General features: G+C 37.1%; 4 protein-coding genes across 7 annotated transcripts in view; 1 reads left to right on the forward strand and 3 right to left on the reverse strand.

Moving 5' to 3' along the window:
• Positions 1–12169: 12169 nt before the first annotated feature.
• Positions 12170–72494, forward strand: LOC127808775 (uncharacterized). The gene is made up of 16 exons (XM_052347384.1): positions 12170–12407; positions 14199–14598; positions 14726–14951; positions 15080–15325; positions 15439–15554; positions 18891–18989; positions 19136–19223; positions 41759–41988; positions 43927–44111; positions 44281–44480; positions 68723–69055; positions 69150–69251; positions 69541–69838; positions 70371–70519; positions 70623–70907; positions 72136–72494. Exons 2-16 carry the CDS (start codon positions 14285–14287, stop codon positions 72346–72348), a joined length of 3084 nt encoding a protein of 1027 aa, XP_052203344.1. The 5' UTR covers positions 12170–12407; positions 14199–14284; the 3' UTR covers positions 72349–72494.
• Positions 72495–72674: 180 nt separating this feature from the next.
• On the reverse strand, positions 72675–80067 carry LOC127808776 (uncharacterized). Its single transcript, XM_052347385.1, has 6 exons — positions 79779–80067; positions 79042–79280; positions 78704–78962; positions 73685–73864; positions 73385–73540; positions 72675–73297 (listed from the first exon to the last, which is right to left on the reverse strand). Exons 1-6 carry the CDS (start codon positions 79806–79808, stop codon positions 73124–73126), a joined length of 1038 nt encoding a protein of 345 aa, XP_052203345.1. The 5' UTR covers positions 79809–80067; the 3' UTR covers positions 72675–73123.
• Positions 80068–132959: 52892 nt separating this feature from the next.
• LOC127808314 (uncharacterized) lies at positions 132960–138192 on the reverse strand. 2 transcript variants are annotated; one of them, XM_052346808.1, is made up of 4 exons: positions 134387–138192; positions 134210–134286; positions 133930–134103; positions 132960–133817 (listed from the first exon to the last, which is right to left on the reverse strand). In XM_052346808.1, exons 1-4 carry the CDS (start codon positions 134736–134738, stop codon positions 133731–133733), a joined length of 690 nt encoding a protein of 229 aa, XP_052202768.1. In that variant the 5' UTR covers positions 134739–138192; the 3' UTR covers positions 132960–133730. The 2 variants fall into 2 exon arrangements, 1 of the variants encoding a protein (XP_052202768.1); XR_008024908.1 differs by having other exon boundaries at positions 132960–133146; positions 133317–134103; positions 134210–138192.
• Positions 138193–143750: 5558 nt separating this feature from the next.
• LOC127807223 (probable inactive heme oxygenase 2, chloroplastic) overlaps positions 143751–144179 on the reverse strand; it is a 3697-nt gene continuing 3268 nt past the window's right edge. Inside the window, exon 5 of one of the 3 annotated variants that reach the window (XR_008024621.1) lies at positions 143751–143938. The gene's annotated coding sequence lies outside the window, so the exon portion shown is untranslated. The other 2 variants (XR_008024620.1, XM_052344902.1) reach the window with 2 other exon arrangements.

The following is a 144179-nucleotide window of genomic DNA, read 5'->3' on the forward strand; positions in this document are numbered from 1 at the left end:
GAATTGTGCCTAATTTATTTGATCATTGCAACAATCATTGTGTATCTTTCACCAAGCCACCACACTTGGTTTGTGAAGCCTACATTGACTTACACCTTAGTGTATCATTTATGAGCTCACCACACTTGGCATCGAAAAGAGGCTCTTGGGTGCAGACATCGAAAGAGCCACAATGTAGTCTCTCAGAAGCATCATAATGGGAAGGACATATACTCTTCCTTCCAAGATACTCGAAACCCTAAACCTGAAAGAAAGAGTATGGAGTAATTATTATGCCTAAGGATGGGCCCAAGCCTAAAGAAAGAGGCTCAAAGGCTCATCGAGAAACCCGAGAGATCGAAAGGCTCGAGTGGCCTCAAATTGAGAAACTTGAGTGACCTCAAATTAAGATACCCAACTAACTTCAAATCGAGAGGCCCAAGTGACCTTAAACCAAAAGGCTAGTTTAACTTCAGATTAAGAGGCCAAATTGACTTTAGGCTAAGAAGCCTAATTGACCTCAGATCGAGAGACTCGAGTGACCTCTCTTGTAAGCATCATTTAACATCTCTGTGGGACCCTTTTGGGAGAGATTCATATGTCACTCGATCATAAGAAAACCCCTCTTCAGGAGACTCTCATGGGTAACCCAAACCCAAAAGCCTCTATCCCAACAACATAAAAATCCCTTCTAAGAGACTACAAACCCCAAAAGACCTAATCTCTAGACATTATTTGCGTGAGACCATGAAAAACAAATCAAACCTACCTTTGATATGCTTGCTTACAAATCTGAAAGGACATCCGATATATTTGACGAAGAATGTGGCTTTTTTAGTATCATCCTCTCTATAAATAGGATAACCCTCCTCCAGTTGAGGTATGCTTAGAACTATACACTAACTATAGTTCTACTTACTTTTCATTTGTCACTTGGACCAAGAGACTGACTTAAGCATTAAGGGCCCGCACGAGAGGCTTACCTATGCCCTTAACCAATTTTCTTTTTTGTAAGTCTATCGAAAACTTAAATCGAGACATTCTTCGACTATAAATAAATTTATTATTGTATATAGGTAACAACAATATCCAACACAACTATATATTAATCTAAAGTTTTTGATTTTCTTCCAAATTCGTTTATCTTTTATTTCTTTCTTTGTATGGAAAATAACTACATACATTGATATAAAAGTTGCACTACACACATAGGCATCAACTTTAATGCATGAAAATTCTAAAATATTTCTTACCCTGTGTTGTTCCATGGTTACAATAATAAATTTATAGATGGGAAACTGCCGATAGGTGACCCATGTGTGGTTGATCCAAGCGATGGATGACTCTTGTATGGTGTATCTGAGCGATGGATGACTCCTTCGGGCGATGGGTGACGTGTGGATTGTCCAAATGATGAGTAATTATTGAAAAAGATGGGTGAGTCTCCCGGGGTTGAGCGACAGCGATGGATGAGTCTCCAGGGGGTAGCAGCAGTCATAGATGAGTCTCCCGGGGGTAACAACAGCGATGGATGAGTCTCCCAAGGGTCATAACAGCAATAGATTAGCCCATTGGCTAGGTTAAGAGCAATGGATGACCTATTCAAGAAAGAAGATTGGTTAGGGATGCGGGTGAGGATCCCGCGTGACCCTCCGATGCCTAAGTTAATCTCTTAAAAATGTAAAGTAGTCGAATGCAAGAGGGAGATGTGAGTGTGAGAGATCATATACCAAATGAGGGGAAAAGACTCCCTATTTATAGCGATGAGAGGGACATCTATGTGTCGAGTGGCCCAATTTTCTTTGTTAACATCTCAGAGGCAGTTTTGACCAAGTCTTGAGGGGTTGTGGCATGAGGGTGCATGGGTGCAGGCACGCGAGTGCCCCCGCGAAGGCACACATTAGGCACCCCCGAGAGAGGTTCCTCAAGAGTGTGCAATACCCCTGAGAGAGGTCTCTCGGGGGTGGAGTTACCCCCATTTTCTTTGGGGTCACGCTACTTCGTGGCAGCAAGAGGGGGGAAAGCGGCCATGTGTGATCGCTTTATGCAGCCTGGCCCCTTCTTCTTGGCTACATGAAGTAGCCAGGAGTGGGGGTCCCCTCTCCTGGCTACTTGAAGCAGCCAGGCCTCCCACATGGTAGCCTGCCACGTGACAGCTCCTGGGGCTGCCATATGGCATTTCTTTTTCTCGAACCTTTTATTTTATTTTATTATTCTGGTAAGCATAACAACTACTCCTTACTTTTTCTGTCGGGTGTCCCGGGAGGAAGAATATTCTGCCTGCAACACTGCCCTATTTTTAAGAAACTTTTATTCTGTAGCAACCTTCTCCTTCACATCTCTCATAGATGTCTAGCATTCTGCTCCTTGGGTGCATCTATAAAATGAGGAATGAGCTTCTCATTTGGCCATTATTTCAATGAGTCTTTTGTATTATTTGTAGCTTTGGCATTTTAATATTTCGATTTCTCATAAGTGCCAATGGCTTCGAGAAGATGTGGCAAAGTCTTCGCATGACATGCTAAAGTTTCCACCCTTGCAGCAATGGTCAATGCATTCAGTTCTTCATCTTCTAGGAGTATAAACACGATGTTCTCATACACTCCTAGCTCTTGAGGTGACGGGGGCTCGAAAAGATCCTCAAATCAACTCAAGAGTGGCTATGTTGTTATTGGCTTATGTATTTACATTTTGTCGAGAGATGAATTGGCACTTTGGGGAATTTTCTTTGAATCCAAAGGTGTTCATGATGATTGGTGTACCATTTCCTGATTTGTCGGATTACTTGTAAAATGATGAATATGACATCTTTTCTTGCAGGACAACGGCTATTCAGATGCTAGGTGAAGCGGTGTAAGTCCCTTGCAAGGCCACTAATATTATGCTTCCTTGACGTATAGCTAATCATGAGACAACGATCTTATGCTTTCTCATTATCAAGCTACTTGCGGGTCAATGAGATGTGTGTGCCTCCTCATTGCCAGGCTGTGAGCGGGGCAATGGGCTTATTTTTGTTATAATGTCACAGCTCCCTAGTTTTGCATGTGCATGCCTGCTGGCATAATGTCTATGTTTGCAATATGTTTTGTTCTCGCAATTCAATGTAATGCCTACGTCCGCAATTAAATGACATCAATATTCTATTTTTTATAGTTCGACATAGGCCCGAACCTATAGACAAATCAAAGAGCCCATTGTCTCAGGGCTCATAATTATACCAATTTAGGGGGGCCCTAAATTTGAAAAGAAATTTACTATTTTGTCCCTGTGTCAAAATGACCATTTTTACCCCCATATAAATCTTTTTCCCCCTCCAAAAAAAAAAAAAAAAAAAAATCTACAGAACACAGCAATCTCTCTCGCAAACTCTCTTTCCTTCTTTCTTTCACTTTCTCAAAAACAACTCTCTAAATCATTGATTTTTGAAATCCAACCGTCTGATCTTAGATTCGATCGTATTTTTACCGTGAAAGTGGCCTTGATCTACAAGAAGGTAAGTCTTTTAACTTTATCAACAATTATTTTCAATATAGATGCATGATATATACATATATACACACAATTTAGGCTAGGCCGAAAGTTTAATCTTAGATCTATAGAGATTTGGCCATTGGATCTTGTTGGTTTTTTGGTATGTTGGTCGATGGGGATAAGGTTGTCGAGTCTCTGATCGCCAGAAACCACCAATCACGATGGCCGACAGTAGGGTCTGCCAGTGAGATCTCCTTTTTGAGCTATTTATACTTTTGTTATATTTACAGGATATATATATATATATATCTTAGTGAATTAGAAGCTCTGGTAATGGGTTATGGGTAATTAGGATTTTATGAATTCATTGATTTGGCAAAAGAAAAAAAAAATTATTCACCCACAGTAGGTAAGTATTGAGAGTAAATTCCCTATTGAGATCACTAGTGAAAAAATTAAAGAACTTTAGGAACATGTAGTGTAGAGCAACGTGTAAAGCATAGAGAATTTATGTTTTATTATTATATATTCTCATGTGATACTTTCTATTATTGGGCCAAACATATGTAAGTATTTCAAATATTCTATTTTTAAAATAATATTTTAAATATTTGTTCTGGTGTACTTTAGAATGTTGCAATTCCAAACTCAATTATTAATCACTAATTCATTTGTGAATTTTTATTGATTTGTTGGATGATAATTTAAAAATTAAGTTTAATGTTATTATTGCTCAAGTTTAAAAATTAAATTTGAATGATATTTTTGCCTCCAAAACTACAAGGAGAGTACTTTTTAATTGATCAGTTAGAAAATTTTTGATTTTATTCTGATGTGGTATGAATATTTTTTTTATATTTTATTATAAACTAATAAAATTTGAATGTACATTATGATTTAGGGGGCCATTTTTTACATTTTGACTCAAGGCCCCAAAATTTCAGGTATGGCACTGGTTCAACATAAGGTCTACGTCCGCGATTAGAAAGAATATCCACTGTCGGGCTATTCACAGGACAATGTCTTATTTTTTGCCTATTATTGGGCTACGTGCGAGATAATGTCTTATTTTTCCCCTCGTTATCGAGCTATGAACAGGGCAATGGGTTTCTTATCTCCCTCGTTGCCAGGCTATGAGCAGGGCAATGGGCTTGTTATCTCCCTCATTGTCGAGCTATGAGCAGGGCAACGAGCTTTTAGCTTTCACCTCGTTGTCGGGCTATACGCGGGGCAACGAGCTTTTAGCTTTTACCTCATTGTCGAGCTATGAACAAGGCAACAGGCTTTTAGCTTTCACCTTCTCACTAGGCTAGGCCCGGGGCAATGGGCCTTTTGTTTGTAAAGTACCCTTGATGATAATGATAATTTACTTACAAGAGTGAGTACAAGCATTTTGATGTGGTTTAGCTAATATGCCTACGTCCACAATCCCATTTTGGACTCACATTATTACAATACAAATAATTGAAATGAAGGAAATAATATAACTTAGTCTTGCATAGTTTGCTTGGAAATTGATAGAGTTTCTTCACTCTATTTCCCTTTTGTAGATGCAACATAGCATATGCGGGCTTTCTGTTGATCCCCTCGGACTTGTCCCACTCCTTGGGGTGTAGGAAATTTCATCAATAGATAGCAGGAAAAGACTATGACCCTTATGTTATTGAGTATGGGATAACCAAAAATTACATTGTATGTAGTTGATGAGGCTTTAACCACCATAAAGCAAGCCTGACGTGTTGTGCTCTGAGGACCAAAGCCCAATGTGATTGGCAACTAAATTGAACCACCAACCGAGACAGTCTCCCCGGTGAAACTATATAAAGGGGAAGAGATATTTTTCAATCGATCTTGGAAAATGTGCATTTGCTCAAAGCAATTCCAATAAATGAGGTTAACTGAGCTATCACTGTAATGACCTGCTCCTACAATTGGCACCATCGATGAATAATCACCCGGATTACTCACCCGACAAATGACAACAAAAGGGTTAGACTATGTTTCAACAGGAAAAACCCTATGTGGGGACTAGACTTCGTCCTTCCCTTCGCTCCACTCAAGGAATCGGTCCTAAACACAGACAAGGAAATACAGCGGACTGGAACCCAAAACTCGAGTGAGCCTCACCTTTCTTCTGCTAGCCTCATAGCAAGGAAAATGTGACCCAGGCACAAAGGTAGCATAACACACACTTCACTGAGTATTGGGGATTTATGAAAACATACCTTGCTAATCTTTACCTGATCCGAACTTGGCTCCACCAACTAGGGTCATATTCATCCAGCCTTCTCACACTTATCTATCACACTATGATGATTACAACAACTAGATACATCTAACGCTCAACAACACATACATTCAGACACAAGAATATATATACATCATAATGGCATAATGTTCAACCGGGGCAACACCTCTAGTCGCCACATCAGCCTCCGACACCATCCCTACTTGCATCTGGATTTTCATCATCTACAATATGAGGTAAAACCTTATGAGTCATAAAAACTCAGAAAATGGTGCAATGCATAAGTAAATGAGGCATGAGAGAACATGTAATGTAAAATGCAATGCAAATGGGTAGTCTTCCAGGCCCTAATAACCTCTATAGGTTAAGGCATCGACCAACCCTTCCCACCACCAGACCTCCATATGGCCACAGGTACTAGAACACATGTCATGTAAATGTTGACTACTACATGCAACTCATAAAGACACACTTACAAATGCAAGCAAAACCACCACCTTGGAGTTATCCCTTACCTGGCTCAAGGCCTCTCTTGCCTCGGCACGAACTCCAAGCTCTTCAAGGATCACCACCTCCCTGATCAAATCTAGATGCAACCACACACAAAAACCCAACCATACATTAAACATTAAATTAGGGCCTATATTTTTGCCCTATACTGCACAATACCCGACCACAACTTCCAATCAACCTCAACCAATGGTATAAACCAACCATCTATTCACATTGCGTCATCTCCACAACATCCCAACAATATGCAAATACTTGAAAAGAAATTATTAATTTACTTGCACCCAATTTTTGGAGGAGAAATTCCAAAAAATGCTAATACCGGCGTTGCCTCCTTGCCCACAAATCTTGTGCCCAATCTCATTTTCGAGCCTTCGGCACACTTCTCAAGTCCCAAAATAATTTCCAGAATTATTCCAAATTTTTCTGAAATTTTTGACTACTTTTCTCATATTTTCTCCTTTTTTTAGATTTTTTTTTTATTTTCTTTCTCCCTTGTTCACCATCTTCTTCCTCCATTTCCAGGGCGCACACAGTGCCTGCAAGTGTCGCTGGCTCCGCCAGCCGCCGTTATTGGCCACACTGCCATCGTCGGCCCCATATCAACCGCCGACGGCCGTCTCCAAAGCGAGCCACACTGGCTTAACCTCCGCTTGTAGCTATCGCAACCACCATAGCTACCACTACCGCCCCTACTGGCCACCAGCAACCATCATCGGCTGCCCTACACGATGCCTTGCCACCACCCTGGCCAACGTCCGCTTCAGCATCGCCGCTGGCTGCCTCAGCCATGGCCGACCGACCTTCCTCCATTGCTGCCCTCGACCTCATTCGCGCCCATCCATAGCCGCTCCAGCTTTCTCTCTCTCGCTATCTCCTTCTCTCTCTTGGCCATAACTCTTTCTCCCTAGCCTTCTTCTATCTTTCTCTTTTCTCAGCATCTCCCCCTCTCTTCTCTCTACCCAAGCTCTCCTCTCAAATTCAAAGTTTTCAAGGGGAGGAAGTTTCCTCCCCACCTTCGTGCACGTATATATATATATATGTAATTTACACATTAATCCCCAAATTTCTCCATAATTCCACTTAGGAATTTATAATTACACTTGGAGATTTGATAATAGCACTTCGACATGCCCAAGGCTTTAAATTAAACCATTCAGCCTCCCAAATCTTTGATTTTCTGGAAATTAATAACCGACATTTACTAAAAAAATACCGATTTCATCTCTATGCCTGCACAGGACCTTTATTCCACCTAAAAACGCCTCAGGGTTGCCTTACTCGCAAAATCGGACCACCCCTAGGGTCCCCTCAGCTTCCCGAAGATCCCTTGCAACCATGCTGTATTTACACCCATTCGGGCTTATACAGAAATTATTCCAAAAATTATTCCTAGTCAGACTGCTTCCAGCGTCATCAATCTCACCTCGAGACGCTCATCAATCTCAAGCCCCCTCTCTTGGACATCTAAGTCTCGGGGCACTCCTTGCCGTCGATTCGACAAATTTAATTAATCAATTTCTTGAAACTGACTTTCGGGCTTCCCGGACCACCCAAGGTCCTTTCAAAATCACTGGAAATTATTTATTTTTCCAATACCATGTAATATCGGGTATTACAATCACTGTCTACCAAAATTCTTTCAATGGGATGTTTTGCAATGACAACTGATTATATCTCCTTTGTCGGTAGGTGTGAACATAATGGGCTCTTTATTTTCTCTAACCTCTATTACTGAATTGACCTGGTAGGCTAAATGAGCATAGGCTTTTCGAGAAGAGGAGTTGTCACCAGCCAAGGTTTCACCGCTCGAAATGACTTGTATAGCTTGATGTGTTGGTTCATTATCTAGAGAGGGATTCTATATGTGGTTGCTTCCTCTCTCTTGCTGTCTAGGATTATGTCTTTCATGCGCCTCAGGCCTCTCTTTCCCTTCTTTGTAGCTCCATGTTATTTTCCTCTTCTTCTCGTACATATCTTTGTAAGTGCCCTTCCCGGATAAGCATATCAATCCGATTTTTCAATTCCTAACATTGATTAGTGGAATGGTCACGAGTCCTATGGTATCGACAGTACTCATCCTGATTCTTCCAGTCAATCCACATTTTTTGGAAGTCTGATTAGGCCTTATCCTTCTATGGTTGCCAATATGGTAGACCGAGTTTGGGTGAACCGAGTATAGTGATTGAATTGGGGCCTGACATCATCCAGTTTTTGATCCCTTTCTTGTCGCCGATTAAGGTCTTCTTCAATATCTCGCTCATTTCTTTTTTGCTCATAATCTTCATCCATTGCCATAGTCCTCAATACTTCTATATGGTGCATATATTTATTGGCCCTGAAGAACTAATTTGCCAAGGATTTTGGCAGGTTTAGAGATAGGGATTCTTAGAAAGAAGTCAATCGCAGCTCTTGGAACATGGCAAAGTGTGGCATTTCGAAATCTGTCCACGTAGTGGTGTAGGGTTTCTTTACTCCCCTGTCGAATACTAAGAAGATATGTTGTATCATTCTTCCTCTTACTGTTGATAATGAATGCCTTAATAAACTCCGTTTTTAACTATCCAAATGAAGAAATGGATGCTTTGGGTAAACCATTAAACTAGGCCTGAGCATGTCCAGTAAAGGTTAACAAAAAAGCCCTACATATTATCTCCTTGTCTCATCCATGAAGCATCATTAAAGGCTCATAATTTTGCACGTGATCATAAAGGTCATCCTTGCTTAAATAAGGGTTTATTTGAGGCATCTTAAACTTTCTCGGCAAAGGTTTTTCCATTACTTCTGCCATAAATAGTAATTTTCCATGGGATTATTCCTTGGAAACGGGTAATAACTTATTTTGTTGCAGCACCCGCTTAATCATTTTTTTCATGTCAGTTGCTTCCTAAGCACTAAATGTAATAGGTTTGTCATCAAGCTCATCATTCTATTTGGTTACGGGTTTAGAGGAATTCCGACCTCCTTCCATGGGAGTGCTGGCCACTGTTTCAGAATATCATCCCTTTTGAGGGCTTTGTCTTTCTATCTTTCGATGATTAGTTCCTCCTTGATTTCCTTAATGTGGAGAAGTTTGTTTATAAGCCCTTCTTAAAGGAGATCTTGATTTATTGTTTTGAGGAGGGACAAGTTGAGCATGAGTTTTAGGGGTCGCTTCCCGATAGGAGCTGTTCACTGGTACCTCTTGATGAGCCCTATGGGACGGAGCTGTTTCAGGTATAAACTTTCTCAATGTGGTTGGGATTGACCTGCGAGGAACCAAGCCTTGCAAAATACCAGTCATTTCACGAAGAGCTTGCACCCTTCAACATGTTGTTGTCGTAGGGCCTTATACTCAGCCCAATGAACTATAGATCGGATTTGTATACCTGATTAGGGTCCTAAAAGGATATGTGAGATGGTAAGGGGCAACACCTGAAGTTGAACCCCTAATGGGTGAGGAGGCCCCAGAAGAGGCAGTTGTTGATAAGTGAGGGATGGGTGACCCTCACGAGAGGACTGATGGGTGAGAGGCGATTGACCCTCATGGGTGGGGGGTGGATGTCCCTCATGGATGAGGGGTGGATGAGCCCCATGGATGAGAGGTGGATGGCCTTCATGAATAGATTGATACTGATCTTTCACCTAAGAGTGTGTCTCTCGTTGGGGTGATTAGGCACCACGGGAAAGAGTATGTCGACCGCTTCGAGTTTGTGTCATGATGAATGAGGGTTTCTTGGTTTTTTGTTGGTTTCCTATAGATGACATCAATTGTTGTTGCACGGTTACAACAATAAATTTGTAGAAAGGAAACTACCAATGAGTGACCCACGTGTGGCTGATCCGAGTGATGGATGACTCTCGTATGGAGTATCTGAGCAATGGATGAGTCTCTCGAGGGTAACAACAATGATGGATGAGTCTTTCAGGGGTAACAACAACGATGGATGAGTCCCTTGGCTAGCTTGAGAGCGATGGATGACCCATTCAAGAAAGAAGATTGGTTAGGGGCGCAGGTGAGGATCCCCGCGTAGATCCTCCAATGCCTAAGTTAGTCTCTTGAAAATGTAAAGTAGTCGAATGCAAGAGAGAGATGTGAGTGTGAGAGATCGCATACTGAATGAAGGGAAAAGACTTCTTATTTATAGAGATAGGAGGGACATCCATGTGTTGAGTGGCCCAATTTTCTTGGTGAACATCTCAAATGCAGTTTTAACCAAGTCTTGTGGGGTTATTGGTGCGATGGTGCATGGGTGCAAGCACATGAGCGCACGCGTGGGGGTGCGCATTAGGCACCCCCGAGGGACCTCCCTCAAGGGTGTGAAAGTACCCTCGTGAGACATCTCCCGGGGGTTGGAGTTGCCCTTCTTTCTTTAGGGTCACGCTGCTGTATGGTAGCAGGAGAGGGGGAAAAGCGACCATGTGTGGCCGCTTCCATACGGCCTGGGCCCCTCCTTCTTGGCTACATGAAGTAGCCACACGTGGGGGTCCCCCCTCCTAGCTGCATGAAGCAGACATGCCTCCCATGTTGTAGCTTGCCACATGGCAGTTCTTGGGGCTGCCACGTGGCATTTCATCTTCTCAAACCTTTTATTTTATTTTTTTTGATTATTTTGGCAGGATAAAACCCTGAAATGTCAAGAAAAAAAAAGAAAAAAAAAGTTCTTGAGTCATTTTTGTAACTTTGAAACCTTTCAAGATTATTTTGCAATATTAAAAAAATATTGAAAATGTGTTCTTATTTCACAATCAACTTAAAGACGAAAACAATTCCGTTTTTGCTCTCTTGATGACCACATTAGAGACATAAATAATTTGTGTTTATATTTGTTTGAATGGATAATGGAATTTATGTTTACATTTGATTGAATAATTATTTTTTTCTAATTTTTATAATAAAAATTATATTTATAAAAAGTCTCATTATATTTTTTTATTTACGCGTTTTCATTTTTTAATACAATGTCTCTATTTTTATTTCGCATCGTACTCATTTTTTATTTCTATTTTTGTGTCGTGTAACCTAGGGTATCAAATGTACCCATTAGATATTATATGAATATAATAAATGTAGTTGTGCACTTTAAAAAAAAAAAAGAGAAAAGAACGAAAGTCGACAGGTTTGGAGCAAGAGCTGGAGCTTTATGTGAGGGTATTTGGCTTACCAGTTTGACTACTTATAAACTGTATCAATAGCTTATAAGCTATTAAGAAAAAACTGGTGAGGTGTTTGGGTGCACCTTATTAGTATTGAAGCTAGATAATTTAAATGCTATTAACACAGCGTTTTTGTAAAAGTTAGTAGGGGAAACTTTTGTAAAATGCTGCTAATTTATAAGCTGCATTAATCGATTATTTTACTATTTTACCCTCATTCTTTTTGTTAATTTCTAGCCATGCCCTTCTTCATCAACCTCTGTCTCTCGCTGCCTGTTGCCCTAGCTTTGCCAGTTTCTACTGTCGGCCATTACCGTCGTCCCTACCGGCCACTTCCCGTCGCTTACTGCCCCCATCGACTATCGCCCCCATCTATTTCAAATTCTCCTCCATTCCTAATGATCTGTTGTCGTCCCCACCCTCGTCTCCTCTATCTATGTTTCTCTTCCCCGTATATATATACATATAATAATATATATTGTTATTATATATAACATATATAATACATATAATAATATTGTATTAATATATTTTTAATAATTATATATAATTTATTAATATTTAATGATAAAAATTTATATCATTCAACATATATCTATTTTAGTCTTTTTATTAAATTTTGATAATTTTTAAAATTTTTTAAACTAAATATGTATTTATTAATTAATAATTTAAAAATATATTTATTTAAATACGTTATTAATTTAAATATCACTCCATTTTTAAATTTTATATTATTTAAAAGTTAAATAACTTAAAAGGTATGAAACCAAACACCCCCTGCTAATCCCGTGCGTAGCAAACACGGCCTATGGTTTTTCTCACTCTAAAAAACGTTGGGAGACGAAGGATAAGCGGTGGGGCTGGGGGATATGCCAGGCCTAGGGAGAAAGAGAATAATAATATGCCATTTCATGGTTCCTTCTGCCCAGAAGGAAGACTTTTCCTTAGATGCTTAAGTCGGTCACCATTTTCCTTTTATTATTTATCTCTACATATACTACGCTCGCATGTTCGCTTTCCTTTCGCTCCTTTCTTACTCTCTTTTCTCCTCCGCATTCAGGTATGTCTCTCTCTCTCGCTCTCTCAATTTCTGTTCCTTCTGAAGTTTTTTAGAACCCTGTGGGTTCATTGGGGGGTTTGTGAAATCAGCGACGCCAAATTTGTGTCTTTTGTTCTGATTGGATCTTTCTTGTTTAAGTGTTGTTTGTGATTCGATTAATTATGCCCTAGAAATGGAGCATCACCGTTTAGCCATTGAATTCAAGGCTCTACCGTTTGTGCGGTGAATTAATACTTTTCTCTGTTGATAACTTTCCACCGAAGCTTTGAGACAATCCAACTTATTATGTCACCAGCAGATTAGGTTTAGTTCTTTATTGTCGTTACTGTTGTTGGATTGTCCATGTATATGTGTTAAGTGTCTCACCAATTTGAATTTCATGCGCTCTCCATTACTTGATGTAATATTTAAATCAGACAACTCTTATTTTTGGTATCCTTGTTCTCCCAATCATTTGCTTTCCATGGCCGGTGCAATCAAATAATAGTCGCTTTCCTGCCAAGACCTTTAAATCTCACAACATTGTAAATAGTCCTTTCCTCGGCCAGATATCTTGTACGTTTGATTGCGTTAGATGTGCAGCGTGCTTGTACTGTTGTTTGATCAAAATCCCTAACTTCGTTTGGGAGTTTTGGCGGGGTGAGGAGGGGAGGGGAGGAAGGAAGGGTTTATAAAGAAGGAAAAGGGAAGGGAAGGAGGGGCAGTTACATTTCCCTTCTTCGGATGTTTAATGAGGAAAAGGAGGAGAACTCTCTTCCTCCTGTTTGGGAGTTAAGTGAAAATAAAAGGTAAGGGAAGAGTTGTAACATTAAGTTTCTCTTATAGCCCTTATGTTTTATTTTCCAATGCACAAGGCAAAGGGCAATGAGGTCAAGAAAAAAATTTTAATTAAAAAAAGGCCCACGTTCCCTCCCATGCGTCCTGATTTGTGGGGCAAGAGATTTTGGAGGGAGGAGGGGGATTGGGTCCTCTCCGATCCCCTTTCCCTCTTCTTTTTAAACTTTGAAACAATGGGATCATTTCCCCTTCCTTATCCTTCCCTCCCTCTCCATCCCTTATTCAAAGCATGCGTGCAACTTTTTCTTTATGCTAAAGGATTGCATGTGGACATTCACTTTTGGTGTTTGGGATTTCATTGTTGAGATTTCAGTTTTTAAACTGGTGAAAGTATCATTGTATGTATTACTTCATAACTGGAATACAATATACCCGAGCCATATATTGAAACTTATACTGTATGTAACACCCTTGCAGTTAATTGAATTTCTTGATTTCGTTTGAATTCTTATTTCTCATGTGAATAAGTTATATTTACTTTAGGCATTACACCCATGCATCACATGCACTACATTATGTCAACAAAAATTGTACTTTCATATTCATTGGCTTTGTTACCTGTTATCATTAGCTGTCCTTCTCTAGTTTCCCTGTCATCTGTGGCAAATGTTGATAGAAACTATCAACAAAAATCATTCATGAACTGCAATCTGACCTAAATATGACCGGGTGATGCATGCTGTGTTCCTAAATGATGTAGTTGCCTCCTTTATTTTGAAGGATTTAGAATTGGAAGGGTTTTTTGATGGTCTGTTATCTTCATGGCTATCCTGTCTACCATCCCAATTACCCACGTATTTGTTTTGTTTTTTAGACAACCTCAAGTGATAAAACTAGTCAATTTTGAAAACCAAAACCACTGTTATTAATTTGTTGTTTGAATTAATGATTAAAATTAAGCACTTTTGAAAAGCTAAACTATTGTATTAATTTGTTGTTTGAATTTCTGCTCAGGATATAACGAGTACTCCCTCTTAAGGACAGGGTGCTTGTGAAGTGTAGTTTCCTGGCAAGAATTGGAATCAAGTGACATAACAGAAATGCAAGATTACCTGATGAGTTCTGACTGGCAATCTGTTGGTTTCCTAGATACCCTCAAAATGGAGAGGGTCAGGACCATTCTAACTCACACATATCCTTATCCACATGAGCATTCACGCCATGCTATTATTGCTGTGTTTGTGGGTTGCCTATTCTTTATTTCATCAGATAACATGCATACCCTGATACAGAAGTTGGACAACAACATCAAGTGGTGGTCAATGTATGCTTGTCTGCTTGGTTTTTTCTATTTCTTTTCATCACCATTTTTAGGGAAGACAATTAAACCAAGTTATTCAAATTTCAGTAGATGGTAAGTTTTTATTTTTTTTTTTGTCTATGGTGTTTGTATTTGACTCTCATTTCATTCTTTTATTACACACTTGCATTTAGATTAAGCTCATGACTATACCAGTTTTGGTTAACTTTTTATTTTGCAGGTATATAGCCTGGATTTTGGTGGCAGCTTTATATCATCTTCCCAGTTTTCAATCAATGGGAGTGGATATGAGGATGAATCTCTCTTTGTTTTTGACTATATATGTTTCGTCAATTTTATTTCTTCTTGTTTTCCATCTTTTATTTCTTGGCCTCTGGTACATTGGTCTTGTTGCACGTGTTGCTGGAAAGAGGCCCGAGATCCTGACAATTCTTCAAAACTGTGCGGTGAGTCTTGAGGATGTTCTTGGACTAATATTGAAATACATACTGTAATCTCTAGGTCCACTGTAAGTAAAATCATATCCTCTTCTTTTCATTTTCTGTTTTCCCTTAAAATTTTGTTATTTGTGTAGGTTATAAGTATAGCTTGCTGTGTATTTTATAGTCACTGTGGAAACCGTGCTATTTTAAAGCAAAAACCATTTGAACGCACAAATTCTAGTTGGTTTTCTTTTTGGAAGAAAGAAGACCAAAAAACATGGCTTGCAAAATTCCTCCGCGTTAGTGAATTAAAAGATGAGATTTGCTCATCGTGGTTTGCTCCTGTTGGGTCTGCTAATGATTATCCACTTTTGTCCAAGTGGGTTATTTATGGCGAGGTATGGTTTGTATCATATTTCCTCCATTATTTTTCTTCTTCATATCACTGGGCAACTTTATGTTGTTATATTATGTTTTTTGTTTATCGTCATTTTTTTGTTCCTACTTTCAGTTAGTTTGCAGTGGGTCATGCCCAGGATCGTCGGATGAGATTTCACCTATATATTCACTATGGGCAACATTCATTGGACTCTATATTGCCAATTATGTGGTGGAAAGATCAACAGGGTGAGTGCTATTTTGTAGATAGTATATTTTCTTTTTTCTTGTGAACAGTTAGTGGGACTGAAGAGGGAACTTCACACTCTTCCTATTTTGTTTAATGTGGCTTATTCCTTTACACATAGCTCTATAAGTAAGTTTCTAGGTCAATTTGAGCTGCATGTTTTATTTTGGTGTGCCTCATCTTTTTAATTTTGGCTTTATAGTTGAAAACTCTTAGTCAATTCTTGTTGCTCTGTAGCTTTCACATCAAGAGTAGTGGTTTTTACCCTCTCTTATTCAGGTTTTGTTTTGACTTGGCATCTGCCAATGCCTTAGCATGCTGCAGGGTTGTTGGGTGCTTGAGTTAAAGCTGTCTAGTTCTTATTTTTGGAATTTCTATTATCCAGTTGACTAAATTTTCATTAACAGCAAGGGAAGGGGGGAAGATAACAAAGAGAGAACAAAAAGCATTGCCCTCTCTCTGGTTTGGCGATGCAGTTTTTTTAGTAGATTGGTTTAACCTGCTCCTGAACAGGTTTTTGAAATATCTCATAATTAATTTGGCTTGTTTTGAACGTATAGACCTGTGCTAGTAGGACCTTTTTGGATAGATTAGCATTCTATGGTTTCTGCACAATTGGGTTTGGGTTAGAATCTATACTAACATTAAAAGGAAATAGAAGACAGAATTTTGTTTTGGTGCAATGCAATTTTGGAACTTGAATTTTCTTTATTCCATTATTAACCTTTTCCCCCATTTTGTTGCATTTCCTATTAGGATTGACAATCATGCGTAGGATGGTATTTAAGAACGTAAGTTTGAATATTTCAACTTTCAACTAATACTGTATCCAAGTTGGGTTCCTTTGGTTAACTCATTTTTCCAACCTCTATATACTAATATTAATTTTCATCAGTTTTATTTGAAATATTTTTTTTTATCTGTATTTAAATAGTTGTGTAAAATGCATTCAGACCCCCTATATGTTTGACCATTTGTATGAAGATCCCTTGTGCTTTGTTTTTGTCTGTAGAGGTCCTTGTAGTTTTTATTTTTTGCAATCACATCCCTTCCATTAATTTTTGAAACTGACGGTGTTAATTAAGGGCCTGCTTGGCTAAGCAGTTTGACCGCTTATAAGTTATTAGTTTAGCTTATAAGCTGTTAAGCTTCTTTTGTTAAGCGTTTGGCATCACCATACAGCTTAAAAGGTATACAACTTAAACGCTAATCCAATAGCGTTTGGATAAAGTTCTCGCCCCCTAGCTTTTCCAAAAACACTGGTAAGGGCTTTTGGCGTTGACCAAGCAAAAGACGGATTTGTCCTCACACAAATCCATTATTTCCAATCTACCTATCGGCTGTAATCTTATTGCCTTCACCATCGTTGCCTCCCTCTAGCTCCTCCTCACCGTTGCTGCCTCCCTTCAGCATTAGCTGTCGCCCCTAACTCCATCGTCACCGTCGGCCGCTGCCTCCAACTCCATCGTCGCCATTGGCCACCACCTCCAGACCCATCCCCATCCCTATCGGGCCGCTACCTCTAGCCTCCATCGCTCACGTTCGCCACTTCCTCCTCCATCGGCTGCCCTCTGTTGTGTATATATGTATATGTAAATATGTAACATATATATATTGTATTAGTATATTTTTAATAATTGTATATAAATTATCAATTTATAATTTAATTTTATTAAAAAATAGTATTTTTATACATTTTATTTATATTATTCAGCATGTTTATTTTCATCTTTTTGTCAAGTTTTGATAGTTTATTAACTATTTCAAACCAAACTCATAAATATTAATTGATAACTTAAAAACACACCTATTCAAACACGTTATCAGCTTAAACGCTATCCAATTTTGAAGCTTTACACAGTTTAAAAGCCAAGCTACATTAAAAAACGCTCAGCCAAACAGGCCCTAAGTCAGATTTAACCCAATCTTCTCCTTTCTCCATAATTATTAAGTAGTAATTATAAAATATTTAAAAACAAAAATGAAAGAAAGAAAACCAATGGTAGTGGCCGGCGATGTGGTGAATCCCAACTGTCAAGAACCCAGCATCGGAGAGAAAGGGAGGGAGGCCAAAGATGGAGCCTCCTGGCACCAGATCTGGAATCAACCAGATATTAATCAAGGACTTCTTTGCAAAGGAGGAGAGCAGCAGATCCAAGTGATAGCAACGGTGGCCAAAGGGAGAGCAGCTGTTAGATCCAGCAGCAGTGCAGCGGGGATGCAGCAGCAGTGAGCAGCAGAGTATCAACAGCGAGGGGTGGCGTGATGGCCTTGAACAGTGAGGCTTTGAAGGAATCCTTCAATGGCAGCCGACATATCTGATTGGAGGAGTAATCCAGCCACACCATGGGTCGTCAAACAGAAGCAATGGGTCGTCAAGCAGAGATGGAGATTATGGCCTGTGAGAACAGCAGCAATGGGTCGTCAAACAGAAAGAACATTGGTGGCTCACAGCAGGGCTGGGCTATCTTCAGATTGATGGCTTCAGATTGTTGGTAAAGAATTGTGATGAACAGGGCATGACGACCTTCTCTTTAGAGTGATGGCATGAATGGCAGATCTGAAGATTTCTATCCCAAAATTAGTCGCCTCTTCCATTTACACTCAACATGGGTAACACTTTTCGGGCTTCAGATCTGAAGATTGTGATGAACAGGGCATGGGTAACAATTTCTGGGCAAGGCTGCTTTTCTTATCTTCAACCTCAGACATGCAGCTGAAACATCTTGGAAAAATGGTAGCTTCCTTTCTATTTTTCCCTGGTTCCCTCTCTCCAGCACTGGGTTCTTGATGGTTGGGATTCAACACATCCCCAGCCACTGGTGGTGGGCATCATTGGCCACTACCAGCGGCTTTCTCTCTCTCTCTCTCTCTCTCTTTTTTGTTTTTAATTATTTTGTAATTATTAATTGCTAATTATAAAAGAAGAGAAGATTTGGATTTAATCTAACTTAAGTTTAATTAATGCCATTCATGCCTAAAACTAATGGAAGGGGTGTCACTGCAAAAAACCTAAAAACCACAGGGATGTCTAGGGACAAACAAACAACAAAGGGTCTCTGTGCAAATGGTCTAAACAACATGGCATTTGAATGCAATTTACCCTTGATAGTTTGCCAAATAAACATTCCTACTAAAATATATTTAATTGTTCTAGCAATATCTTTTTGGCAATTTTACCAGATAAGACCAAGTTACACATGGATATGCATCTGTTTCATCACTAGTTGTGAGTTTTATGTCAGTTACTGTTATGGTTTAGATTAAAAAAGTTGAGTCTCTAGTTGTTTATTGTATTTTTTTTACTTCATATTTCATTTGTGTCTGATAACCAACAGATGGGCTCTTACTCACCCATTATCAGTTAAAGAATTTGGGAAGTTGAAGAAAAAGCAAATGAAGCCAGATTTCTTGGACATGGTTCCTTGGTACTCAGGGTATGCTTTCTGTTATCATTCTAGCACTCATTTTGTTACTGGATTATGTGTGCGTGACTGCACGTGTTGATATATGGTACTTGGATTGAGGCGTTGAGTGGCCAAGTTTCATCAATTATCTTAATTTTTGCTCATGATCATTGCAGAACATCAGCTGATTTGTTCAAGACAGCTTTTGACCTCCTGGTATCAGTTACTTTGTTTGTTGGGCGATTTGATATGCGTATGATGCAGGTATGATTTGTTTTTGTTCCATGCTATCAAGTGGTCTTAATTTTTTTCACTTCATTTTCCTTCATCTTTTTACTTAATGGACAAAATCTTTCTTCCCTGCCCCGACATCTTTGCATCATATTTTATGCAAACACTGCAAAAACTAATATCTATTGGGATTTCTTTAACTCTGTATGTTCCAAAAATTATGGTGCTTCTAATGTTAACTATCTTTATCCTTGAAATTATTGTCTGAATAGAGTTTTGAAAGTGTGGAATACTTGTATGTGTAATTGCAGTATTTATTTGGGATAGTCTTTCTTCATTTTGATTTTGCAAGATACAGGAACAAATATAACCATCTTAAGAGGAACTTTATGCGTTGAAGATTCCTGAGGAGTGGATTTCAAAGGTGAAGGCTGATGCACAGCTATAATGCTGTGAAAGATAGAAGAAGAGAAGAGGGGGAAGAAGAAGAAGCTTAAGAAAGAATGGAGAGATAGAATATTCTGGGGAGGAATATCAGCAAATTTCTGTATTCACTATCAAAGCATTAATTTTTGAATACATGGTATGCACATGTATGGGCTGAAATCTTAATAGAAACATAATTACCCTAGTTTTAATAATCCCAACAAAACAAACGAAAGATCAATCTAAAGATAAAATGCAAAATCATCCTCATATCAAACATTAAAATTTAATAATCCTAACTCCTTATCATTCTCCCTTTGTTTGGAAAACTTGTCCTTGAGTGTAGTGTAGTCTCATGTCACAGGTAGTCTAGCGTTGTCATTAAGACCAACTTACTCAGTGGGAAGAACTCTTTGTTTCCATCGGTAGATCTTGCTATTAAAACAGGAGTGAAGAAATTAGGGGAAGAAGAAGAGAACAAGAATAAACTTAAGAAAGAGCCAAGAGGGAGGGAGAGAGGGGGAGGGGGCAAAAAAATGTTTGTATTCAATATCAAAAGAGTTAATATCTGCATGCATCATATGCTTATTTAAATACTGAAATCCCATCCTAACTAGAGTTGTCTTAACAAATAAATAAAAGACAAAAGCAACCAAAAGATAAATAAAGGCTAAAAATCTAAAACTAAAAAAACAGAAGATAAATCAAGATAACTCAGCTAAATATTGTATCAAAAATCTCTCGTGGGAGAAGAACTTGTCCTTGAGTTGTGGGGTCCTCTTTGTTTTATCACCCAACCATAAGGAAAGTGGTTGGGCAGCTTTCCATTGGTGGATCTTGTTACTAGATGTTGTCCACTGCGACCAACACCAACTTGCCTAGGATAGGAAGAGCTCGTTGCTGTCATGTCTATATCATGCTGGCTCCTGTATAACTCCAGAAGATCAAGGTGAAGAGGGGTAAAGATTTAAGTTGTAATGTTTGATTTTAACTTTTTGTTTCTTAGACTTATCTTTTAGATTGTTTTGGTATTTATTTATTTTGTCAAGATAATTATAATTAGGATTGAATTTCATAATAATGTTTTAGTCAAGATTAGATTTTAGCCTATAAATAGGTATATGATGTATTCGAAAAATTTAAACTGTGTTCTCTTTGCTTTTCAATTTTCAATTTTGAGCTTTGAATTCATTTTTAGTTTTCTATTTTGGTAGTTTATTTTTAGAAAATTGAAAACATGTTCTTTTTGTCATTTTGAAAAACTATTTCTTAAAATAGAAAATTAGAAAACGCATTCTTTTTGAAATTTTGAAAATAATTTTTTAATAATATTTTATTTAATAAATTTGATTATTTAGTAAATTAGAAATATTTAATGCTAATATATTATTAAAAAAAATATATTTTTTGCCATTATAATAATAAAACATGAATAAATAAATATATTTTGAGTTTAAAGTTTGTTTTGGATGAAAACACTCAAAATAACTTTTTGTTATTTTGAGTTTTCTTTACAATTTTTTTTGGTTTTAAAAAATAGTAAAGAGGATGTGTTTTCATTATTTTAGAAAATCGAAAACTAAAAATGACTTGAAAATTGCAACGTAGCCTTATGTTTTTGATTAATAGTGAATATAATTGGTGATTTCTCTCACTAATTATTCTTTGCTCTTTAGGATAGAATTTCAATCTTTCTTTATTTTCTAGCTGTCTTGCATCACAATGTAAATTTGTTATAATTTGACCTGGTGATCTAGGTACAATCAATACCAGCTTGATCTTTCCAATGAACTAAGAACCATTGAACCTTTCCATTCCTAGTAAAAATAATTTGCTTATCTAAAATAGTATCAATTTTATCCTTGTGTGCATATTTACAAGTAAAGGTAATGAAGTGGTAAGCTTGGTTTGAGGAGGTTCAATAGGTGAATTAATGAAATGATTAAGTGGTGTGATGTGGCCTCTATTTGCAACAAGGTCCTCAACATTAATCTAAAACCAAAATCAGTTGGTATATCAATGATTTATGCTTTTGGGACTCTCTTAAAATTTTAAAAGGATCCATATTACGAGCCCACAACTCAGAGATAGCTCCTATGCTCCTGGAGGAAATTGCTCTAGCCTAAGGTAGATCACTTAACCACCAATATTAAATTCAACATCACACCTATGAATGTGAGTGGGGAAAAGTTTGTAGAATGCATTACTCACCTCGTTGTTTATTAATCTCAATATGCAAATCAAGAATGTGTTGTGCAAATGATTCAGTTGATTCAGACACTCAAAAGATGATGCGGTCATCAATCAAGATACTATTTTAATACTTCATATATTTTAGAATTCTACTTGATTTAGGATTCTATTTCATGTTTCTACTTGATTTAGGATTCTATTTCATGTTTGATTAGGATTTATTTCTATTAGGATTTTAGTTGGATTTTGTTTATAAATATTAGATAGATTCGGATTAGCTAAACACTATAAATTTACCTAGGATCTAGAGGTTGTAAAGTTTTTCTCAATCAAATTTCAGCAACCTATTTGAGTTTCTTAGCAAAACAGTCTTGTTTTTGCGTCTTCTTGAAAGCAAAGTTTTTGCCATTGAAGTTTATTCTTTCAAGGCTTTATTTTGGTGTGTTTTCTTCACCTTCGCGATTGCAAAAGCAAGATGGTCACATGGGTCTTTTTGTGGATAGGGGTGTTGGATCTCCCAGACTAGTTAACTCGGGTAGTGCAACTGCTTTCGATATTAATCTGAAATTAGATTCCGAAACTAAGAATGTTGTAACAGCTGCTACTATAGTTGATCAAGTGCTTAGACCAAAGGAGGATTCAAACATCAATATTTTAAGTGATGGAGAGACTGCTAGTAGTCATGGAATAAGCCTTTATTCAAAACAATTGCAAAAGAATGATTCTTCAAGCATGAAAAATCTACGAATGAATTCAGACGATGAGGAGGAGTCAAAATCAAGAAAGCTAATGAGAGAAGGACCTGTGATAAGATCTACCAAATTAGAGAAGCGCTCAAGATAGAATGTTCAACATCCTCAATCTAACAATAATAATACAGTGGAGGTAGAGGGCAACAAACATGGCAATGGCTAGATCCATGCCAACACAGATATGGCTAAGAAGGGGAAGAATGTCTTTGCTCATGTTCCCTTAGTAGAAAAGTTCAAGCGGTTCAGGAAGATGTCAAGCAAACGTTGCACAAATAAGAAGTACAAGGTGACAACTGACAAGCATAGGAAGCACAAGGTATTTGAGGTTGGAGATGAAGTCATGATATTCTTGAAGAAGAAACGGATTCTAGTAGGAAAGCAGAACAAGTTCAAGCCAAAGAAATATGGTCTTTACAAGATTCCAAAGAAGACCAATGACAATGCTTTTGTTGTGGATTTGCCTAATCATATGGGTTTTTCTAAACATTCAAAGTGGCTAATCTCTCTTTGTACTTGCCGGACGTGGATTTGTCATACCCGAATCAAAATTCGAGGTCGAATTTTTTCTCAAGTAGAGGTGAATGATGCGGTCACCAATCAAGACTCGGCCCAAGGTTGACCCGACTAAACCAGAACAATAGTGCCGAAACAGTAGCACTGAAATAGTAGTAAATAGTATTTTAATACTTCATATATTTTAGAATTCTACTTGATTTAGGATTCTATTTCATGTTTCTACTTGATTTAGGATTCTATTTCATATTTGATTAGGATTTATTTCTATTAGGATTCTAGTTGGATTTTGTTTACAAATATTAGATATATTTGGATTAGCCAAACACTATAAATTTGCCTAGGATCTAGAGGTTGTAAAGTTTTTCTCAATCAAATTTCAGCAACCTATTTGGGTTTCTTAGCAAACTAGTCTTGTTTTTGTGTCTTTTTGAAAGCCAAGATTCGGCCATTGAAGTTTATTCTTTCAAGGATTTATTTTGGTGTGTTTTCTTCACACTCGTGCTACACGCTGTGTCAAAAGATAGGGCAACATGGGAATGAGGCCTAAAGGCTTTCTAAGTTTGTAACCATGTATTACCTTACTTGAATGCATACTTGTAAACCAATTGAGAAAGCTGTTATATGCATATTGTGCATGTGGAGGGTTGAATCCTATTTCTTTAGGTTGTCTTGCACCAAGAATCTCAACATATTTCCAAGACTTAGGTTGCCCACCTTAATTTTCCCATCCATTTAGCGACGGTATACAATGGGAAAATTTTACCGTATGGTTTTTCAAAAATAACTAGTGAATTGAGCATTACAATTAGATGCTATGGTCTTAGGAAGGCCATATAATCTAACAATTTCCCCAAAGTATATTTTAGCAACCTTAGAAGCATGTGAAGTTTTGTTGCATTTAGATAAAATGGGCGATTTTGTAAAAATGATCCACAACCGCAATAATTAATTAATTAAGTCATGTCATTTTGGGTGTGGGAAGATGCAAGACAAAATCCATGCTAGCATCTTGCCATGGATTATTCGAATAGGCAAGGGGGTGTACAAGATAGTGTTTTGTTTCCTATGCTTTGCTAGCTAACAAGTGCAACACTGACTATCTTAGCCACACCTCTTTTCTGGCTTAGACAATAAAATTGGTTGTTCTACTTCTTTAATAATCATGTTACATCCAAAATGCCTTGAAAGACCTTTTGCAAGTCATTGGATACGAAGTCTATTAACATGAAATCTCACACTGATGTTTGTGAGATACAAGGCTTATTAACACAAAAAAGATATCCACCTTAAATATAAAATTCATCCAAAGAGTTAAAAAGTTGAGGCATCAGCTAAGAGCATAACCTAAGAGCATAACAACTTTACTTCTATCCCCTGATCAATGTTTCAGGACAAAGGAATAGGCTTGCAAATATTCAATCCAATGACCATGTCCATGATTCAATTTCTTTTGTTAATTTAAGAAACAAAGGGCTTCATATTTTTGAGTAAAGGACAAATGCTTAGGATAACAAATAGCATAGAGATTGGAGGATAGTGTAGAATTCCTACTTGTAGGTGAAGTTTCTTGGCTTATTCAATTTTTCACTAAAGTAAGCAAAGGGGAGGTGTTCTTGTCTAAGAAGTTGCCTATACCTATTGTTGATGCATTACACTCCACCTCAAACACTTTATAGAAATCTAGAAGTCTTATTACTGCAGCTTCTATTATTCTCTATTTCATAACTTGGAAAGATTTTTCCACACTTTTTATTGGATTGAATTTTGCCTTTTTCATGCATTTTGCGATGGGAGTCATAATAGTGCTAACCCTATGATTAAGCTGACGATAAAATGTAGCTACTCCATGAAAACTTGTAACATAATGGCTGGATTTTGGAATTGGCCAATCTACAATTGCTTAAATTTTCTAAGGGCAACAAAAACTCCCCATGAGGAGACAATAAATCCTAGGAAAACATCCTTGTTTGTGAAGAATGAACACTTTCTGAGGTTGGCATAAAGGCTCTCTTTGCTAAAAGTTACTCAAACTTGGGTGTGGCGTTCCAAGTGTTACTTGGTTTTTCTATAGATGAAGATGTCATCAAAATAAATCACCAGAAAATGTCTAATGAATGGCTTAAGCACTTGGGTAATGACTGGCATTGAAGTACTTGGTGCATTTGACAAACCAAATTGTATGATTACTTGATTAGCCGTTCATAAAGACCGTCCTCCATTTTGAAGGCAGTCTTCCATTCATCCCATAGGCAGATTCTGATTTGATGGTAGCCACTTTGTAAGTCCAACTTGGAGTAGGTGAGCCTGACTAATTGAAATTAACTCTACTGCAATTCAACATTATCCTCAAAACTGTCATTTAAATCACCAAATTATTCTTCTTTGTTTGTCTAATAAATTTACTCCTCCATGTGCTCTTCTATTCATTCCTCATCATTCACATCTTTTGTTGTTTTCATGATTAAGGCCTTTCTTGGGCAGTTAGTGGATTCTTGACCAAAACCTTTACATTTAAAGCATTGAACTAGGGGCTTAAGTGGTTTATATTTAATTGAAGCATTTCCTTATTTTCTTCTATGGATGGTTTGTTGTGAGCTAGACCCATGACAAACTTATTCTTTTAGGGAGAGACTTGATATGAAGGGTGATTGTCTCCACGTCTAACATATTGAGGTCTAAATTCAAGCTCATAGTTTTGGGTGAAAGTATAAGCATGGTCAAGGTTGTCTATGCCTCTTAGAACTAATTCTCTCCTAAGATTGTCATTGAGGCCCCTTTTAGACCTACTTAAAGTTATATTTTCTTCCTTAATGACATTACACCTTATCTTAAGTTCTCCAAATTAGGCCACATATTAATGCATAGGTTTTCTGCCTCATCTAAGATTGTTGCTAGTGTCTATTAGGTTGCTTTATAAGATGGGGGAGGTACATTTCTTGAAGTCATGCCTTCTCATCCCAATCCTTGATTAGAGGTAGACATTGTCTTGCTAGGAGGGTTATACACTTTCTCAATAAAGCTTGACATCTCCGTGTCAATTTTAGATGTGTGAATTTAACCTTCCTATCTTATGAGAAATTGCACAACTCAAAGAAGAAGTGGCCCATGCCAATAATCTATTAGGTGAAAACCTAAGGATTAAGGCAACCATCAAAGGTAGGGTCTTAGCCTAACATGTTTTAGAAGTAACTCATCTTGATGAGTCAACGAATTATTGGTGCTGTTGCCAAAATATAACAATTTATTTTTAATCGTGGTAGAATACAATGTGTGGTTGATCACGAGAATTTCGAGAGTGTAGAGTCTTATGAGTATTGGGGATCTTGAGTGTCTTAAGGGTCCTGAGAGCCTTGAGAGTCTCGTCATCAAAGTGTCTTTAGAGTCTTGTCACTAAAGTGTCTTGAGAATCTCATCACCAAAGTGTCTTGAGACTTGTGATCTTTTGAAGGAGGCTTTCTGATGACTGAGTGACCCTTGATGACTGAGAGAATCATGATGATCGAGAGACCTGTAAGACGAATGCACGATTAGGGGTGCGGGTGGGTGTCCCCGCACAAACCCTCCGATGCTTAAGTCAGTTCTTGAGAGTGGGAGCGCAAAAATGTACTCAAGAGTGCCAAAGATAGCGTACCTGAGGTAGGCGTCGAGGCCTCCTATTTATAGAGAAGGTTAGAGGGGGGACATGTGGTGGCTATCTCAAGAGTCTGGCGGCCCATCCTGAGAGTTTTGCGACCATCCCAAGAGTTTTGGGGCCGTGATGGTGTATCCAAGGGATGAGGTGTGAGTGGGAGACACCCACTCAGTCAAATGATCATGTGGGTGGCCTTGCTTCTTCATGTCTTGAAAGGTAGAAGAGAGAGAGGGATGAGGACCCCCTACTCACTCGGTCATATGACCGAGTGGGTCTTCACTCGCTCGATCTTGAGCGGCTCTCTTGCCTTTTCGGCCTTGGTTCAAACCCATCTGTGCTCCAAATACTTGCATCTACTCCTTAACCGGATACAGGTGCAATTTTCAGGGCATATTAGTTGCTCCCTACTCTTTGAACCGAGGGAGTTGGGCGAAAGAGTATTCGGCCTTACAAAATTTTGGGTATTTTCTGCCATACTTTTCTTACGGTTTGGAAGCCGTTTGCGTATGGTCGTTTTGTTCCTGGCATTCATCTTCTTACATTCATCTTCTTTAACTATCATGTGCAATAAGATTCATACCTTGGGTTTGAATGCCTTTTACCCTTACGACCGTGAGTGGGACAACGGGTCTAGATTTACCTTTCATTGTAGGGCCATGTACAGGATAATGAGTTCGGATTTTTTCCCAGTTGTCGGCAGTGTTCTAAAAGGCGCTAGGCGCTAGTCGGGCGCGAGGCTGGGGCCTAGCGCCTAGGGGGCCTAGGCGGAGCCTAGGAAAACTGTTTTTTATTTTTTAACTTTGTGATGTAATTTGATGTTATTTTCAATTAAATCAAAGTTGAAAAACATCAATAATGCAACATAAATCAATAATACAACAATAATGGAATGACAAGTGAAATATAGAATTAAGCATGAGAAAACAATTGTTGTAGATCAGTTCTAGATTCAAACTTCAATAAGACAAAAGCAACAATAATGCAACATAAACCATATTTGAAGAATCTAAGTATTTAACTATCTAATTGGAATTCTTCCTCTCCATATTCTTCCAATACATGATCTTCATCAGACTCAAAATCAAATTCATTGAGCTCTTGCTCATCTTCTTCTTCTTCTTCTGATTGAAAATCATCTTCATGAAGCTCTCTCATCTTAGAACTTCTTTGAGGTTGAAGCATCTCGTCTGCTCCGGATGCTTCACCAATCACTTCCCAAGTAAGCCCCGTACCAGGCTCAATTTCTTCATCATCTCCTCCTTCAACAATCCATCCTTGTGCATTGCTAGCATCACTAGCAAGTAGCACATCAACATTCCTTTCCTTCTCCCTCTTTTGCTTGTTCATCAATTTTGCATTAAATTGGACATAGACAAGATTGTTCAATCGATGCACATCCAGTTTATTTCTTTTCTTAGTATGTATCTACATAAATAAAATAAAAGTAATATCAATTTAAATGATAGATAAGTTATTGATATTAAAGAAATATAGTTCATATTTTCATATGCACTAACCCCTTCAAAAGTGCTCCAATTTCTTTCACAATTGGATGAACTACTGGTTAACGAGAGCATTCTTGTTGCCATTCGTTGCAAGTTTGGAGTTTGATTTCCATAAGTCATCTACCATGTAACTACATAAGTTAACAAGTATAAAGTAAACAAATTTATACACTAATACACATTAGGAACTAAGAAAAGGATTAAAGGAATTTTATACCTGGATTATAATTGTCATCATTTTTTGCACAGCCTTGAGCTGCCCACACTTTTCCAAAAGCTCCCTCTTTACGAGTATACTTTGGCAATTCAACATTTATGACATGACCTTGCAATTCAAAATGATCATCACCATGATAAAACATCTCCACACAATTAAAAAACCCATCCATCACTTCATTATCAAGATATATAGTCTTATTCTTGAAAAGGTAGTAGGGATTCAAAAGGTAAGCCGCCAAATGCAATGGACTATCTAGCCTATCTTTCACCCTTGCTTCAATAATCTTTATAACAGGCTGATAGTTTTTCTCAAGATTATTTAGGGCCTCCTTAATATCTTCCTTTGCTTGCTTAATCTCTCCATATAAAAAACCCATAGAAGGCTTTCTATCTGCATCAACAATTCGAAGCACCTTCACCAAAGGTGCAAAAACCGTAAGGCATAAAGTTACACCATTCCAGAAAGCAATGCTCATCACAGTAGCATATGCTGCTTTCCCTTTAACATTCTTTGACCATTTACACTCCTCCCATTCAGGGCTGGTAAATATGGACCTCAATTGGGCCTTTTTCTCCATCAAGCTCTGCAAAGTAAGAAAAGAAGAAGCAAATCTAGTGACTCCCGGTCTCACTATATCCCTCTTCTTCGTAAATGACCTCATTAAGGACAAGGTCTTATGGTGTGCATAAATGAAGATTGTCAAACTTTTTGCCTGATCAATGACTTTCTTATATCTTGGCATTTTTCCAATACTTTCAAGCATCAAATTGATGGTGTGAGTAGCACATGATGTCCAAAAGATATTTGGCCTCTTCAACTTTAATAATTTTGCTGCTCCCATATTATTGGCAGCATTGTCAGTTACTACTTGGACGACATTTTGTGGCCCAACTTGCTCAATGCACTTGTCCACATACTCAAATATGAGTTCACTTGTATGTGCTTCGTCTGATGCTTCTTTTGAAGAAAGAAAAGCAGTACCCATGCTAGAATTAACACATAGGTTCATGATGCTCCTTCTTTTTCTGTCTGTCCAAGCGTCTGTCATAATAGAGCATCCATTTTGTGCCCATTCTTCTTCATGCTTCTTCAGTAAGTCTTTCATTCTGTTAACCTCTTCCTTTAATAACGGTTCCCTCAATTGGTATTGACTAGGAGGTTTGAACCTCGGCCCAAATTGACCAACCGCCTCAACAAACAATTTGAAGCTATCATGATTAATAGCATTGAAAGGTATACCAGCTTCGTACACCCATCTAGCACAATATCCTTGTACAGTCTGTGTTCTCTCTTTAAACAATGCTTCACTAATATTTTGCTGCCTTTGCGTCATTCTCGAACTCAAACAAATTTCAGGACTAATGGAGCTTGCGAACTTATCTATAGGGCCAAGAGTACGAGGCACTTTTTTACTCCCTAACTCTTCCAATTCATCTTCATCATCCACCCCTTTCCCCTTGTCAGAAATATTAACCGAGGATCTCATCATATCTTCCTCCTGCTTCTTATTCTTCTTCTTACTCTTTGCCTCAGCAATAGCATTCTTGCATTTAGCTTTATCATCCGGAGAAGATTTTGGACATACAGAAACATTTTCGGAAATGTGGCCGATGTGTTCTTTGACTCTGTAAACTCCTCCAAACATAACTTTACCACACAACTTGTATTTAACTTTATCCATGTTCTTTGGATTAATTAACATTCCATACTCCCATCCGACATCATTTGATTTTCTTTTAAGAATTGATGCGGCATCGGACGATGCTTCAGTACTCCCAATTCCATCCGACATGACTTCCTTTTTTTTTTCTTTTTTCTCCTGAGTAAATTGACATTGAATGATTGAATTAAAATAGATAATTAGGCTAACTAGCTAACAAACAAAGCCAAAAACTAACAATATATAGTCCAAGCAGCACCAGCAACCGCAAGCAGCAACAAAGGCAGCTTGCTACATTTGTTGCTTGCTTGCAAGTTGCAAATGTTAATTTTTTAAATACATTAATAATAATAATTAATAAGTATTTGAATAACAAATAATCGGATATTAATATAATTATATAAATACTAAATTAATAACAAAAAAAAAAAAAAAACAAAAAACAAAACGGGGAGCTGCTTGCTTATTGCTGCTACTACTTATCAAAGGAGGCGGAGGCCCGGAGGGTGAGTGAAGATTGAAGAAGATGAAGACTGAAGCTGCTGCAAGAGCAAGAGACAACCGTCAACCAGGGGGTGGCGGTGTGCGAGCAGCGAGCACGAGACGGTGGTGACGGCGAGTGAAGAAGGTGAAGTTGCAAGAGAAGAGACAACTAGAGTGTGGTGTGGCGGTGTGCGAGCACGAGACGGTGGCGACGGGCCGAAGGCGACTCTGCAACTACAAGAGACGGTGGCGGCGTGCGAGCACGAGAGAGGCGACGGCGATTCAGCAATAGACTGTTGGTGGCGGTGCGCGCAAGAGAGAAGGGGAAATCGACGAGAGAAAGGGGTAACGGGTAAGGAAACAAAACCCTAATCAATTTATACTAAATGCTTCATGCGGCCTAGGCACTTCACGCGGCCCAGGCGGCCGATTTGGCTGCCTTGGCCAGGCGATTCACGCGGCTAGGCGTCCACCTTGGCCGCCTAGGCGCCGCATGGTACCAACTAGCCGGGCCGACGCCTAAGGTGGCCGATTTGGCCATAATCGCGGCGGCTAGCGGCCGCCTAGGCCGCGTTTTTGTTCACTGGTTGTCGGGCTGTGAGCTAGACAATGGGTTAGGATTTATCCCTTATTGCCGGGTCATGTGCGGGGTAATGAGTTTGGATTTTTCCCCCAATTGCTAGGCTATGAGCGGGGCAACGGGCTGGACTTCATTTTTTCCTCGTTGTCGAGTTGTAAGCGGGGCAACGAGCTTGGATTTGTTTTTCCCTCATTGCCAAGCAGTAAGTGGGGCAACAGGCTTGAGTTTGTTTTTCGTTCGTTGCCGGGCTGTAAGAGGGGCAACGAGCTTGAGTTTGTTTTTCCCTCGTTGCCAAGCTATAAGCGAAGCAACGGACTTGAGTTTGTTTTTCCCTCGTTGTCGAGCTATAAGTAGGACAACAGGCTTGAGTTCATTTTTCCCTCGTTGTCGGGCTGTGAACGAGGCAACGGGCTTGAATTTGTTTTTTTCTTGTTGTCAGGCTATAAGCAGGGCAACGAGTTTGAGTTTGTTTTGCCGAGTTTGAGTTTGTTTTTCCCTCGTTATCGGGCTATAAATGGGACAATAGGCTTGAGTTTGTTTTTCCCCCGTTGTGCGGGACAACGGGTTTGAGTTCATTTTTCCCTCGTTGCCGAGTTGTGAGTGGGTCAACGGGTTTGAATTTATTTTTCTCTCGTTGTTGGGCTATAAGCGAGGCAACGAGCTTGAGTTTGTTTTTCCCTTGTTGTCAAGGTATGAACGGGATAACGGGCTTGAATTTGTTTTCCTCTCGTTGTCAGGCTATAAGCAGGATAACGGGCTTAAGTTTGTTTTTATTTCTTGGAAGTAAAACATAACAAATACACTTTCATAAAACAATGTGCGAGTAATGAAAACGCCAACGTTTTTTGCATGGTTTAGCAAATAAGCGAGTACATCCACTGTTTCATTTTAGAGTCTTATTGTTGCCACTGATCACTAGATACACGAGTCACGCAAAATTTCAAACAGTTTAGTTTCTCGATCTTTCACATAGTCCCTCTTAAATGTGTCTGAAGTTTGCTCCTAGTTTTCTCTCCGAGGGCATTGATGATAGCTGGCTGCCTTCTCTTAAGGGCCTGTCCCTTCGTGGCTTTTCTTGGCAATGGATAAAGCCTTTTCGCTCTTTTTTTCCCTTTTGTGAATGCCACATAACAGGTGCATGCTTTTCGTTGATCCCCTCGAACTTGTCCCACTCCTTCGAGTGTAGGAAATTTCATTAATAGATAACAAGAAGAAGCCACTGCTCCCATATCGTTGAGCAAAGGACAGCCCAAAATTACATTGTATGCTGGTGAGGAGGTCTAAACTGCCATTAAATTGGCTTGTCGTGTTGTGTTGCGGTTTAAGGTTCAAAGCCTAGTGTGACTACCAATTGAATAGCTCCCATCACAAGGATAGCCTCTCCAGTGAAGCTGTATAGGGGGCAAGAAACCTTCTTCAATTGATCATGAGAGAGATTCATTTGTTCAAAACAATTCCAGTAAATAAGATTGATCGAACTGCCACTGTCAACTAGTATTCTGCTGATGGGATGCTTTGCAATAACAACTGAAATTATCAGTGGGTCGTCATGCGGAATGATTATGTCTCCTTTATCGGCTAGCGTGAACATAATAAGCTTTTCATTTTCCCTAACTTCTATTATTGAGTCAATCTGATATGCTTAACGGGCGTAAGTTTTCTGGGAACAGGAGGAGTCCCTTGCCATAGTTTCGCCACCCGAGATGACATGTATGGGCTGATGGACTGGTTCATTGTCTAGAGGAGGATTCTCTATATAATCCCTTCCTTTCTCTTGCTATCTTTGATTTGATCTCTCCTGCTCTTCCTGTCTCTCTTCTCCTCTACGAGGTTCCCTGTCTCTTCCTTGTACATGCGTTCGAAGATGTCCTTCACAAACTAGCATCTCAATCTGATCTCTTAACTCCCGGCATTGGTCAGTGGAATGACCACGAGTCCTGTGATATCTGCAATATTCTTCCCTATTCTTCCTCGTGGGATGGTCAACCTTTTCTGAGAGTCTAATGAGACTTGACCCCTTGATGGCTGCAAGTATGGTCGACTGAGGTTGGAGGAGTTTTGTGTAATGGTGGAACTGGGGCTAAGGTACATCTGATCCCCTAACCTGACCAGAGTCTTCTTCAACATCACGTTATTTCCTTTTCCGTTCTCTATCCTCGTTCCCTTCTACAGCTCTCACAACTTTTGTATGGGGCACGTATTTATTTGCCTAGCAAACAAATCTGCCAGGGATGTTGGTGGGTTCAAAGATAATGATTCTTGTAAGGAAGTTAGCTATATTCCTCGTAACATAGCAGACACTGTCATTTCAATTGGTAAATCATGGATCTCAAGAGTAGCGTTACAGAATCTGTCCACATACTGACTCAGAGTTTCTTTATTCCCTTGCTGAATACTGAGTATGTATGTAGTGTCCTCCTTCCTTCGACTGTTAATTACAAAGGCCTTAAAAAATTCTATTCTAAGCTCTGCCCAAATGAAGAGATAAAGGCCTCCGGCAAATTGTTAAACCATGTTCTGGCATGCCCTGACAGAGTTAGGGAGAAGGCCTGGCACATTATGTCATCATTCCATCCATGCAATAGCATCAACGACTCATAGTTTTGAATTTGATCATAAGGATCATCCTTGCTAAAATAGGGGGTGATCTGGGGCATCTTGAATTTCCTGGGCAATGCCTTCTCCAATATATCTGCAGTAAAGAGACTTTCTGCACTATTGTTCCTCTGCGGCCGGGATTAGTTTTTTCCGTTCAAGTACCTCTTCAACTACCCTTTTCATATCATCTCATATACTTGTTGCTGTTTGGTTTTCTTGTCTTCCCCCCGTTGGCGTATTGGCCACGGTTTCATGGTACCTCCCCTTTTATGGGCTTCTCACCTTGTCCTCCATTCACGGATTATCATTTCTTTTGGGTACAGCGTGGGGATTCTTCATTGGTGCTGGTGATCTCGGCCTATTCTCCCGGCGAGGAGAAGATCGAGAATGAGAGTCGGGAGTGACTTTCCGATAGGAATCGGCTCCCAAATCAGGCTGAGACTCGTGTGGCTACATAGGTTATGGCATAAACCTTCTCAAGGTATCAGGCAGTGTCCCTCTAGGCATCATGCTTTGGAGTATCCCAGCCATGTCCTGAAGTGCTTGCATACCTTCAATAAGTTGTTGTCTTAATGCTTCATACTCATCTCATCTCATGGGACCATACGTGGTGGCTGTCACTAAGTTCCAGCTTGATCAATGGGGTGTGCTTGTGAGCCGATGTTAAGCAGAGGCGTGGCTGGCTGGTACCCCACCTATGGATTCGAGGAAGTAGAGTGAGCACCTCCTTGTGGTTGAGAGTTTGGAAGAGGTGGAGGTGCTTCCTGTGGGTGAGAGTCCTGAGAAGGTGGGTGCGCTCCCTATTGTTGAGAGTCCCATGGAGGTGGGCATGTTTTTACACCTTGAGAGAGAGTTCGTCGATGTCCACGGGTGTTTGCCATATCTTAAGTTGACTTCTTATCTTTTTTCCCACAGACGACGTCAATTGTTGTGGTCAAAATACAACAATTTATTTTTAATCGTGAGAGAATACAATGTGTGTGGTTGATCACGAGAATTTCGAGAATGTAGAGTCTTATGAGTATTGGGGATCCTGAGAGTCTTGAGGGTCTTGAGAACCTTGAGAGTCTCATCACCAAAGTGTCTTGAGAGTCTCGTCACCAAGTGCCTTGAGAGTTTCCGTCACCAAAGTGGACTTTCGTGATCTTTTGAACGGGAGACTTGATGAGTAGGAGACCTTTTTGGATCTAACAGGAGGCTTTCTGATGACTGGGTGACCCTTGATGACCGAGAGACCTGTAAGACAAATGCACGGTTAGGGGCGCTGGTGGGTGTCCCCGCGCAAATCCTCCGACGCTTAAGTTAGTTCTCGAGAGCGGGAGCGCAAAAATGTACTCAGAGTGCCAAAAAGAGCGTACCTGAGATAGGGGGCAAGGCCTCCCATTTATAGAGAAGTGAGAGGGGAGACATGTGGTGGCCATCTCGAGAGTCTTGCGACCATCCCAAGAGTTTTGGGGCCATGATGGTGTATCTGAGGGATGAGGTGTGAGTGGGAGACACCCACTTGGTCAAATGATCATGTGGGTGGCCTTGCTCCAAATGCTTGCATTTGCTCCTTAACCGGATACGGGTGCAATTTTTAGGGCATATCAATTTGAATTTCGATGGTTGTTACCATGTTCTCTTTCTAAATCCCTTTGCCTATTATGACCTTTATTGCAATGATTTCTATTGTGGGATTCATAAGTCTCTTCAACCTTATAATGACAACAGTTTATTCTAGTGATTCAATACTTTTGGTTAAACTTATCTTTCATATATATTTGACCTATTTGGGTTTGTATATTCTGAAGATTCTGTAATATATAGGTTAGTGCTTAGTAAGAACCGTCTAATCGGTTAGATTCCATGGCATTAGTAGGTACATTGGTTTAGGTAACATGACTACTTGGCAAGTTCACAAGACATAATCTAATCAACTATGTTGAGATCATCAATTGACAACCAAGGCAATCTTTTTTCTTCTTTTTTTAATTTTTTCCAAATTGTTAAAGAGTAGAAACACAGCAATCCCTTTAGATTCTCTCAGCCCAATGACTCATAGAAATCACTCACCGCCTCCAAGAACACAAACGATAAAAGAAGTAAACAAGAACAAAGAAAAAACAGTAAGAACAACGAGATTTATCCTGGACATAGGTCCCAAAATTTGGGACTGAACTAGGATAAATCTCGTTGTTCTCATTGTTTTTTCTTTATTCTTGTTTACTTCTTTTATCGTTTGTGTTCTTGGAGGCGGTGAGTGATTTCTATGAGTCATTGGACTGAGAGAATTTAGAGGGATTGCTGTGTTTCTACTCTAACACAAATAAATTAAAAATGCAAGAAATAAGTTTTTTTTCTTTTTTGGGGGTAAAAAACTAGTCGGCACAAAACTAAACATTGTTAACCACCAACTAAGAAAGCTCAAATATAATACGAGCACAATATATGCAAGGTGTGAATATTGGTGGTGGGTATATATTGTAGGTGATAATGAGTGAATATGGTGAATGGAATTAAAAATATGGTGTAGAGGCCAATATGGCTAAACGATGCAAATGAGGTTTTGCGGCGGCGAGTTCAAAGCTTAACATGTGGTGCCACAAGGCTGAACCTCTACCAAGGTGCATTTGTGGCCCTATGTATGCTTAGCTCTTAATGGAATAACACCTAATAATGATAGCCCTTCTAGGTTCAAAACCCTCTCATAGGCCCTAAAAAGTGTCAATCTTTGCTAATCACCTGTTGAAAATATCTTCACAGGTGAGATTTACCTAAAAAATCCACGGCCTAATCGACTAGTTTATCCTGAATTTAGGGTCATTTTACAATTTTATCCAGTTTTGACCTTTGCTTCAATTTGGTCCTCAAACCTTAACATTCATTTCAATTTTATTCTCAATTGACCAGGCGTTCAGCAAAATGCACAAGGCAAAACGGCCAGTGGTCTTGTTGCTCGTGGGGCGACAGTGACTGATGGTATCCAATGGTCACTGCCATGGCCGTTCTCGCTCATTGCTAGTGGCTGCCATGATCATGGCCCTTGTTTTCTGTTGTGGCCATGGCCATGGATGAGATCTTGTTGATGGCCGGCGTGAATGGGCAGTTGCGTTCATTGCGGCTAGTGGGAGGTTCGTTCGAGTCGTCGATGAACGAGGGGCGAAGTGGCAATGACTGATTGGTGGCCACCTTCTTCATTTTGGCCAACCGATGGTTTAAGCCATTGTAATGGCCGATTTCCATTGTTTTTTGTCGGTCTTCATCATACTCGACATGCCAGTAGTCGATGAAACGTACATATTGGCCACCCATGGGCTTTGTCGACTTCTCGATGTGGGTCTTGCCATGGCCGTTTTTTCCCCTCGTGGGCGGCTGCGTATGTCATGGTTTGTGGGTGGTGCATTGGTCTTGACAACAAGCATGGGCCAAGTGGTGTGAGTGAGAGCGACCTTGTGCCTTCTTCTTCGTCAACCACATCGCCATTCAACGACATCAGTAGTGGTGTCTCAGAGCCATAGATGGGCTGTTGGTCTCTCTCATGACTGCATCGTCGGCGGCCTTGGTTTGATATGTTCACCATGGTCGGGGCCTTGTGCTTTCAGTTCGACATGATTGGTCGCCTTTTGTCGTTATGGCTTCTCCGTCGTGGGTCTTTTGAGTCGTGACAAGGCTTTTGCGCTACTGGCTATGGTTGGGTTCGTCGCAATCGTCCGATGACCTCTGGTCTTTTCCCCTCTCTCTTCTTTTTTTGATCGGCTGGCTCTATGGCTATTGTTAATGGAAGCAAGCTGGCGATTAGAGTCGCAAGCGATGAAGAGTGAGGAGGAAGGAGGCGATTGGCGGCGGTAAAGGCAGAAATGGCAGCGGTGCAAGGTGGAAGGCAAAAACCCTAGGTGATTTGGGGAAGAAGATGGGTTTTGACCCATTAAGTGTTGGGTCGACCCACTGGGTTAGATCTGGTTGAGGGTTAACTTGACCCATTACTTGGGGTTTCAAAATACAAAAGGCAAAATGGCATCGTTCTGCGTTGTGCATTGCAGCAACATCACTGCAGAACAACGCCGGTTTGTTGATATGTCTATTATTGGATACATTAGCATGTCACCTCAACGCCATGTATGCGGGGGCACACACCTGGCCGATTGAGGATAAAATTAAAATAAAAGTTAGGGTTCGAGGACCAAATTGAAACAAAGGTCAAAAGTGGATAAAATTGTAATATAACCCTAAGTTCAAAATAAATCAGTCAATTTGGCCAAAATTGACTTAGTATAGATCTGGAAAATCCAAAGAAGGTTTTGGGCTTTGCTCAACTAGCCCCCCTATAAATCCATGCAAACTGAAGTGTACAACATGGATTGATCGAGGCTCCAGCCAAAAGGATGGCGGTTGTGACCCCAAGAATTAGCATGTAAGCTTGCCTTCCCATGATTCAGACCTAGATCAACTCCTTATTCTTTCCACCTTGGTGCCAACCTAGCTAATCAAAAGAGAATATGCCTCGACCAAGAACGAGTGAACAATTCCGAAACTGATTTTCTCCATTACATCTTTTGTTTTTCCTAGCATTAAGAATCTAATTTAACCATCATAGGGGTTATCCCAGAACCTACTTTTTGGGGTAGTTCTTTTTGGTTGTAGGAATGACTTCTAGTTGACACTACTGATCAACTCAAGTGTGTCAGATCTTAGGGATCTGATGAGAATTCTCAGAGAATTATGTAGAGAATTAGGGAGAACAGGGAGAGAATTGATAGAGAGAGAGAAAGATAGAGAATGGGAGAGAGAGCAAGAGAATTGAAGAGAGAAATCCAGACTTGAATTAAATCTTCTCATGCCTTCCATGGGTGAGATCAGTCCATATTTATACTGATTCCCCAAGTCACATGGGAGCTCTTTCTTGCCAAAAAATAATAACCGCCAAGGTACAATCACACAAAGCATGCACTAAGGAACAAAGCATCTCAGCCTATACTACCCCCCCTTATTCTCGTATACAGAGCATCAAGTAGGTACATGACAAAGTGGTACATTTATTAAGCGTGAGATTCTGCATCGTCATAAGGTTATGAATAGAACAAATTAAACCAAAAGAAAGGAAGAAACCTCCTATTCTTAGGCGATGAAGAATTCGGTTTGGTGCTTGGGTTGAGTGCTTTTATGTTTATGGGCTTGGGTTAAGCAAATTAGCATAAGTGTTTATGTTAGAATATTTGCCTTGAGTAAGCCTAGGATTCAGTGAAGCAGTCAATGTATCAAGCGGCTGGTTTTAGTTAGGCGGTATGATTCCAAAGGAAATTCATTTAGTTGGGGGTAAATCGGTAATATCTAAACCGGTTATATTGTATAGATTTATCCGCCCTCTTAGTCTATAAATAAGGGGCAGGGGGTAGTCGTTTGGCATGCATGATTTAGACGAGTGAATTCTGTGTGAGAGGAAAGACTAGAAATCGATAGCTCTTTGTAATCTTGGCAAGATCAAGAATTGTACTCATGTGATAGGTTGTGTACTGATTCATTCTAATTCAAAGGAAGGCTACTCTCAAGGGGTTTTAAGGCTGGATGTAGAATCATTCAATCGAATGATCTGAACCAGGATAAAGTCTTGTTGTCTCCGTGTGGTTTGATTTATTTTCTGTATTTCCATTACTGTTTTGTTGTTCTTGATTGATCCGTGTCATCTGTGTGTGTGTGTGTGTGTGTTTCAAATCGGCCTAATTGCTGTTCCAGTGCTCCCGGGTTTAACAGTTTACATGGAAGGTAGAATGGGCATGGGTGTGTTGGGTTGCTAGGGTGGGTAAAGTAGGATGAAATTGCGTTGGGTTTAGCACAAATTGGGTCTCAGTTGCTTGAATAGAGATGAGTAGACTAGACTCGGTTTAGGCTACTAGGTGAAGAATGACAAGGATTCCTTAGGGTTGCAATAGGGAATTGAAGCAGGGAAACTCTAACCTTGACACAAGTGATGTCGACAACATTTCAATTATGCAGTTCTAGCAATGAACGAAATAATCAAATGGTGTAAATCCACATGGCAGGCTTGTATCTAGCTGGTGCAAAGCTTTTTGACTAAGTCAATGATGGTGTCAAACTAAGTGATGAGGCTTTGTGATGAAGATATTGATCAATTACGACAACAGTGACAACGAGGCTTGATAGCTTTAGCAATGGGCCTCAACTTTCATGGAGAGGCCAGCAAGAATATTGACTCAGTCTGAAAGGGTCGGCTCGGGCTTCCTATGGACATGCTGAGGTCAATAAGGCTTTATGATGATACAATGATGACTTTGATGGTTTTGTTGATGCTCGATTGCTACTCCTATAGCCTCGAGAGATCTTCATGAGGGTGATATGCATAGTTGGTAGTTGTATTATTGCCTGAATTTGCCATTGATGTGCATTGACGATAAATATGGCAGTTTTGACGAAGATGACTACTGTGATGGTTAGATTGATTTGGTAATCATGGTTCCTAATGTTCATGGTATTGAACAATATCAATTTGCAGTAGATTGCACGGTTGTCTTGAAGTTGGGCTTTAAAACCAGTTTTATGTGAAACAGCTCTAATGTTGTGGAAGATAGATGAAGAACCAAGAGAGAGAGAGAGAGAGAGCTTTTGCACCCAAACCCCTATGGTTTAGGCCATTTGCATAGAGACCTCTTTTGCTTTAAAAATGGTCTCAAGAGGTCTTTCTGATTTGGTTTTTGCCCAAACACCCCCTCGATTACTAACGCCAATTTACGGGTTCTAGTTGACAATATTTTTTTTTTTTGTTTTTTATTTTGGTTTAATATAGGTTCAATTTAACTTAATTAACATTTAATTATCTTAATTAGGCATTAGGTTTTTTTTTGGGTTTATATAGGTTTAGTTTAACTTAATTAACATTTAATTAGCTTAATTAGGCATAAATAAAGGTGTTAGTAATGAAGGGGGGTGTTTGGGCAATACTTAAACTACAGGGACCTCCAGAGGCCTTTTTTAAAGCACAGGGGGCCTCCGTGCAAATGCACCAAACCATAAGGGGTCTGGGTGCAATTTACCCTATTTACTATCATGTTAATTAATTTTCTGTCTTCTATCAGTTCAGATTGTTTTTCTTTTATTGTATTTGTGATGTCATGTGACTAGCATGTGCTGCTAATTTTATTTATTTGGAGGGTCTAGATTAGTGGGTTAGCTTTTCTAGGCTGCTGAAACCCCAGTGTGTGTGTGTGTTTGGTGGGTGGGGGGGAGTCTTTTAGGTGGCCGCTTATTTTAGAATCAGAAATTACTAGAGGTTGTTCTTGTAAAATTCTTCTCTATTGAAGTCTTCTTCACCATTAGTTTACTGTTTTTATCTTCTCGTACTGCATCATATATATTCATATATATGTATATATATATATAGAGAGAGAGAGAGAACACTTAGGGTAGGAAAATTAGCAAATTTCTATATTCAATATCAAAAGTTTTAATTTCTAAATGTATTGTACACCTATTTATAGACTGAAATCCTAACTAAAAGATAATGACCCTAGATATAATTATCCAAACAAAATAAACAGGAGATAAATCTAAGTAAAATAAGATAAATCTTAATATCCAAAATAACCTAATAACAAAGATTAAAATTTAATAATCCTAATTCCTCATCAAAGGCCCTTTCTGATGATATGATCTTTGTAGGTCCTTAAGAGTTGTAGGTTTTCAAGTTTCTAGCTATCTTTATCTTTCATTCTTACTTAATGTAGAGATGCCTTCTCTTATCCCTGCCACTTGAAATCAATTCTGATGTTCTTATCCCTGCCTTCATGTTCCTAAGACACAATAGCTTATATCCCCACATGGACAAATTTTCATCTCTTAATTTTTGCCCTTCGTGTGGAAGTAATTTGTTGCCACAGTATTCTTTTTTGTGCAAAGCAATCCTTTTGTTCTTCCAGCAGTAGTAAAGTATGGTATAACCTCCTCAATCAAATTCCCTTCATTATTTGGTGACATCTTTCACATTTGTTTTTCTATTCTTCTTATCATTAGGCGGCTATGAGTAAGGTGCAAGAGGGAGCTCAAGAAGATGATCTTTTATACAATCATTTCACTGACAAGAATGAAATCTGGTTTGACTTTATGGCGGATACTGGGGATGGTGGAAATTCCTCCTATACTGTTGCACGGCTTCTCGCTCAACCATCCATTCAGGTCCACAGTGGGGATAAAGAGCTTAACCTACAGCGAGGAGACATTCTCCTGATTGGGGGTGATCTTGCGTATGCTTTACCATTACCTACCTATTAATGATATCTGATTTATGTTATTTGAAATGGCTTCTAAAGGTGGTTGGTCTTGGTACTTCGGGGCATGTTTTAAGCAACTTCAAGGACTGACAGTCTAATATAATTGTTTTTATCTCTACATTTGGGCTATAAACATTTTTTGCTCAAATGTTGTCTTTGTTATCATATTTGGGACAGAATTTGTTGTTGTTGGTTTTTTTTTTTTTTGCTTGGTAGAATTTATTTTTTTGTTGTTATTGTGAGTTATCTCAACTATACATTCATATCTAAATGAACATGTATTGTACAACAAATGCATTCTTGAGTAACAAAACATACAAAAATATTTTTACCATTGGTTTTAAGTGTGAGGATGTTGGAAGCGATTGAAGTAAAGCCTTTGGGATTGCCTAGTTTCAGAAATTGGGAATGTGAGGAGGGATTCAAGTAAAAACCCCAGATTCAAATTCTTCGGAATAGAACAGATGAACTCTCAAATTAAAATATTGGATTTTAAGAAGAGATTTTATGGTTTTAACTGCACTTGAAATAGGCTTTGTTTTCAAATTTGTAAGAGGAAGCCTCTTTACTGCATTAAAAGTGCACCACTCTCTTGAGGAGAGATTTTAGTCATAATTGTTATTATTTTAAGTCCTGTTCTCATAGTTTTGTACTGGAGTTATAGGTCTTTAATTTTTCTGTTCCTTTTCTTAATGGAACTATCACTAGCATGGGAATGGTTCTGATAATTTTCCCTCCAAATAGATGTTCACCAGAAAACCACGAATTCTTTTGTGCAAATTTTGTCCTGGTGATTGATTGAATGCCTAATAATTGGGTTTGTTGTCCCATTTCATATGGTTACTTAAAAGAATTATAATTTATTCATTGTCCTTCAAGCACAAGAATTCTAAGGTTCAGGATTTGTTTTTATCATGCAATAGTTTCTCTATAATAGCCTTAGATTCTTGTTGGTATTTAGATTTTTTGAATGATGGTATTATATCTTATTTGATTATCACGTGTTTAATCTGTTGGGAATGAGTTAATGAATATATGTGAATCTATCTAGCATCACCTATCTTATTACTTTGTCCACCATGTGGAGAGGCAGTTACATGAACAAACAAAACAGGATTGAGTATGGTGTTAATTAGATAGTGTAAAGTACTCTAAAACCTGTAAATATACGTGTGCATATATATATATTATGAAATAGTGTCCATGATATTTGGATTGAGAACTTCCTAGAATAAAAAGCTCCATTACCATGTTTGATCCCTAATTATTCAAAACATAGGTAGTTAGGAGATGAGCCTAACTCTACATTAAGCTAGCTACCTTCGAAAGTGTCTCATCTAAACAACTCCTACGCACATTTCAAGATTTGCATCATGGGAGTCATGTATTAGCGCCTCATTTTTATCACCATGATTTTTCACTAAATAGTCAAGCAATTCTGTTTGCAACTATTTACTATGTATCATTGATTGTTTGAACAGGTTGGAATGGTAAATCTGGCTTCACAAATTCAATTTTTTTTTTTTGGTTGGAAGAATGCCCTTAAGTTCAGAATTGGAATGTCTTTCAACTCTTCACTTGTAGAATGTCTGTTTGAGATTTAGAAACATTTCGTTGGACATGTCATCCACAAATTATCTTTAAAGAAATATACTGGAAATGAGGGGAAGTGTGGTTTAAAAACTAGCATGCAGAACTAAATGTCACATTTGCAGTTAGCACTGCTACTAGCAACACATCATATCCCAATTACTGTGTTTTGTGATGTATTTTTGTTTATCAATGATATCATTTGAAAAGTGCTACCATGTGATATCATTTACCCAAATTTTCTGTATTTTCAGCCTTATTCCTAAAATCAGAACAGGGGCCTGTCCTTCAATATCTTCTTTATTTCTGGTTGGCATACAGGTATCCAAATCCATCAGGGTTTTCATATGAAAAGCGCTTTTTTCGTCCGTTTGAATATGCACTCCAGCCTCCACCTTGGTATAAAGAAGAGCATGTAGCTGTAAACAAGCCAGAGTTACCTTGTGGGGTGTCTGAACTGAAGCAGTATGATGGACCTCAGTGTTTTCTTATCCCTGGAAACCATGGTTGGTCTAAGTTCCTAGTCTTAGTTCTTACAATTGTTGTTTCTATAATAGCTGGAAAATTGTTATTTTACTAATATTTTATCAGCATCACTGCTTTGTTGAGAAGTTGGTTTCATTAAGCCTGTTGCTAGTTAAATCTTGAAATGCTACCTCTTTTGTGGTTCTATAGATTGGTTTGATGGACTTCAGACCTTTATGAGGTACATCTGCCATAAGAGCTGGTTGGGTGGATGGCTCATGCCTCAGAAGAAAAGCTACTTTGCTCTGCAACTACCTAAAGGTTGGTGGGTGTTTGGCCTTGACCAAGCTCTGCATTGTGATATTGATGTATACCAATTCAAATTCTTCTCAGATTTAGTAAAAGAAAAGGTATCCTCTGCCTACTCTTATGGTTCTACAGTTTCACTTCTTAGCGCAGTCGTCTGTCCTATGATGCATTTGCATGTTGTCATATAACATACTTAAATTGAATGGTTCCTTAAGTAATTATTTCTGTCAATTGTTAAAGGAGTTTGTAAAACATCTAATTATTTTAGGTCAAACCTTGTGTTCTGGTTTAAATCCATTGAATTTAAATGTGAAAAATGATAGAAGAATGTTCCCTATGTGCCAGTCTTATTGATCCATACGGTTGAGCTAATCGTCTATGATGATTGCTTTATTGATACTTGCTGGGGAAAACAGAGGACAGATGAAGTTGTGCATGATTTTCTGCCACATGGAGCGGAAAATTTCTCTGTGAACTATAAAATGATACAAGTTTAACATTTATGAGTTATGGTTTCAGTATTTGTGTAAGAAATATTACTTTTGCCCCTCATAATCTTGTTTTTGTTTTTTTCCCCTGGTAAGATGAACCCAACTTTTCTTTTTTACTAGAGGTGTGGCCTGTGGTATGCACTTGATAGTTGAAGTTAGTTTTCTAGACAATATTTAAATTAAGATGAGTTTTGGGTACAGTTGCAAAATTGATTTTTAAGTTAAGAGTTCAAATCATGTTCGCTTAATTAATTATGTTTTAAATGAAACAAACGAAGGACTTTTTGGGAAATCACTTTAGTAACAAGGCTTCATAACACCAAAATGGGGTGTTTGTTTAAATAATATAATAGATAGATAGAAATAGGTTATGTAGTCCGGGTATCCGATTTATGTTCATTCCAACTGTTTGCATCATGTCATTTTCAAAGATCCATCTGATATGTTACCCAAAGTATATGAGAAGTATCGGAAGTATCCAAAATTACTGGAAAATTGCTCTTAAGTAATGGTCTGCTGTTGAATTTTAAATTACATACTAGTAGCATAGGAATATGGTCTCCAATGTGGGTATGATATAGGTAGAACTCTTTTCTTGGGGCATCCATGCTTTATAGGTGGGAATGTCAGTTTGAGTATGGTTCAACCACTTGATATGGATAAACTTGGAGGTTTGGGCATATACCCTTCTATTGCATTGAGTTACATGAGTAACATTTGTAAATTGCACCCAAACCCCGTGGTTTGGGTCATTTGCATGAAGACCCCATTTGGCTTAAAATTAGCTTTGGAAGACCTTGTGGTTTAAATTTTTTGCGTGGACACCCCTCCACCATAAATGACATTAATTAAGCCCTAATTAAGTTAAATTAAACTAATTAAACACTAATGAAGTAAATTTAACAAAAATGTAAAATAAAATTAAAAATCTAGTAAAAATTAAAAAAAAAAAAATCATTGGTTGATGGGTTCCACTAGCAACAAGAATACATTCTCGGTGAATTCCATCGACCATTGCTTTTTCTTCAAATTTCTTGATTGCCCATTTCAGTGCATATATATATGTGTGTGTTTAATACAGTGTTGTTAAAGGCCCAAGGCGCACTAAGACGCAAAGGGTCTTGGAGCCTGTCACAGCCCTAGGGTTTGGCTAGGGTTGTGATAGGAATTTGGAGGGATTTAGGAAAGAGAAAGCAGAAAGGGAGGGAGATTTAGAACTGAAACAGAGAGAAATGGGGAGGAAAGAGGAAAAGAATCGAGAGAGAGAATTAAGAGAGAGAATAGAGTTTGAAATTCATTCTTCAATTCAAGCATATCCTTCTCTACATGCTATAGCCTATTTATAGGCTTTACAACTAAAAGAATTATCTAGAATAACAGTCCCATGTGCTGTAACAAAATAACAAAAATAGCTCCTAACCAACTAAGGTAACTAATTACATTATTGCCCTTCTAATTAGTCTTGGGTCGTGACAATCCCCTCCCCTTGAAAGGTTTCTTGTCCCCAAGAAACTTATTATCGTTGAGCCACTTCTCTATCTTCATCCAACTCCCACCTTCATTTTATGTTCAATCTGTTTTTCCCTCTTTCTTCTTCTAGACTTCTTCTTCTTTGTTCTTAGGATTCCAAGAATCGTCACGGGCATAACTTGGACCAGCACTTCAATAGGGGCAATCAGATTGACCTCAATGACTTCAGATTCAGTCTGAGTGCTTGATGGAATAGCAGACCGAAGCTTGGAGGCCTTAACATTGTTGTTTATGTTTCTTATGAATAGAGTTTGAGATGGTTGTTCCCCATGAGGATGTTTCCCATAAATCAAACTAATAGATCCTCCAGAATGACAATAAGGGTATCCTCCAAAAACTTTAGTATCTCCTACTCCTGGAGGGAAGCTATCTTTCCCCAAGTCCAATTCTTCAACATTGCCAAAAAAATCTAAATCTTTAGTATCATCTCCAGCCTTGGATTGGGGCACATAGTCAACCCCATCAGTCACCCCCGACAGTAAGTCATCGCCATTAGGGGAAGGTTTTCCAATAGTTTGTGCCTCAATTCCCTCAAGGGATTCAAAAGGTTCCTCTTCCTCATATTGAGACGTAGCAGCACCAATAGGAGGGCTACCTGGATCAGAAAGTTTAAAGAACTTCACCATTTGGGATTCCACTAATCTCGGTTTCTCTAGGGCCGATGAAGCAACTGAATTTTTGTCTTCTGTTCCTATTCTTCCATTCATTTTCACACCAAGCTTTTGACAAGACAAGGAAGGAGGTTCAACAGAGTCATAATAACCAGGCTTTGATGCCTCAATGCTGTAATTCCTATCATTGTGTTGAGGTTCCCCAACAATTAAACCATCTGCCCTTGTTGGTAATTCGACCACATCTTCGTCTTGTTCATTGGAATTTTTCTGAAGCTCACTCTCAACATTTTTCTCCTCCACATCAGCAACTCCTCCTTCCTTGTGTTTGCTGGAATTTCCCTCTATATGAACTTCTCTTTCAACAATTTCAGATTGTTCCCTTGCCTTTGCTACCCTATTAATCTGTTCATCACAGATTCCCTTTGGGTAATGCCATTCACCACCAATATCATCACTAATGTTGCATTCCTCCTTGATAATTCTACATGAACCGGTACACTTCTTCTACTCCACATTGGAAATAGGTAGTGAATCCGCTCCTCGACTTCTTGCTCTCTCCTTCGACTGTTCCATTTTAAGGAATTCTTCTTTGTTAAAACTTCCATGATAATCCTCAAAGAATTCTGCAGGGAATCTATAATGATACTTCTTAGTAAGTATCATTGCAAACTCCTGCAAGTGTTCATGTAGCATCCGGCCAAATTCCTTGCTCGATTCATGTACCACACTTCTTGTTCCTTTGTCCAATTGGCTGATCCCCTTCTCCAACTTCTTTTCCCATGCATAAGGCTCCTGGCCAAACTTCCCCTGATGTTTACCTCCAGCTGAAAATGCAGCATCCTGCTGCTGCCAGTTAGGCTCCCATGGTCTCATGCAGGCTTTGCTCGTCATGGCAGAAACAAAAACCTGAATCACGACTGCTGCAGTTGAAGTCTGCTGGTTCTGTCGCTGTTGTGAGAACAGTCTTTGATCCCTTTCGAAACAGATCAGAACCACTTTGGCCATGTCACCTTTAATTATCAGCCGACACACACCTCCTCTTGCGTTGAAATCAATTCCGAGATTTACCCAGAAATTTCCTTGTTGCTTCTCTGTCTCCAATGCCTAATTCTCTAGAATTGTTGGAATTGCACCAGAAGAATAAACTGAAGGCTAAGGAAATGCTCTAGGAGTCGCTGAAACACGTTTCTAATTGGCCTCCAAGATTCATTCGCTCCGTTTCACCTTCAAATTCAAACAAGAGGTTATTAGAAATTCGGTATCGCCAAAGCCACCTGGCTTGTTTCGCCACCATGATCACTAGACTTTGCAACTTCTTGTGATATAATTGGCTCAGCTCAACCCCTTACAAATCGCCCGTTCTGTGACACCTTCTGATTCAGTATCACTTGGGTTGTTCGACTCCTTTGATCAATTGTGATGCAGCCAACGGAATTCTCTGGAATTGGGAATCGATGGCTGCATTAATCTATGAATTGGCTCCCAAATCTGTTGAAATTGCTTCTCCCATCCACTTCTAACAAACTTACTGCAATTCGTGGCTGAGCGTCAACCTTCTGCTCGCTTCCAAGAAAAGCCGAACAACTCTTCCAGACTACAAGCCGTGATCGCTACTTTGATTTGGACTTCAAATTCAACTCGGTATCACCGTCGGCCTCTCCTTCGCACGCCAATTCCGAGCAAGACTTATTAAAATTCGCTGTTGTTTGTCAACATCTTCAATTCCGCCGAGTCCTGATTCCACACCCAATCATCGTCCAACACTCCAAGTCGGCCAATTGTTCGCTTATGATTGCAATTGCCGTTGATCATCAATCGTTCAAGAATCTGGACTAGCCTCAATCGCACGCCTTCACAATATGGATCTTACGCACTAATAACAAAACTTCCAAATCGATGGAATTCTACCAGATTGCCGAAGTTTCCTCACTGGAATCGTCTGGGCTGCTCGCCTTCCTCACGCGACTATGATGCAACCAACGAAATTATGCGGAATTGAGAATTCGACGGTTACAGTAGCTTACGACTTGGCTTCCAAATCCGCTGAAGTTGCGTCACTTTGATCTGCCTCACATTCGAAATTGCGACTGCAGCGACTCGGAAAAAATAGCAGCGAATCAACCTGCTGCTCCGGAATTCAATAGTCGAACCTTCCGCTTTTCTTCCACAACCGAGGTCGCCTTCAAAGTCCGATAACCAGTCCCTACATTGGACAGCAGCCGTCAATTCTCGTTAGAAACTAATCAACGAGAAGAACCACCGAGGAACGATGCTCTGCTTCGAATCTGGCTTGCTTACTTCAAGTCTGATCAGACACTATTGATTTTCCAAAACCACAGCCAAGGAATGACTGCTCTGATACCAATTGTCACAGCCCTAGGGTTTGGCTAGGGTTGTGATAGGAATTTGGAGGGATTTAGGAAAGAGAAAGTAGAAAGGGAGGGAGATTTAGAACTGAAACAGAGAGAAATGGGGAGGAAAGAGGAGAAGAACCGAGAGAGAGAATTAAGAGAGAGAATAGAGTTTGAATTCATTCTTCAATTCAAGCGTATCCTCCTCTACATGCTATAGCCTATTTATAGGCTTTACAACTAAAAGAATTATCTAGAATAACAGTCCCATGTACTGTAACAAAATAACAAAAATAGCTCCTAACCAACTAAGGTAACTAATTACATTATTGCCCTTCTCATTAGTCTTGGGTCGTGACAGAGCTTGAGGCGCAAGGTGCAAGGCGAGGTGCGCGCCTGGCAAGTGCAAGGGGCATGCTGACTAAGAAGAAAGAAAAATATACTTCTTAATTGAATAATAAGTCATAAAATAGATTCTAATCACATATCAACGTTTATGTTATCAAAAAATTCAAGAATTCAACATATATTAAATAAATCACAATATAAACATACTTCATGACATACCTGTAAATTTCAGCAAATTAAATCCCATTATATTTCAACAGATCAGAAAAAGGAATCGACATTTAAGCACCACAAATAAAAAACAAAATTAGTATTTGACATATATAATTAAAAGACAACAAAATAGTACTAAAAATGTCATTAAACTTAAGCAAAACCCACAAAAAAATATTAGTTTTAAGACTTTAAGTCAACAGTCAACTCAAAAGAAAAACTTAAATGATCAACCTTAAACCATTAATAGGTCCTAAATGGCTAAATTTTAATTAGGATTAACTAGATATACATAATAAACTAGAAATCATTCTCATCATCAAGATCAAATGTATCCATATTTTCATCATTAGAACTATCATCTCCAATATCTTCTTTTACGTCATCTCCCTCTCCATATTCTTCTTCCTCGTCAAGATCCATTGGAGCATGATGATATTTTTGAGTTTTGTTGATTTTTTAATATTGTATTTTATTATTTTCTTTCTCTTTAAGTTTTAACAGAAAAATGTTTAAAAAATAAAACATGCTGATTTTTCAGTTGCGCCTGAGGGAGGTGCGCCTGAAGGGTCTAGGTGCGCCTGGCTGGATCTTGCCTCGCCTGAGCATGGCAAGGCGAGATGGCTACGCCTTGAGGGGCCTTGCGCCTAGGCGCGCCTTTAACAACACTGGTTTAATATATATGCACGTATAGATATCAAATGAGTCAAGCTACCCATAGGCCACCTAGCTTAGCCCATCATGGGTTGGGCTTTGGTTTGAGTCATTACTATAATAGATGGGGTCAGGCCTAGATAGCTCAAGCCAAAGGATTCTAGGGCTAGGTCAAGCCCAAGGATTATGGGCCCACAATTAAACCTATCTTAGGGCTTAGCCATCTGAGCTAGTTAGGCCAGGAAGCCAGCCAACTAATTTTAATTTTTTTAAAAAATAAAAATTATATAATCAAATTTAATTCACTTAACAAATTCTTTAATTTCAAGTCAACTTTAAAATAAGCTTAAGTTTTAAATTAAAAAATATGGACAAAAATGTATGTAGATTAGTCATTACACTAGTAGACAAGTAACAAGTTTAAATGTTTAATTAACTTAACAAAAATATATGTAATTTCCAATCCCATATCTAAGTAAATACTAAATAGATATAAAGATGTCAGATCCTTCAATCTAAGCTAGGGCTTTTTAGGTAGAAACTGGGAATAGAGAGAATTGGAGGGAGAATTAGAACATAAAGAGTTAGGAGAGAATTGGGAGAGAGAGTAGAGAATTTGAGAGGGAAAAGATTCTTGAATTACTTCACAATGCCCTATCCTCTAAGATGTAGCGTATTTATAGGTTTGTCTACCTTTCAGTTACAACAACTACTACAATATAACAAGGTTCAACCAACTACAATACATGTAATATATTATGACTACTATACTCTTGGGGTCATGACAAAAGATTTAAATTTTAAATGAGCAAGCCTCATAATATTCATTTTCTTTTAGTTCCACAATCTAAATTACATGATATTTCATATTTACACATGCATGGCTCAAAATATAATATATAGCATTTGAAATTTTAAAGTGGATATAAATGTTTAAATGTAAGAATTAAAATTCAATTTTAGATTTAAAGGTGAAACTATTTTGAAAATAAAAAATATATAATAGTTGAAAAAAAGGGGATAAGCTTAGTCAGGTCATGTCAATCCCACATAGGCCTAGCCTAGCTCAACTAGTCAAGCTCACTAGTTAGGTTCACTTGACTTAGGTGGGCTTATGGGCTGAGCTAGGCCCCTATCTCAACAAATGGGTTAGGCTTGGCTCACACAATGACGAGACCAACACAAGCCAAGATGAGCTTGCCCAACCCGATCCATTTGACATCCCTAGGGCGAGTACTAACCCTAACCCCCAACTTCATCTTCTTCCCAAATCACAAAAAATCCTAACCCCCAAATTCACAAAATACCCAACAAATCGCTACACAAATCAATATAGAGATCTTCCTCCTCCTTTTCTCATTCTCACCCTTGTTCGCAAATCAAACCATCTCTAACATTCACAAGTCCTTGCTGGCGATGGTTTTTAGGTTTTAAATTTTTTTAATGTTTTAAATTAAATTTAACTTAATTAGTGTTTGATTAGTTTAATTTTTACTTAATTAAGGCTTAATTAATATTGTTTTTGATGGAGAGGATGTACACACAAAAAATGTAAACCACATCTTTTAGATCCAATTTTGAACCACATGAGATCTCTGTGCAAATGGCCCAAACAACAAGTGGTGTGAGAGCAATTTACACTAACATTTACTATTAATACTAGTGAAATAATTTGTGCTTCTTGAAAATGATAAATGAAGGTTGATGATGGGAGGGACTAACATTTGCGGTCAAATAATAAATTGCACTCAAACCTCCTATGTTTGGGTCATCCACATGGAGACCCTCTATGGTTTTGAAAATGTCTCTAAAAGTACCGGTGCTTAACATATTTTTTTTTCAACGGACACTCTCCATTAGTTTAAAGATGTCTCTGAGTAAGGTGCCTAAACAAAGAAATTATGCTACAAGGACCTTGAGAGACATTTTTAAACCTTAGGGATTTCAGATGTCTTTGAATGAGGTGTTAGAGCCAAAATGTAAGCTTAAGCTAAAAGGATGTTTAGAGATATTTTTAAACTATAGGAGCTCTCTGTGCAAATGATCCAACCCATAGGGGGTTTGGGTACAATTATCCTTTATTGAATTATAACATGAAACAATGCCCTGACATCCTTTTTTCTTTTCATTTATGCATGCATTTTTAATCGAAAAACAATATTTAGATAAAAATATTAGTCTTTCATGCATTAGGTGATAATAGGATATGTTGGAAGAAGATACGAAAAAAACTTGTTGTCGAAAGGATATAGGATGATAAGAAGAGTTTAAAAGGTTTTGAAATTAAAGAAAGCTGAGACGATAAAGAAGGGATAAGAAGTTATAGATAAAGTAGTTCCATAAAGATAGGATAGAACTATTACTTAAGTTTAAATCCTATCTTATCTGTTATACCATATTTAAATTTGCATTTTGTATTCCTGTATTCTAGGAGCAAACCAAGGCCTGCTCGTGTATAAATACCTCATCTAAGTTCAATAGAAGTCAAGAAATAGTTTGTTTGTTCATCTCCAATTATACCTAAGGTATTCCTACTTAGGTTCTTTTGTTTTGTTCATGGTATCAGAGCCATCGATTTTGTGGCTGAATATCTTATCCTTCTCCTTCACCAAATAGTAGTTTTATGGTGGCTAGCAATCCACCAATAATTGAAACTTCCACTACTAGCCCTACACCCACCAGAACCACACAATTTTCAGCTGTTCCAATTTCTCTAGGCAGCCATACCCTTCAAATTACACACCATAAGCTGAATGGGACTAATGAGAATGGTCTCAATCAGTTTTGTTGGTCATTAAAGGGAAAGGAAAAGTGGGATACCTGACCGGTGCCACTCCTATGCCAGATCCTAAAGCTGCCACTTATGAAGTTTGGGATGCCAAGAGCTCAATTGTTATGGCTTGGCTCATTAATTCCATGGAGCCAAAGATAGGCAAAACCTATCTTTTCTATAAAACAACCAAGAAAGTATGGGGGGCAGTGCAAGCTCTCTACTCAGATATGGAGAATATAGCACAATGTTTTGAAATCCAATCAGCCATTAGGACTACTAAACGAGGTAATCATTCCATCATCGAGTACTATAACTTGTTTATTGAGTTATGGCAGGAAATGGACTTGTTTTATGACACTGGATGGGAATGCACTAAAGATGAAGTTATAAATACAGTAAAATGGTGGAGAAAGAATAAGTGTTTGATTTTCTTCATGGCCTCAATTCTGACCTAGACGAGGTTCGAGGAAGACTACTGGGAACTAAATCATTCCCATCAATCCGGGAGGCATTTGCAAAGGTAAGAAGGGAGGAAAGCCAAAAGAAGGTAATGATGAATTCTTTTTCTACAAGTGAGAATAACACTCAGAATTCAGCCTTTGGCTACTTCTAAACTAAAAACATCAACACTGCGTGGTGAATCATAGAGAGATAAACAGTGGTGTGATCACTGTCATACACCCTATCATACTAAGGATGGATGCTGGAAAATTCATGGAAAACCATCCAATTGGAAGGCAAAGAATCAAAAAAAGGTGACTCATACAACCTATGCAATAGAGTTTGAAGAAGGCAAAACGACTAACCTCACCCTAACAATGGATTAATTGGAGCTACTCCAACAAGTATTAAATCAGACAATGGTCACAAAGCCATGTAATTTAGTTGAATCTCCTAAACCAACTGTGTCACTTGCCAAATAAAATATATCCTATCAGTGTTTCTTCTCTAAAATTTTGTCTACAGATGTTTGGGTTGTAGATACAGGAGCTTCAAATCATATGATAGGTTCATTACATGGATTGTCAACCCATAAAAGGTGTGATAGGATTATAACTATGACAATAGCTGATGGGATAGTGCCCTATGCTAAAGGAGAAGGATCAATATATATAGCCGGCCTGCATTTAAAATATGTTTTATATGTGCCTAATTTAAAGTATAACCTATTGTCCACCAATAAGCTAACACACATTTCTTCCATCTCATTGTCCACCAATAACTTAAGATGATTGGCAATGTTGAGGGAAAGGAAGGTCTTTATTATGTTAATGGAGTAGCCTGTACTCCCACTTCATCTAGGTTACATAACAAATCCTCTCTTTCTACTGTCTCAAATCCAGGGAAATGAAGGTCTTTATTATGTTAATGGAGTAGCCTGTACTCCCACTTCATCTAGGTTACATAACAAATCCTCTCTTTCTACTGTCTCAAATTTCAATATTCAGTTATGGCACAAACGGTTAGGTCATCCTAGTTTTAGGTATTTGAAAATCTTGTATCCTCATTTGTTTATTAATAAAGGGAGTGATTCTTTTCAATGCGAGCAGTGAATACTTGCTTAACAAACTAAAATCTTCACATCCTATTCATTCTTACCAACCCTCCAAGCCATTTTATTTGGTGCATAGTGATGTGTGGGGACCAACAAGAATTCCTAATCTAACCAACACCCGCTGGTTTGTCACTTTCATAGATGATTATACTAGGATTTGTTGGGTTTTCTTGATGAAGGAAAAATTGGAAGTTCATGCAATTTTTAGAAAATTCCGCCAGATGGTATTCAACTTTTTTCAAACTTCAATCCATAACCTTCGGTCGAATAATGGTAGGGAATATTTCTCAAATGAGTTTAATACCTACTTGAGTGAACATAGGATTATTCATCAAAGTACTTGTCCTTATAATCCACAACAAAATGGAGTGGTTTAGAGAAAGAATCGGCATCGCCTTGAAATTGCCCGATCCTTGATGTTTACAAGCTCAATTCCTAATTCTTATTGTGGAGAGGCAATTCTTACAGTTTCATACCTTATCAATAGACTCCTTACTAGGGTTCTAAATTTTAAGACTCCCTTGAGCACTTTTCTTGCTAGCTACCCACTTCATACTAGAATGCTTAATTCACTGTCACCAAAGGTCTTTGGTTGTACAACATTTGTGTATAATTACTCTTTATGTCACTCCAAATTGGAACCTAAGTCTATGAAATGTGTGTTTGTTGGCTACTCTTCAACACAAGCAGCCTACAAATATCATTGTCCTAACACTAGGAAATTCGTTGTCTCATGTGATGTCTCTTTCCTCGAGAATCAATATTTTTATTCTCACATATCTCTACAGGAGGGGACTCCTAACCCTAATGGAGAGCAATGTTGGGATTCTCTGTTTTGTCTTGAGGCAGTTACTATAGTTACTCCCACTCCAAATTATGTAACAAATCAAAAGGGAGAACACCAGGTCCAAGCTCCTAAAAGACCACCCCTGGTTTTTTCTCGAAGATCTTTTAACCTAAGGCAAGGCCATCCATCATCTCAGGAGGAAGGTCCAATGCTTGAAGTGGATGGACCAAGGGTAGTACTGGAAGAGGAGGAAAGGACAATACCTAAAGTAACTAAGATGAGGACAGTACCTGAAGAGGAAGAACATAAGACAGTACCTACAAAAACCTATGATCTGGATACCCAATAGCCTGGCGGAAAGAGGTAAGGTCATGTACCAAGTATCCTATATCTAACTACTTGTTATATTCTAGATTGTCTCCACAATTCAAGGCTTTTACTACCCGAGTTGATGAAATTCAAATTCCCAAGGATATCCAGTGTTTTACAATGGATGTCCACAATGGAAGACTAATGTGATGGATGAAATGCATGCATTGGAAAAGAGTGGCACTTGGGAGGTTGTGACCTTACCTAAAGATAAAATGGTAGGCAGCAAGTGGGTATTTACTGTTAAATATAGATCTGATGAGAGCTTTAACAAGTATAAGGCCAGATTAGTAGCCTAAGGATTCTCCCAAACTCAAGAATTAGATTATGAAGAGACCTTTGCTCCAATTGCAAAATTGAATTCTATATTTGTGTTTCTCTCTCTTGCAGTTTATTTGGATTAGGAATTACACCAACTTGATATTAAAAATGCATTTCTCAATAGTGATCTAGAGGAAGAGATCTACATGAGAATCCCTCTAGGTTTTGAGGTAGAAGGTAGAAAAGGAAATGTTTGCAGTCCCCTAGGGCTTGGTTCAAATGATTAAATATAACTTTGAACTAGTTAAGGTACAATTAGGGGTAAGTTGATCATACATTATTCATTAAACATACAACAACTGTCAAGAAAACTAATCCTAATTGTATATTTGGATGATATTATTATCACTGGTGATAACATCAAAAAATTAGAGGTGTTTTAAGGGCCAGTTACAACAAGTTTTTGAAGTGAAAGACCTAGGATAACTAAGGTATTTTCTAGGAATGGAAGTGGCAAGAAGTAAGGAAGGTATTTTTATCTCTCAAAGAAATACACATTGGATTTATTGAAGGAAACGGGCAAGCTTGGCTGTAAGCCAACTAGCACCCATTGGAACCAAATTGGAAGAATAGAAAGGATGGAACAGAGGGTCCAGCGACAGAGGAAGATACCAACGGTTAGTTGGGAAATTGATCTACTAATCTCTCACACAACCTGATATAACATATACAGTGAGTGTAGTGAACCAATTTATGCACTCACCCACTAGCAAACACCTCAATTTTTTTGTTAATATTCTGAGATATCTTAAAAGAACACTTGGGAAGGGTCTGTTATTTAAAAAAACTGAAGACCGAGGAATAATGGGTTTTGTGGATACTGATTGGGCTAGATCTATTAAGGATAGCAGGTCTACATCAGGATATTGTACTAAAGTAAGGGGAAACCTTGTTACATGGAGGAGCAAGAAACAAAATGTGGTAGCTCAAAGTAATGTTGAGGCAGAGTACCAAGCTATAGCTCAAGGTGTGTGAAATAATTTGGCTTGAAAAACTAATGGAAGACCTAAAGATACCTATAACTACTGCTACAAAGTTGTACAGTGACAACAAATTAGCAATAAATATTGTGAATAATCTAGTACAACATGACCAGATGAAACATGTGAGGATTGATCGACATTTTGTTAAACAAGAAATTGAAGATAGAGGGATCAACCTTACCTATATTCCTACTTGTTCATAAGAAACTGATATTCTTACCAAAGGAATAACTAAACAAGGTTTTGGATTAGAGGCAAGCTAAGAATGAGAGACATCTATTCACCAGCTTGAGGGGGAGTGTTGAAGGAAGAAGATATGAAAAATACTTGCTGCCAAAAGGAGATAGGATGATAAGAAGAGTTTGAAAGGTTTTGAAATTAAAGAAAGGATAAGAAGTTATAGATAAAGTAGTTCCATAAAGATAGAATAGAACTATTACTTAAGTTTTGTTGGAATATCAAATCAAAAAGTTTGAACACGGATGAGACTAACGGATGAGGTTTGTTGGAGATAAGGGAAGATTCAAAAAGAATTAAACTGATAAAGAGATAGATTCCTAAGAAAAATGAGGTAGTTGATTCCAAGTGATAAGTCCAACTTTAGTGATAAACTTTATCCTTTAAAGATATTCAATTTTCCTATTTTTTAGGAGATGTAGAAGAATTCTGGTATATATATCCCATTTGTATGCTCAATAATATATTGAAACAGTTTTCCATTTCATTAAGTTAGTTTTTTCTTCCTCTCTAATCGAGTATTCTTCCAAAGTTGCTTCAATCAACTGTTTTTCAATTTTGTTCATGGTATCAGAGCCAACAATCCTTCTGGTTGATTCCTTCCCTTCCGGTTATCTCATCTAAACTTATCGGTCCCTGTGCTTATGGCGGATAATACCTCGTCTTCTTATAATCTTTCTGCCACCTCTCTGATCCCCGATGCTCCATCTCAGTCTATGCCTTCCATCCCTTCAAACCTTGATTTCCATTCCCTTCAAATTACCAAACATAGATTGAATGGGACAAATTTCCGGGAATGGTTCCAATTAGTTTTGTTGGTAATGAAAGGTAAAGGAAAAGTAGGTTATCTCGATGAATCTCTTCCCATGCCTCCTAAAATAGCACCTAACTACTCAACCTGGGATGCTAAGAATTCTATTGTAATGGCTTGGCTCATAAATTCCATGGAGCCAAAAATAGGAAGGACTTACCTATTTTACAAAACTACAAAGGATATTTGGACAGCGATGCAAGAAATCTATTCAGACCTTGAAAACACCTTACAATGCTTTGAGATTTGATCAACCATTAGGACTACTCAACAAGGTAATATGTCAATGACTGAATATTATAATGTTCTAACAACATTGTGGCAGAAAATGGATCTATTCTATGATATAAACTGGCACTGTTCTGAAGATAGTGCCAAATATGTCAAGATACTTGAGAAGGAAAGAGTGTTTGATTTTTTGCATGGACTCAACAAGGACTTGGATAAAGTTTGTGGCCGACTCCTAGGTTTTAAACCTTTTGCCTCCATTTGTGAGGCCTTTGCTGAAATTAGAAGAGAGGAAAGCTACAAGAAGGTGATGCTTAACAACTCATCTCCTCCAGATATAGCTATTCAAAACTCTACTTTGGCAGTTCATTAGAATAGTCCATTCCATCCAAAAAATTAGAAGAATAAAGACAAGAATCTATATGGTGTGATTTCTGCAACAAACCTAATCACACTAGGGAGACTTGTTGGAAGCTGCATGGAAAACCTACAAATTGGAAATCAAAGAATCAAAGGGACCAATCTAAGGTGGCCTATGTGACTGAATCGATTCTGGTAAAGGAGAAACCTATCAATACTCCTCCATTTACTGCAGAATAGATGGAGATTTTGAAAAATCTATTATCTCAATCCAAGGTTTCTAAAAAACCTGAACATACTATCCCTAATACTACAGTTGCTTAATGAGGTAATTGTCACTTCTCCCTGTTATCTCACTGGAATTCTGAGAATATGTGGATTATTGATTCAGGAGCATCAGATCATATGACTAGTTGTTCCTCCCTATTTTCTACATATAAGAAATGTAATGATAATGCCCAAGTTGCAATAGTAGATGGCAGTTTGACTAATATAGCCAAAAAAATGAGATTAAACTACCAAGATTAACACTTTCTTCTATTTTACATGTTCCAAATATCAACTACAATTTTATATCAATTAGTAAATGGACTAGAGATATGTAGTGTGCAGTTAAATTTTCTTTTTCGTGTGTTTTTCAAGACCCAATTTCGGGGAAGGTGATTAGCAATGTTGGAGGAAAAAATGTTCTCTATTTTCTGTCCAGTCCCACTCCTTACAAATCTTTTAATTTAGTTTCTATGTCCCATTCTGATATTATGTTATGGCACAAGTGATTAGGTCATTCTAGTTTTGTTTAACTAAAATGATTGTACCCTAGATTATTTGGTAATAAAGACGTTGTTTCTTTTCCAAATAGATTACTTCCTCATGAGAAAAGAGGATCGGTTATGTTGTAGGGATTGTAAGGTGATACTGGGGGAGTGTTTGACTACTCAACAGACTTTTGGTACTTGACGTTCAAATAAGAAATTGGAAGAGAAAAAATCACATAAAACAAAATCCAAGAATTAGGTGGTGAGATTTAAAAGGGGAGAAACAATTAATCTTCAAAGAAAAATTAAGGGGTAGAAGTGAATGGAATGGAGAAGGACAGACCAACCAAATGTGGAGGGAAATGGCTACTGCCTTGAAAAGCATGGCAAAGGTAGTCCTTGGAGAGACAAATGGTAAAGTCCCAAACCTTAAGCATTCTTGGTGGTGGAATGAAAAGGTATAATTAAAAATTAGAAATAAGAAAACTTGCTATAAGGCTGTATATCAGTACAACAATAAAAAAAAATTAAAAAATTATAAAGAAACAGAAAAGGCAACAAAAAGAGCTGTTAGTGAAGCAATGTCAAAAGCATATGAGAATCTATATAAACGACTTGATACAAAAGATGGAGAAAGAGATATATATAAATTAGCTAAACCAAGAGAAAGAAAAACATGGGATCTATACCAAGTGAAATGTATAAAAGATGAAGACCAAAATGTATTAGTGAATGAGAGAGTGATTAAGGAGAGATGGAATGAGTACTTCACAAAATTATTCAATGATGGTGGGGACACGATAGTTAGGTTGGGACATCTTAGTAACTCTGAAGGGAACGTGAGCTATACATTTTATCGATGCATAAGTTTAAAAGAAATAAGACAAGCATTAAAAAAGATGAAAAATCATAAGGCGATGAAACCAAATAATATATCAATGGAAGCATGGAAATGCATGGGAGAAGAGGGCATCTCCTGGCTAATGAAATTATTTAATGCGATCCTTAAATCAAAAAAAATGTCAGATGAGTGGAGAAAGAGTACTTTGGTTCTTATATACAAGAACAAAGGAGATGTTCAAAACTGTGAAAATTATAGAGGACTTAAGTTAATAAGTCATACCATGAAACTTTGGGAAAGAGTAATAGAGCAAAGGCTCAAAAAAGAAACAGACGTCTCGAAAAATCAGTTTGGTTTCATATTTAGTAGGTCAACAATGGAAGCTCTATACCTACTGAGGTGTCTAATGGAAAGGTATCGGGATCATTAGAAAGACCTGCATATAGTGTTTATAGATCTCGAAAAGGCCTATGATAGGGTCCCTAGAGGGTTTTAGAGAAGAAATGAGTTCGAATAACCTATATACAAGCCCTTAAGGACATGTATCACGGTGCAGAAACAAGGGTCAGAACATGCGGAGGGGATACCAAACCGTTTAAAATTACAATGGAACTGCATCAAGGTTCTGCACTAAGTCCATACTTATTTGCTTTAGTAATGGATGAACTCACTAAACACATTCAGACAGAGGTGTTATGGTGTATGCTTTTTGTAGATAGTGTCGGTGGATGAAACAAAAGAGGGAGTGAACACTAAGCTTGAGTTGTGGAGAAACAATTTAGAATCTAAGGGATTTAAATTAAGTAGAAGGAAAATAGAATATATGGAATGTAAATTTAGTAAGAATGCAAGAGTGGATGATGTTATAATAAAATTGGAAGACCAAATTATACAAAGAAAAGACCATTTTCGATATTTGGGATCAGTGATTCAAAAAGATGAAAAAACTCACGAGGATGTCACGCATAAAATTAAGACAGGTTAGCTAAAATGGAGAAATGTATTGGGGGTGTCATGTGATGGTAAAATCTCATTAAAACTGAAAAAAAAAATTCTATAAGACAACTATAAAGAACAGTTTTGTTGTATGGCTCAAAATGTTGGGCAGTCAAATACTAGCATGAGTAAAAGATGAGCGTAACAGAGATGAGGATGCTAAGATGGATGTGCGGTCATACAAGAAAAGATAAAATTAAAAATAAGATTATTCGTAATAAGGTAAGAGTAGTGCTAATCCAGGAGAAGATGAGAGAGATTAGACTAAGATGGTTTGGTCATGTGAGAAGAAGACCAAGAGACAATCTTGTGAGGAGAGTTGATGAAATTGAACAATTAGTTAAAAAAAGAGGTAGAGGTAGACCAAAGAAGACTTTGGGAGAGACATTAAAGTTTGATATGAAGTGTATGGGCCTAAATGAAGATATGACAAAAGACATAAATATATGAAAGTCTAGAATTCATGTAGCCGACCCCATATAGTAGGATAAAGATTGGATATGTTGTTGTTGTAAAGACATTATTTCTTTTAATTGTGAATAGTGTGTTCTTGCCAAACAATCTCGCAATTCTCATTCTCCCCATACTCATAAACCTTCCATACCCTTCCATCTTATTCATAGTGATATTTGGGGACCAACCCGAGTTTCAAACTTAACTGGTACTCATTGGTTTATTAATTTTATTGATGATCACTCGAGTGTGTTGGGTTTATCTAATGAAAGAGAAGTCTGAAGCCTGTGCAATTTTTATTCAGTTTCATAGACTTGTACAAAATCTATTTTAGTCCTCTGTTCATGTACTCAGATCGGATAATGAGAGGGAATACTTTGGCCCAAATTTAGCAAAATACCTTTTTGATCATGATATTTTTCATCAAACCTCTTATTCTTACACTCCACAACAAAATAAGATAGCTGAAAGAAAAAACAGGCACCTCCATGAAGTTGCTAGATCCATTATGTTCTCTAGCAGTGTTCCTAACTCCTTTTGGGGGGAAGCTGTGTTAACTGCTACATAAAACCCTTAATTTCAAAACTCCGTTGAGCTGTTTGCTGAAAATCTTTCCTAACATTTGTATTCTTAACTCTCTTACCCCAAGGGTCTTTGGCTGCACTATTTTTGTTCATATTCCATCTACACATCGGGGTATAAACTAGATAACAAAAGTTTGAAATGCATTTTTGTTGGCTATTCTCTGACACAGCAAGTGTACAAGTGTTACTCTCCTACAACCAAATGATTTTATGTGTCTTGTGGTGTTTTCTTCCTTGAGCACCAACCCTACTACTACTACTTTTTAGGGGGAGATATCTACAGAAGAGAAGCAGTGGGACTCATCCCTATCTCTTCCTATTGTTCTGCCTCCCATTGTTTCTACAAATCCTTCTCCATTTAATGAGCCGAGCCGAATGTCCCTGCTAAATCTGCCACTGAACATATTCCAGAATTATGTACAAAGGGAGCAGAAAACTCCATTGATCCACTTCAACCCACTGATCAGCCCCTTAAAGTCTATTCAAGGAGACCTAAAATTTCTTCTCAAATCCAATCATTTTAATTGAATGCAGGTTCTAACCTAGAAGAAACGAGAATTGAGGATGATCTTGATGTACCTATTGCTATAAGGAAGGGAGTGAGGTCTTGCACCAAACATCCTATCTCAAACCATCTTAGTTATCCCAAGATATCTTTGAAGCATAGGGCATTCACTGCTTTAATTGATGAGGTAAAAGTTCCTACAAATAAACAGCAGGTCTTGGAAAATCCGAAGTGGAAAGAGGTTGTATTAGAGAAAATGAAGGCCTTGGTTGACAATCAAACTTGGGACATTGTTGAGCCACCTAAAGACAAGAAAATACTGGATTGCAAGTGGATATTTACAGTAAAATATAATGTTGATGGAAAAATTGATAGGTACAAGACATGATTGGTTGCACAGGGCTTTACTAACATATGGAATAGATTATGAAGAGACTTTTGCCCCTGTAGCTAAATTGAATTGCATTAGAGTATTATTATCTATAGATGCAAATCTAGATTGGGAACTTCACCAATTAGACATAAAGAATGCCTTCTTGAATGGAAGTTTGGAAGAAGAAGTTTCCATTCGAATACCTTTTGGTTTTGAATCATTTGAAAATCAAAGTAAAGTATAAAAACTAAAGAAGGCTTTTTATGGTTTAAAGCAATCACCCAGGGCATGGTTTACAAAATTTAGTACAACTATGAAGAAACTTGGCTATCAACGGGGCAAGTTGATCACACCAAGTTTATCAAGCAAACTAAAAATGAAAAATCTATTCTAATCATGTATGTGGATGACATGATTCTTACAAGTGATGCTGTTGCAGGGATTCAACAACTAAAAGAGTGCCTACAAGTTGAGTTTAAAGTGAAAGACCTTGGAACATTGAAATACTTCCTTGGCATGGAAGTAGTGAAGAGTAAAAAAGGTATTTTCATTACTTAGAGAAAATATACTCTAGATCTTCTCATTGAAATAGGGAACATAAGTTGTAGACTTGCAAGTACTCCTTTGGAACAAAATTGGAAATCAAGGAGCACAGAGGCTAATTATCTTGTGGATAAGGCAAGATACCAAAACTAGTAAGAAAATTGATCTATCTATCTCTAACAAGACCAAATATTGCATTTAGTGTGAGTGTTGTAAGTTAATTTATGCATGCTCCTACACAAAAACATCTAGATGCAATAAATCATATTCTCATATATCTAAAGGGTACACTAAGAAAGGGCCTATTGTGTAGAAAATGTGATAACCATGAAATTGAATGCTATACTGATTCATATTGGGTTGGAGCTATCGAATACAGTAAATCTATTTCAAGATACTACACCAAATTATGGGGAAACCTAGTTACTTGGATGAGTAAAAGAAGCCGTGCAGAAGCAGAGTATAGAGCAATTGCACAAGGAATATGTGAATTATTTTGGTTGGAAAGATTGTTACACAGTGTTCTAAATGGCTCTAGGCGCTAGTCGGGCGCCAGATTGGGGCCTAAGCGGAGCCTAAAAAATTGTTGTTTTCAGCACTTATTCACAAACCTCGTGTGGGGCTAATAGTTTTCATTTCCCATCTCATGAAAAACCCTTTTTGCTCCGCTTAGCTTTATCCCCCTCTAGGTGTATTTTAGTGATAGGTTCTATAGGAACTAGGCGATCCTATTTGGTCAAATACCTAGCGACAAACTCTTATGTTCCTTTCATTACAGTATTTCTGAACAAGTTCTTGGATAACAAGCCTAAAGGTTTTCTTATTGATGATATCGACATTAAACCTGCATTATTTTGTAACATTTGTTGCTTTCTTGCATTATTTTGTGCTTTCATCTAATAATAAATCTCACACAAATTAAATTATATATTAACAATAATTTAACCCATAAAATATATTTTTCTTGACTTTTTTTCCACAAATTTCCTACTAGTTGCCCATTTTTTGACCACTGTTTTGACTTACGTTTGGTCTCTCTCTTTCTCCTCCCCCCCCCCCGACGAGTTCCATTCTTTTAAATCTCTCGTCTCCCAAACGAGTTCCATTCTTCCCCCCTAAATCTCTTGTCTTAGAGGAGTTCCATTCTTCTCTGCTCCTAGACGAGGTAAAGAACCCGCCTCCTCTTCCGCTTCTCGAAGCAGCGACAGTTATGGTGTGTTCTTGAGCTTTAGAGGCGAGGACACTTCATCCACCTTCGTCCTACATGGCTCTTACAAATCGCAGCGGCTAAGCCGCGCCCGACCTAGGCAGCTAGGGGCCGGCTAGGTGCCGATCGGGCTGGATTAATTGGCCTGGCGCCTAGGGTGCCAGTTAGGGCTTAATCGCGGCGGCCAAGGCCCGCCTATCGCTTGGGCAGGGCCTAGGCGGCCGCCTTGGTCGCATTTTAGAACACTGCTGTTACACAACTTACAAATGTCATGGGATGCACCTATGAAGCTATATAGTGATAGCAAATCAGCTATTAGCATAGTTCACAATCCAATTCAGCATAATAGGACGAAGTATGTAAAGATTGATCAACACTTCATCAAGACTAGAGCTGGCAATTTTGGACACGACACGACACGGAGTTAAGCGGGTTAGGGTTGGGATTAATCGGGTTCGAGTCATAAACGGGTTGGGGTCAACCTGTTTATGACACGATTATTTTCATGTCTTAGGCAGGTCAGCCCGTCTAACCCGTTTATACACGAAATGACACGTTTAATTAAACGTGTTAACGGGTTGACCCGAACACGTTAACACGATTATATACGAAATGACACGTTTAATTAAAAGGGTTAGTGGGTTGATCTGAACACGTTAACACGATTATACACGAAATAACAAGTTTAACAGGTGACATAACACGACTCATTTAAATTAAACGGGTTAAATAGGTTAACAGGTGACACGACACGTTTAGTTAAACGGGTCGTGTCGTGTTACACGTTTAATAAACGTGTCGTGTTCGGGTTTAAGGAATTTGACACGATTATTAAACGGGTCGTGTTCGGGTTAACCTGACACGTGTTATACGTGTGTCTCGACACGACACGATTACGACCCGCCAACATGAATTGCCACCCCTAATCAAGACTGAAATTGAAAACGGAACAATTATCCTCTCGTACATGCCAACTCAAGATCAAGAGGCTAATATTCTAACCAAAGCTATGTCCAAGCCAAGTTTTGAAATGTTAATTAACAAGCTGAGAATGATTGATATCTATTCATCAGTTTGAGGGGGAGTGCTAAAATATCAAATCAAAAAGTTTGAATACGGATGAGACCAAGAGATAAGGCTGGTTGGAGATAAGGGAAGATTCAAAAAGGATTAAACTGATAAAGAGATAAGTTCCTAAGTAAAAAGAGGTAATTGATTCCAAGTGATAAGTCTAGCTTTAGTGATAAGTCTAGCTTTATTGATTCCAAGTGATAAGTCTAGCTTTAGTGATAAGTCTAGCTTTATTGATTCCAAGTGATAATATCTTGTATACATACTCCATTCGTATGCTCAATAATATCTTGAAGCATTTTTACATTTCATTAAGTAAGTTTTTTCTTTGTCTCTAATCAAGTATTCTTCCAAAGTTGCTTCAATCAATTGTTTTTCAGTTTTGTTGAAGTTTAAATCATATCTTATTTGTTGCACTATATTTAAAATTGTATTTTCTATCCTTATTTTCTAGGAGCAAACCGAGGCCTGCTCATATATAAATACCTCATCTAAGTTCAATACAAGTCAAAAAACAGTTTGTTTGTTCATCTCCAATTATACCTAAGGTATTCCTACTTAGGTTCTTTTGTTTTGTTTAGGATATCAGGCAAGATCCATGCTTAAAAATGTCATAACTTATAGGCAAGTGCACAGAGCTTCTTGCAAACGACTCAAAGCTAGGGCTCGTTCAAGCTTGTTTATTTAGTTAAATAAATAAGCTAACTAAATAAATAAGCTTGAGCTTGATTTTTAAGTTCATTTACCGAGCTTGAACTTTAAGGTGTTCAGCTTGTTAGGGCTTATGAACAAACTTGTTTAGCCATATTTTGAAATAATGTGTTTTTATAAACAACATATTTAGCCTTTATCCCACTATGTGGGGTCGACTACGTGAATTCTAGACTTCCATGTATTTATGTCTTTTGTCATATCTTCATTTAGGCTCATATATTTTATATCAAACTTTAATGTCTCTCTCAAAGTCTTCTTGTGTCTGTCTTTACATTTTTTTTAACTAATTGTTCCATTTTATCAACTTTCCTCACAAGAGCGCCTCTTGGTCTTCTTCTCACATGATCAAACCATCTTAGTCTAGTCTCTCTCATCTTCTCCTCGATTGGCACTACTCCTATCTTATTACGAATAATCTCATTTCTAATTTTATCTTTTCTTGTATGGCCGCACATCCATTTTCGCATCCTCATCTCCGCTACGCTCGTCTTTTGCTCATCCTGGTATTTGATTGCCCAACATTCTGAGCTATACAACAAAACTGGTCTTATAGTTGTCCTATATAATTTTCCTTTCAATTTTAATGGGATTTTACCATGACATAACACGCTTGATGCATTTCTCCATTTTAGCCAACCTGCCTTAATTCTATGCGTGACATCCTCGTGAATTTCTCCATCTTTGTGAATCATTTATCCCAAATATCAAAAATGGTCTTTTCTTTGTATGATTTGGTCTTCCAATTTTATTATAATATCCTCCACTCTTGCATTCTTACTAAATTTACATTCCATGTATTATAATTTAGAAATTTTGTTGCTATATTATTCAAGATTTAAAAATATGTTTTTATATGTTCTACATAAACAAGCCTAAAATCAAACTTATAATGACACTTAAATTTAAAACTTATGAAAAGGTTTGTATGAAGCTCACTTAAAGCTGAAAATTGTTTAAAATGCATTTAATATAATTAAGTCAAGCTCGAGGGCAATAAGTTTTTAAATAAATAAGCCCGAGCCTCATTTTTGAGCTCGACTTACGCTCATGCTCAAGCTTGAGTCTTATAAAATTCTTAACAAACAAGCCTAAGCTTTTATGGGCTTGACTTGTTCACAGCCCTATTAACTAGTAATGGCCTGAAACCTGCCTTGAACATAAGTATTTATTTTATGCCTTTGTCACTTTTTGGGAATAAGTTTTTTAGAAACTTGGTAGGTATGATTGCCTACATGAATTCTAACTCTTTAATCATTTCTTTCCATGGCTATATGTTTTATAAGACCATTGTCACATGTCATGTTTAAGGGTTGAAATTATTTGTTATTTCTTTTTCATTTCAGATTAAAGAAAAAAGAGAATATGGTTCAACTTTTAGGGTAGTCATTTACCATCCCCTGCAGCATTCATTCTGATGGTACTAACACAGGGTTTTTGGTCCTGGGATAAAGGTTTTCATGTTTCTGTTTTTTTTCCCCCTCTAACTTTGTTAATGTTGGTGATCTCCTAATGGACCCCAAGGTTTTCAAATGAGTTTTAATTTCCATCACGTACCAGTAGTAAATGGACGTTGTAAATGATGTTTTGATAGTTTTGTCAGCTGAGTTATTGAATGTGAGGGTTTTGTTTCCATTTGATTACTGTGTCTATTCAATGCTAAATTTTGTTAAATCTAGGTTGGAGAGAATGATTCAGTCATCATTATGACACATGAGCCAAACTGGCTTCTTGATTGGTACTGGAATTACAAGACAGGGAAGAATGTGTCGTATCTGATATGTGACTGTTTGAAAGGTAGGTGTAAACTTCGGATGGCTGGAGATTTGCATCATTATATGCGTCATTCCTATGTTCCATCAGATAAGCCAGTTTCCGTGCAACATTTACTTGTTAATGGTTGTGGCGGTGCCTTTTTGCATCCCACACATGTCTTCAGTAATTTCAATACATTATATGGGACATCCTATGAGAGCAAGGCTGCTTATCCTTCTGTTGAAGATTCAAGCAGGGTAAAGAATATATATAATTACTTAATTCTTTTGGTATGCATTGCTGTTATATTCTGTTGCATTAATGTTGTAATCTTCTATAATCGTGCTGCAGATTGCCTTGGGAAACATATTGAAGTTTCGAAAGAAAAATTGGCAGTTCGATTTCATTGGTGGCATCATATATTTTGTGTTAGCCTTTTCCATGTTCCCACAGGTGAGTCTCATTAATCTTCTCCTGCCATGCCATGTAGCTGCACTTGGTGTCTGTCTGACTTGACACTTTATGAGTAGGATTATTGTTTTCTCCTTGATTGGCTTGGAACAGTTCCTGCCTCAAGTTACCGATAATGATACCTTTTCCAATGCAGCCCTAGATTGAAGTGGTTTTCTTGTGTAATCCAATAAGTTTTGAATTCGCTCAACTGAAAAGTATAGGTCTTGTTTTACAAAGAGAGTACTGATTATAACCCCCCCCCCCCCCCCCCGAAATTCCTTTTTCCCAGTGTAAGCTGGACCATATCTTGCGGGATGATACATTTTCTGGTCATCTGAGAAGCTTCTTTGGCACAGTATGGGATGCTTTTATGCACTTGCTGGGACACTCATATTTATCTTCAGTTGGTGCTATGCTGTTATTAATAACTGCTTTCACATTTGTCCCCTCCAAACTGTCTCGCAAAAGAAGGGTGATAATTGGGATTCTGCATGTTTCTGCACACTTGGCTGCAGCACTTATTCTAATGTTGCTGTTGGAACTAGGTGTTGAGACTTGTATCCAGCACAAACTACTTGCAACTTCAGGTGATTCTCACAATTGGTTTATCAAATGAGTACATGTTGCACTTATTTTATTTACTCACTCTTGCAATTTCTCTGTGCTTCTGCATTAGTAGTAATCAAACTTCAGTTTTCATTGTTTCATGGGGTGGGGCTCTGGGGGGTATTTGGTTTGCTTCATATTGGGTATGGGAATGTCTGCTTGTGGTCCATTCAGACACAAAGAAAATGGTGGCAGTGGAATGAATATGGTAGAACAATATCGTGGGTTTATAGGAAAGCATGTCTCAACATAGTATACTTTTGAAGGTGTAATTCATTAATTGGGAAAAAGAAGCATTTTTGCTTGACAGTGAAGGCTTAATGTCACCTTAATTGCATGAAGGTAGTCACATGATCTTCTGAACAGCATGTACATTATAGTTTGGTAAGTTATTTTATGACCAGGTGGTTGAGCCATATGAATTTGATCATCATGGCAGTGGTAGACTGGTTTGTTCTGTTTGGATTTCATCTAATTATGTGGATATGAATTAACAATGAAATTTCATCACAGGTTACCACACTTTATATGAATGGTATCGGTCAGTGGAGACTGAGCATTTTCCAGACCCTACTGGCCTTCGCACTCGCATAGAACAATGGACATTTGGTCTTTATCCAGCGTGTATCAAGTATCTCATGTCTGCATTTGATGTACCTGAGGTGAGGAAGTTGCCTTTTTGTATGGGAAAACAATCAGATTCTTTTGCATATTTTGATTCATTTTTGCATCTTTTACACAATAGTGACACATGGAAATTGTCAGGTCATGGCTGTTACGAGGAATAACATCTGCAAGAATGGAATGGAATCACTCTCAAGAGGGGGCGCAGTTATATACTATGCTTCTATCTTCCTTTATTTCTGGGTCTTCTCCACCCCTGTTGTTTCTCTAGTCTTTGGAAGCTATTTGTACATTTGCATTAATTGGCTTCACATACACTTTGATGAAGCATTTTCCTCACTTCGGATTGCTAATTACAAGGCATTCACCCGCTTCCATATCAACCGTGATGGTGATCTTGAGGTTTTTACGCTTGCCGTTGACAAGGTATGCAACCAACGCTGGTTATTTATGGCGGTTGACTTAAAAGAAATATTTTAATATGCACATGCATTAGTGATTACCCTTTGGGGGCAACACATTTCCAGCTGCGATCTCACCGAAGTTAGCACATAGTTTGCAGGTGGTTATATTTTCTTCATCATCTTTTATTGTGGTTTCATTATCATTTTCTTCTGACACCATTTGCATTGGTCTTAAATGGAACTACCATAGGGAGGTTTATTGTTATATGTTGTGCTCTGAGGATGGATACAACAAACGTTTTGAATATGGTTTTCGTGAGCATAGGTAACCTATGGATATTGTAGTCTGAAATTTTGGGACTATTCCTTGAAAAGAATTGCACTGCAAAACTTCTGGAACGCTCTATTACTGTGTGGCCAAAGCGAAAGCTTACTGGGGGCAAAAGTAGTTACCATCCCATTACTAAAGAACCATGATATGCCCCCAGGGCAGTAGCCATTGCTTGTCATGCTAAACTGGGGTTTAAGAGTGAAGGGCTTTATTAAGCTACCACTGAAGTGGTATTGTTGATTCCTTGGATGACACCTGAGTGCAAATGAAACAACTTGCCACTAATTGGAGAACCCTATCGAGGCCTAACCTTGCTGGTGGTGCTGTCTGTGTGTGTGGGGTGGGGGGGGTTGGAGCTCACCCGTGCATATAATTGTCTCTCAGTTTTCAAACTTGCCCTTTTTGATAGCCAAAGAAAGACCATGATATATGCTTTTGGATGAAAAGATATTAATAAACCTGAATAACTTGGCAAGAATAAAGAAGTTGGAGATGATGTGTGAGATTAGAGAGGAGAGTTAACGAGAAATATGACAGAAAGATGCCCTGGTTAGCTTAAGTCTTGATGCGATATCAGATTTGAACATGTATTCTGTTAGCATGCAAGTTGGATCTGAAACAGGGAGGAGAACATTAATGTGTATTTGTTTAAACCTGGATTCTGTTCCTGGATGTTTTGGCAAAATACCTTTCCTAGTAGTCCCATTCCAATCATGTATGCTGTCTTCTTTTGGCATTGGAAATTCTCTTGATTGCTATTTTAATTGATTGTCTCATTCTGTCTCATCATATTCACCGAACCAGATATTTCTGATGAATTGAATGTATTATAGATAGTTGCACGCACTCGGAGCTTAGTTGAAAGCTTTTCTTTTCTCAATATTTACGTATTTGGTGCCATGCTACGCTACGTACACAGGTTCCAAAGGAGTGGAAGCTGGATCCTGAGTGGGACGGGGAGACGAGGCAGCTGCAGCAACTGAGCCACCGAAGAAAATTTCCAAGCAAATGGCGAGCGGTTTCCTCTCAGCAGGATCCTTTAAGAACTGTTAGGATTGTTGATCATTTTGTTATTCCACAAACAGGAAAACCAGATTTAGGTGCAACGGATACATCAGTCACTACTGGTTGATCTCAAAATGATACGTTTTCAATTAAGCTGTTGTAATTTACCATCTTTAGGGAGCAATAGAGTAGAAAAATGTAGAAAGTGTAGAAAGAATTCTTTTGATGATTCATCAAGTTCAAGGAAAACAGAAATATTTTACATTGTGATTATCCGCTCTCCTTCATTTCTCCATGCATTATCTTTTACCGCTGAGTGCGTTGTTGTAAGCTGTCAAGAGTTAGGGCTAGTGGGGTTGTGGTCCGGGGGCTTCATTGAGTCACCAAATGAACAGGCCACAAACAAAAGAAATTTCCAGAAAATTTGAAACCCCTCAGACTCGAGAGTCGCTGCTTAAAAGTTATAAATTATGACTTTGAGCAGGTGTATATGTTACCAGAAGACAAGACTTCTCATCCAAAACAAATCTACAAACAGTTGGTGTACAAAATTCATCAAGCAATCTATTTCTCAAGTTCGGAACTTGTTTGGCCTGAGAATTAACCATCTGCAAATATTGAAGGACATGGTGGAGAAATCCGATCATCTTCTCCTAGTCTGGCAGAGGCAAGCATGTGACAGGAAAATGGGGATGGTAACTGAATAACATGACAAAAGAAAAGCAACAAAAGAAAGAAAAATTGTGGCAGCACAGGGTGGGTCCTTTTCCGGCTGTCGCAAAACTCGATTCTCCATGCCAGAATCTTATTCACTTTGGTATCAATCAATGAATCAATCAAAACCCGATTCTCCAGATGGCTGTTATTTACATTGAACAACCTGCAGGCTGCTGCTGCTCATACTACCACTGGTAGTCTGCGTGGAGGAACCACTCGTATGATGTTCCATTGAGCACCTTTGCGACATCATCCCAGTTCTCGATTTGCTTCGACAATGGCCCTCTGTGTATCTTAACCTGATGGCTTGTCAGATCTCTGTATGGCAACCGCAAGAACTCCTGAACGTCAACTAATTTCTGCAGGACAATTTTCTGTTATGATCAATCACCAATAGGGAATTGAGCAAGGGGAACAAACATTTGCCCAAACTGATTCATTCTTACAGTGCGATTGCTGATTATTTCCTCGTAGTAAAGAACAATGTGGCGAGTGCTCCTGAAGTATTCCAAAGCCTTGGCAGTCATCTCCTCTGTTTCTTTCAGATTAGGCACGACTAATGTGGCATTGAGTTTAGGCTTATATTTTGCAAGAATTTGAGCCTACAAGTCATTGACAAAACAATGAAATTATTTGAGAATGCACTTTCATTACATGTCTATGCAGCGTGTTTGTTTGTGTGTGTGTGTGTGTGTGTGTGTGTGTGTGAGAGAGAGAGAGAGAGAGAGAGAGAGGGAGAGAGAGACCTCCTGGGATGAATGTACATGAGACTTGTGGGTTCCATTCAACAGCTTAGCAGAGCTGTCATAGGAATTGGCAAGTACAGAAACCATTCTTCGAAGGAGGTTTCTTCGGAAGAGAAATACTGCCGAGACACCCCTTTTGTTAAAGTACTCTACTATCTCTCTGTGATGCCGCATCAATCCCTGCAGAATATTTGCAAGAATTTTTAGAGTTGGGTAAGCTAGCCTCGAGTGCATTGTAAAGTCATTAAGAGAATAGAAAAAAGAGGGAATTCATTACAGAAAAGATATAGTAATCCACTTCCATGGTAGATCTCTAGGTACACCATTTGTTAAACATGCAAACATGTTGGCATTATTTCCATCAAATTCTTGGCTTTTTTTGGTCATCTAAATCCCTCCTATTTTTGTTCACAATTTTTGAAGTTATTCCAGCTGTTCTCCTGCACATTACCCCTTGCAATCTTCAAACGAGTGACATCAAACCAAATGGATGGAGACTGCAAAATTGTAACTTGTTCAGTAACTAAAATGAGAAAGGCTGTTTAGTTTCCATATCAAATGAAGACGCAAATTGCACCATTTTCATGTACTTGTCCAATGAAATAGTATCATTTATCATAGAATTTGTCAGCTGCAAGTCAGCAACTCGCACACAAAAATGGCAGTTAAATGCCAGAGGAAGAAGCAAGCTAAATGCCAATCCTATGTACTTATGCAGTTGTTTGAATATAATCACTAAATGTTTGATTCATAAATCAATCAAACATCCTGATGAGGGGACCGTTTCTCCTGCTGGAGGTTCAACTATGTTCACATTGGCTGGTTATTGACTACAGCAACAACATATCAAGTCTTAATCCCACTAGGTCTGGGTCAACCCACTAATAAATGATGCCCTATACACAAATATAAGCAACTATAACCAAATCAACTACTTTAGTAAATGATGCCCTTGTATAAGTATGATCACACCTGGATAAGGATGTCAAATGGGCCAAACCAAAGCTCTTAAGGCTATTGCCGGGCTTGGCTCATTAACCTGCCTACACCAAGTCGAGCCCACGGCTAGTGATCCTTAATGGGCCAATCCATTCTTTACTAATTTTATAAAGATTTATATATTTGGAATGTTTCTTCAATTGATTATGAGATACAAATTTTAAGTCAGTGTGAAATTATGAATTTCCAGAGGTCTGATGATTTGAAATTTAAATATTTTTTTTATAAAATAGGTGTTTATGAGATATAATTTTTTCTGTGGTGTGAAACTGTGGATTCTGATATTTCAATCTGGTAGTTAATAATTGAATAACCAAATGCATGAAAGTAAACACACAAAGTAGAGATTGATAAAGGTTCAACGTATCTGCTCCTTTCTCTTCACGTTAAAACACTTGAAGAAGTTTACTACTATTGTTGCCAAAATATAACAATTTATTTATTTATTTTCATGGGAGAATACAATTTGACTATAGTTGATCGCAAGAATCTCAAGAGTGTAGTGTCTTATGAGTATTAGGGATCCTGAGAGTTTGTGAGTCTCGTCACCAACGTGTGTTGAGGGTCTCGTCACCAAAGTGTTCTGAGAGTCTTGGTGATCAAGTGGGTCTTGGTGATTATGTGGGTCTTGATGATCAGGTGCCCCTAGATGACCGAGTGACCTGCCAAACGAGAACATTTTTAGGGGCGTGGGTGGGTGACCCCTCCCCCCCCCCCGCGCAAACCTTCTGATGCCTAAGTTAATTCTTGAGAGCAAGAGTGCGAGAATGAACTGAGAGTGCCCAAGTGAGTGTACCTGGGGTCGAAGGCGTGGCCTCCTATTTATAGAGGAGGAAGAGGGGAGACGCGTGGCAACTGCGCCGAGAGTCTCGCGGCCCATCCGTAGGGGTGTAAGTAATACCTATTTGGTCATGACTGAGTGGGTGCTTCATGTCTTGGATCACCTCGTGAGGCAACGAGAGGCGAAGACCCACTCGATTATGACCGAGTGGGTCATGAAAACAGAAGGGGTTGGACCCCACCCACTCGGTCATGACCAAGTAGGTCTTCTTCCCCTTGGCTTTGAGCGTTTTCTTTTGTCGTTTCAGCATAGGTGTATCAACTTCAAGCCTGATTTTCACCTTGATGCAGCATGTATCTCTCAAAACTCAAAACATGAAAGTTGTAGATAATTCTCTTGGTTTTCCATAGGATTTTTAATCACCTCAATCGGAGCTCGGATGAGAGATTTATGCCCAAAAAACCAAAGTAGTGTCGCACTTACTCGGTCATGACCGAGTGGATAAAAAGAGAGGGGAATTGGTCCCTTACCCACTCGATCATGACCAAGTGGGTCTTCATAGACTTGGCTTTGAGCGCCCCTTTTTCCTTTTGTCTTGGTTCGGATCCATCTTCCCTCCAATGCTTGACTCTGCTCCTTAATAGTGCCGGTGCATCAACTTAGAGCCCGATTTAAGCCTTGATTCAACCAGTATCTCTCGAAACTCAAAACATGAAAGTTGGATAATTCTCTTGGCTTTCCATAGGATTTTAAATCACTTCAATCGGAGCTCAAACAATAGAGATATGCCCGAAAAATCAAAGCAGTGTCACACCCACTCAGTCATGACCGAGTGGGTCCTTCCTACTTGGTCTCGGCTTGACCAGAGCTCCTTCAGCTTGTTTTCTTGATCTCTTGCAACCCGTTTGCCCTTTGGGCTTCATGTCCATATCTCGCAACTCTTTTAGGTCCCATGACTCTCCAAGTTTGCAGGGCATATCAACTATGTTGAATATTGATTCAAAGTTGCTGATTTAGTGGGTTGATTGGGTCAAAATTTTGTTTACTGATTTAGTAGGTTGAGATAATTTTGTTATTTTTTAAATTTAAGTCCAGCAGTAAATCCTATTTTTTTGTTATTCAGTTGACATGTATTTGCTTATTTAAAGGCATGATGATATGAATAAAAATAATGAGGTTACAGCCTTTCACATTCATGTTTTTTTTCAGCTTTTGTTCGTTAACTTCATAGCTACCAATGTCTTTAAAATTCCAACAAACTACAAATGATCCTCGTAGATTTTTATAGGACCTACCAACGTTACCCAATAAGAAAATAGTCAACTAAGCGACAAAGTAGGAGAAACTTAAAAGAAAGAAAGATTTAGAGTGCTTAGAAGTTAGAACTTAGAAAACCAGAAACCAAGATAGAAACAAAAAGCAATGTTGACTGCAACATATAATTGAGCAATAGAGATAGAGTTTGAGAATTGAGAGTGAGTAGAGAGCTGGAAAATAGAAACTTAGAAACCACACCACAACACTCCCTATTTAGAGTTTGAACTTCAATATTAATTGAACTTTGAAAGTTTGAATTGCACGCACTTGCAATTCAAAAATCTGCCCCCAATTATATATATATAGATTATATATATATAAATACCCATCTTTCACGTTATTTTCAAATCTAGACTCCACTTTTAGTTTTAACAATTGCAGTATTACTATTAACTCATTTCAATTATAGAATGCCATTAAATTTCGTTAACTCTTGATGTTATCTGATGACATGGAACATTGAGGTGGCTGCCAGATCACCACCTCACTCTACTGTCTCTCTTCTCATCTTCTCTCCTTTCTTTCACAAGCGTCAAGAAACACCATCGTCAAAGCATGGGTTCCAGCACCCACCACCACAGGGCTCTTTTGTTTTGGGGCAAGCACTGTTGTTGACAAGAGGACTTGGGTTGATGTAATTGTGGCGACCTCTTTCTCTCTTCAAGGCAGTCAGTGGAGACTCATTCGAGACACAGCGACTTCTCTCAACGATGGCATAAAGCTCTTCTGTTTGCAACAGTGTCTGAGAGCTTGAGGCAGTACTTCTAGTCTCCATCAACAGCGACAATGGGAGGGGGTTTCTCCTCTGCCAGATTCGGCGTCCATAGTGCTTCCCTATTGTCCACTAGATTGGCTTCTTTGGCGACGAGAGAAAATATTAAAGATGAAGAGAAACAATGCTATTCTAATTGTTGTGTGTTTTTCCATTTGATTTTTGGGGTTTTAATAGGTATCTGTAATTGTCCTGTGTTTTTCCATTTTTGATTTGATATTGAATATATCATTGGTACCGTATGATACCATCATATAGTACCACCATCATACCAGCCTAGTAGTATTCTTCTGTGTCATCGATATCAGCATGCATTTTAACCAAGATGAAATAATAAATTTTTTGGTACAGTACATACCACCATTACAGAACTGATCTAATAACTATGATATGTATCATTTGTTACAAAAAAAAAAAAAAAAAAACAATAATTCCATTAAATAGAAACAAATATAAGTTACCATCAAATATTATTTAGTTCAGTAGACAGCAACGATTGTAACAATCGAGTATGCATTATGTAGATTTGTGACCATAAAAAGAAGACAAGAAATAGAAATGAGATTATTTGTAATTAAGGTTAGAGGTAATTAATGAAAGATAAAATGCATGTGAGACACAATTAAGATGTTTTGGACATGTAAAAAAGAACTCATAGATGCACTTTGCGGGGTGAGTTGATGGAGAATGAAAGAAATTTGTAGCAAAAGAGAGAGGAATGCCAAAGACAACTTAGTGAGAAACCCTTAGAGATAACATAGAAAATAATAAGCTTAAGAAAGATATGGTCATAGATAAAGATGACTAGAGAAATAGAATTCATGTAACTAATCCCACTTAGTGGAATTACATTTTGTCTTCAATCATCTAATTCTGGATTGAACCTTGTAAATGTTTTATGCTTGTATAACTTGTGCATAATTATCAGTCAAATATTTAGGATAATAAGTTAGAAGCTAATGTTCACATAAATCGTAAATTGAAATACTAAAGTTCACGCACTTTTCAATTTCCTAATGCTTTTCACATGGAGAAACCGAAATATTATGCTCGACAAAGTTATGATCTCTCATGCAGTATAAGTAGAAGATTGAATTATCCTTCACCCCACATTCAGTTTAAAAGACAGGAATTGTGCAGCAATGTTCACCTGATTGAGCATCCATTTGAACCCTATAGCTGCAGAGCACTCATTTTTTGAGGCACTCGTGAAGAAGTCGAGATCATAGACTTTATCCAGCGTCTTTATAATCATTGAAATATTACTTCTCCTTTCTTTAACAGAAAAGATTTCTCCATTGGAGCTCACATTCATATGACTGTTCAACAATGTCTCAAACCATCCACTCCCAGATCTCTGCATTGACAAGATTACAAAGAATCGCACGGGATTGCAGCCACACTCCTCTCTGCAGAGACATCAAAACCTTGTTAGAGATTAGATTGGACGCAGAAGTAGAAAACCAAATAAAGCAAAATTCCAACGACCTGCTAAAGGTCTTGGGTTTCGGGAAATGCACATAGAGAATTTCCCACTCTTCAATTTCAGGAGGAGGGCAAGGACTCTGCTCAATCACTTGGAAATTTAGGAATTTGATCCTACTGGCGGTGCTTGTTTGCTTGAAGCAAAGTAGGCAAATGTAAACCCCAAAAGCGATGGCAAAGAGTAAAACCACCATTCTCAATGCCAATGGAGATTTCTTAGGTGCCTTTACGACCAATAAGTCCTGAAATTTGAAGCAAGCAAGAATCAATCTGTATGTGCAGGAGGGAATAGGAAGATAAGTTAAATGAAGAAACATATTAATTTGTCCAAGAAATCAATCAGTGAGTGCAGTAGAGAGGGGCTAACCCACCTGTGGCTGTGGATTCAATCTAAAAATCTCCATAAACACACAAAAAGGGGAAAAGAAGAAGAAATGGAAAGAGTAAAAAGGTGATTCTGGGTGTCATTCTGTTTATACAGTTTTGAGAAAAATAAGGCAAAAGAAACGGTCAGACAAAACAGAGATTATTTCTGTATGTAACAGGAAAAAACAGATATCTGAATGAAGATTCACATATTTGGGCATATGCCATTGCCGGGTACTACTAGTAACCCAAGACAACATTGTCCCACGTTAGAACTTGTAAAAAGCAAGAACATACATGTTCTATTTTGGCCCAGAACTTTACCTACTAGAAAGGGAAAATGGATACATATGGATTGGAAAGGAAAAGCAGACCTTGTTGAAGCAGCATATGGCCTCAGCCATTGTTGCTCTACTAGAACGCTTGCTTGTATTCGTCTTCTTCCTTTCTGTTGGTCTCTGTCTCTCTCTAGAGCGGCTATGCTTTCTTTTTTATTATTTTAGAGAGAAAAAGAAAGAAAGAAAGAAAGAAAGAAGAGAAAAGGGAGGGATAGGGTTGGCTTCTGGTTTCGAGCTTTCCCTCTTGAGGTGAAGGGCGATGATATCATTTGCTGCACCACTATCACCACCACCACCAACACCAACACCAACACCACCACCACTCTCTCTCTCTCCTTCGCCTCTGTCTCTCTCTCCTTCAAATATTATTTATTTAATTGAGACAAATGCGAACAGTATATATATATATATATATATATATTATAGACACGGCTCCCTCTCCGTCTTCTTCTGACATGGCAATGCAAATACCGAAAACTTTGTCTCTGTCAGCAGTCAGATAAGAGTGTCTTTTTCAACTCCTTTTCAGCTGAAATCAGGTGGTGAGAATGTTGTCACCAAATTTATTTAGTTTTCGAATTTGATGATGTGTTATTTTTAATTAAATTAATATTAATTAAATATTCACAGTTAATTGATAAATATTAATAATTAATAATTAAATATTTTTTTTCTTTTTCTCGTTTTTCTTACTTTATAGTTTTTGCAAATCTACATTTTAAAATTTTAAAAATATTTAGAAAATTTTTATTTTACCCCTCCAAATGTTAAGTGGATGAGGAGAGAAGGGACACAATAGAAATTTTACTAACTCGGTTAATGCAATCATTGTTGTCATTGAAAATATCATATTCTTTTACAAAATTTATGAGCATGCTATTTTGTTTCTTTTGAAAATTGAAATATCTTAATTTTAATTATTTGAAAATAACCTCTACAAATTTACTGTATGAGAAGGAATTTATTTATTTTGAAATTCAAAAAGCACTTTTTTAGTTTTAAAATTTTTTGAATCAAATTGTAAAGAATAAATTTTACGTATTATTTTTGAGATTTGACTGAAGGACACCAACTACACCCGAGTTTTGGAAAATGGCATACAATTTCCTCATTGTTAATAGAACAAATCAAATTACCATTTTGCCCATCTATACAAAGATATTTTCTTTCTCTCTTGTCTTCTCTCCTATTTTTTCTTATCTTTTTCTCTCCACTCTATCACATTGCTGATGATCGACAAAGAGTTACTTATCCATCGTTGATCTTCCCTATTGCCAATGAGTGCCAATGTGGTTAAAACCCAATTACATAGGCCTTTTCCCCCACTTCCTCTCTCTCCATCAATGACAAGTCTTTTTGATCATTGTAAAGCTAGGGTTGCAATCTGATGAAGGGATGTGATGGTGGTGCCAAAGATAATAGACAATGTCATGACCAACATTGCAATAGAGGGGACAATGGCGAGACTAGGGTTGAGTCACGAAAAATTATGTTGGTTTGTGATTTGGAAGTACTCAAAGAAATGCTACAACAAGGTTAACTATGATATGTGCTTAAGGTAATGACTTTGAATAAGACAGTGGCAACATGGCTATGCTAGAGGTGAACGAAAGTGATGGAGATGCTGGAAATAGGTTTACATCAACAAACCTAGTTGCAAAGTATGAAAATGATCTAGTCTAGGGTAAGGAATATGGTTGAAGATCTACAATGAGTTTCAATCGAAACCCAAGCCAATGGATTTTGTCTATACCCATCAGCAAGGGTTCCAATCTAGAACCCACTAACATGTGTGTTTTTGATAGATTCCATTGATGGGTTATGAACTAAAAGGAAACAAGGGTTTGAGACAAAAAAAACCAACCATATGTGGATCAATGCAATGATTAATAGATTTTAAAACATTTTCAAAATCGAAACATACCTCAAAGCAAAAGCAAAAGTAATTCTTGCAAGACTCAATATAAATCATCCATATGCATCAAAAGATAAAAATCATGTCATGAGGGGTTTTATCAGTATATCTCTACGAAGAATGTCAATGTCGATTGTCCAATGAAATGCTCATTCTCCTTGCTATCTGAATAAACTCCCACGAGCAAGTCGCAACATCGGTTGACCACCCCGTCTCCTCACGTACGGAGGACCTAGTGTGTCCACACCTAAGACGCCTCCGGAACCCTCCAACGGAGTCATGTTAGGACCTTCTTAATGGAGGTGACCCAATGTTCTACCATGGTTCCCTCTTGGCTGTCCAACAACCTATCTAAATGGGAAAAAAATAAGAGCTAGTTGCACATGACACTATGTCGCCTTTGGTCCAAGGACCAGATACATAATCGAGAGACAATGGCAAATCATTAATTTTCAAATCATGTGATCTATCGTATACGTCACATTCAACAAATGTTTTACCAATATCCACTCACATATCTAGTATATGCATCCATATAATATGGCGTGTGACTCACCACCCCATTCCTATTAGTATCCTATGCTAACAATGATAGTAGTCCATGTGTCGATCTATTAATTGACAAATCATAGTCCCTTTCTAATAAGTCTAAGAATTGGAAATACTTTTAAAAAAATTTGAACTAAAAATTTATGTCCCACAGTCTCAATATCTTGAAAGTAGAAACTCTATTAGAAAATTTAAAAATTCATTCATATAAATGAGACGAAAAAATATGAATAAAGATATGGCTTTTTATAAATATCAAGAACAATTAACAATATTATTTTAGTACATTTTATATAATGTAAATCTAACATCGACACTATCACTAATATGAACATCATTCAAAACCCATTGTCTTAACTTTTAAAGAGAGAGAACAAAATAAAGAAAGAAGGCTATTTTAGTAAATGAATCACCATTATTTAACAAGAAGGTAATCAATACTTTTGAAGAAATTTCAACCGATAAGATTTATCCGTCTACAAAGTATGTAATTAATTTATTAGTGAACACAAATTTAAAATATATATATATTTGGGGAAGAACGTGATGCGCACTGTCGTTGGCCTAAATTGGGGACATTTCTTTTTATATTTCTAATTAAATTAAAATAAAATAAAAAAACAAATTTTCAAAACAATGGTGGTGCGCACTACTTTCTTCCACCTCTGCTTCCTCCGCGCCAGCCACTACGTTACATTAGTTTTATAAAAAATAAAAAATAGATGGGTAGGTAGAGACTAATAAGAAACGAAAAGGAGAGAGAGAGAGAGAGAGAGAGAGGTTTATATTGGACTAGTGGAGAAGAAGTGAGAGCGGTAGTGAGCTTAGAGAGTTGGAGAAGACGAATGAAGAAATCAAAGAGGAATGAAGCCATTGTCTACTAACATCAAGCAATGGCGACTGGTATTGGTTCATCAAAGCAGGTCGGTCGGTCGGTCCTATATGTCGTCAAAATCGAACAGAAAAGACTATTGCGACTACTGCGGCTGCCATCAGGAGTTGTTACCGCCATTGCTTCTTGCGGTCAAGTACTTCTTTCATTTGAAATTGGAGTTGCCAGAAATGCTTTGGTAGAACTTTAAAGGCAAGTAAAAAGAATGAGCAACAAATTAAGTAAAAGAATCAGCTAATAATGAGGAAATTAATTACACGGGTTTAATTGGTGACATGGGTTTATTGCATTAGGTTGAATATGAGTACGTAGATTATATATATATATATATATTTTAGGGTAATATAGTAATTTGACAAATAATAACAAGTAGGGGAAAAAAACAATCATTACCCCTGAGGTTTGGCTTAAATGCATGAGATACCCTTGTGGTTTTGGAAATAGAAATAACATCCCTTGAATTTATAAACTTTGTGGTACTGTGTTCGACTATTGGCAGTTTAGTTCACCTCTCTGCAATACGGTTAAAGAACCCCGACATTTTGTCTTTACAATAGGGTTCTTGGTTTATGCCATGGATTCCCACCTCTCATAAAAGATCTAGCTTTCAAGTTCTCTTGGTCTCTTATGTTATGACTATTCTAATAGGGTGGTGAATTGAATAATTAATTTTTTTTTAATTTTAATAAATATTCTTGATTAATGATTTTATTAAAATATATATATATTTGATAAATGTAATAAATTATATTCGAGATTAATAATAAATGTAAGCCACAAGATATAACAAAAATAAATATAATGAGATACAATACAATTTATAGTGGTTTGGTGCACACTTAGTCCACTCTCCCGAGGTCTAATTACCCTTGGAGTTCCACTAAAATAATTTTACCAAGATTTCCACATTAGCTCATCTTAGAAACTGGATACACACCTAGATTACAATAAGTTCTAGGCAACCATTACACTAAGTTTTTCTTTTTAACTTACCTTGAAAACTAGATTCACTTAGATTTTAATGGTTCTAAGAAACATATATAATCTACAATGATAAGTTAAATATTACAAATAATTTGTCTACACCTTGACACAAATAAGCAATTAAGAACAAATTATACAAGGCAATAATATTTAAATAAATAAATAAATTTGTAACCTCAAATAGAGAAGTTCAGATTTGTCGTAGAAAACTTGAAGAGCTTTTCTCCTCTTGTCTTGTGACTCTTTGGTGGATGTACAATAATATTTTGAGAGTCTCAGATTGCTTGAATACTTTGCTTGAGAGCATTTGAGAGATTTTGGCTTTAGATATGCAAAAGAAACACTTGGATACTCAAAAAATGAGTTTAAGGGTATTTGTAAGCATTTTAGTCACTTTTTCAATCATAAAAAATCTAACCGTTATAGCAAAAAAACTTAATATAACTTAAAATTAATATATTTACTCAAATACCCAAGAAGGCTTATAGATTAACTCTTGGAACTTGCTAAAGGTCTAGGGTTTAAGACATGAGAGTTGCAACTAGTTTGTTATATTTTTTTTGAGTTACACATGTTATAAAAATATTATATAAATTAATCTAAAATATATTTAAAAAATATTTTTAATAGAAAATAATATTATTGATAATACATATGATAAAAAAATATTTAATAAATTAATATTTAAAATATATTTAAAATATATTTTTAATAGAAAATAATATTTTTGTTAATGCATTTGCTATGAAAATATTTTATAATTAATTTAAAAATATTTTAATAGAAATAATATTTTTGGTAATACATTTGTTATGAAGAAAATATTTTATAAATTAATAAAAAATAATTCGGTACTATAATTAATATTTTTAAGAAAAATACCCTTTTTGTTAATCACCAAAAATACTATTTGTATATTAAAAATTATTTTTTTTATTAATCATCAAAACTTAATTAATATGAGCAAATTGGCTCAACATTCTCCCACTTTTTGATGATGACAAAAATATGATTTATGAGATGATTAATTTGATAAAATATTTTTAAACTCCCTCTTAATTTTATACTATAAGTTTCCCATTTCAAAAATACTAATAGCATAAAATATTTTGGATATAACTTAACAAATAAAATAATTTTTAAGAGGTTTAAGGAGCAAACTTGATTGTCAAATTTGATTGTCTTGATTGCACCTGCTTGCCTTAAATGCTCAGAATGATTTCCTATATCTTAGATATACAATTTTCTCGGATACAAAATCTCTCAATCATAAAAATTTATCAAACATTCTTCTCGCCCATGCAAAAATATTACATCTTAAAATTACAACTTACTCTCATACATACAATCTCATTCTTCTCCCCCGTTTTATCATAATAAAAAAGACATGTTAATGGACAAAATAAAGATATAACAATAGAGTTTGTGAGAGACATTTATCAAGCACAATCCACAATATGATGGATAATGAACAAAGAGTACTGAAAATATAGATGCAACGTTAAGTACCAAAAACAGTATGTTATACCCATCATGTAATTTCGCACTAACCATTCCAACTATAGATATAGGATTACATAACATAGAATATATCTACAAAGAAAGAAATCGTAGAATAGTTAAGGGGTATAGTAGCATTACAAAATCTACAAAGCAGTAATCTAAGTCACCCACGTTGATACCTTTGGATTTTGCCGATGGTTAGTGCTGATGATGGTTGCCGAACACTATGGATCCAAGTTCATCGATATCACCTGGGAATGGCCACTGGCTGCTGCTAGTTTCGACTGGATAATGTTGCAAACTAACCTTTTGAAAATAAGGAAACAACACATTTTATTCTTGGATGACTGAGTTTTCAAAATTTGAAATAGGGTTTGGATCATCCACGAGGAAAGATCCATGGTCATAATATGGGTTTAAATTAGTTTCTGGGTGAAACCAATTTTAAACATTGAGAGGGTTTGCATAAGAGTTTGCAAATAGTAATTCCTCCAATAAAGCTAGATGAAATTGAAGATCGGCGACCTACTGTTGGAGGGTAAAAATGTAGGAGACACAGTCGTAAATAGGATCTTGAAGCCTAGCTTGAACTTCATACAAGATTGTAGCAGCAACCCCATAACAATCACTTATTAGAATCTGGGCCAGGAGCTTGGAGGCATTACTGGCACCAAAAACCGTGTGGATAGCTACAAAATTAGTAGATCATTCTTCATGGAAGAAGTAAGGGGCAAAAACACATAATTGGGTACATTTTCTTCTCAATATTTTGCAGGCACCGTACTGAGAACCAAGTCCTGACATGATCTTATAGTTTTAGTTTTTTTTGTTTTTTTTTTAATCAGTAACTTGTTGTTAGCAGGGTTTTTATCAATAGAGGCGAGAGGGCAAGGGCAAGAGCAAGATGGTGAGGTTGAGAACAAGATAGAGTAGTGATAGGAGAGAGAGATAGTGAGCGACAGAGCAGCGAAAAGCGAGTGTAATACTCCATATTTTTGTGAAGTTACCACGTATTTTAAGTGAGTTTAAAATATCAAAAAACATGCTTGAAATGGAAACAAGTGACCAAATCAGGTGCAGAGAGTGCCCTAGAGCTTATATACCTAAGGATAAAGGTATATCTTTGATGAGCATCTCGATGCGAGATTTATGCCACTGAAAGAAATCAAATTAGAGACGATTTTCGGTTCAGTTAAGTTTAGCCTAAAAGATCGAATGATGGTAAGGGGCTTCCGGGAAATTGACGGAACCTTGAGATGGTTTTGGGATAAAACAAAGGTCCTGTAAGGGTGCTGGGATGAAATCGTACTTATCGAGTAACTTTGAATTATTAATTTTGGATTTTAAGTATCTCGATAAATTTTATGTTTGAGGGTGCAATTGTAATTAGATAATTATCCAAACGAAATAAGGATGAAATTAGGAGTTCATATGGTAAAATATCAAAGTTGGGAAACTTGAAATAATGGCAAAAATGTCATTTGAAAGAACTTTGGGGTATTAGCTTTGGATTTTAAAAATTAAATCCATTCTACCTTTGGATTTGAAAACCCATTCAATTATAGCTTTGAGTCTTTAGAGTGTAAGGCTTATCTTGTGACAAGTGGCACCATGTGATTGGTTCAAAGAATCTATAAATAAGGCCATGGGATTGTCCCCAAAACATTCCTAATGAGTTTTAGTTTTGAGGGATTCTAAGGTGGGGATTTACTCTAGAGAGAAAAGAGGAAATTCTGCAAGAAGAAGGGAAGAAATAGACAGAAAAGTGAGGGAGTTACGGGTCTTCGCCAGAGTTTGCCAAAATCAGTCAGAAAAAAAGCAAGGTAACCTCGATTTTTTTTTTTTATAATCTTATAGATGGGGAAGAGATGGTCGTGTAGGTTCAAATGGGGGTCAAATCGGAGTTAAAACGAGCGAGATATGACTGAAATATGAAAACATCGCAATGTTATCCAAAACTAGGGCCGCGCGTGAGATACACGGGCCGGAAAGTGGTTGTGTGTGAAGGAGCATGGGCCACCTTCCCAGGGCGCGTGAGGGCGGGTGAGATGTCATTTTTTCATGAAATTTTCCAGTTATGCCCCTAATTTAATTTCCTTCAACCCTATGTAGAAATATTTTGGATTTAGTTTACCAAAATACATGTTTTCTGCAGAAACCTAGGTCGTTTACAGTGAAACCGTACCTTTAAGAGATAAACCAACAAGGTGAGACTCTTATACTCCAAATCCTATTTTTTGTTCTCTTATGTGAGACTTCTATTGCATGAAACGTGTTTTGTGAAGTTCTTATACGTAAACTTTTGTTGTTCTCTTACGTGGAATCATGCTGCATATATGAAATGTATTTTTCTAGAAATATATGTTGTTGGATTTTTAACTATTGCATTTATAAAATCCGTGTGGCCATGTTGTTGTACCTATTTATTGTTGGCCAAAGTCGAATATTCCCTGAGAGAAGCTATGCGTGCGCTATCGAGAAAGCTCTCGTGGGAAAGACCATGAGTCTAAGGGACAACGGATGTGGTGTTTGTATGAGTTGTATGAGGTCGGGCCAAGGTGACATGGTTAGAGACCTCCCGAGAAGCGCTATGCGTGCGCTATTAAGAAAGCTCTCGTAGGAGAAGGCTGACATGTTCACGAGGCACTTTGGAGTAGTCCTCATTATTTTCTCATACATTTTATACTTGTTCATGCATTGATATAAATTGTTTTGGAGTTTCTCACTAGAAGATTCATCTTCTAATTAGATTATGTCCATAGAATATTCAAACGTTCCAGGTTCGACAAGCGACTCTAAAGGTAAAGAGGTAGCTGAAGAATAAGATTAATTTGCTGTCTGTAGCATGTTTATCATACCTATATTTATGTGCGAACCTATGTATGTTTTGAATATGTTTAAGACGTTCAGTTATCACTTGCGAGAGACGATGTCCATGTAATGCATTTTGTAGATGTCTTGAACGATTTCATTTATGATAAATAAAGCATTATGGTTATGAACCATATCAGGTTCGATCTAGTTTTCACATTTGAAATTTTAACACCTGCCTTAACTATTCGATTATTGGGTTTGTTAAGCTGAGAAGGTAAAAAATTAGGATTTTTGGGAATTTGTGTGATGTACGACAACGATTGTGAAATAAAAAAAAATTTATATTCCCAAAATCTTAAATTATAACACGCTCAAAAAATTTGGGGTGTTACAGTTGGTATCAAAGCGAACCTAAGGAAAAGTTCACATGTGGCTAGATGAGCAAAGCCACTGCAAGTTTTGAGAATTAGGTTAGGTTTTTTGAAATATTTAGTGGCATACTCTTGTTGCTTATTCGATTTGAATTACGTCATGCTGTGGTGATTTAATAATTCGCCCTGTCTCCTTGCTAGATGGTAGATACAAGAAGGAACAGGCGAGAGAGAGACAATGGCAAAGAAAACAACACCAACCCGCACCTAGGAGGTGGTGTGGGAGGTTAAAGAGATGCACGGGCTGACCTCGGTGAAGGAATGATTGATAGGATCGAGAGAATCCTAGAAGGCATGGCTGGGCGAATTTTAGAATTGCAGCCAGAGAAAAGAAGAGTAGATGCTTTTGAGAGGTATCTACGACAAAATCCACCGGTGTTTTGAGGAAGATCGACAGACGACCCTGCAATCAGTGAATACTAGTTGGATCAGACTGAGAAGATCCTACAAAGATTGAGAATCTTGAATGAGGACAAGGTCGAGTGTGAGACCTATATGCTACAAAAGGAAGCGGTCCAATGGTGGAGGTCTATGCAACGAGCAATACCTAACCGAACATGGTCTCAAGGGTCGGCAATGGACGTAGAATTGGGGGAGATACCCCAGATGACATGGGAACGATTTAAGGAACTGTTCAATGGGAAATTCTTTCCCATTTGTTGGAAGTTGGCTAGAGCTCGAGAGTTTATGAACTTACGCCAAGGGCCAAATATGTCCGTGGCTCATTACGAGGCTAAATTTTTGCAGTTAATCAAGTATATGCCGCTGTACAGGATGAACGATGTGGAGAAGGGATGAAAATTCTTGAAAGGCTTGCGAATTGAATTTCAATAGCTGATGAGCCTAGTCCATGTGGAGTCTTATGCAAACATAATTTTCAAAGCTATGACTGCCGAGGAGAATATGACACGAGTGGCGGAACTAAAGTCTACAATAGCTCAAAGTAGAGGATAGTTAGAGAAATCCATCTTGACTTCAGGACCGCGAGATGGGAAAATTCAGAAAAAGGGGAAGGCATGCTTTAGATGCAAAAAGAGGCACCTGGGCAAGAGGTCCGATGGACAAAGCATTGTCTGTTACACTTGTGGATAGCCTGGGCATACTTCCAGAAATTGTTCGAAGGGAACGATCCAAGAAGGTAAGGCCATAACAGCAGCACCAGTGAGCGTGATCTACTACAATTGCAACCAGCATAGGCACATCTCAAGGAATTGCCTGAAGAAGAAAGAGCAGTAGCTAAAGATTGAAGAAGGAAAGGGGCCTAGACAGAGGCAGGTCTATAATTTGACCAAGGAGGACGTAGAGACAAATCCTGCAGTTATCCAAGGTACTCTCTTCATTTTGGATACTCCTATGCATGCATTAATAGATCTGGGGTCTACTCATTTTTTTATATCACATGCATTGGTTGAAGTTTGGATTTGATGATATGATTTGAGTGTGAGGTTGACTCGGTAACTATGATTATGGATCCGAGAGATTAAAAAGACTGTTGATTTGAGGTCATTAGTCAAAATGTTTATGCAGAATGAAGGATAGGAAAACTAGTAGTTATCAAGATTGATTGAGTCATGGATAGTTTGTCTGATACGATATAGCCTAGCTATTGAGTTAGGATCGAATGATAAGTGTTTTCGAGGAACATTTAGTGTCTCGGAAATAAGATGTATAGATCGAGAACCCTAGGATTTGAGATTAAGGCAAGTAGATATAATGTCAAACTTAGATATTTCTATTCTATGAATAGGAAAATAGCATTGACTAAGATGATAAGGTCCAAGTTCTAATGAACTGGAGTGTGAGGTGTGCTACTAGCTGGTAGAAAAATGCTAGAACCCTAGGAAATCAACCCAGAATAAGACGAATAGTATTTGTGGAGGCACGATCTAAAGAGAAAGAAGCGTGTGATGTCTTAAATGTGGATTATGTGTCTTATTGTATCTAGGTTCATGGTCATCTTGCGAGTTGGTAAATGAGACGAGCATTCTGAGGCTCAAGAAGTAGATTAATCTTGATGTCTAGGGTGGTAATGCGGATTGAGATCATGATCGGGTCGTGTTTGTAATTACCTCGAGGATATGGTTGGGTAGCATAGTAAGAGTTATTCGACAAGTGAAATAGATATGGTAAACTTAATGTATAGGCGCTACCTATGCGGTGACGTGATCACCGGCATTGATGAGAGACCTAGGTGACAAAATTTGTACCTAGGGTTTAGTGTGCCAAGTGAGCTTTGGGATTCAAAAATTAGTGAGAAGGGACACACGAATAAGTTATGCCTTGTGCAAATGCATGGGAACCTGAATCGTTACTTGAGGTTTAAAGTATCATTTGAAAAAGAGTCTTTGGAAGTTTTAAGGTCCGGTTGTTTATAGAAAATTATTAGAGCCAACTAACGTGATCTGATTTGAAATTTTCAAAGATAAATCGATTTGGGATTTTCGAGGAATTTTCTCAAATGAATGATGTTTTAGGGACCATGGAGAATCTAAAGAGTTCTGATGAAACTTTAGAGTTTCAGGAAGAAAAAAAAAATCAGTGACGATTGGGGTACCATAGATGACGTAAGTACCTACCTGCTCGAGCTAGTAGTGTGACAATAAAGAGTTGTCTCGATAGTTGTGAGAACCTTTGGCGTACTTGAGAGAGACAAGAAATGGCAGAGGTGCCAGGATGTTAGGACATAGTAGGAATAGCCGTGAGAAAGTGAGATAAATACCAGAATATGATCTTAGAAGATTTATTGGATCTAATTCTTAAATGATGAGTTTGAAATTTTCCCTGATAACTTGAGGATAATGTTGAGAACTTGTAAGGGTGTCACGATGGATGTTGAGGGCAAGATTTTGCTTGCTAGGTCGTAACAAAGGTGATGAAAATAGGAGGTTCCATGTCGATGAATGCGAAATCAAAGTTGATTGTCGTAAGCACCGTAAGCTTAGGAAGTGCCGAAAAGTCAAATGTCCTGATAGATTTCGGGAGACGAATCAAAAGTTTTGGAAAGAGGTTAGTCCAAGCAAAGATCGGTGACTTGAGGAACTCTAAAAAACAAAAAAAAAAGATCAAGCATGATTAGGGTCAGTTGATATGAAATATTATCACTCGAGGATTAGTTCAAGCAATTTGAGGATCAAATGGTTAATCTGATGATATAAAATGTTATTTGAGAATCACTTTGAAAAGTATGATGACTTATTTAAGTTACGGGTATATGGATGAATATGTATTAGTATGGTGACTAAGTAACGAATGTTATGTGCAGACGATGTAAGGATATTAGCATGATTAGATTTGGAAGACATTGCTAGATTTCGATTGATATTAGAAGTTAAATTACGAAATGAAGAATTGGAGACAGATAGAATCTATCAATAAATTATAAAGATTTTCTTGATGAGATAGTTATATGACATTATTAGAAGATGATTATGGTCAATTGATAGAAACTTGAGGTTAAATCGAGTGATGAATACCTACAAGAAATGAGAAAACAATAGTTTATAAGAAACCTCGAATAGAATAGATCAAGCAATGATTAAGTTTGAGATGGTTATGGCGATATAGTTTTTCCTTGGGAAATGTGATTGCCTGTGAAGAGCTACAACGGGTTTATCTGAAATAAGGTATTGAGGTATGTTCTTTCACAATTATTTGATTAGTCTGGTGCTAATATTGAGGATGAAATTTTGAGATTTATAATATATGACAAATTTTGAGAACGAAATATTTGTAAGGAGAGGAGAATGTAATATCCTAGTATTTTGAGAAAAATAATAATTAATTTTTTTATTTTTAACATCAATTAGAGATTATAATTGAAAAAAAAATTAATGGGTTTAGAGTTAGTGGGCTAAGTTGGAAAAATAAAGATTAAGTAAATTGGCTTAGAGTTAGTGGGCTAAATTAGAAAAATAAAGACTAAGTAAATGAGTTTAGAGTTAGTGGACTAAGTTGAAAAAAATAAAAGACTAAGTAAATGGCTAATTAGTAGGCTAAGAAAATAAGTTTAAAATTAATGAATTAAATAAAAGAATAATCTATTTAGAAGAAGATTTAGTGAAAAATAATTAAGGTGACAAAATAATTAAAGATAGTGAGTGAAATAATTGAGAAATGTTGGAGACAAAGTAGAGTGTGGACAAATAATTAAAGATTATGAGTGAGATTTAGTAAAAAATAATTAAGAAAAATGAAAAAATAATTAAAGATGATGGGTGAAATAATTGAGAAATGTGGGAGACAAATTAATGTGTGGACAAATAATCAAAGATAATGAGTGAAATAATTGAGAAATGTTGGAGACAAAGTAGAGTGTGGACAAATAATTAAAGATTATGAGTGAGATTTAGTGAAAAATAATTAAGAAAAATGATAAAATAATTAAAGATGATGGGTGAAATAATTGAGAAATGTGAGAGACAAATTAAGGTGTGGACAAATAATCAAACATAATGAGTGAAATAATTGAGAAATATTGGAGACAAAGTAGGGTGTGGACAAATAATTAAAGATTATGAGTGAGATTTAGTGGAAAATAATTAAAAAATATGACAAAATAATTAAAGATGATGAGTGAAATAATTGAGAAATGTGGGAGACAAAGTAAGGCGTGGACAAATAATCAAAGATAATGAGTGAAATAATTGAGAAATGTGGGAGACAAAGTAAGGTGTGGATAAATAATTGAAGACTTTTAGTTAGATTTAGTGAAAAATAATTAAGAAATGTGACAAAATAATTAAAGATAGTGGGTTACTACAATTATGTTAAGCTTAACTCAACCTTCTATAAATAGAGAAAACTTGAAAGGTTTGAGGACTTAGATTAGAAAGAGAAAGGTTGTAAGAAAAAAAGATTTGAGAGCGAGAGAGAGATTTGGAAAAGAGAAAGAAAAAAAATAGAGAGAGAAAAATATCAAGAAATTTATAAAAAAATTCTATAGGCTAGGTTTAGTAGTTTGTGTGAAAATTTGTGACAAAAAGCGTTGTTGGATACACAAATCGAGGTTTCATCGCAATATTGAAAAATACCGAATCGCTCCGTGGAAAGGTGAGTTATCTTAAAAAATTTCAAAAATATGATAATGATATTTTAGAATTTTTGATGATGAAATTGGAAGAGAAATGCATGATTAGTATTTATTATGGATTTTTTGAGGTAATAGATGCTTGAAAATCAAAGAGAAAATGAGAAATAAATAGAACATGGATTCTGAAAATTATGAGGAAATTTATGGAGCTTAGGAATATTGCTTTAGGAATTATTGAGAAGAGAAATTGAGAAAATTTTATGAGGAAGTATTTATTTCATAATCTTGAGGAAATAATAGGAGGAAATGAGAGAAATTAGGAAAATTAGAGAAAATTAGAAATATGATTTTCTTAAATAATTATGATGCTCAGAGTACGCCAAGGTTCATAATTGAGTACGATTGGAAGTCTGAAGCGAATTTTGAGATAAAATTACACTAGGGGCAAAATTATCTTTTTGCAAGATAAGTAATACTTCCCAACTGGATTTAGTTTTATGAAAATGTTTGGTTTGTAAGTTGTTCGACCCCAAAATCTGATTTTAAGTAAATGATTTTATCATGTTGTCATGCCTTGATATGAGTATGTCATGTAATTTGCATTTACATGTTTGATGATGAAATGTGCATATGAGCATGATGAGATTCACGGTCATACGTTGCATGGGTTTGGGATTAGGTACTGGCTCCGTTACTTTGCCAAGGGTGCACCCATACACCTCGGTCTAGCAGGGAGACTGAAAAAATGACTGGTAATCTTAAGGTGCAGTCGACCCAAACATGAGAGTTATGATATTATGTGCATTGCATACATACATGAGCATTAAATGTTTTGTTCCCTTACTTAGATGATTCATCATCTAACTTGGGCTTTGCCCCTAGAATATTCAAACGTTCCAGATGAAAATTGTAGAAGAAACGATGATGAATGAAGCATGTAATGGCACTTAGCAAAATGCATAATTAGTTGAATGTATGTTGTGTAGGTCATGTATTTATGTTTTGCTACTTCGAATTCTGAACGTTTGAGAAATGATGATGTAAAACCTTATTTAGGGTTAATGTTAGTTGAGAACTTATGTTATGTATTAAGTCATGTTGAGAAATTTATGTTCTCGTGATATATAAGCTGATTTATGATTAATATTATGATATTAGGTTCGATTATAGCTTCTGCATTTAATGTTTATGATGATTCTCCTTGGAGATAAATGAATGGAAATTTTGGGATGGATAAGAGCAATGATATGGTATAGTTTTAGTTTTAGTAGTATAAAAAAAAAAAATTCCAGAATTATCCTGAGTTATAACGCGCTCGAAGAAAATAGGGCGTTACAATATGGATCACGCTAGTTGAAGAGGCACGAAGTGAACTACCCAACGCATGACTTGGAGCTAGCAGCGGTGGTATATGCTCTGAAGTTATGGAGGCACTGCTTATATGGAGACACGTTTGATGTATTCACAGATCACAAAAGTCTAAGGTATGTGTTCTCGCAAAAAGAGTTGAACATGAGGTAGCAACGATGGATGGAGTTCCTAAAGGACTACAACTACACCATCTTGTATCACCCAGGGTGTGCCAACGTGGTGGTTGACGCTTTGAGTTGGACTGTGCCTACTATTATGGCTGGGTTGATGGCCTAGGAGTGGCTGCTGATTGAGGCTTTTAGCCTGATAACGGTGAGTGTAGTGCCAAATGGATCTTTTATCTTAGTAACTGGGCTGACGATTCAACTAGATTTGGAGACCAAGATACGAAAGGCTAGTGGGGGTGACCGACGTATATGTCTATGGGTAGATGAGGAGGGCTAGCCCAAGAGTTCAAATTTTGAGATGTGGAATGGCATTCTCAGGTTTCAGGGTAGAGTGTATGTGCCAAACCTTCGGGAGTTGAGGCATAAAATTTCGGATGAAGCCCACAGAGCTAAGTATACCGTGCACCCAGGAGCCACTAAGATGTATCGAGATCTTCGAAAAATCTACTGGTGGCCTGGGATGAAGGCCAGCGTGGCTAGGATGGTGGCACAATGTGATATATGCCAAAGGGTAAAGATTGAGCACCAAAAACCCGCAGAGTTGATGAGATCTTTGGAAGTTCCCAAGTGAAAATGAGAACATATCACGATGGATTTCGTGATAGGATTTTCGAAGAGCCGAAGGGGTTATGATGCCATTTAGGTGGTGGTAGACAGGTTGACAAAATTAGCGCATTTCCTGCCTACGAGGATGGACTAACTAGTACGAAAAATTGCAGAGTAGTACGTGAAGGAAATAGTACGACTCCATGGTGCACCGATAAGTATAGTTTCAGATCAGGACCCGAGGTTCACCTCGAGGTTTTGGGAGAGTTTGCAGGAATGCATGGGGACTCAGCTGAAATTGAGTATGGCTTATCACCCTCAAACTGACAGGCAATCAGAGACGACAATTCAAACGCTTGAAGATATGTTGAGATCCTGTACCCTTGATTTTAGAGGAAATTGGGAGGAACATCTGCCATTGGTAGAATTCGCGTACAATAATAGTTACCACGGTAGCATCGAGATGGCTCCTTATGAGGCTTTATATGGAAGAAAGTGTCGGTCGCCTATCTGTTGGACCGAAGTAGGGGAACGACAGATGTCGGGGCCCGAACTTGTGCAGCAGACTACCAATAAGATTTGAATAATCCAAGAGAGGATTCGAGATGCGCAAAACCGACAAAAATCGTATGTTGATCAAAGAAAAAGGGATTTAGAGTTCGAGGTAGGAGATTTGGTGTATCTCAAAGTATCACCCCAACATTTGGTGACACATGGAAGTGTTAAAGGAAAGCTGAATCCAAGGTATATAGGACCATATCTGATTGTGGAAAGAGTCAGACCTTTGACCTATCGATTGGAGCTTTCGCCTAGCTTATCCGGGATTCATAATATGTTTCATGTCTCCCAACTTTGAAGGCATGTGCCAAATCCAACCCTCGGAGTTCGGGTGGAGACAATTGAGCTAAGGAATGACTTATCCTACCCAGAATCACCTGGAGCAATTTTAGACCACCGAACTCAAGTGTTAGGAAATAAAGAGATCCCGTTAGTGAAGGTTCAGTAGGGAAAGCACTCGGATGATAAGGCAACATGGGAACTTGAGGAAACAATTAAGAAGAAATATCCTCATTTGTTCGAGGAAATGGAAATAGAGTAGGAAATTTTTATATTTTCTTCTAGAAATTGTATTCCAGAATGCAGTAATTATTTAATCTTCAATAATTTCGAGTATGTTTCAAATTTTAAGGACGAAATTCTTTTAACGGGGGGAGAATGTCATACCCCATATTTTCATGAAGTTGCCACGTATTTTAAGTGAATTTAAAATACTAAAAAATATGCTTGAAATGGAAACAAGTGACTGAATCAGGTATAGGGAGTGCCCTGGAGCTTTCATACTTAAGGACAAAGGTATATCTTTGACGAGCGTCTCGAGGCGAGATTTATGACACTGAAAGAAATCAAATCAAAGACGATTTTTGGTTCAGTTAAGTTGTAGCCTAAAACACTGAATGATCGTAAGGGGCTTCCGAAAAATCAACAGAACCCTAAGAAAGCTCTAATTTTGTAAATAAAACAACCCTGAGATGGTTTCAGGATAAAACAATGGTCCTGTGAGGGCGCCGGGATGAAATCATACTTATCGAGTAACTTTGAATTATTAATTTTGGATTTTAAATATCTCGATAAATTTGATGTTTGAGGGTGTAATTATAATTAGAGAATTATCCAAATGAACTAAGAATAAAATTAGGAGTTCATGTGGTAAAATATCAAAGTTAGAAAACTTGAAATAAGGGCCAAAATGTCATTTGAAAGAACTTTGGGGTATTATCTTTGGATTTCAAAAATTAAATATATTCTAGCTTTGGATTTGAAAACCCAATCAATTATAGCTTTGAGTCTTTGGAGTCCAAGGCTTATCTTGTGACAAGTGGCACCATCTGATTGGTTCAAAGAATCTATAAATAAGGCCATGGGATTGTCCCCAAATCATTCCAAATGATTTTGAGTTTTGAGGGATTCTAAGGTGGGGATATACTCTATAGAGAGGAGAGGAAATTCTACAAGAAGAGGGAAGAAATCGACGGAGAAGCGGGGGAGAACCAGCCTCGCCGAAGTTCCTGGTTTTAGCCAGAGTTCGCCAAAATTAGTTAGAAAAAAAGCGAGGTTACTTCAATTTTTTTGATAATCCTGTAGATGGGGAAGAGAGGGTCGTGTGGGTTCAAACGAGGGTCGAATCGGAGTTAAAACGAGCAAGATATGACCGAAATATGAAAACAACGCAATGTTGTCCGAAACTGGGGCCGCGCGTAAGATACATGCATCGGAAAGTGGCTGCGCGTGGGCCACCTTCCTAGGGAGCATGAGGGCACGTGAGATGTCATTTTTCCATGAAAATTTTCAATTATGCCCCTAATTTAATTTCCTTCAACCCTATGTAGAAATATTTTGAATTTAGTTTACCAAAATACGTGTTTTCTGTAGAAATCTATGCCGTTTGCAGTGAAACCGTACCTCTAAGAGATAAACCAACAAGGTGAGACTCCTATACTCCAAATCCTATTTTTTGTTCTCTTATGTGAGACTTCTATTGTATGAAATGTGTTTTGTGACGTTCCTATACGTAAACTTTTGTTGTTCTCTTACGTGAAATTATGTTGCATTTATGAAATGTATTTTTCTGGAAATATATGTTGTTGGCTTTTTAACTATTGCATTTATAAAATCCGTGTGGCCATACTGTTGTACCTATTTGTTGTTGAAAAAGTCGAATATCCCTCGAGAGGCGCTATGCATGCGCCATCAAGAAAGCTCTCGTGGGGAAGACCATGAGTCTAAGGGACAATGGATGTGGTGTTTGCATGAGGTTAGGCCAACGTGACATGGTTAGGAACCTCTCGAGAGGCGTTATGCGTGCACCATTGAGAAAGCTCTCGTAGGAGGAGGCTGACATGTTCACGAGACACTTCGGAGTAGTCCTCATTGTTTTCTCATACATTTTATACTTGTTCATGCATTGATATAAACTGTTTTGGAGTTTCTCACTAGAAGATTCATCTTCTAATTGGACTATGTCCCTGAAATATTCAAACGTTCCAAGTTCGATAAGTGGCTCTAAGGGAAAGGAGATAGTTAAAGAATAAGCTTAATTTGCTGCCTGTAGCATGTTTATCATATCTGTATTTACGTGGGAACCTATGTATGTTTTGGATATGTTTAAGACGTTCAGTTATCACTTGCGAGAGATGATGTCCATGTAATGCATTTTGTAGACGTCTTGAACAATTTCATTTATGATAAATACAGCATTATGGTTATGAACCATATCAGATTCGATTTAGCTTCCGCATTTGAAATTTTAACACCTTCCTTAACTATTCGATTATTGGGTTTGTTAAGTTGAAAAGGTGAAAAATTAGGATTTTTGAGAATTTGTGTGATGTATGACAGCGATTGTGATACGGAAAAATTTTTATATTCCCGAAATCCTAAAGTTATGACACACTGGAAAAATTTGGGGTGTTACAACGAGAGTAAGGGCAAGGGCGAGGTGCGAGAGGGAGGGAGAAGCCAGGAGTGACGGAGTGAGAGAGGTATGGGAATGGGCGAATCAACGAGGGGATTTGAGGGCTGGTGAGCAGGCTGTGGGCGACAGCGATAGCAACAAGGATGCAGATGGCTGTAGATGCGATAGACGCTGTGGGCTACAGAATAGACAAACAAACAAAAACACGAAGACAAACAAAAATGAACAACGAATAACCGTGAAACCCTAATAAGAACAATCACAAAGATAAAAAAAAATGCAAATAAAAAGGAGCTCATCGTGAATCTGATTGGTGTCGTGGATCTGATCGGTTGCACAACGGAGAGGTGGCAGTGAACAAGGGAGATACCAGAGGTGGAGAGGCTATGGCGAACTAGGGAGATGTTGGAGATGAAGAGATTTGAGGGAGAGGGTTGCTTTCACAGTGAAAATCCAGTTGGATTTCGAAGAAATTGATGAGTTACAATTGTGTTTTTGGAAGAAAATGAGAGAGAGAGAGAGAGAGATATGATTAATAGAGGCGAGAGTAAAAGGGTGAGGGCGAATAGAGTCGTCCTTATCAGGGTCAAGCCCCCCCCTCCCAATTTTTTTAACAAAAATGAAATTTGTAAATTTTATTGTTTCAATATTCTAAGCTACCCAAATGGATTTATTATCCCTAATTAAATCGACTAAGACTAATTCGAGAGATATTTCTTGGTTTTGAACATGATCCCTTAGGTGAGGGTCCTCAAACCCGTGGGGTTGTCCCACATAAACCTCTTCATTTATGTAGTCATTTAAGAATGCACTCTTCACATCCATTTGATATAACATGAATTTCATGTGAGAGAAAAAGGCTAAAAGCATCATGATTGCTTCTAACCTAGCTACAGGGGCATACGATTCTTCAAAAATTGATGTCTTTCTCTTGGCAGTATCCTTTGACTTCAAGCCTTGCCTTGTTTCTTATTATATTTCCATTTTCATCTAATTTATTTTTGAAAACCCACTTTATTCCTATTATGGATTTATCCTTGGGTCTAGGAACTAATTCCCACGCTTCATTTCTTTTGAATTAATCTAATTCTTCTTACATAGCCTTAATCCAAAATTCATCTTCTAATGCTTGATTTATGGAAGTTAGTTCAACTTTAGATATGAAGGCTACATTGTTGCAATATTGACGCAAGGATGTTGTAGTCCTTACACTTTGATTTGGTTCTCCAATTATTTGATCTATTGGATGATCTTGCACAAATTTATAACTCTTGGGAAGCTTACCTATCATCATCGTCTTATGGTTTCTCTTGATTTTGTGATTAAGAAGTTGATGGATCATTTAGAGATTCTTCTTGAATTCTTAGTTTCTCAATCTCCTTGGATGGATCTATTGTCGTCGTCTTCTCTTCATCTTCGATTCTTATATTTGACTTAGGAGTCTCATTGAATTTCACATGTATGGATTTTTCTAAGAAATTTGTTTTAATATTGTATATTCTATAAGCCTTACTAGTATTTGAACATCCAAGGAAGATTCTTTATTCACTTTTAGTCTGAAAATTTTCTACCTTGTCCTTTGTGTTCAAGATAAAAATTTTACATCCAAAGGCTCTAAAATATGATATGTTAGGCTTTTTATCTCAAATGGTGTTTTCTTGATACCTTACCTTAAATTAAATCTATTTAAAGTGTAACGAGTGATATTAATCATTTCGGCTAAAAAATAGGTAGGCAATCTATTCTTCAAAAGCATAGTTTTAGCTCGTGAGGAGTCCTATTTTTCCTTTCAACAACACCATTTTGTTGTGGGGTTCTAGGAATGGAGAGTTGATGAAGAATCCCATGCTCTTCTCAAAACCCCATGAATAATCTATTCTCAAATTCCCACTATGATCATTTCTTAGAGAGATAATTTTATCATTTTGCTCTCTTTGAACTCTTTTAGCTTTCTTCACAAGGCTTTGAAAAAACTTCATCATTTAAAGTCAAAAGCATAATCCAAGTAATTCTAGAGAAATTATCTATTATATAATGATTTCCACCAAACTTTTAGTTTGCGTGGGTCCAAATAGATCCAAGTGTAAAAATTATAGATGCTTACTGATTGATATTTTATTTTTAGATTTAGACTCTAGTTTTCTTACTTTAATAGCAAGTATCATAGAAATTTCTTCACTGATTTTCATTTTAGGAAGCACGACAACTAAATCAAAATTTTCTTGATTAGGTTTGGATTTGCATGACCTAATATCTCTTTTATGCCACACAAAAAATATCATCATAATTTACTATTAGCAGAATGAGAAAAGAAGTGATAAACTTTCAAAAATGCCCTTGAGAAGGTGATGGATCTTTGAGAATAATGGTGCCCTGTGAGAGGGGCATTTTAGTAATTTGGATAGTGAAGTCCAATAAAGGGTAATTTGGTAAATTGAAAATAATTTCTAGGTAGAATTAAGTATGGAAGTGAATTAATTTCCTATTTTTGTATTTATGTGGAGATAAATGGAATTAATCATTCACAAAGGGTATTTTAGTAATTTGGAGTGAAATTCCATAAAGGAATTAAATTATGAAAAATGGAGAAAATAGAGAATATCCAATTATGAGAGAAAATAATTAATTTTTCCTAAATTGGTAAATTGTGTTTATAATTAATGGGTGGTTGAGATGGAAGCTGGAGGCAAAGGCTTGTGTCTAAAGGTGACACTTGGCAAGTTCTCCTCCAAGAGAAAGGTGGAATTAAATAATTTCAAAAGAAAAGAGAAATTGGTCTTGTAAGCATTTAACGAGAGGCATGATTATGGTGAATTAAGGAAAATCCAAAAGTAAATGGTAATTAGTCACCATTAATGCCTTGAAAAATATGAGAATTTAATTAATTGGAAAGGAAATGAATTATGTCCCTCATATGTGATGTGAGAAATTAGTCATATTTTAATAAATAGAAAATAAATGGAAAAGGTTGGAAAATTGTCATTCTTGAAATTAGTCAAGAATTTATTATATTGAGAAAATCCTATTATTGGAAATTCCAAGACTTGATCCAAGGGTGGATATTTGGTCTTGAAATTGGGAATGGATCCAATGGCCATTAATGAGTCTTGGAAGTGGGCAAGGATTGCCAAGTGGGATTCAAGAATCCCAAGGAAGAATTAATGGATGGTAGAGATTGCTTGGTTTAAGAAAATCAAAGGTTGAGATAAAATCTTGCAAGGAGGCAAGGATTGTGTTTCTTCCGGGGGGAGATTGAGTCATATCAAGATGAATGGATGTGATTAAAGCCTCCAAAGCACATGGATTGTGCTTGTAATGGAGGGCTAGGATTTGTTCCCTTAACCCATCAAAATCTAAGAGCTTAGATTAAATCTTGCATTGGGAATAAAAATTAAAGAAAGGAAAAAATGAAGGAATATAAAAGGGTAAAGAGAGCTTTATGCTCAAATTTTTTCCATTTGAAGAGCTTTGAAGGAGAAGTCTTCCAATGGAGAGAAAGAGAGAAAGAAGAAGAAGAAGAAGGAATTGGGAAGAAGTAAAGAGCCTAGAGGTAAGCTCTTTTGTTTTGCAAAGAAAGTGGACCCTTCTTGCTTCTTTAATCTTCTAGTCTTCTAAAATAAAAGTTTAAGATCAAGGTTTAATTTTTTTAGGGAATGGAAACAAAGAAGGTCTTGGAGTTAAAGATTGTGGAAGATCTAAAGGAAAAAGTAAGGGATAGCCCCATGGGATGGTGACTTGCAAGTTGTAAGTATGTGCTTAAATTTTTAAATGTGTACATTGGCATGTTTTTCTTTATGTTCAAGGACCTATTGTAACGCCCCATTTTCTTAGGCGCGTTATAACTTGGGACAATAATTTTTTTTCAATACTACTAAAACTAAATCATATCATTGCTCTTATCCATCCCAAAATTTTCATACATTTTCTCGAAAAAGAATCATCATAAACATTAAATGTAGAAGCTAGAATCGAACCTAACATCTTAACATTAATCATAAATCAGTTCTTACATTCTCATTAACCCTGATTAAGGTTACACGTCATCATTAACTATAAATGAGACTATATATCATCATCGCTCAAAACGTTCAGAATTCAAAGTAGCAGAACTTAAACTCATGGGCTACATAACATACATTCAACTCATCATACAATTCATCATGCATTTTGTTAAGTACCATTTCATGTCTCATTCATCATCGTTTCTGTTACAATCTCCATCTAGAACGTTTGAATATTCCAGGGCAAAGCTCAAGTTAGAAAATGAATCATCTAAGTAAGGAACAATAAACATATTTCGTGCATAAATGTAAAATGCAAAATTTCCTTTTCCATTTCCTTTTGGTTTGAGTCGACCGTACCTTATTGCTACTCCCCATTTTCACAGCCTCCTTACTAGGCCGAGGTGTATGGGTGCCCCCTTAGTAGAGCAGTAGTCCCAGCCCGTACTCTCAAACCCTTATGCGATGCATGATCAATAATCTCACCGTGTTTATATGCATATCTCATCATCAATGCATGTAAATGCAATCTATATGAACATATTTACATCAAGACATGGCAACATGATAAAACCATTTACATAAAATTGGATTTTGAGAAAATCACTTACAAACCAAGCCTTTCCATAAAACTAAATATAGTTGGGAAGTACCACTTATCTTCTCAAACTGAACGGGCTACCTTGATACTCACGCACCTGCCTCGAAATGCATCAGCTCGATTTGCGTGCCAACCTCAAAATTTCCACAAGTCACTTCAACTTAAGCCTCAAAGCACTCTAATCATCATGCTTATTTAAATAAGTATTAAAACCTATTTTTTCATAATTTCTTGCATTTTTTTTATTTTTCTCTCTATTTCTTCTTATTTTTTCCTCAATAAATCCAAACTAAATATTTATCAATTATTTCTCAAATATTTCACTATAACAATTAATAAAATAATATTCCTGAATTTTTGAAATTTTCTAAAAAAATTTACTCATCTTAACTTAGACTTTCATGTTTTCTCGATATGCGTGCTCTAACCTCGAAATGCGTGTCTGATCAATTTTTCTTGCTACAATTTCTGGAATATTAATACAATACTATTTCCTATTTTTCTAGAATTTTTTGGAGCTTCCTACTATTTTTCTCTTATTTTGTTTCTTTTCTTTTCTTTTTTTCTTCCTTTTCCTATTCACTTTCTTCTTCCTCCAGCATCTCCCCTGTGCGTGAACCAGCTCCTGCACGCATGCCCATCCTTCGCCAGCGCCGCCCTCGCCGTCCGCCGGCTGCATCTTGCAGCCACACAACCCCCACCGCTCACGGCTGCGTCGCACCAACAGCCATTGCCTCCCCGTGCGGCCTGCGCGCAGCCGCTAAGTTGCACAGCCGCGACTGCCATGGTCGCACACTGCCGTCATAGCCACCTTCGTGCGCCACCTTTGACCTCGCTAGCCATCACGGACTCGCCTCTCCTGGCCGTACCTTGCTGCCTCGGCCCCCCCTCTTATCGCGATCCTGCCATGGCTGCGATCATGGCTGCTGCAACAACAGCCTCGCGGCTGCCATGGCCGTGCCTCTATCTCTCTTTTTCTCAAGCTTTTACCCCCCTCTCTCGGTCACTCATCTCTCCCTTCTAGCTCTCGACTATAGCTCTCAAGCTCCCTTTCTTCTCTCGGTCTCGATCAAGCTCTCTGCCCTCTGCCTCTTCCCACACACACGCACGCACGCACACACACAACATATATATATATATATATATATTACATCACTTAATCAAATAATTGCAGCCAATCTCTCATCCTTATCCTTAACCCAATCTCTTATCCCAATGCTTTAATTGGTTGTCCCTTAATTACACCAAATTTGGCCCCTCATGCGTGAATATCATCCCTCATTGTCTGCCATTCATTATACACTTATATATATTTATATCTATTACACTAATATAATTACAAGAAAATAAACATTAAATCCCTATATTACATCTTTATTTACCTTTGGGAATTTCTTAAATTGCTAATACTCCCTCTAATGTCCAATTAATTTGCATTATGATGCCAAAAATCCAAAATTAATAATTTCAAATTTACTTGATAAGGACAATTTCGTCCATGCGCCATCCTCGGACCTTTGTTTCGTCCCGAAACCCTCTTAGGGTTGATCCTTATGAAAAATCGGAACACCCTCAAGGTTCCATTTATTTTTCGGAAGTCTCCTACGATGATTCAATTTTTCAGCTTGAATCGAAGCTGTATTTTAGGTATACCGAAAACCGTCTCGATTCTCATTTCTTTTAACACCATAAATCCTATGTCGGGACACTCATCGAAACCATATCATTTTGCTTAGACAATTATGCTCCGAGACATTCTCTGCAGTCGATTCAGTACTTATAATTGTAAGAAATTATACTTAAGTCCAAACTCTTTTGATCATTTCACCTATGGCCCACGTTAAAATTACTTTTGAGCGCTTTTTAAAAATCTGGGATATTACATTCTCCCCTGGTAATAAAAATTTCGTCCTCGAAATTTGTCATATGTTTTAAATCTCAAAATTCTATCCTCGAATTTAGCACCTGGCTGATCAAATAATTATGGAAGAACATACCTCAATACCTTATTTTAGATAAACCCGTTGTAGCTCTTCACAGGCAATCACATTTCCCAAGGAAAAAACTATACCGCTATAATCATCTCAAACTTAATCATTGCTTGATCTAATCTATTCGAGATTTCTGATAAACTATTGTTTTCTAATTTCTTGTAGGTATTCATCACCCGATATAACCTCAAGTTTCTGTCAATTGACCACAATCATCTTATAATAATGTCATATAACTATCTCACCAAGAAAATCTTTATAATTTATTGATAGATTCTATCTGTCTACAATTCTTCATTTCGTAATTTAACCTCTAATATCAATCGAAATCTAACAATGCCTTCCAAATCTAATAATGCTAATATCCTTACATCGTCTGCATATAACATTTGTTACTTAGTCACCATACTAAGACCTATTCATTCATATACCCATAACTTAAATAAGTCCTCGCACTCTTCGAAGTGATCATCAAATAACATTTTATATCCTTGGATTAACTATTTGATCCTCAAATTGCTCAAATAAATCCTCGAGTGAAAACATTTCATATCAACTGACTCTAATCATGCTCAATCCTTTTTCAGAGTTACTCAGGTCACTGATCTTTGCTTGGACCAACCTCTTTCCAAAACCTTTGATTTGTCTCCCGAAATCTATTAAGACATCCGACTTATCGGCACTTCCTAAGCTTACGGTGCTTATGACAATCAACTTTGATTTCACGTTCACCAACATGAAACCTCTTGTTCTCATCACCTTTGTTACGACCTAGCAAGCAAAATCTTGCCCTCAACATCCATCGTGACATTCCCTACGAGTTCCCATCATTATCCTCAAGCTATCAGCGAAAATTTCAAACTCACCATTTAAGAATTAGATCCAATAAATCTTCCAAGAACACATTCCGGTATTTATCTCACTTTCTCACGGCTATTCCTACTACGACCTAACATCCTGGCACCTCTGTCATTTCTTGTCTCTCTCAAGCATGCCAAAAGTTCTCACAACTATCGAGACAACTCTCTATAGTCACACTACCAGCTCGAGCAGGTAGGTACTTACGTCACCTACGGTACCCTAATCCTCACTAATTTTTTTTTTCTTTTTGACACTCTAAGGTTTCATCACAACTGTCTAGATTCTCTATGGTCCTTAAAACATCATTCATTTGAGAAAATTCCTCTAAAATTCCAAACCAATTTATCTCTGAAGATCCCAAATAAGATCATGTTAACTAGCTCCATTCATTTTCTGTAAACAATCGGAACTCAAAAAATTTCAAGGACTCTTTTTCAAATGATACTTTAAACCTCAAATAATGATTCAGATTCCTATGCGTTTGCACAAGGCATAACTTATTCGTGTGTCCCTTCTCACCAATTTTTGAATCCCCAAGCTCACTTGGCACACTAAATCGTTGATACAAATTCTGTCACCTAGGTCTCTCATCAATGCTGGTGATCGCGTCACTGCATAGGTAGCGCCTATACATTAAGTTTACCATGTCTATTTCGCACGTTGAATAACTCTTACTATGAAACCCAACCATATCCTCGAGGCAAATTACAAACACGACCCAATCATCATCTCAATTAGCATTACCACCCTAGACATCGAGATTAATCTACTTCTTGAGCCTCATAATGCTCGTCTCATTTACCAACTCACCAAATGACCATGAACCTAGATGCAATAGGACTCACCATCCTTATTCAAGATATCACACGCTTCTTTCTCTTTAGATCGTGTCTCCACAAATACTATCCGTCTTATTCTGGGTTGATTCCCTAGGCTTCTAGCATTTTTCTACTAGTGGCACACCTTGCACTCCAGCTCATTGGAACTTGGACCCCATCATCTTAGTCAATGCTATTTTCCAATTCTTAGAATAAAAATATCTAAGTCTGACATCATATCTATTTGCTTTGACCCCAAATCATAGGGTTCTCGATCTACACATCTTATTTCCAAGACACTAAATGATCCTCGAAAACACTTATCATTCGATCTTAACTCAACAGTTAGGCTATGTCGCATCAGACAAACTATCCATGACTCGATCAATCTTGATAATTACTAGTTTTCCTATTCATTCCACGCAAAGATTTCGACTAATGACCTCAAATCAACAGTCTCTTAATCTCTCGGATCCATAATCATGGTTACCGAGTCAACCTTACACTCGAATCATATCATCAAATCCTAACTTCAATAGCCAAGTCAATCCAACCAGTTTTTCTATCGCTTAACAAGGTTAGATCCTCCAACCAATAACCTATAGGACTTCAACCGTTAATCCCCGAATCTCCAAATAGGGATTTCATTCTACGAACTGTTAGTTTCTTTTCCCCTAAGTAGCCACTTGAGGTTTCTATTAATTGGCTCTAACTGTCCCAGATCACCCTAAATCTCCAAGTTGCTATTCCTTAAATCTACAAATGGGCTAAGCTATGAGAATCCTCAACTGAAATAACAGTTAATCTCCAAGTCAAACTTTTCTAGGTCTCCAATTATCAATTTGTTCTGATACCAACTGTAACGCCTCGTTTTCTTAGGCACGTTAAAACTTTGGACAATAATTTTTTTTCAATACTACTAAAACTAAATCATATCATTACTCTTATCCATCCCAAAATTTTCATACATTTTCTCGAAAAAGAATCATCATAAACATTAAATGTGGAAACTAGAATCGAGCCTAATATCTTAACATTAATCATAAATCAGTTCTTACATTCTCATTAACCCTGATTAAGGTTACACATCATCATTAACTATAAATGAGACTATATATCATCATTGCTCAAAACGTTCAGAATTCAAAGTAGCAGAACTTAAACTCATAGGCTACATAACATACATTCAACTTATCATACAATTCATCATGCACTTTGTTAAGTGCCATATCATGCCTCATTCATCCTCGTTTCTGCTACAATCTTCATCTGGAACGTTTGAATATTCCAGGGCAAAGCCCAAGTTAGATAATGAATCATCTAAGTAAGGGAACAATAAACATATTTCATGCATAAATGTAAAATGCAAAATTTCCTTTTCCATTTCCTTTTGGTTTGATCTGACCGTACCTTATTGCTACTCCCTATTTTCACAGCCTCCTTACTAGACCGAGGTGTATGGGTGCACCCTTGGTAGAGCAGTAGTCCCAGCTCGTACTCTCAAACCCTTATGCGATGCATGATCAATAATATATCATCATGTTCATATGCATATCTCATCATCAATACATGTAAATGCAATCTATATGAACATATTTACATTAAGACATGACAACATGATAAAACCATTTACATAAAATTGGGTTTTGGGAAAATCACTAACAAACCAAGCCTTTTCATAAAACTAAATATAGTTGGGAAGTACCATTTACCTTCTCAAACTGAACGGGCTACCTTGATACTCACGCGCCTGCCTCGAAATGCATCACCTCGATTTGCGTGCCAACCTCAAAATTCGCACAAGTCACTTCAACTTAAGCCTCAAAGCACTCTAATCATCATGCTTATTTAAATAAGTATTAAAACCTATTTTTCCATAATTTCTTGCATTTTCTTTATTTTTCTCTCCATTTCTTCCTATTTTTTCCTTAATAAATCCAAACTAAATATTTATCAATTATTTCTCAAATATTTCACTATAACAATTAATAAAATAATATTCCTGGATTTTTAAAATTTTCTAAAAAATTTTACTCACCTTAACTTAGCCTCTTAGGCTTCCTCGATATGCATGTTCTAACCTCGAAATGCGTGCCCGATCAATTTTTCTTGCCACAATCTCTGGAATATTAATACAATACTATTTCCTATTTTTCGAGAATTTTTGGGAGCTACCTACTATTTTTCTCTTATTTTTTTCTTTTCTTTTCTTTTTTTCTTCCTCTTCCTATTCACTTTCTTCCTCCAGCATCTCCCATGTGCGTAAACCAGTGCTTGAGCGCATGCCCAGCCTCTGCCAGCGCCGCCCTCGCCATCCGCCGGCTGCATCTCGCAGCCACATGACCCCTACCGCTCACGGCTACGCCGTACCAGCAGCCATTGCCTCCCTATGCGACCTGCGTGCAACCTCTCTACTGCACAGCCACGGCTACCATGGCCACACACTGCCGTGATAGCCACCTTCGCGTGCCACCTCCGACCTCGTTAGCCATCACGGACTCGCCTTTGTTGGCCGCACCTTGCTGCCTCGGCCCCCCCTCTCGTCGCTATCCTGCCATGGCCGCGTCTCTATCTCTCTTTTTCTCAAGCTTTTTTCCCTCTCTCTCGGTCACTCATCTCTCCATTCTAGCTCTCAACTATAACTCTCAAGCTCCCTCTCTTCTCTCGGCCTCCACCAAGCTCTCTGCTTTTTGCCTCTTCCCACACACACAGCATATATATATTTTACAACACTTAATCAAATAATTGCAGCCAATCTCTCATCCTTATCCTTAACTATAATACCCCAGAATTTAATGTAAAGCTTGGATGTTGCAATTTTGATTCAGGGGAAGGAGAGGAATCTTTAATTCTATTGAACTGCAAATGTGAAAAAGAGGTCAGAAGTACCTAGGAAAAGAATTAACAAGATAGGATCTTATGATTAAAGTGTTTCAAATGGAAGTTTAGAGCTAAAGTGTAAACAAAAAAAGTTTTAGGGCATTAAACCGGATTTAAGTGCAAATGTCACAACTTGTAAAAGGGTTAGCTTGCTTCCAACTAAAGGGAATAAATGCAATAATGATTCCTTATCCAATAAGACATGAGTTGGAGAGATAGGATTGGATTTACCCTAAAGTCTCAAGGAAGAATGGTTGTAATGATTGATTTTACTCTAAAAGTCTAAGATGACATAACTTGGAAGACTTAACTTGGAAGACTAGGATTGGCTTGCAAAAGAAGAAAATAATAGTACTTATCCTAAAGGTCACGTGAGGGTGTATTTGGAGGCTTTGAGTTGGAAGAAATGAAGACTTGCTTTGAAAGATAAGGAAAAATCGAAGATGCTAATGATTGCTAGGGTAAAAAATAAGGAAACTTAGGGGCTAAGAGATATCTTGAAGATTTGGGATTTGAGAGGCTATATAAAGGGGAGGAGGAGAGGCCACGTGAAGCTAAAGTGTAAGAAAGAAAACAAGGGCAAGAAATCCAAAGAAAAAGCAAAGAAGGAAAGATAGAGATGCCTCGTCGGAAAGCAGAAAAAATCGCGAGAAAATTGAAGAGGTAAGTTGATTCTCTTTTCATAGGGTCATAGAGAACGAAAATAGGAGTCTTTAGGTTCAAACAGAGAGTGAATCGGAGCAAAAATGAGCAAGTTATAGCATTTTTAATTTTAGGTTGCAAAATCCGTAACAAGTAAGGAGGAGGAGCGTGGCCACTCTTCCGAGGGAGCGTGAGGGTGCGTCCGGCCTCCATTTGGCCTGAAATTTTTAATGTTGTTCTCCTATTTTAATTACCTACAATCCTATGTAAAAATATTTAAGGTTTGGTTCACTGAAATCCATGATTTCTGCAGAAACAACCCCTAGTGCTCGAAATCGAGCTGTAAACAGTGTTATCGAAGGGAAAACGATCAAGATGAGTGGTTCTTGTGCATGATTCCTCTTGATCATTCTTGTTTTCATTTGTGAGTGGTTCTTATGCATGCTCCTTGATTCCTATTGATCACTCTTGGTTTCCACTTGTGGATGGTTGTTGCTTACATCTCATGTTTCCTTACTTTCGAGCATTTCTTTCCTATTTTGCTTGCATCACGGAGTTTGTTGTTGTGGTTCATCGATGGGATTAAACATGACTACTCTTGCACGTTGCTTGTGGTTTGCATATCATATTTTCCTTGGTTTGTGCACCGTGCCTATAGGTGAGGCCGTGCCTACTTGATATTCCTTAGTTTGTACATATTCCTTCTGCTTTGTCTTCAACATGTTATTTGGTGATAGTTGCTATTGGTGGATCGGGAATTTAAACATGATGACTTGGTTGTTTGTTGGTGAAACATCACGATGATCGGGGAGGGGGTAATCCCATGCCTACAAGTGGGGTCGTGCCTAGAGGTGAGGCATGAGGGGTTGGACCACGATCGCATGCTTACAGGTGGGGCTTAGCCTACAAGTGGGGCTGAGACGTTTCACATAAGTGCCGGCAAGGATGATGGTGACTCGGGGAGACTTCTTGTTATATTGCATTTTGCTCTTGCATGCGTTGTTTCTTTCTTTCTTACCATTCACTTAAATGTAATTATCTAACTTGGGTGTTTCATACCCCTGGGACATTCAACGTCCCAGATTTAATAGAAGTGTCAGGTGTTCCAGGTTCTGGTTCAAGCAAGGGTGGAAAGATGGTACTTGGCTAGCTTTGGGTTTCGCAGCCAGCTTTAGCCTTTATTACATTATGTACCTTTGTAAACCAAGTGATGTATTGTAATAGCAACTAGGATGCTAGATGTTGTATTAAATGCATGGGTTGTGTTGGTGTAATATCTCAATTGGTGCACTTCAAATGTTGCATGGGGAAGTTGTCATGTTGAGGGTTTATTCGCTAGCTTGGGCATGTGTTGCAGTTATAACTACAAGTAGTGAGTTATGTCTTTTGAGTTTATTAAAAGTTCTATGCGTTTCCTGTACATATAAATGAATCTAGTGGAAACCCCTTTGTTTAGCTTTGGTTAAGTTTTCAGGTTCGATCCAATGCTTCTGTTGGTAAGGGTTTCCATAACGCCCGTAAATGATGTCTTAATTATATTTCAAGTTATTGCATATTTGGAAAAGTGGAGCGTTACATTAACCAAATCTCTTATCCCAATGCTTTAATTGGTTGTCCCTTAATTACACCAAATTTGTCCCCTCACGCGTGAATATCATCCCTCATTGTCTGCCATTTATTATACACTTATATATATTTATATCTATTACACTAATATAATTACAAGAAAATATACATTAAATCCCTATATTACATCTTTATTTACCTTTGGAAATTTCTTAAATTCCTAATACTCCTTCTAACGTCCAATTAATTTGCATTGTGATTCCAAAAATCCAAAATTAATAATTCCAAATTTACTTGATAAGGACAATTTCGTCCATGCGCTATCCTCGGACCTTTGTTTCGTCCCGAAACCCCCTCAGGGTTGATTCTTATGAAAAACCAGAGCACCCTCAAGGTTCCGTTTATTTTTCGGAAGTCTCCTACGATGATTTAGTTTTTCAGCATGAATCAAAACTGTATTTTAGCTGTACCAAAAATCGTCTCAATTCTCATTTCTTTTAACACCATAAATCCCTATGGCCATGAGGTTGTGTGAGGTAGGGTAGATTAAAGCCTCAAACTAAGGTAGTTGTGAGGATATGGAAGCCTTAACCATGTTGCATGCATGCATTGGTATCACATATTATGTTTTTGTTCATACTTATGTTCATTGCACCCGTACTGAGCAATGGCTCATATAGGTTTTTATCCTCTCCTTGTAGGTTATTCTTATGGAAAGAGGTTGGGAAAGTTGCAAGCTTGAGGTTGGAAGCTTTGTGTTGTTAGTTTGGGGCTTGTTGAAGCCTAAGGCATGTATGGTAAATTTTGTAAGCATGTGTTGTAAATATCCTTGATGTAAGTTGTGTAACCATTAAGAGTGTTGTCTAAGGCTTATTTGTGGAAGATGGAGGAAATGTTGAAGTTTTTTTTTTTACATATTTTGGGTATTTAATTTTTGAAAAATTTGGGTTAGTAAGCTCAAGAGAAAAAAAAAGAAAAAGAGAGAGAAAAAGGAGTGGAAGCAATAGCAGCAGCAGAAGGGCTATCAGGTGGCCCGTAGGAGGCCACAGTGGCAGCAGGTGTGGGCGCACAGGGGTGCACGAGTAGGAGTGCACGGCCCGCGGCCAACCCATGTGACTAGCGCACCGTAGGGCCCCGTGCGGGCCTCGGGTGCCCAGTAGGCCCTACCAACCAATTTTTCTTAAAATTTTTGAAAAGTTAGGGATTTTTGGGGCATTTCTTGATTGATTTTGGGTCTTGGAGGAATTTTCAAAATAAAGGAATTTTGGAGACATTTTGGAGATAAATGCCAAATTTTTAAAAATTTAAATTATATGAGTTTTTTCTCGAAATTGGTAAAACCAATGGGTTGTTTGGAATTTTGAAATATATGAAGTCCGATGGAATTCTTGGAAAGAAAAAGGATTAAAATTATCAATAATGAGATTTTGGGCATCTTAATAAAAATTAATTAGCCATTTGTGATATGGTTAAAGCCCAAATTTGCTAGTCGATCCTGGGATTGAGGGAAGGGAAAGACGAAACCTAGTTCCTATCTAGGGCGTTTCGTATCAAAACATAGTCTGCCCTTCACAAATAGCCGAGCATGGATCAGTTTAGATGATCATTCATGAGTGGCACCCGTAAGTGGGAGCGGGGCGTCACAACCCCGTCACTAAAAATTTAGTGACGGATTTTCTATTTTTAGTGACGAATTTTTTCATCACTAAAATCAATTTTCCTTATAGTGTCTCCCGTGGGTTGAGTCTGATTTGTTCTTGCCATTGAGTGGAATGGAAGCCAAACAAATGATTGAAATGGACAATAGTGGAAGGAGTCGGTCAAATAGAGAAGAAAGATGGAGAGGCAAATTGGTCGAAGGAGAGAAGAGGAAAGAAATGAGCGTGAGTGAAACCTGAAGGTCACCTGATCTATTTAAAGGCCGACATAAACGGTCGACAACTCTCCTAGAGCGGTTGACCAATCATCTCTAATCCGTCGATAGTATAAAATAGTCGATCAACCATTTGGTCTTGGTTCACAAAATTGATTTTAGCCTATACAAATTGTTGACAGTTTCAAAAGACCGGTTTAACGTTTCCCAAAAATAGTCAACGGTATAAATAGGATCGGTCGGCCGATTTTTCTTGGCTTATTGAAAAATTGAAGTGTAAAGCATAATATTTTCAAGCAAACATATGGAATATAATATTTTGTAGTTAAAACACATCACATAAATATAACAATCATACAAATATTATCTAAAATATTCAAATTTGTCCTTATATAAGGGTTTTGTGAATATATCCACTTCTTGATGATTTGTATCTATAAACTCTAATTTTATGTCTCTTTTTTGTACATGTTTTCTAATGAAATGATATTTAATCTCAACATGCTTAGTTCTTACATGAAACAAAAGATTTTTTATTAAAGCTATAGCACTTGTATTATCACATTTTATCAGGATATCTTTGAGTTTTACACCATAATCTTCTAGTTGATATTTTATCCAAAGGATTTGAGCACAACAACTTCTGTCACATATTCAGCCTCAGTGGAAGAAAGTACCACGGTATTTTATTACCTACTAGACCACGATACTAATGAATTTCCTAAAAATTGACACAAGCCACTTGTACTTTTTCTATCTATTTTACAACTATCATAGTCCACATCAATATAAGCTTCAAGTTCAAATTTATTTGTTTTAGGATAGAATAATTTTAAGTTTGATGATCCTTTTAGGTACCTAAAAATTCTTTTTACAACCTTAAGGTGTTATTCCTTAGGATTTAATTAAAATCTAGCATATAGGCAAACACTAAACATAATATCCAGCCTACTAGCTGTCAAATATAGCAGTGATCCAATCATGCTTCTATATAATTTATTATCTACCATTTGTCCTATCTCATCTTTGTCTAGATAAGATGAACTACTCATGGGAGTGGTTAATGGTTTGTTATCTTAAATGTTGAATTTCTTAAGGAGATCTTGTATGTATTTTTGTTTAGATATGTAGATTCCCTCATCTTCTTGACTAACTTGCAATCCTAGAAAATATTTTGGTTCTCCCATCATGTTTATTTCGAACTTCCCTTGCATTAGATTTGCAAATTTATCACATAAAGATTTATTTGTGTATCCAAATATAATATCACTTAACATAAATTTGAACTAATAGAATGTCTTCTCCATGAGACTTTATAAACAATGTTGTGTCTATTTGTCCTTTTTTAAAGTTTTGTTTTAGAAGAAATTTGTTAAGTCTCTCATATCATGCCCCAGGGGCTTATTTTAGACCATACAGTGCCTTAGAGAGTTTGAACACGTGATCCTCATCTTGAGGATTCTCAAAACTGGGAGATTGTTTCACATATACTTCCTCATTTATATAACCATTTAAAAAGACACTCTTAACATTCATTTGGAATAACTAAAATTTTTTGTGGCACGCAAATGCCAATAACATTCTTATGGCTTCTACTCTTGCTACGGGGGCATAAGTTTCATCATAATCTATTCATTCTTCTTGACTATACCCTTAAGCTATTAATCTTGCTTTGTTTCTAATAATGATTCCACTTTCATCCATTTTGTTCCTAAACACCCATTTAGTTTCTATGGTTGGGGTGATCTTTAGGTCTTGAAACCAATTATCACACTTCATTTCTTTCAAATTGATTTAATTCTTCTTACATGGCAATGATCCAATTTTCTTCATTTAAACCTTGCTTAATGATTTTAGGCTCTACTTGAGATATAAATGCAGCATGTTGACATTCATTTTTAATAGATGATCTAGTCCTAATTCCTTTGAAAGGATCTTCTATAATTTCATTATTTTCTACATAATTTATTTCTCTTGGAAATGATGATTCTCTTTCTTCGTGAGATACATTCTCTTCATTTGGGATGTTATTATTTAATGAAATTGATTCCCTATGATTTAATTTTTCAAACTTTTGACTATTCATTTTCACAATCTTCTTGAGTTTTAGGGATATCACTATTTGTATCATCAACTACTATTTGAATAGATTCTTCTATAACTTTAGTTCTTTCATTAAATACTCTATATGCCTTGCTTTGAGTGAAATACCCTAAGAAAATTCCTTTATCACTCTTAGAATCGAATTTACCTAAGTCTTCTTTACCATTATTTAAAATAAAATATCTACTACCGAAAACATGAAAGTATGAAATATCTGGTCTTCTTCCTTTATATAATTCATAGGGAGATTTCTTTAGGATTGATTTTATGGAAACTCTATTTAAAATATAGCATGTAGTGTTTATGGCTTCTGCCAAGAAATTTTTAAGAAGATTTTTATCACATAATATAGTCCTACCCATCTCTTGTAAAGGCCTATTCTTTCTTTCACCAAATCCATTTTGTTGAGGAGTTCTAGCATCAGAAAAGTTGTGTTCAATGCCATTATCTTCGCAATAGTGTTTGAATTGTTCATTTTCAAATTCTCCTCCATGATCATTTCTAATTTTTGAAATACATATACCTTTATCTTTTTTTAACTCTTTTACAAAATATTTCAAATGATTTAAAAGTTTCACTCTTAGATGCAAGAAATATTATCCAAGTAAATCTAGAATAGTCATTTACAATGACGAGAACATAATGTTTTCGACCTAGGCTTTGGGTTCTCATAGGTCCAAAAAGATCTAAATAAAATAAGGTTTGAAGCCTAGAGGTTGAGACTTCATTCTTAGGTTTGAATGATATGCTTATTTGTTTTTCTTTCATACATGCTTCACAAATGTGATAGTTTTCATATTTTAGCTTAGGGTAGCCTTTAACAAGATCATGTTTGGATAACTTGTTAACTTGTTAATAATGTTCGTGCTAGCTTGACCTAGAGTATTATGTCATAGCCAAGTATTTTGAGTTATAGTTGATACTAAACATTTTTTTATACTAGATAGGGATATGTTTAAGAAAATAATATACACATTGTCTTTCTTATTACCTATTACTTTTATTTCATTTGTTTTCAAACGATGCTTCACTTGATTTAGCATTAAAGCATATTTTATGTCCCTTATCACATAGTTAACTTATGCTAATTAAATTATGTTTAAGGTCTTCTACTAAGACAACATTTCTACTCCAACCTTGTTATAAATGAATGACCTTATTTTTAGTTTTATCTTTTCTTGTATTCCTACACCCCCACCGTAACATCTTCTTCTCTATTACGTTCAATTTTTGCACATATGGATGCTTTACTGCTCAAAATGATGTTCCATATAACATAGCTGGCCTTATAGGCATCTTATAAAATTTTCCTTTTAGAGGGTTTCTTTATTAAAAAATTTTGACAGCAATGATAATAACCCATAATTGATGGCTAAGATTGCCGATCAGAGTTTACTTTATTAGGGTACCCTACCATCACTCATATTAAGTAGATGAAAACCTAGCAAAATTTTATTGCAAGTCAATCTAGTAATGCAATGATCTTCACTCAACCCTATTGACTTATGAAAGGATATTATAGATCATAGATTTATTTTACAAACAGACAATAAAAAGAAATGCATGGGTAAAAATGCAGGCACCTACCCAAAAACTTGGAAATTATGCACAATTGGTTGTTACCTATGAACTGCATAGCACTGTTAACTAAAATAAAAGTGCAACTTACTTCTAAGGATGCAGTTCATATGAAGAACACATGTGCATCATCTGTCATTATTCTATTTTTGTAATCAGGATTCACTTGCACTTTGCTATGGAACTATTCTATTTTTTTATTCATTTGTCAGTAAAATTAGAACTTACTTCTAAGGAAATAAATTCAGACCAACTTTTATCTAATAAATCCAGAAGATTAGCTTATTCACTTGTGAGTTAACTATATATGATTCGTCAACTATACATATTAACTGCTTTTAAGACCTAAAATTGATGTATTTATTTATTTATTTATTTTGTGTTCTGCAAAACATAAAGATGGAGTATGTAGTTGATGTTAAAGACAGGGTACGTGGCAAAATAAGCAATCGATGTAGGATACAAATGATTCACGATGTGTATTACAGTTTAGATGCCGAACACAAAGACCTTTTTACAAAATCACGCTTTGGACACTTATTCAATGTTGCAAACATGAAAATAGCTCTGCAAATGGTTCACCAGTCGATTTTTAGGTCGGTCAAGACCTCCAAGGAGAATCAAGTATGGTTCAAATTTGGGAACCAGCTTGCAAGATTTGGGCTCGAAGAGTTCACTTTAGTTACAAGCCTTAAAGCTGGAGAATTGGAATTTGAGGATGAGAGCTTAAGCCTACAATGTCATCTTTTGCAGAATACTTCAAGAAGAATAAAGGAAAAATAACGAGAAAATAATTGTTGAGTGCGTTCCAAAAATGTAGTGATCAGCCTGACAAGTTCAAGCTAGGCCTTCTTTTAATTTTGGCATATGTTTTGTTGGCCACTGAAGAGAATACAAATTTGAACTTGTGGTGGTTTTATTTGGTTGATGATCTAGATCGATTCAACAACTACGCCTGGGGAAAGAGATCGTATAAATATACAATTGCGATATTCAAAAGTGATTTGGGGAAAAAGTTGAAGCAATGTGGAAAAAATGATCGATATCCGTACAACTTTCACGGATTTCCATTTGCAATCATGGTAATAGTTTTCAAAATTCTTTTTTTGTATAATGTTCTAATTAACTTGTAAACTGTAAGAAATGTTTTCCTTTCTACAGATTTGGGCGTTGGAAGCAATTCCCGGTCTTGGGGAGGAGTTTGCTCACAAACTAGAAGGTGATAGAATTCCAAGAATGTTGGGGTGGGAATTTGAGCAGCCTATGCGAGAGGGAGAAAAAGTTAACAGGTTTTTGGAATATGAAATTACAATGAGGAAAGTCAAGGTAAATCGCACATTAGTTCCTACATTGAAAGAAGGTGACGAAGAATTTTGGCAGGGAATGACCCCTCTTGATGATGTAGAAGATTCTAGAGTCGATAACAGCTTGAATGAAGATGGAGGAAAGGAGTCTAAGGAAGATGCACCATCTGTTTCCATGCACCATCAGCCATGCGATCGACCATCCTCTTCTCATAATAATAATGTAACTCAGGTTGATAGACAAGAAATGAGAGAACTTGAGAGGAGGCTGCTACGTGTGATAACAGATCGATTTGATCAGTTAACAGGCCGATGTGATCGGATGGAGACCAAAATTGATAGGTTGCTCCAGTTGGTTGAAAAATATGGGTTTCAGTCAGAAAGAGGCAATGTCCCTGAAGATTACAAGGGGCAAGAGGAAGAACGTGTGTTTGAGGCTGTAGTAAAAAACTCTAGGATTGTAGAAGACTGCACTTACGAGGAAAAACAAGCCACGCCAATAAAAGAAGCTAATAAGGGTTGGTTTTTGTATTGTTTTTTTGCAGGTTTATTTTTTCATTTCGCAAAGTGTTGAAAATAATTAAATTTTGATTGACCTCATTTTGCAGGCAAGCTCTCAAACCCTTAAACTACCATAATTGTTTACTAACGAATGCCTCGTATGTTGATCACAGATTCTGAGCACAATTTGGATGAGCAAGTTCCTGTTGAGTTTGTGATGCCAAATCAACTAGAGCAGCCTGCAGAAAGCTGCACTAAATGTATGTAATTTGTAGATTGAATACGAAAACAACTTTTGATGTATGAAATGATTGTCGACTGAATATTGTTTTACCCAATTTATAGGTGAACTGGGAGAATGTTGTGCTATTTTTCTTAAGGATGATATGGATGATAAATCACCTAAAGGAAGAGGGCATAGGAGAAAGAGGAGAGTGAAAGTAAAGCAAGATCGCTACGGGGCAAGCAGCGTAGTTCAAAAATTTTGAACCTTACCCCGATCCCGGCGATTGGATCAACGTCGAAATCAAATCATTCACAAACAAATAAATAAATCTAACCTTTAGATTATCGAGTCGTTCGCGGATTCGAGCCGTCCAAGCGTCCGGCCTCTAACTCGTGATACGCGGCACGCATCCGTTGGCAAGGAGAGCGGAATAGGAGTGCTAGCTCCTTCTCCTTTGCGCGGCTTGTGTATGGACGGTAAAAGAACACCCACGTTTCAAATCGATGCCAAAAGAAACAGGGAAGAGTGAACGGCAATGCGTTTTTCAACTCTTGAAAAACGACACCAAAAATCACCTCTATAATGGGCAACCTATAAAAGGATATTTATAATGAAATATCCTAGGGTTTCTAAAACCCTAATGGATTGGGCTAGCCCATTAATTCTAATTTAATTAGAATCATAAGTGGGCTTATTCTAGTCCAACTAGAAATATAATTAAATGGCCCAATCCTTTTATAGGTTAAATAAAATATTACGGCCCAAATCTAATTCAAGCCCAAATATATTTTATTTAATATTTGGCCCAAATCTAATTTGGTCCAAATATAATATTTAATATTTGGCCCAAATCTAATTTAGTCCAAATATAATATTTATTTTAATATTTGGTCCAAATCCAATTTAGTCCAAATATAATATTTAATTTAATATTTAGCCCAAATCTAATTTAGTCCAAATATTAACTTAAGCCCAAAAATATTTTATTTCCTATTTGCCACTCCAACAAATAGAAAATCATTAAATTAGAAACTCCTTCCTAATTTAATCAAATGCCATTTTTAGGAAACTCTTTCCATTATGATGACTCCTCGTCATATTGACGTCATTACGTCTATTTGTTCTTTTTCCGTGAGAACCTACGACGGCACAACTTCTTGCCGAAATGTCCCACTTAACCATACGTCCACTCTCCTGGTTTAAGCCAGGGACCATGCCTATTGCGTATGACTCATTAGGCTTCCGAATATGTTGGCAATGTGTCGGTACGAACACATAAGACAAGATTGGCCTCTAGCAAGGCGTCATGCCTACCCAATTATTCAGAAGGATTCATAATCCGCAAATAACCTTTCACGAGCATGGTTACCGTGTAATACGATCCTCTCGTCAATGTATCTTATGTGATCTCAAGAATGGCGATGTGTTGCTTGATAACGATCACATGAGTTTTCTTCGGTGTTTCGGATATCTTCACTTAATAGAAAGTGAATCAATAACTCCTTATTGATCTCTTTTACCATGGCCATGGATTTAAAGTGAATATCCACCGAAGGCGCCTTAGATACATCATCCTCTATCAAGGGATAGACGAGTCCCATCTTGGCTATGCACCCATCTCCATAAGCCTCATGATATACCCAACGATCGCCCACGTGCAGCCTTTGTCTAGGCCCATCGAAACGATGTCAAAGCATACCGGTCTTCTTATGAGATGACCGTGACAACCTCAGGTCCAAGGATTAGTTACACCCATCTCGTATGAGAATTCCATCAACATATAACCAAAATGGATTCTCATGGCGAGTCATGTCTAGTGACACGTTCTCCAACATTGGTCACCTATGTACTTGTCTAGGCATCCCCATGCCTATGGGTGTGAGACCCCCATTGCTATCACATAGCAAAAACATAGCACATACAAGTCTTACCGCAATTGTCAATGTCCATTCTTGACATTGCTACGACTTGGGACGTTTAATGATGTCTACAAACTGTGATGCATCATCTCACATCTTTATAGATTATTCACAGTATACATCATATGGACTTCTATCTAGTTTCATTCGGTTATTACAATAATAACAAGAAACTAATAGAATGACTTCTTGTGAATTTGAATAACTCCTTATTCAAATAATAACATGATTACAATTGTCAGTGTACAACATGCCCAATCTGATTGGGTCTAGAGCACCTACACTAACAGAGAGCACGTGCATTCCGTTCCCCATTCACCAATCCCTTAAAGAGAAGGAAGTTGTTGAATGTCAAGGTGTTTGAACCCTTTCGAGAAGTGGATCCTGCAAAAGTCAGTGATCTGACAAAGTGGTTGGAAAAAGCTTCACCAAGGTAATGTATTCTCTTCTTAACCTTCTCCTAGTGCTCTTCGATCTTCACTGAAGTTCTGATTTGTCTATCATCTCTATTATACAGTGACGATATGCCATTAGCAATCTGTGACGTTCAGAGGAATTTTTTTTTTGATGATTTGCTTAATGAGAACGGGTGGCTTATTGATGACGTAAGCAGAATTTTGTAAGTTTTATATGTTAATATTTGATTTCAAATTATTAATTGTGCTCTTACGTATAGCATGTGGATTCGGCATTATTTCATATAAGAGAGCGAGCAATGAAGTATGAAAAACTCTTTCGACAAGATTGTGCCATTATGGACTCTGGATTTTGGCAATTTGTGAAGAAGGCCTACCATGAAATGGGGAATCCTGGCAGGAAAAATTTGGAGTATGAATTTGGCAAAGAGCTGGTTAATTACATCAAATGGGTAATTCCCAGTCTAGGAAAACCTTGGAGTATTTGTCGTTATCTTTATCTTCCATATTGCATCCTGAGATCACATTGGTTTGCAATCGAGGTCGACCTGCAAGAGCAACAAATCAACATCTTGGATAGCTTACCGAGTATAGTACATGATGCCCAGCTTAGCAATTACATGAAGCTCGTACGGGTGGTCATACCATGGCTTATGAAACTACATGTCAATGAGAACTACAACACATCAATGCTCAAGCATAAAAGGGTCAGACCACTTCCTGAACAAAACAATGGGTAAGTATTTTCAGCGAAACACTGGTTTGTGTGCGTTGATTGTTTGACTAAAAATACCTCTCAATTGCTTTGCAGATCTGATTGTGGGGTTTTTACAATGAAGTTCATCGAATTTTCATTAGCAGGACAAGATCTGAGTCTTGTTCAGGCTGAACATATGAAGATGTGGAGGGTAAAAATGGCAACTGAAATTTTTGCATGGCATTTTGACCCTTAGAGTAGATAGTATGGTTGATTTTCTTTGGTAAAATTGCTTCTATCATTGCTAATGTAAAATTTGACACATTGCTAGCCTTTTTTTTCCCATAACTTAGCTTTTTATGGGCAATTTTGTGGACATATAGCTTTTTAATGGCAATTTTGTGGACATATTTTTGGCACTTTGTTGGGTATTTATTTTGTAAAAATTAGATGTTCGGGTAACAAAAGCGAAAAGTAAGCTATACCATCTCTATGTGTTGACAAAACTTTTAAGTTAGTCGACTAAATGTCATCTATCGGTCGACCAAGCATATCTTTTCTTTTCTGTTGGTCGACAAAGAGTCTAGTATCGGTTGACCAAGTCTATATTTTCTCTTCTGTTGGTCGACAGAATCCTAGCATCGGTCGACCAAGCGTGCGTTTTTAATTCTGTTGGTCGACAAAGAGTCTAGCATCGGTCGACCAAGTCTATATTTTCTCTTCTGTTGGTCGACAGAATCCTAGCATCGGTCGACCAAGCGTGCATTTTTAATTCTGTTGGTCGACAAAGAGTCTAGCATCGGTCGACCAAATCTATATTTTCTCTTCTGTTGGTCGACAGAATCCTAGCATCAGTCGACCAAGCGTGCGTTTTTAATTATGTTGGTCGACAAAGAGTTTAGCATCAGTCGACCAAGTATATATTTTCTCTTATGTTGGTCAACAAAGAGTCTAGCATCGGTCGACCAAGTCTATATTTTCTCTTCTGTTGGTCGACAGAATCCTAACATCGGTCGACCAAGCATGTGTTTTTAATTCTGTTGGTCGACAAAGAGTTTAGCATCGGTTGACCAAGTCTATATTTTCTCTTCTGTTGGTCGACAGAATCCTAGCATCGGTCGACCAAGCGTGCATTTTTAATTTTGTTGGTCGACAAAGAGTCTAACATCGGTCGACCAAGTCTATATTTTCCCTTCTGTTGGTCGACAGAATCCTAGCATCGGTCGACCAAGTCTATATTTTTAAGTCATTCTTGACGCCATCCTCGACGTGGGAAATGCATGTTTATGTATGGTACATAAGCTATACACATCATTTATTTTGTCTTATAAGTTATTTTGTAACTCATGTTTATGTATGGTTAAATGATAATGAATGCAATATCATTTGTGAAATGCATTATCTCAATTTTTGTTATGTCTAAAAAATAATAATAATGCACAGTTTTTGTTATGTCTCAAAAATAATAATAATAATAATAATTTTTTGTTATAATATTTTTATTGGTCTCTTATGATATATTAGATGGGTTCTCCACTGGTGAAATGACTACATTTATGCCACTTAAGCAAGATATGACCAACATAACGCCGCCTATGTTGTAAGAGGCCAAAATGAGTGTTGTCGAGATCATGATCACAACTAAGCATCCAAACTCCATTAAAGATGTTATTATAACCAACATAATATTTTTTGGGGCAGCGAAAAATCGAAGACAAGCAAGATATGACCATAACAGCAGATAAGCCGTTTTAGTTTATAATAACGTCGTATGTGTCATTACGCCTCAAAACACTATCGGATCGGTTCTACACTGGAAAAATCAGTACATTTATTCCACTTAAGCAAAACGTAGATGTTTTCAGATGATGGAAGCGAGAAGAAGGCTAGATATCACAATAACGGTACATAAGTCGTTTTAGTTTCACCATAACGCCGCCTATGTCGTAAGAGGCCAAAATGAGTGTTGTCGAGGTCATGATCACAACTAAGCATCCAAACTCCATTAAAGATGTTATTATAACCAACATAATATTTTTTGGGGCAACGAAAAATCAGAGATAAGCAAGATATGACCATAACAGCAGATAAGCCATTTTAGTTTATAATAACGTCGTATGTGTCATTACGCCTCAAAACACTATCGAATCGGTTCTACACTGGAAAAATCAGTACATTTATTCCACTTAAGCAAAACGTAGATGTTTTCAGATGATGGAAGCGAGAAGAAGGCTAGATATCACAATAACAGTACATAAGTCATTTTAGTTTCACCATAACGCCGCCTATGTCGTAAGAGGCCAAAATGAGTGTTGTCGAGGTCATGATCACAACTCAGCATCCAAACTCCATTAAAGATGTTATTATAACCAACATAATATTTTTTGGGGCAGCGAAAAATCGAAGACAAGCAAGATATGACCATAACAGCAGATAAGCCGTTTTAGTTTATAATAACGTCGTATGTGTCATTACGCCTCAAAACACTATCGGATCCGTTCTACAATGGAAAAATCAGTACATTTATTCCACTTAAGCAAAACATAGATGTTTTCAGATGATGGAAGCGAGAAGAAGGCTAGATATCACAATAACGGTACATAAGTCATTTTAGTTTCACCATAACGCCGCCTATGTCATAAGAGGCCAAAATGAGTGTTGTCGAGGTCATGATCACAACTAAGCATCCAAACTCCATTCAAGATGTTATTATAACCAACATAATATTTTTTGGGTAGCAAAAAATCGGAGACAAGCAAGATATGACCATAACAACAGATAAGCCGTTTTAGTTTATAATAATGTCGTATGTGTCATTACGCCTCAAAATACTATCGGATCGGTTCTACACTGGAAAAATCAGTACATTTATTCCACTTAAGCAAAACGTAGATGTTTTCAGATGATGGAAGCGAGAAGAAGGCTAGATATCACAATAACGGTACATAAGTCGTTTTAGTTTCGCCATAACGCCGCCTATGTCGTAAGAGGCCAAAATGAGTGTTGTCGAGGTCATGATCACAACTAAGCATCCAAACTCCATTAAAGATATTATTATAACCAACATAATATTTTTTGGGGCAGCGAAAATCGGAGACAAGCAAGATATGACCATAACAGCAGATAAGCCGTTTTTGTTTATAATAACGCCGTATGTGTCATTACGCCTCAAAACACTATCGGATCGGTTCTACACTGGAAAAATCAGTACATTTATTCCACTTAAGCAAAACATAGATGTTTTCAGATGATGGAAGCGAGAAGAAGGCTAGATATCACAATAACGGTACATAAGTCGTTTTAGTTTCACCATAACGCCACCTATGTCGTAAGAGGCCAAAATGAGTGTTGTCGAGGTCATGATCACAACTAAGCATCCAAACTCCATTAAAGATGTTATTATAACCAACATAATATTTTTTGGGGCAGCAAAAAATTGGAGACAAGCAAGATATGACCATAACAGCAGATAAGCCATTTTAGTTTATAATAACGTCGTATGTGTCATTACGCCTCAAAACACTATCAAATCGGTTCTACACTGGAAAAATCAGTACATTTATTCCACTTAAGCAAAACGTAGATGTTTTCAGATGATGGAAGCGAGAAGAAGGCTAGATATCACAATAACAGTACATAAGTCATTTTAGTTTCACCATAACGCCGCCTATGTCGTAAGAGTCCAAAATGAGTGTTGTCGAGGTCATGATCACAACTCAGCATCCAAACTCCATTAAAGATGTTATTATAACCAACATAATATTTTTTGGGGCAGCGAAAAATCGGAGACAAGCAAGATATGACCATAACAGCAGATAAGCCGTTTTAGTTTATAATAACGTCGTATGTGTCATTACGCCTCAAAACACTATCGGATCGGTTCTACACTGGAAAAATCAGTACATTTATTCCACTTAAGCAAAACATAGATGTTTTCATATGATGGAAGCGAGAAGAAGGCTAGATATCACAATAACGGTACATAAGTCGTTTTAGTTTCACCATAACGCCGCCTATGTCATAAGAGGCCAAAATGAGTGTTGTCGAGGTCATGATCACAACTAAGCATCCAAACTCCATTAAAGATGTTATTATAACCAACATAATATTTTTTGGGCAGCAAAAAATCGGAGACAAGCAAGATATGACCATAACAACAGATAAGCCGTTTTAGTTTATAATAATGCCGTATGTGTCATTACGCCTCAAAATACTATCGGATCGGTTCTACACTGGAAAAATCAGTACATTTATTCCACTTAAGCAAAACGTAGATGTTTTCAGATGATGGAAGCGAGAAGAAGGCTAGATATCACAATAATGGTACATAAGTCGTTTTAGTTTCACCATAACGCCGCCTATGTCGTAAGAGGCCAAAATGAGTGTTGTCGAGGTCATGATCACAACTAAGCATCCAAACTCCATTAAAGATGTTATTATAACCAACATAATATTTTTTGGGGCAGCGAAAAATCGGAGACAAGCACGATATGACCATAACAGCAGATAAGTCGTTTTAGTTTATAATAATGTCGTATGTATCATTACGCCTCAAAACACTGTCGGATCGGTTCTACACTGGAAAAATCAGTACATTTATTCCACTTAAGCAAAACGTAGATGTTTTCAGATGATGGAAGCGAGAAGAAGGCTAGATATCACAATAACGGTACATAAGTCGTTTTAGTTTCACCATAACGCCGCCTATGTCGTAAGAGGCCAAAATGAGTGTTGTCGAGGTCATGTTCACAACTAAGCATCCAAACTCCATTAAAGATGTTATTATAACCAACATAATATTTTTTGGGCAGCAAAAAATCGGAGACAAGCAAGATATGACCATAACAGCAGATAAGCCGTTTTAGTTTATAATAATGCCGTATGTGTCATTACGCCTCAAAACACTATCGGATCGGTTCTACACTGGAAAAATCAGTACATTTATTCCACTTAAGCAAAACGTAGATGTTTTCAGATGATGGAAGTGAGAAGAAGGCTAGATATCACAATAACGGTACATAAGTCGTTTTAGTTTCACGATAACGCCGCCTATGTCGTAAGAGGCCAAAATGAGTGTTGTCGAGGTCATGATCACAACTAAGCATCCAAACTCCATTAAAGATGTTATTATAACCAACATAATATTTTTTGGGCAGCAAAAAATTGGAGACAAGCAAGATATGACCATAACAGCAGATAAGCCGTTTTAGTTTATAATAACGTCGTATGTGTCATTACGCCTCAAAATACTATCGGATCGGTTCTACACTGGAAAAATCAGTACATTTATTCCACTTAAGCAAAACGTAGATGTTTTCAGATGATGGAAGCGAGAAGAAGGCTAGATATCACAATAACGGTACATAAGTCGTTTTAGTTTCACCATAACGCTGCCTATGTCGTAAGAGGCCAAAATGAGTGTTGTCGAGGTCATGATCACAACTAAGCATCCAAACTCCATTAAAGATGTTATTATAACCAACATAATATTTTTTGGGCAGCGAAAAATTGGAGACAAGCAAGATATGACCATAACAGCAGATAAGCCATTTTAGTTTATAATAACGCCGTATGTGTCATTACGCCTCAAAACACTATTGGATCGGTTCTACACTGGATAAATCAGTACATTTATTCCACTTAAGAAAAACATAGATGTTTTCACATGATGGAAGCGAGAAGAAGGCTAGATATCACAATAATGGTACATAAGTCGTTTTAGTTTCACCATAACGCCGCCTATGTCGTAAGAGGCCAAAATGAGTGTTGTCGAGGTCATGATCACAACTAAACATCCAAACTCCATTAAAGATGTTATTATAACCAACATAATATTTTTTGGGCAGCGAAAAATCGGAGACAAGCAAGATATGACCATAACAGCAGATAAGCCGTTTTAGTTTATAATAACGTCGTATGTGTCATTACGCCTCAAAACACTATCGGATCGGCCAACGAAAAATCTGAGCCCCCTGATAAAGAAAAATTTGAATTCCTTAGAAGTGAATTAGGATTAATTATATCATGACTGATGGTCTCTAAGTTTGTATATCTTATGCTCTTCCAAAAATCAATTTTTTTAAATGTTATATGTATTTAAATGGTTCCACGGCCAAGTATCATAATTTGTGGTCAAAATAAGATAATTTGTCGACAAAGTCTTGTCATGTCTATATTTTCTCTTCTGTTGGTCGACAGAATCCTAGCATCAGTCACCAAGCGTGCGTTTTTAATTCTGTTGGTCGACAAAGAGTCTAGCATCGGTCGACCAAGTCTATATTTCTCTTCTGTTAGTCGACAGAATCCTAGCATTGGTCGACCAAGCGTGAGTTTATTATTCTGTTGGTCGACAAAGCACTCGATATCAGTCGACCAAGTGGGTCGATCTATTTAAGGGTTAGGCGACCATTCGCATTCGAAACCCTAGTTTTTCTTTTAAATTCGGTCGATTTTTCCTCTCTCTTGCTCCCTTGATCGAACTCTACCCGCCCTTGTGTGATTTCTCTCCATTCTCGGCCATTTCATTTTCTTTGATTCCTTCTCCTTTATCCTTCATCCTTCATCTCATCGGTTTTCCTTTCTACGATTGTCTCGGACAATCTCATGACAAGTGCATCTATTTCATTTCTCATGGCCAGAACAAAGAATCCGGGCAAGGACAAACGGAAAGGCAATGAAACTGCATCCTCGAGCCATCCACCGCCTCCATCTATGCCTCAAATCCATCCTTTCATATCAGCAAGTCAACAAGAAAGGTATTCAACTAATTTTGAATCCAGGGAAATTATGGCAGGACGATACTTGGATATAGGATTTTTGCAATCAACTGGTTTTCCATTTATTGAAACCCTTAAGGAATTTGGTTGGTGGAATTTTTTGATTATCCATAGAAGTATCTATGAGGATCTAGTTAGGGCTTTTTATTCAAATGCCAGCAATTCGTATCATAAACGTCAATCAGATAAGAAATTCAAGACAAATATAGGGGATACGAATTTTGAAATGACTACTCTTATGATCCATAACAAGTTTGGAATTCCTTTGGATGGTGAAGATTATGCTTCTTGGACCCAGGATTATGTCAAGGCTAGTCAAGAAGTCACTGGAGATGACACCCTCACTACTAGAATCACTGACACAAACCTGATGGATTTGAACACTAGGCTCTTACATCTTATTTGTTTCCAGATGATATATCCTAGAAATGGCAGTTTTTCATTTGTCACTAGAATGGATTTATGGCTGTTACAATGCATTAAGGCAAAGAGAAGGCCAAATTTGTGTTTGTTAATGATCCACTTGATGATAGAATCATTTTCAGGAAAAAATAAATCTTTGCCCTATGGTATGACTATTTGTGAATTGTTGGATAAAGATGTAGGCAATCTGGACAATGAGAGAAAAACCTACTTATCTCCATTTCAACACATCACCAGAAACACAGCTATTAGAATTGGATATCACAGGGTGAAAAAGGACTGGGTTAAATATGAGAAGGCAGAGAATAATGAGAAAAAGAAGAGAAAAACATCTGAATGACCATCAATCAATTCTCAAGATGAGACAGTGATTCAGGGGCTAGCAGATCTCAAATTGGATATTGCAAGAGTGGACCATAACTTCTCAGAATTTAGGGACGAAGTCAGAGCTGATTTGCAGAGCCTGCATCAGCAGCAGCAGGAGATGTTATCCCAGTTGGGCAGTTTAGTGCAAATGATGCACAGGCAGTTTCCTCATCCTACTTCATCCGCATCTCTGTCGTCTGTTTCTCCTCATCCATCAGATCCATCCTCTCCTTCTTCCATTTCCCCTGATCCTTAGATATTGCTTTTGTCAGACATTTAGCTCTCTGAGTATTTCTCTTTGGTACTTCAGCTTAATGTGTAATCTTAGAAATATTTTATTTTGTATGCATGTCTTCTGACTTTACATCATGCATAGTGCCTGTCTTCTATTTCATGCAATGAAGCATCTCTTGTTTTCCAACCTTTTTGCAGCCTTAGCGTAAGGGGGAGTCTTTTCATTCATAGTTCTCGTTAATCATGACAAAAAGGGGGAGACACATTTAATTATATGAAAAATGGAAATTGATTTTTTTTTGTGTTTTGTCATCATCAAAAAGGGGGAGATTGATATCTCTTGTGATCTAATGGCAAGGTTTTGATAATGACAAATATAAGTACGAATACCATAAGATTCATTATGTTTGGAATTAATATATTCAATGTTTCTATAATCAATTTCATGAAGTTGTGAAAAACGAAATGAAGTACTTGGGCTATGCCATTGTTCTCATTTTAAAGCAAATCAAGTTGAAAATATCTCAAGTGTTTCTTAACAAGTGTGGTTTTCTAAGCATTATGATTATTTTCTCAAGAGGTTGACTTGGTCGACCAACATCAAGCCTTGGTCGACTAACTGTGTGTTTGTTTTTGTCTTGGTCGACTAACAGTATATATGTTGTGGTCTTGGTCGACTAACCTTAAATCTTGGTCGACTAACCTTAACCCTTGGTCGACTAACTCTTTGAGTCTGTCGACAGATGGGTTCCCTTGATCAACTAACTGCTTTCCCTGTTATTGTCTTTGTCGACTAAGTGACATGTTTTCTTTATGACTTGGTCGACCAACCTATTTTATTTGTCGACCAAACTTATGATTTTTAACAAATCTGTCGACTAACCATTTCTCTTTTGTCGACTAAGTCTTTCACATATTTCATAACGGCTAGTTTTTAGCCGCATTTAATGCTCGCCCAACCACCCACATTTTCAAATTACTAAATCAAAACATCACAACAAAACCACCCACTTTCAAGTCAATAAACTCCTATTGTTCTAAATCTACATGAAATAACAGCTAAAGGGTGCATCTGCGATGCATTAATGTTCCAAACAACTTGACAAACTCTAGCATAAATAGAAAAATACACCATATGTATTGTATGTTTTTATTCATTGCGTCTCGCGGGCCATTGGCTTTTGCGTTGGGTCTTGTCATTGTATCATCCTGGGTATGCCCAGTGATATCTTGTACACTTTTTGATCTATACACATTTACCTTTGATAAAAAAAAAAAAAATACACCATATGTCAAATTACTAATAATAAAGCAAAAAAGAAAGTTAACTCAATCTACACAAAATATTATATGAGATTTCAATTAACACGCTCAATGTTAACTTCCTTTTTTGGGCTATTGGCTTTGAAGGATCAACATCAGTTCCACTACAAATATTCTTACCCAGGTCTTGGGAAGACAGATAACCAACTGTATCAGATTCTTGTTTTCTCCTTTTGGAGTTTGCAATTCCCCTGTTTTGTTCCAGTAGAGGAAATAGAACACCAAGGTCACATTACAAATGAAAAAACACAATGAATGCAGCATCTTTTGTTAATAAACCAAAGGTAGAAATGATCATCAATCTTATGCTTACTATATACATGGATAGTCCCCTGAAAAAAGAAACAACACGAGTAAAAGGACTCCTCCCACCCCCCTTTTGGTGAGTGGGGGCATACATTAATTAAACAAATAATTGGTTACACATATCTTAGTATCTTTTACAACTTCAAAAGAAAACACTGAAAACCTAAACTGTCCAAGAAAATTCACCATCAAGCTTCAAGGGCTTCTGCTTGTTCAACATCAGGGTTTGGTTTATTTGACGTATTCTTCAATTGAGTACTCATTTTCGTTGCTTGTCTCAAAAATCTTCTGCTAGGAGCCACTCAAATTGGTCTTCCCATACATAACTGTTATAAAACAGGTGCTCAAGAATAAAGTTTTGCACAACAGACAAAATCTAATATGCTTTGAACCGAAAAATAAATAAATAAATAAAAGAAAATAAGCAGCACAATATAGGGAAATGACATCTTATAGAACAAATTAGGCAGGCACGAGTAACTTCTCCAAAACATACCTTTCCTTGAAAAGCAGTGAGAGTAGCTTCAGCCTCCTTGGAATTGGAGAATACAAATCCATACCCAACAGACCTTGGATTTTCATGAAATATAATTTCCGCAAAAACAACATTGGCATTTTCAGAATTGAAAAACTCCTTAAGATCCTCAGCCGTGATTTCGTATGAAAAATTTGCAACAAACAAGTTGCGGATAGGCACGAACTTACGCTGCATGGCAAAATAAGGTTTCTTTTTCCGTGGCCTCGCCCAATTGAGCTTAGGATGCGTTGTTTAGTTCACACTAGCAACTTCAAAATCTGAACAAAACCAAAGCTAAAGAAGGATTCTCCAAGGAATTTTTGAGTTTTCAAACAAACTAACCTTATACTTAGTAACTTACACTTAGTGAACCACTGCTTTTTACAATGTCAATTACTTCATAATGTTTGATGTTGATGAACTCACAACTTGTTGGCTTGTAGTTATTGTCGGAGATGCAAACATTTGTAATGAAGAAGCCTATATATGTATATATATCATGGGTTATGTTAACAAGTCTATTAGAAAAGTGTTCTCAATATAAAGACCTACAAGTTAAAATAGGTTATTAATACATATAGAATTGATGTACCTCCTGTGACATTAAGAAATCATTTGAGAGGAATTCCCTATGTTGAGACGTAACATTCCACGGTTGAAACAAGCCTTGAAGTGATAAGCTTGCATGTGGAAATGTGTCTCTTATATGCATCCATTGCCAACTATTATTGTTATAATATCCTTGTTGCGCCATTCCAACCACCCCCTACATAAATATAAAAGAAAAATATTGATCATTCACATAAAATAACGTAATTAAAAGGAGAATTAATAACAAACATTTCCTTTATAAAAATAAGATCGTTGTTTACCGCCTCTACAACATGATTAGAGTTTAAGGCTCCTCCAGTCATGACGTGGGCTGCATCCCTATTACCTGTCATGCCATCTTAAAAAGACGTCGTGTTATTTTTCTTTATCACATACATAAAATCCTGTAAATGAATATATTAATGCAAGTATACAAGTAAGTTTGGTTAGTAACTGACCCATTACTTTTGGTGAATTCTTCTTTCGTGATTTGCTTTCCAATGGACCTTTAATTCTTTTGCTAGATTGGCCTTTAAAGCGTCTTTTTGTTGGCTCTCTCAATTGTGCCTCCTGCTGCATGTTTGATACCGATTTATGATGTGTGTTGATTGGAATACTCTTGTTCACATCTTCATCAGAGGCTATAAAGGCGTCAATTTTTGCTTGTACTTCTAGCAATAGTGATTTGCTTAATGAAAAAACATCAATACACCTTGAACCCTTCGACACAATTCTTTGTGAAATATGTGATAACTCACTATAATGAGCTGTTAGCATTGGATCGTTGTCATTTGAAATTATCTCTCCCATGGGATCACAAATAACTTCATATGTAGCTGCTCGTGTCCATCTTTTCAAATAGTATTCAGGAGGTAAACTTTTGAACTCTAAGTGGCGGAACAACTTCAATGCATGCGAACAAAGGATTCCATCGAACTCAAATTTTCTACATGTGCATGACACTGTTTGTTCCAAGTGGTTGTATGTAAGTGTGCAAATCCTTTTTCGACCTTCAATCTCTTTAGCTCTATAAGTACGAATAGTTCCATCATCATTCTCCAATTCCAATGACAACTCAATAGTTTGCTTAATACATTCTTGAAACCAATAAAATATTTTTTTTGTATATTTTCATGCTGCTTCACGCTCTACAGACCAATTACAAATAAAATTAGGTGTTGTTTGTTGTGTTAAATGTTCAGCCTCCCTTTCTTTTTCACGGCGATTATCCATGGCCCTAGAGTATAGACTTACAAACTCCCGAAGAACAATTCTACCATGATTAAAATAATCCTTCAAAAACTTATTGATACTTTCACTTCTCTGTGAAATAGTCATGCCAGCACAAAAGTGAGCATGACTATACACTTGAGCCCATTTCTTTCTCAACTTATATGTTCTTTGCAACCACTCATTACCTCTTAGCCCATTATCTTCAAGCAATTTGTCCCAACTTTGTTCAAATTCTTCAACTGTTTCTGGATTGTAAATACAAGCTTTGAATTGTGGTGCAAATGTTTTATATCCATTATTACTCAAATTCTTTGCAACATTTTGACATAAATGCCACAAGCACAATCCATGGTGGGCTTCAGACAATATCGCATCAACAACACTTGATATAGCTGCAGACTGATCTGTAAATATGCTTTTCGATTTTTTTCCTCCCATAGCCTCAAAGAAAGTAGTAAATAACCACATTACCGCATCAATTGTTTCACCATCTAGTAGACCACATCCAAAAAGTGATGTTTGCCCATGATGGTTGATGCCAACAATTGGTGCACATAACATATCATAATTGTTTGTTTAAAATGTTGTATCGAAACATATCACATCACCAAATATCCCATAATCTCGTCTCGATTTTGCATCACAAAAAAATACACTGCATATCTCACCATCTTCATGGGTTCGTAAAGAGTAAAAAAAATGTTTGTTTTCCCCTTTCTTTTGTTTGAAGTATTCAAGGAGACATTCGGCATCACCAGTCTTGAAAAATTTAGCCCGTGTTCTTTGCAATAAATTGTTACAATCAGCTTTTGTGAAATTAAGGTTTTGGGCTCCACCAACTTCTTCACACATGTAGGAGAAAATTTGTCCTTGTTTTATTCCAGAGGAACGCATTTTCTTCATAAGTTCAGCTTGTGAAAAATCGATTTTCCTTTGAGACCTCAAATAATGGGAATGCTGAAGTGGGACAAGATCATGAGTATGCTCCGATTTGAACTCAATTAGTCTATACTTATCGTCGGAAACCCATTTAATCACAAATTTTGCCTTATAGTCAAATCACCGAATATCTCTTTTTTTTTTCAGGTGTCTTGATTTTTTTGGAAGTGCCCTCACATGAACAAACTAGTGCTTGCCGTTGGATTTTATTTTTGTCAGATCTATTCTTGTTTGTTCTTAATATCCTAACACTGAAGCCAACTCGCCTTGCATATGTATTATAAAAATCATATGCTTCTTTTGTTGTGTCAAATGTCATTCCAATTTTTGGATCTACCTCGCAATTTATATCCTCTTCATACTGATCATTTGAAACCCCATATCCTTCATCAACTATAGGAGATTTCTCATCATCACTAAAATTCAAGTCTTGAATACTCATTCCCTCACAAGAACTAGTGATATTTGCATCCATCAGTAAAATCCAAGTCTTTAACTATGACAAACTAGGTTGTATGTTTTAAACAAATGAAAGAAAATAAAATAGTGAGATCAACTACATTTGTGACTTTTTACCACTTGATACTTAAAAGAATAGCACTTCCATAATCACAAACAATCATACAATGTTGTTAGTGCTAGTGAAAGAAGATTGATAACAGTCAACAAATGTTTACAAAGAGAATAAGTTATGAATTTGATATTCAGATGAAACATACTAAGGCGATGTTCGGAAGCAAAAAGAGAGAGAGGGTAGAGAACATAAGCCCATACAGTGGTAATCAAATGATAAATACATCAATTTTAGGTCTTAAAAGCAGTTAATATGTATAGTTGATTCATCTACTTAATATGTGTGATGGTAGGGTACCCTAATAAAGTAAACTCTCATCGGCAATCTTAGCCATCAATTATGGGTTATTATCATTGCTGTCAAATTTTTTTAATAAAGAAACCCTTTAAAAGGAAAATTTTATAAGATGCCTATAAGGCCAGCTATGTTATATGGAACATCATTTTGAGCAGTAGAGCATCCATATGTACAAAATATGAACGTAATAGAGAAGAAGATGTTAGGGTAGCGGTGTAGCAATACAAGAAAAGATAAAACTAAAAATAAGGTCATTCATTTATAACAAGGTTGGAGTAGCTCTTATTGACAAGCTCTTTTACCCATTTGTGAAGAATAATGCAAACTACTTGTTTTCAAGTGAGGGTAGATAAAATTATGGTGAATTCTGCATTATTGTAGTTCAAGAAAAGTTTGGATTGCTTTGGTGAAACTCTCTTGTCAAGTATGAACATGTAACTAACAACATATCAAGAATCTCACAATGTGGAAAGTATGAAAATGTAAAGTTGTTGATACCGTGATCTCACCATCTATTCTCTTAAGGCGAGTTCTATTAGTTTTTTAGTTAGAATGTTCTTCTATCTGCCCAAACAAACAACTAATTAGTTTTGAAAAAGACCATCTCTGATTACAAAAGAAATAAAAACACAAAAGCAAACAACTAATCAACATTAATTGTAACATTAGTTTTATATGGTTAGAGTCTTAATTGTAACATTACATTCCCTATTAAATATATATTAATTGAAAATTTTAAGGGTACATATATCATATTTCAAGAAAGAGTAAAAAATCATAATAACCACAAAATTTTTCAAACAGAAAAGAATGGTTCAAGTTTAGGGGACAAAAGTATAAGTAGTAGTTTGAGCTATACATATAAAGACAGTGGCTTCCATCTTCGAGAAATTGCTCCAATAAACATGAAAACTAAATATTCACTTATATTCTACTGGTAAACCAATTGAATCAATGTTCTTAACTGTAAACTTAAATATTGAATAGGACTTCGGAGATGCACGAAAGCAAGTGAAACAATGTCAAAAAATCCGTTCAAAGATGCACGAAATCAAATCGTTAAAAGAGAACAGGGAGACGTCGGAGCATTTTCAAAAAACTAAAGTAACATTTACCTGAAGAAGGGCGAGAACAGAGAGACGCCGCTGCTGGGGGGACGCCGGAGGTCCGACGTCGGTGGTGATACTGGTGAGGACGCCGGTGCTATTGCTGGGGAGTGAGAGAGTGAGAGTGAGAGAGAGAGAGACCCAGATAAGGGTGGGGGGCGATAATTTTTGGCTGCCTCGGGGGGGTAAAATTTTGGGCAGTAATATTTGGCTGCCCCCATTATTTTTAACACTAAAAATAACGAGGGTCATGTTCACCCCCGTTAAAGGGGGTGAACAAAATCATACTCTGGCAACACGCCTATACATACATCACATACATTATATCTTATCTATATATATATTATCTTATGCTTTCCTTCCACTCCATTCCATGTGCTTGCAATTTATTTCAATGTGAACCGTAGATTCTCATCCCTCGGTTGATGCCCACGGTTACCAATATATATATTCTTTATATATAATATATTATATCCATATAATATACCATATTAATATAAAAGTTATTTACTAAAAATCCCATTTAGATATTACTTTAATTGCTATTATACCTTAATATCAAATTAATAATTATTGAGATACTTAAAACTCATAATCAATTATTCCAAATTACTCGATAAGGCCGATTTTGTCCTTGCGCCCACACAGGATTTTTATTCCATCTGAAAATACTTTAGGGTTGCCTCCCTAAAAAAAATCGAACCACCCCTAGGGTCTCCTCAACTTCCCAGAAGTCTCTTACGACCATTTAATACTGACATCTATTCAGACTTATATAAAAATTATTTCAGAATTTATTTCCAATTTAACTGCCTCCAGCATTATCAATCTCATCTTGAGACGCTCACCAATCTCATGCCCTCTTCCCTAGACATCCCAGTCCCGAGGCATTTCATGCCGTCGATTCAATAATTTGTCAATTTCCTCAAAATCACATATAAGTCAATAAATCACCTTAAAACCCATAAATTAATTATTTTCAAAATTAGGGATGTTATATAAAATCTTTGAGTGTGCTTCCAATTTATTCCCCCTTATCAATGGTCACTACTAGACAAAGAGGGAATGACCATAAGTTGGCTATAGTTAGGGTCGAGTTGCGACTGAAAAGTATTAAGATATCAAACGGGAAGTTTGTATATTTTGAAGATTAGAATTTTTCCTTTAGCTGGAAATTTAGAAGAATCTTTCGGCTTTTAGAGAATTTGCAAAATAAAACCTTACGCTAGTATCTGGGACTAAAAAGGATATAAGGATCAATGATAAACTAAAGATTGTGATTCAGAACAAATCTTGGAGATAAAAGATTTCGGGATAAGAGAATTTCGAATGCGACTTTGATGTTCTAGGGAAAAGTTACATGTACTGTATAGATTTAGAGATTGAATGATATTTCAAACTTAAAGGGATGATTATACCTAAAACTTGAATCAACCTTAGTTGATTTAAGAATGTTAGGACTCGGGAAAAAAGAGCTAACAAGGTGTGCGGCAGCCAAGTCAAAAATTATGCAAAGGATCGTATGGATGACAAGTCTTTATAAACCACATAATTAGCACAATGATTGACAAGGACCAAGGGGTAATCATAAAAATTTTCAGCTTGAGTTTTAAGGCACCAAGTAATGAGATAGGGTTTGCTAAGCTTGATAAGCTAGTAAAGATATCTTGAGATAAAATATAGTGATTAGATCTTAACAGATTGAGAGATTATACTAATTGACCCGCAGGAAGAATTATGAGTGATTTAAAAAACAACTCATAAAGTGAAGAGTCAAGTTGAAAGTCGATCACGAAATAAGATGTCGGAAACATATAAAAGAGGGAAGAGCTTTTAAAACTAGTGATTTGTGATAGACGGAGCATATGGTTGTAACATAAGTTTATAGGAAAGTACGGTTACGCAACCTAGTATAATTTTCAAATACAATAATAGTACTGGATGGATTTCTCATAATTTTGGAAGAGTTGATCATAGCACCTGTAAGGATAGCAACAAGAACGTAAGGTTCCATGATAAGTTCAAAACTAAAGGAGATTAGATTGTAAAAGAAAATCTGAGGTACCGGGAATGGTTGGGATAAGGATGCACCACTCAATTGAATAATATTTTCAGAAAAGAAAATTGAGAATCCAGGAGATCAAGGATTTAAACTAGTAATAATAGAACCATTATAGCTCTCATAGGTGGAACGAAGAATTCTAGCGTAGCGATAACACCATTGGTGTTTGGCATGTAACAACGGATCTGAGCCTAAGGACCAAGGCAAAGGACTGGTGGTTGGCTCGGGATTTAGGGTGTGATACCCATGAGTCGAAGCAACACAGTGAACTGTGGAGACGGCTAGATGCCAAGGTTTGGGCGGCAACGTGGATGTTATGTACGAATTAGAGTCTAAGTTCCAAGGGACCGGAGCATCGTGGTAGGATCCCTAATCATTATGAAAAGGTTTAAGGTTTGGAAGAAGACCTAAGCTAGATAATTGCTTTGTGAATTATGTTAGTTAAAAGAGAATTGAAAGAAAGAAATGTAATCTCGAGCGAAGAAATAATGTTTAACAGACTATTACTAGAAATTTGCGAAAGGATTCTTCTAGGATAATTGCATTCACAATAAGAACTCGTGAAGTTATGGTTACTAAGTAGTGATGAGTGGGTCCAGGAATTCAGGAGTTATGGTGAAAAAGAAATTGTGTTTATAGGTCGAGATAGGTCTTACCCAGGAATTGAGTAATCCCTGGCATAGACATGTGTTATGGATTTGTTTAGAAAATGTGTATCCCCGACTAAGCGAGTGGTGGCACGATTATTTCTTGGATATGGCCCTTGAGAAGGATTTAATTCTAGGTACTGACTCGACTTTTAGTTTCGTGTGTTTATTAATTTACACCCCAGGAATTATGAGCAATTGGCTCTAACTTAGTTGTCTTGAATCTTTCCTTTGGTGGTATAAAAAGGTTGGAGTAACAGTAGGTATAACTTAGTACTCTCAAAGTTGTCATTCAAGGGTTTCCATTTAAGGTAATTGTGTGAGAACTAAATCACCTAGTAAGGAACGAGATTAAATCAATGCTCTTAGAATCAGGAATGACGGAGATATTGTTTGACTTAATGGAGAGATTGTTTCCCACACAAGATGGATATGGAAAGCACCGCTTAGTTGAGATAAAGCATTTGGCAGTACTAGGATAAGGTGCCACGAATGACGTATAGGCCTAAGTGCCCTAGTTGATAGTGTAACTATGGAATGTTTTTATGGTAGCATGAACAATGAATTGAAACGAGCAGGGGTACTGTGTCAAGACAAACTGGTCTGATTGATGGATAGAATTTGGAAGAGAAATAGTAACATGCCAGGATGTTACATTACCGTAAGAGAAATTGTGTTCTTGATAGGCCTAAATTAATTATTTGTGTGACCAGTTGCAAGAGACAAAGATGTTATTTCTAAAGTTAGTACTCGATCAAGGTACTCTCAATTGAGGGAAAGGAAAAGGAACCATCCTAAAAACGATGAACAGATCATGATGTGGTGAAGGTAAGCATTCAATGATGCCTTTGGATTTAACCAATGTGTTATAAGCATTTATAAATCTCAGGAATTGTGTATTTGGATCATGTTTGGACAGAAATATGAGCTGTTATGGTTGGTGACCGAAAATCGTTAATAATATAATTTTAGAATAAACTCGTGGAATAACTTTGAGACAAGTGTGATCACTTGTGATAAGCTACAACGAGATATTCTAGAAAATCAGAAACATGCCTGGTAAGCATGGATCGTGTTAGGAAGCAAGCTAAGAATGATTGTCAAGAATTAGAAATGATATATTTAGGATATTTCAATTGTGAGTCATTAGCAATAGTAGTGATTCAATTATCACGGGCCAAATTTCGAGGACAAAATTTATTAAGGGGGGAGAATGTAATACCCGAGAATCTCTTGAGGCTATAAATGGTATTTTATAAAAGGTATAAAAGGAATTTTCAAAAGAATGAAACTATAGGATACACTATCAGAGTCTTAAGTGACCGAACTAAGAGAAAATTATAAAGATAAAATAGTCATTTTTCACCAATTTTCAGTGTTCTAAAACGCGCTAGGCGCTAGTCGGGCGCTAGGCTAGGGCCTAGCGCCTAGGTCGCCTAAGCGGGGACTAGGTGGAACCTAGAAAAATTACTATTTTTTAAATTAAAATTCATATTATTTTAAATGTACATATAAATTAAAATTTATATTATTCCAAATGCACATAAATTAAACAAATATTATGAAATATTAATATAAATTATTAAATTTAGAGTTTAGACTCTTGACTTTGTGAAACACAACTTATAGGCATTAGAAATAATAGAATCAAATAAAGACATAATAGTAAAATACAACAATAACAAAATACAACACTTGGTGGAGGAAGAAGAATGCAAGCAACAAATTACAACCAACAACAACAGCAAGAGACGGTGGCGGCATGCGAGCACGAGAGAGGCAACAGCAACACTACTACTTGCTTACTGCTTACCAGGAGAGGCGAAGGGTGAGTGAGGAAGATGTGCGAGCAAGCACGAGAGAGGCTACGGTGACAGTGTGCGAGCACGAGACGATGGCGACGGCAACTCTGCAACTACAAGAGATGGTGGCGGCGTGCAAGCACGAGAGAGGCGACGACGACTCTACAACAGACTGTCGATGGCGATGCGTGCGAGAGAGAAAGGGAAATCAACAAGAAGGAAGGGGTAACGGGTAAGGGGAAACAAAACCCTAATAAATTTATACTAATCCATTCACGCGGCCCAGGCGACTGATTAAACCATAATCAGCCAGGCGATTCACACAACTAGGCGTCTACCTTGGCCACCTAGGCGCCTCCAAGTATCGATTAGTCGGGCCTATGCCTAAGGTGGCCCAATTTGGCCATAATCGCAGTGTTGGCCACCTAGCACCTCGGCGCCGCCTAGGCCGCGTTTTAGTTCACTGTCAATTTTAATGATAAAAATAGTCTTGTGTACTTATGCTAACCATCATGTGGTTAGCGTAATTCACTCTATGCACTTATCTTATTAAGCTCAAGGGTAAATAAATATGATTTTGACAATAATAAAAATATTTTTATAATATAAATGTAACAAAAAATAAATTTATTTTGAATTAAAAGTGAGTACAAAGAGTAAATTTATTTCGAATTAAAAATTGATTGTCTTTAAAAATGTTTCCTTATTTTGATCATTTATATCTCAAAAGTTTATGTTTAAATTTTTATTTTTTTCATAAATGCATTTCTTATTTATGCAAAAAGTATACTTATTTTTAATTAAAAGAGAATTATTTTTAAACATATTTTCTCTTTCTCATATAAAAAAAAATAAATTTATTTTAAATTAAAAAGAATTAGTTTTAAACATGTTTTCTCTTGCTCATATAAAAAATAAATTTATTTTGAATTAAAAAAAAATTATTTTTAGATATGTATTCATGTTTTAATCATTTATGTATCAAAAATTTACATTTGAATTTTTAAATTTTTAATTAAAGAAGAATTATTTTTAAGCATGTTTTATCTTACTCATATAAAAAGTAAATTTATTTTGAAGAAAGAAAATTCTGCAACAATTTATTTTCACGCTTTTCAATAAAAACATCACAATCAACTAGCTACCTGCTTCAAACTTGAAATAATAAAAATAAAAATAAAATAATGACATTTAGTCTTATAAAATAGTCTAAATTGATAGTTTTTAATACTAATGCATAGATAAAACTCTTAAACACAAATTATCAACAATAAACCAAACTTTTACATCATGCTTGGGCTTGCTTTCCTCCAGGATGGTACTCGAGTCATGCTTCGGCTCTAGAAGCTCCTATAACAAGAAATTCAGCTCCAGTAGCTAAAGGTTATTCAGAACACATGGGTTAGTAAAAAACAAAACGAAAACTAGAAATGGGAGCAGCAGGAAGAGGAGGGTGATTCTTAGCAGAAATGATAAGGCTATTCCTCTTTTACTCTAGGACACTTTGACTGGTTATATTACTGAAAATTGCACGAAAATTGAACCAAAAGAGAAAGCCTTATTGGCAGATAAGACACAGAAGAACAAAAAA

Source organism: Diospyros lotus, chromosome 8, assembly GCF_014633365.1.
Source record: "Diospyros lotus cultivar Yz01 chromosome 8, ASM1463336v1, whole genome shotgun sequence".
In the NCBI taxonomy this organism is placed as follows: Eukaryota; Viridiplantae; Streptophyta; class Magnoliopsida; order Ericales; family Ebenaceae; genus Diospyros; species Diospyros lotus.

Coding starts and splice junctions, on each gene's coding strand:
- LOC127808776 (XM_052347385.1), bottom strand. CDS start 79,808: ATGGCTGAGGCCATATGCTGCTTCAACAAG. Junction 78,963..79,041: donor AAACCCAAGACCTTTAGCAG/GTCGTTGGAATT, acceptor ATGTCTCTGCAG/AGAGGAGTGTGGCTGCAATC. Junction 73,865..78,703: donor TCAAATGGATGCTCAATCAG/GTGAACATTGCT, acceptor AATATTCTGCAG/GGATTGATGCGGCATCACAG.
- LOC127808775 (XM_052347384.1), top strand. CDS start 14,285: ATGCAAGATTACCTGATGAGTTCTGACTGGCAATCTGTTGGTTTCCTA. Junction 41,989..43,926: donor CTGATTGGGGGTGATCTTGC/GTATGCTTTACC, acceptor GTTGGCATACAG/GTATCCAAATCCATCAGGGT. Junction 69,056..69,149: donor CTGTTGAAGATTCAAGCAGG/GTAAAGAATATA, acceptor ATCGTGCTGCAG/ATTGCCTTGGGAAACATATT.
- LOC127808314 (XM_052346808.1), bottom strand. CDS start 134,738: ATGGGAGAGATAATTTCAAATGACAACGATCCAATGCTAACAGCTCAT. Junction 134,287..134,386: donor GAATTCACCAAAAGTAATGG/GTCAGTTACTAA, acceptor CGTCTTTTTAAG/ATGGCATGACAGGTAATAGG. Junction 133,818..133,929: donor ATTTCTTAATGTCACAGGAG/GTACATCAATTC, acceptor ATACATATATAG/GCTTCTTCATTACAAATGTT.